The 138,145-nt window shown below is 45.3% G+C and overlaps 19 protein-coding genes and 1 non-coding gene across 23 annotated transcripts; 8 read left to right on the top strand and 12 right to left on the bottom strand.

The window, feature by feature from the left end:
* Positions 2,786-7,568, top strand: LOC8085417 (thioredoxin-like fold domain-containing protein MRL7 homolog, chloroplastic). Of its 3 annotated transcripts, none has more exons than XM_021457201.1 (5): positions 2,786-3,554; positions 3,851-3,899; positions 4,018-4,129; positions 6,824-6,991; positions 7,098-7,568. In XM_021457201.1, exons 1-4 carry the CDS (start codon positions 2,872-2,874, stop codon positions 6,922-6,924), a joined length of 945 nt encoding a protein of 314 aa, XP_021312876.1. In that variant the 5' UTR covers positions 2,786-2,871; the 3' UTR covers positions 6,925-6,991; positions 7,098-7,568. The 3 variants fall into 3 exon arrangements, with proteins under 3 accessions (XP_021312876.1, XP_021312875.1, XP_002456577.1); XM_002456532.2 differs by having other exon boundaries at positions 2,787-3,554; positions 3,851-3,935; XM_021457200.1 differs by lacking the exons at positions 6,824-6,991; positions 7,098-7,568 and adding an exon at positions 5,795-6,736 and having other exon boundaries at positions 3,851-3,935.
* LOC8057743 (receptor-interacting serine/threonine-protein kinase 4) lies at positions 7,728-10,019 on the bottom strand. The gene is made up of 2 exons (XM_002458660.2): positions 8,784-10,019; positions 7,728-8,406 (listed from the first exon to the last, which is right to left on the bottom strand). The coding sequence occupies exons 1-2, from the start codon at positions 9,537-9,539 to the stop codon at positions 7,942-7,944; spliced, it is 1,221 nt and encodes a 406-aa protein (XP_002458705.1). The 5' UTR covers positions 9,540-10,019; the 3' UTR covers positions 7,728-7,941.
* Positions 10,485-10,556, top strand: TRNAG-UCC. Its single transcript has one exon. It is a non-coding gene; the product is annotated as a tRNA-Gly (tRNA).
* LOC8085418 lies at positions 15,456-16,965 on the top strand. Its single transcript, XM_002456533.2, has one exon. It carries the CDS (start codon positions 15,626-15,628, stop codon positions 16,625-16,627), a length of 1,002 nt encoding a protein of 333 aa, XP_002456578.2. The 5' UTR covers positions 15,456-15,625; the 3' UTR covers positions 16,628-16,965.
* LOC8057744 lies at positions 22,002-23,491 on the bottom strand. Its single transcript, XM_002458661.2, has one exon. It carries the CDS (start codon positions 23,434-23,436, stop codon positions 22,258-22,260), a length of 1,179 nt encoding a protein of 392 aa, XP_002458706.1. The 5' UTR covers positions 23,437-23,491; the 3' UTR covers positions 22,002-22,257.
* On the top strand, positions 25,396-29,848 carry LOC8085419 (sorting and assembly machinery component 50 homolog). The gene is made up of 4 exons (XM_002456534.2): positions 25,396-25,996; positions 27,261-27,743; positions 28,889-29,404; positions 29,493-29,848. Exons 1-4 carry the CDS (start codon positions 25,478-25,480, stop codon positions 29,580-29,582), a joined length of 1,608 nt encoding a protein of 535 aa, XP_002456579.1. The 5' UTR covers positions 25,396-25,477; the 3' UTR covers positions 29,583-29,848.
* LOC8057745 (probable metal-nicotianamine transporter YSL18) lies at positions 30,055-32,944 on the bottom strand. The gene is made up of 6 exons (XM_002458662.2): positions 32,496-32,944; positions 32,214-32,380; positions 32,032-32,129; positions 31,776-31,910; positions 31,504-31,693; positions 30,055-31,416 (listed from the first exon to the last, which is right to left on the bottom strand). The coding sequence occupies exons 1-6, from the start codon at positions 32,896-32,898 to the stop codon at positions 30,298-30,300; spliced, it is 2,112 nt and encodes a 703-aa protein (XP_002458707.2). The 5' UTR covers positions 32,899-32,944; the 3' UTR covers positions 30,055-30,297.
* Positions 33,870-38,552, bottom strand: LOC8085420 (UPF0051 protein slr0074). Its single transcript, XM_002458663.2, has 2 exons — positions 36,822-38,552; positions 33,870-34,384 (listed from the first exon to the last, which is right to left on the bottom strand). Exons 1-2 carry the CDS (start codon positions 38,535-38,537, stop codon positions 34,166-34,168), a joined length of 1,935 nt encoding a protein of 644 aa, XP_002458708.2. The 5' UTR covers positions 38,538-38,552; the 3' UTR covers positions 33,870-34,165.
* On the top strand, positions 38,742-42,660 carry LOC8085421 (internal alternative NAD(P)H-ubiquinone oxidoreductase A2, mitochondrial). The gene is made up of 8 exons (XM_002456535.2): positions 38,742-39,305; positions 40,086-40,302; positions 40,577-40,737; positions 40,820-40,885; positions 41,100-41,263; positions 41,520-41,634; positions 41,980-42,159; positions 42,254-42,660. The coding sequence occupies exons 1-8, from the start codon at positions 38,850-38,852 to the stop codon at positions 42,404-42,406; spliced, it is 1,512 nt and encodes a 503-aa protein (XP_002456580.1). The 5' UTR covers positions 38,742-38,849; the 3' UTR covers positions 42,407-42,660.
* LOC8057746 lies at positions 42,950-45,607 on the bottom strand. Its single transcript, XM_002458664.2, has one exon. The coding sequence runs from the start codon at positions 45,153-45,155 to the stop codon at positions 43,422-43,424; it is 1,734 nt and encodes a 577-aa protein (XP_002458709.2). The 5' UTR covers positions 45,156-45,607; the 3' UTR covers positions 42,950-43,421.
* On the bottom strand, positions 46,814-50,930 carry LOC8085422 (zinc finger HIT domain-containing protein 3). Of its 2 annotated transcripts, none has more exons than XM_002458665.2 (7): positions 50,428-50,930; positions 49,518-49,549; positions 49,210-49,275; positions 48,200-48,310; positions 47,545-47,633; positions 47,309-47,359; positions 46,814-47,233 (listed from the first exon to the last, which is right to left on the bottom strand). In XM_002458665.2, the coding sequence occupies exons 1-7, from the start codon at positions 50,499-50,501 to the stop codon at positions 47,204-47,206; spliced, it is 453 nt and encodes a 150-aa protein (XP_002458710.1). In that variant the 5' UTR covers positions 50,502-50,930; the 3' UTR covers positions 46,814-47,203. The 2 variants fall into 2 exon arrangements, with proteins under 2 accessions (XP_002458710.1, XP_021311032.1); XM_021455357.1 differs by having other exon boundaries at positions 48,200-48,313; positions 50,428-50,927.
* On the bottom strand, positions 52,174-54,237 carry LOC8085423. The gene is made up of 2 exons (XM_002458666.2): positions 53,291-54,237; positions 52,174-52,734 (listed from the first exon to the last, which is right to left on the bottom strand). Exons 1-2 carry the CDS (start codon positions 54,140-54,142, stop codon positions 52,399-52,401), a joined length of 1,188 nt encoding a protein of 395 aa, XP_002458711.1. The 5' UTR covers positions 54,143-54,237; the 3' UTR covers positions 52,174-52,398.
* LOC8057747 (protein trichome birefringence-like 28) lies at positions 72,033-78,968 on the top strand. Its single transcript, XM_002456537.2, has 5 exons — positions 72,033-73,117; positions 73,251-73,422; positions 73,786-73,985; positions 74,142-74,297; positions 78,250-78,968. The coding sequence occupies exons 1-5, from the start codon at positions 72,396-72,398 to the stop codon at positions 78,620-78,622; spliced, it is 1,623 nt and encodes a 540-aa protein (XP_002456582.1). The 5' UTR covers positions 72,033-72,395; the 3' UTR covers positions 78,623-78,968.
* LOC8057748 (RING-H2 finger protein ATL66) lies at positions 84,572-85,771 on the bottom strand. Its single transcript, XM_002458668.2, has one exon. The coding sequence runs from the start codon at positions 85,350-85,352 to the stop codon at positions 84,780-84,782; it is 573 nt and encodes a 190-aa protein (XP_002458713.1). The 5' UTR covers positions 85,353-85,771; the 3' UTR covers positions 84,572-84,779.
* On the bottom strand, positions 89,680-90,974 carry LOC8085426 (transcription factor LAX PANICLE). The gene has a single exon (XM_002458669.2). The coding sequence runs from the start codon at positions 90,784-90,786 to the stop codon at positions 89,953-89,955; it is 834 nt and encodes a 277-aa protein (XP_002458714.2). The 5' UTR covers positions 90,787-90,974; the 3' UTR covers positions 89,680-89,952.
* Positions 101,849-105,166, top strand: LOC8085427 (BAG family molecular chaperone regulator 4). Its single transcript, XM_002456538.2, has 4 exons — positions 101,849-102,387; positions 103,151-103,413; positions 103,501-103,647; positions 104,596-105,166. The coding sequence occupies exons 1-4, from the start codon at positions 102,216-102,218 to the stop codon at positions 104,791-104,793; spliced, it is 780 nt and encodes a 259-aa protein (XP_002456583.1). The 5' UTR covers positions 101,849-102,215; the 3' UTR covers positions 104,794-105,166.
* LOC8057749 (ammonium transporter 2 member 2) lies at positions 107,024-110,578 on the bottom strand. Its single transcript, XM_002458670.2, has 3 exons — positions 108,170-110,578; positions 107,801-108,086; positions 107,024-107,702 (listed from the first exon to the last, which is right to left on the bottom strand). The coding sequence occupies exons 1-3, from the start codon at positions 108,839-108,841 to the stop codon at positions 107,143-107,145; spliced, it is 1,518 nt and encodes a 505-aa protein (XP_002458715.2). The 5' UTR covers positions 108,842-110,578; the 3' UTR covers positions 107,024-107,142.
* LOC8085428 (probable phytol kinase 2, chloroplastic) lies at positions 110,707-113,185 on the bottom strand. The gene is made up of 6 exons (XM_002458671.2): positions 112,811-113,185; positions 111,844-111,911; positions 111,643-111,774; positions 111,416-111,531; positions 111,087-111,201; positions 110,707-111,015 (listed from the first exon to the last, which is right to left on the bottom strand). Exons 1-6 carry the CDS (start codon positions 113,147-113,149, stop codon positions 110,838-110,840), a joined length of 948 nt encoding a protein of 315 aa, XP_002458716.2. The 5' UTR covers positions 113,150-113,185; the 3' UTR covers positions 110,707-110,837.
* LOC8085429 (selT-like protein) lies at positions 116,132-119,455 on the bottom strand. The gene is made up of 4 exons (XM_002458672.2): positions 119,130-119,455; positions 118,956-119,026; positions 117,366-117,681; positions 116,132-116,498 (listed from the first exon to the last, which is right to left on the bottom strand). The coding sequence occupies exons 1-4, from the start codon at positions 119,295-119,297 to the stop codon at positions 116,340-116,342; spliced, it is 714 nt and encodes a 237-aa protein (XP_002458717.1). The 5' UTR covers positions 119,298-119,455; the 3' UTR covers positions 116,132-116,339.
* LOC8085430 (calcium-dependent protein kinase 3) lies at positions 127,225-136,707 on the top strand. Its single transcript, XM_002456539.2, has 7 exons — positions 127,225-128,056; positions 131,427-131,570; positions 131,645-131,797; positions 132,417-132,532; positions 132,648-132,815; positions 135,929-136,159; positions 136,244-136,707. Exons 1-7 carry the CDS (start codon positions 127,381-127,383, stop codon positions 136,391-136,393), a joined length of 1,638 nt encoding a protein of 545 aa, XP_002456584.1. The 5' UTR covers positions 127,225-127,380; the 3' UTR covers positions 136,394-136,707.

Consider the following 138,145-nt stretch of genomic DNA (forward strand, 5'->3'; position numbering starts at 1 on the left):
CAATTCACCACTACAAACATGCACACAAGTAGCCCCTACAATTAAATATGTAGACACTACTACTATATAAATGATTTTAGAGACATCTTGTTTTTTTCTCAGATATGGTTGTCATTTAGGCTGCCCCTAGAGAAAGATTGATTTATTTTTCTTTATTTTTCTATATAAACTCTTAACCATATATAGCATGATATGGTTAAGAGTTTTGCGCTACTGTAAAGTTATATGAATTGCCATTTCAAATTAGAGAACACTGAAACTTATACCCCTGTTTTAAAATTATGTGCAATTTCTTGGACTCAGTTATCCTCAATCTAGGCTTTTGCTAGGTTACTTAAAAATGGAACTGTATATCTAAAAGTGTTTTATGCAAATTTCCAGTTCTAGACATAGTAACTCTCGTACTCCATATTCGTTATGCATCTTGAAAGGCACTTGCTGAATTCTGAACTGTGAAGGGCCATCTGTTGACAAGTCAGATTAATCCCTGTCTCTAGACTCCTTCAGTACGGAGCTCCTTTGATTAGGGGGCAGACAGACAGGCGCGCAGCTGTGGGCACACGGTGCATCAGAGCTTGACCTAGTGCCGGGCGAGGGCGACGCCAATCCAGCTGCCTACCCCAGCCTGAGATCGGAGTTCCTGTCACCGGCTGACCATGACCTGACGCCCGCCTCGGCGAGCCCAAGTGCGTTGCTCTGACACGCTGCGCATGTTCATCGACATGGCCTTTGACGCCTCGAGCTAATGATGTGAGGTAGACACAAATCTTGACTCAAAAAGAACCATGAATTGAGTTTTTCATGTACTACTAGGCATTGTGTTGATAGCCAGTGGCAACTTGACAGACATCTAAACTTTAGCTCCTACTGCTAATCCTGAAAGGAAGTACTATGTTCAGTCAAACAATATGACTGCTTACTGTGAAGCCGTCCGAGCTTTAACTTTCTATATGGTACTAGCATAATACATTGATCTGTCCTAACAATTAGCCTCGACTCTACTCTGCATCTTTGACATCCTGCTAATCCCTCCTACTCCTTTCCGCATCCAATTCATCTAAGTGAGCTGCTGCTGCTGCTTCCGCATCTTCTTCTTGCCTTTGGGGTTCCAAATCACCTAGCTGAAGTACTAGAGGAGCCTCAAAGGATCTTCCTTTTCACCAACATCTCATCTCGTTTCCTTTTGTAAAATGAATGGCGAGACAGAGTTTTCACACAAACCATTGATACCTAATTAAGAAATTACATCTAGTCAAAATTTGAGTCTGAATCTAACAAAACCAATGCGTAGAGAAAAAAAGGGCAAAAGATTGGAGATTGAAGAAATGACGTGAAGCTACTGCTCTCGGCAGTGCTCCTGCAGTCCACTGCACAGCGTGGGCTATTGGGCATCCTTTGCATGGGCTGAAAAGTACATGCGAATTTCGTTTTGGGCAAGGGGGAGCCCAGTTTTGCCACCGCTGGACTCCGCCCCTGTTGACAGCAAAATAGGGTCGAAACACATTTAAACTGGAATAATTAAAATTTGAAATAAATTAGACTTAAATTGGTGGATTTGGGCAAGGCTGATTTTGAAACCGGCCCTTTAAGCTGGTTTTGAAATCGGCATGAGCCGGTTTTAGTTGTCTGAGTCAGTTTTAAATCTAATTGATGGAAACTTGTTCGATTTCATGAATAACTTACAAATTTTTTGTGGAATGGGGTTTTCTACACTCGCTCTACATGTACCAGAGGATCACAATAGATCGAGGTAATCACACATAATCGATAAAAAACAATTTACAATCCTCTTCTCACTTCTCATGCCTCAAACGTTTTCCAACCCTATGATGTCCAACGCATCTCTTGATGAGATTTGACAATGTTCTAAGTTGCCTTACTGCATTGTTGGTCCTACGGTATCTCCACTATACATCTTCACGATAGATCTCCCCGAGAGTTGTTCATGGGTCTTTTGGACGAAGAGCGAGTGTCAAAACTAAATAGTTGACTTTGTTGGTCGGCCTCACTGTCTGGGCCTCTTTCCACTTTGTGTCTTGGTCTTTTTGAGCCCCTGGGGATCTAGTATTTGTTGATAAGTGCATAATTTATGTCAACACACTACAATGTAGGCAAAGGGGACATGATAAAGTTTGTGAAACTCCCTCTATCGGTGTGCACACATAGATTGCTCAAAAGCATAAAATGTGTGAGCCCATAGTATTCCGGACCAGGTTCAGGCCAAGAAAAAATTTTCTAGGCAATGAGATTTGTGTCCAGGCTCTGTCCAGTAAGGTTTGTGGGCGAGTCAAAATCCGTCAGGCTCCAATTTGCTCAGGTATAGCCCGAGAACCATGGTATGTGACAAGTGATGGTTAGTGGCTTCTTACGATGGATGTATCTTACGCATAAACAGCCCATGTATTTTGCTATGTGGCGATAGCAGCATCTCTAAAGTAGTTTTCTTAAATTCATTGTCTAAATCTTTATTGAGAGAGCTATTGTAATAAAAATCGCTGCATCACCGTTCGATAACTCAACTTCTATATCTTATTTGGAATCTAGATAGAAAACACAGTTCTCTATTTTTTAGAGAACGAGAAATCGAGAATAGTGGATGATATAATATATAAAGATCTACTTGAAAGAACTAAAATATTTTTTTATATCAATACGAAAAACTCCATTTGCTCTAATTTTGGAGGTTCCTCACATTCGTCATGCGTGCAGCGTGCTGCGTGCAGGTGCACGAGGCTACAAGCGCTAGCACCGTTGGATTTGAGAAGATCACGAAACCAACGGCGGAGGAGAAACCATCATTCGGATAGCACGAGCGCACCCGCCGGCCGGCGAAACCCCGCCGCATACTCGCGCCCGTTCTCGCCGCGCACAATGCTTCGTCTCCCCACCCTCACCGCCCTTAAACCCTCAACCCCCAGCGCCAGCTGGAACCCTGTCGGCTGCAGCCATGGCCGCCGCCGCAAGCTCATCTTCGCCTCATCCGCTCCTCCGCCGTCTTCTTCGTCTTCACGGCCTCCGAAGCCGACCTCGAATCCCGAACCACCAAAGCCCACACATGAGGCCCGCAGCCGGAACCCGGATGACTCCACCGAGGCGGGGTTCCCCAGGACTAAACCCCGGAAGCCGCGCCGTGGCCGCCGCAGCGAAGCGGTGGCCGTGGAGGACTTCGTCCGCGGCCGCCTCGAGCAGGTCTTCGCCTCCATCCGGGAGCGCAACCCCGACGTCCTCGAGGGCAAAGGCGACATCCTGAAGCCAAAGGCCGAGGAGGAGCAAGTACCAGACGAGGAGGAGGGAGAGGGAGAGGGAGAACAGAAGCCTGTGGTGGAAGAAGAGGACCCGAGCTGGCCGCTGGATGCTGATGTCGGGTGGGGGATCCGGGCGTCAGAGTACTTCGACAAGCACTCGATCAGAAATGTCACGGTGGACGGGGTGGAGATCGATTGGGAAGGGGAGGTCGACGAGGGGTGGGTCAAGGAAATCAATTGCTTGGAGTGGGAGAGCTTCGCATTCCACCCCAGCCCCTTAGTCGTCCTAGTCTTCGAGCGCTACAACAGGTAAAAATCATCCATCCCTATCTAATTTTGATTCGTAAACTGTTGGCATTATGTTTGGAGTGCGGCTTGTGCTATTCAACCACCATTTAAGCTTGCATTTGTTAATCCGGATGTCTGTGAAGTCTGAATCAAACAAGCCTAGAAAATTCAGAACTGTCCTGTTACTGACAAATAAACGGCAAAACAGGCTTCACTTTCTGGAATTCCTCACAATCTTTAGGGTGAAATTTATTAGTTTATTTGCAGGAGGCTTTGATTGTTTAGTATTGAACCCTGCATGATGCTGTGGTTTGCAGGGCTGCTGACAATTGGAAGTTTCTTCAAGAATTGGAAAAGGCTGCTAAGGTATACTGGAATGCTAAAGATCGCTTACCTCCTCGGGTAAGTTTGAATAGCATCTTTGATTATTTGGCCGGGTTACTCTGGTCTTTGTTCAGGTCCTAAGTTTTGATTTGTTTAACAGACAGTCAAAGTTGATATAAATATTGAGAGAGATTTGGCATATGCACTTCAAGTAAGAGAATGTCCACAATTATTGTTCCTTAGGGGAAACAAGATCTTATACAGAGAAAAAGGTACGTCAAACTAATACCCTAACCTAGCCACCCCTTATATTTTTAATAGTTTGAATTGTCCTCGTGAGAATTCTGTAAAGTTTTACTGAGGATTACCTTTCTTCTTATGGGAAATTAATTGGGAAACAAAATAGAGAGGTAGAGGTGAGACAGACTTAGCATCTGTGACATTTGGGAGGAAGAGAAAACTCCGGTTAGAAGTTTGGAGAGAAAAGGAGATCTGTCACTTGATCCTCTTCACAATAGAGCAAAGGACACATTTCCAGCCCAATTTATACGCCCATGTGGCTCATACGGGTGAGCTCCTGAACAGGGTTTCCGTTGGAATTCCTCCATTTTCTTCTACCTCCAAAGGTCTCATCTCCTGCAGAAAGGTCCATCCAGTTCTGTTCCAGCCCCAGCGTCACTGCACCAGCGACATCAGCCTGCAGTGCTGATCAGGGGAGCACCTCTTTGTTTAAAAGGCAAAATAATAGAGGAAATTCCTACTGTTGTAAAAAAACATATAAACATAAAAATAGAGGTGAAAAATTGTTACACAATTGAAGAAGAGAAAATGATCTATACAGGAAACATAGGACTGAAACAACTACAACCTACAGAAAGAGAGGAAATTCAAGAACAAAAGGACAATTCTAAAGGCCCTTGAATCCTGTGTAACGGCAGTGAAAGTTCAGGCGTGTTTGGTTCTGCTTTCTGTGCCCAGGCAGGTTTGCCTGTCAGGCAACAATCCTAGGCCGTTGGATTTGGGTATGTTTGCTTTGTGGACTCCCAGGCAGGACGTGCCCGAAATCGGACGGTTGGGGACAACTCTCATGCCAGGAAGACTTGCCTGGGATGCAAGCAAACACGCCCGGTTGCCTGGTGGCCAGGATCACTGCCTGGCAGGCTGCCTGCCAGGTCATGAACCAAACAGACCCGGGTGTCTTGCAGCCTTGAAGAATGAGACTTCGCTGAAAAATGAGAGTTCTTTTGCTTCCAATCCAAATGATCCATCCTGCTATGCAAAAGACTTCTATGAAGAAAGTTGCTTGAAACTCATGCTTGGTTTTCTGCGCCATGTTAGGGAGCACCTCTTAACATATTCACTCTCTAGCAGCACTACTTGTGTGTCCTGATTGGCTGGTTGCTCTACCAGTACAGTGTTGTGGACAAATGTTAGTGAATTTGATTTGGCTGGATTGGTTTGCATTGATTTCAATCCAGTTGGCTTGTGGACCGCTTTCTTTGTTGGTGTGACCAGTCCTGATTACTCTTCTCTGAGATGTGTGGACTTGGCTGGCACGTGCGTCCTATCTCCCGGTCCTCAACCTTGTCGGATGTCTTGTTACAGATTGTAGGAAAATGGTGTCCTATCTCCGGGAATAGATGTTGGGAACTTACTGCATCCATTGGGATGCATTTGTTGAGACAGCAAGTTCTCACTTAACAACTTTTTGTGCCATTGCACTGTCAGCTAAACACCATTCTGCCTTATTTAATTACTGCTACTGTTCTGATTTACCAATAATATGCATTATATACTAATTGGTGTCCACTAGTTCCTAGTGCAACATCATCGATAAGCAAAAAGGATGGAGTTTAGTCTCACAGTCAAAGTCAGCAGATGGTGAAGCATGATTATCACTGTGCCAGAGAACAGTTACACTCCCATTGTTGCTGCAGGATCCCGGTATTTTATCTTGGAGATACAACACCACTCTTCTGCCCTGTGGCAGGCTGCCAGACAAGCTTGATACCTAGGAGATGTAACACAACACCACCATGGATACACAACGACCAGCTATTGCGTACACCTTAAGAGGAGCAGTGATCAATTCAATCTGTGCAAGGTCACACTGATGCACAAAACAGTCAGTGATCGAAATGATGACAAGTTTAGAACCAACACACAGGACCAATCCAACCCAATTGAAATCCACCAAACACCAGTCCTTGACATTGAACAGATGCAGGCCAATGGCTCTGCATGGGCTGCAACACCAGTGCTTGGAAGGATGCTGTTGGGCTTCTGGCCCATCCTGCTGGAGCAGCACTCATCTGGAATTCTGGATGAAGGTTACTTGGCAGACACCTTGAGATACAGAGAAGAGTTGAGGAACTCAGATGGGGATGGTTTTCGTATGTTCTTGATCAGGCAGAGGAGCTTTTCACATAGCGGGCGTGACAGGCATGGATGGAGTCCTTTCCTCTCTAACTCCCTCCACGTCATCTCCAGCGCTATTCTCTGGGTCCGTTTGGTAGGGATCCAGTTTCTTGAAAAACAGTTTTTTTTTTGTTACAAATTATCCACGAAATGTTTCTTTGGTAGGGTTTTTGTTTCTTGGATAATCGTTTGGCTAACTGGTTCTTGGAGTAATTTATCCTGTACTTGCAATGTAAAAAGGAGAAACATTTCAGCCTATTTCTGTTTTGAAACGCCTAGATTTGGATCCTTTGGCAGGGTTTTTTGTGGTTTCTACCAGCCAAACAGGCCCTTCCTCACCAGTGTCAAGATGACAAGGAGACCCCTCCTGTATTTCTCTATTTTGTTCTCAATTTGTTTTCCATGAAAAGTCCTCAAAAACAGGAAACTTTAATAAATTTCACAAGGAAAATTTGAATAAATTGCCACCATTTGTGATCCTTGAAGTTTCAGTTGCCAAGAGTTCTACTAATAAGTCACAACGTGATTGTCTTTCACATATTCAACAGAGATAAGGACTGCAGATGAGCTGGTTCAAATGATTGCCCATTTCTACTACAATGCAAGGAGGCCATCTTGCGTTAATCCTGAAGCCGTTGCTTCTTTCTAGTTCTTGTATAAAATTGTTGACATAGTGTCTTTATCCTCAACCGGTGGATTGGTGCTTGTTTTTACTGGTAAGCATTTAATCCGAAAGTTTACTCTATCGCCAATTGTAAACAGCAATAGTACCGGTTATTCTTATTCATCTACTTAGCATCTGAGTCTATCTATCTGATGCAGGAAGAAGAAGCTCCTTTATTCGATCATTTTCCAGGACATGGTGCTCGTAATAGTGTGGAATTGATATACCTAAAAGAAAACCAAGAAAAAAAAACATCTCAATGCTGGTAGGGAAGGTCTGAACTAAATCATGTATCATTCTGATATAGTATAGTCTAACAAAATATAACTTTCAGTTGTCATTGATGTTCTGGATAGTACAGGGAGAGTGCTTAATTCATTTTCTCCGTAGCTACATTAGATGATTACAAAGTTGACTGCAAACTTTGGTATGGGGCAAAACTTGGGTAGTTCGGTTCCCTCTTATAGCTGAGAGCATACAAGTTGGCTGCAAACTGTGATATGGAGCAAAACTTACTTCGGTTCTCTCTTATAGTGAGAGCAAAATATTGGCGGACCATGAACGCTTGGTATTTTAACTCTTCTCCCGTGCTAGAAACTGGAATCGTATTCGCATGAAGAACTGATTAATCTGTGTACTACTGTTGATCTGATTTTTGCAATTTTAGGGTGTTTATTTAGTTTGCTGTTCCAAGTTTTGCCAAATGCTACTTTTGTTTATATTTTCTAAGCTGAATAATATGATGAGTGAGGAACAGTAAATGTTTTCTTGCATAGTAATACACAACATAAACAATAACATCAACATGTAAAGCGCTGCAATTGCATGCTTTTTTTCCCCACCAGCACACTGCGTATAGCACGCAAAGGCAGCCAATCGACCGTCCCCTTAAATAAGGAGCTGTTCTCTCCCAAGAAAGCAGAACTATTTTTAGACTATACAGTACAGTGCAGTTTCGTGTCCGTCCAACACTCCCAACTCTTCTGAAACCGGCAAACCAAATCAGGCGCACGATATGGACGACGAAGACGACGATGCGACGCACAACGCCGGTGCGGCAGCCACCTCAGCGCCTCTAGCGCACAGAAGCTGAGCGACGGCCTCGTACCCCATGGCCTCCGCCATCTGGAGCGGCGTGGCGCCGCGCCTTGTCCTGGCGTTGACGTCGGCGCCCATGTCGAGCAGCACCTCGACGGCCTCGGCGTGGCCGCCCTCGACGGCGAGGTGCAGCGGCCTGTGCCCTTCCACGTCCTCGCACTCGACGTCCATGCAGCCCGACCCGGCGAGCAGCGCGATCGCGTCGCAGTGGCCCTTGATCGCCGCCAGGTGGAGCGCCGTGAGGCCGTACTGGTCGCGCCCGCAGACGGCCGCGCGCTTGCTGAGCAGGGACTCGAGGCTCCCGAGGTCGCCTCGCCTCGCCGCCGTCATCACCAGCTCCCACCGTTCCAGGACGTCCACCACTTCTTGCTGCATGCACCACTCAGCAAAAACAACACCGCCGTTACACACACCAAATGGACGAGGAATAACCTTGCATTAATTAGCTAATACTATCGCCCGTACGTCCTGCTCTCGGCCCGTTCCTATCATGATTCACGAGCACACCTACGCGGCTCACGTAAAGCCAAGTTGCGTTGCGTGCGGACTGAGGCTGGTCCATGGCGTGATTCCTTGTGTCTCTTCTCGTGTTTCTGTTCGTTAGTGACAGGTTAGTATATGCGGTTTTAACGCAAGGGTTGTCCGGCTAATTAATAAAGAAGCAGCATCCGAATTCGTTGCGCGAGTGAGTGTTGGTACAGGACAGTAACAAGGACAAGCAGGTAGATTCGAAGTGGATCGCTTACGTATCCCTTCTCGCGCGCGACGTCCAGCGGAGTCCTCCCGCGCGCGTCGACCGCCGACGTGTCGGCGCCCATGTCCACCAGCACGGCCACCGCCTCGGCCTCGCCGGCCGCGGCCGCCGCGTGCAGGACCGTCCTCCCTTCGCGGTCACGCGCGGCCAGCGCGTCAGGCCCCAGCCGCCTCACCTCCCCGCAGTCCCCCCTGGCGGCCGCCGCATGCAGCGGCGCCCACTGCTCGGCGGCGTCGGCGGCCTGCAGGTGGTCCAGGAACGGCAGCAGGTGCGGCTGCCTGCGCAGGATGAGGCGCACGGCCGCGGCGTCCCCGGCGTCGGCGGCGAGGCGGAGCAGGTACGGCCCGCCGAAGAAGACGCGGAGGCGGACGGCGCTGACGTCGTCGTCGTCGCTGCCCACGGCGGAGTCGAGGCGCGCGGCGGAGAGCGAGGAGAGGACGAGGAAGCGGTCGGCGCGGGAGCGCGGGAAGGACGGCGGCGGGTGCGCCTGAGGGCGGAGCACGACGCGGAGCGACGCCGTGGAGAGCGGCGGCACGGCGCCGCGCGGCGGGCTGACGAGGAACTTGAGCGGGGAGGAGGTCTGCACCTTGAAGGCGACGGGGAGGGACGGGTGCAGCGAGCGGAGGCGGAGGTCGGCGCGGCACTTGGCGTTGGGCTTGAAGTCGATCACCACCTCGTCCTCCTCCACCTCCAGGAGACGACGCTCGGGAGCTGGCGCGGAGGAGGCTGCTGCTTCCGCCGCGGCCATTTCTTGGAACGAAGGGGAGAGGGGAGCTCGCTGCACCTGCACGAGAGAGACTATAGTATGGAAGCAGTGGCCGGGGCAGTGGAACGATGCAGCATGGGTTACCTAGGGCGACGCTTTTCTTGTCACGCTGGCTGGCTGTGTTGGATGGGCAAGGAAGGAATGTTGATCTTCTGTGCCACTGCGATGGCGTGAGCATTGAGCAGACCACATCATACGCCCATGCACGCCCCCGGTAGGTAGCTTCGATGACTACAGGTCCGCACATAAGTCCGTGCGGATTCCATGGATGGCTGGATCCGTTGTGGCCCTCGATTGCATGATAAACAAGGGGACCATTGGGGAATGATGGAGCAGAGCTACGCCTACGATCGAGGTCGAGCAGCAGGCCCCCGGCCGCCCCGGTACGAGCGCGTACAGTACACGTCGCGTTCGGAAGACGGCTGGCGACTGCCGAGTCACGCTCACGCACGCCGGGTGAAGAAGCAGCCAGCGCCCAGCGCGCGCACTACAGTGCCCTCGTGAAAGGCCTCCAGGGGTCCAGGCCCCCACAGGCCATGCATCTTCCTCGCGGCTCACGCGATCTCGCTCGGCCGGCCTGTGTCGCCGCCGCGGCTGGGCAGGGCAGCCATGTGCCGACGCCCTCCCCCTCAAATTGGCGTTTGTCGCGCACGAATCGGCACAAAAGCGGGGCTTGGCCGCGTCCGCGGCCTCTCTGCCCGCAGGCCCCGGTCGGAACTCGGGAGTGGGGAAAAAAAAACCTCTCCTGCGTCTCCTGCCGCTACGCAACAACTCTGACCCCTCGTTTTTATGCATCGTACGTCATGTGGAAGCGGTAGCACAAACTCGCAAATGCTTGGCTAACTGAAACGTATACTGCAGTTTCGTGTTGTACTGAAACATGTTCCTTCTTTGAATAAAATGTACTCGCTGTTAATACTCAACGCAGCGTTTGTAGTCCAACGGTTAGGATAATTGCCTTCCAAGCAATAGACCCGGGTTCGACTCCCGGCAAACGCAGAGTTTTAATTTTATTTTTGCTTAGCTAATTTACAAAATAAAAGATAAAAGATGTGAAGAGCTATATATCCACCCGTTTTCATTTCGATTTAGATTAGATGCGTTCGGTGATGTGTAGATAAATTAGACAAATATATCACTGGTTCAATGATAAACCCAAAGTTTTACTAGTTTCTTTACTGTTCTGTCGCATCGGGTTTAGACTTCAGACGGTCAGGTAGGTATCGATGTTGTGGTTGTGGCATATATGATTGGATTTTCAGGCCCAGTTTAGTTTGGGCCGATGCATCCAGTTCCCCCAAATGGGGCGATGACCTTGTGGTCCGACGAACCCAAACTTCGGTAAATTGAACGGAGCTGTCTGCCCCTTGCTACAAGCTGTCACATTCCCATTCTTCCTTCAAAATGATCAAGGGCTCATTCGTTTGAAGTTTGGATCTAACAAATGAGACGCCAACTAACGCGTCAGGACCTCAGGATTCAACGTCCTTCCCCCTCCATATAATTCACCTTCTTCGTCTTTAATTAATGTTGTTTAGATCTACTAATACTAATATTTAGTGTTTAAAATTAGTGCTAGTGGATCTAACAGACTTATTACAACTACGGCTTTGTTTAGTTCATCCTGAAAACCAAAAAGTTTTCAAGATTCCCCGTCACATCGAATCTTGTGGCACATGCATTAAATATTAAATATAGACGAAAATAAAAACCAATTACACAGTTTAGCTGTAAATCACGAAACAAATCTTTTGATCCTAGTTAGTCCATGATTGAATAATATTTGTCACAAACAAACGAAAGTGCTACAGTACCGAAAACTTTTCACTTTTCGGAACTAAACAAGGCCTACCTCTTAGCTAGAGCTCTGCTTACTAGTTTCGTTAGCAGGTTTAGAGTTTCATAGATGCTAATTGGTAGTACCAATATATAGTGGATCAAACCGGTTCTAAAATAAACATGTTACGACACAACAAAAACTCGAGTAAAAAAACCCCCAAAGGGCCTGTAGCCTAGTAATTACTAGTATCTATAGTGACTTGATCAATCTCATTTCAATGATTTGTCAGTCTAGCTTTTAAAGACACTCACAGGATTAGAGTTTACGTGCTTTGTGCTTTCAGTGAAAGATAACATTTTCATCAATAATAAGATGTCTATGATAATTTTATCAATTTTATCTTAAAGACTTACCAATCAATTCAGTATTTGTCAATCGTGTCGTCAATTTTCTTAGTGCTGAGCGCTCATTGACTGATCGAACCGACCAGTAATGGTCTGCTTGCTCCGCGCGCAATTAGGTCATCCCAAAAAAGTCGGTGGTGGCGGCAGCCGTGCAGGACGTCAGGACATGCACATGGTCGCGCCAGGTTTTGGTTGGACGGAGGAGGGCAGTCGCCACCAAATAATTTCACGGCGAAGGTGTGCCGCGTGTGCGTGTATGCAAAGGTGAGGTGAGGTTCAAGACTCCAGACTCCTTTGCAGCGTGCAGCCTTTCCACTTTCGGGGCACCCACCGTCACGTGGGCGGAGCATGCCGCATTGACATGCTGCTCGATGCTCATGGTGGCGGACCGGCAGCAGGACCAGCAATAGCCCCGGCTAGCGTTTAACACTAGCAGAGTGCGTGCTGTCTTCGCTGCTAGTATTTCTGAGCAGTCGGTGGTCACTGGTCAATGCAAGTAGCTCCTGGGATCGAGCACTAAGCGCGGCTTCCAACCTCCTAATTAAACACCTGTCCGGAGGTAAAAATCAGCAAAGATTTGTTTGCGTGCGCCAAGATAGACTGTTGCCCCTTGGAAGTTGGAACCAGGAGATCGAAACTGGCGGGTGGCGTCCTTGCTGTTGGTTGCCATCACCCTCCTCTCCGTTCGTCACCCGTTGCTTGGAAGCATTGCCGTCCAGTCCAGACCTCCAACGTGTAGCGTACAGTGGCAGTTCGGTAGTCGCCAGCTGACAGCCGTTGCATTGCAGAGGCGGTTCAGGGGAGCTGTGCGATCCAGACAAACAGGCAAGCAGCGAATTCGATCTGGAAAACTGCCTCACAGTGCTGTGCACCAGCCAGGCCTGCTGCGTCGTTGATTGTCCTATTGCACGTACAGTACGCGGTGGCGGAGACACGCAATAATTTCACTGTGCTGCGCCAACCAGCGGCGGAGACACTGGGAAAGCCAACATGTCATGAGTTACACTCTACGTATTTCATCATTGTATACAAGAACTACTAATAATGATGGAGCTGACAAGATCACTTAAAACACTCATCACTGGTAACAACCTTAGTTTTGTGATTAGGTTTTCATCCACACACACACAGGCTTTAATGCCAATCACACAGATAAGGTGACCCACGAGGACCGGGACAGTGTGGTGGGGTTTGCACTGAAATATTGAATGGACGGAGGGAGGACGAAGCTAAGCTCACATGTTTGCCATTAAGAAACAGCAGGGTACACTCATCAGTGACTCTACGGTATTGTATAGAACAAGAGAGAGAAGACACGCACACGCTGGGCCATGCTTTCTGCGAATCAGCACCGACCACCGCGTCCAACGGCTGAGGGCGCCCGGCGGACCCCTCCTCCCCCGCTCTTCCGTATTCACCTTGCGAGCATTCCATTTCCCTGGACTGGAATTAGCACATGCTATGGCCTCTAAAATCAAAAAACTTTTTAAAATTTTTCGTCACATTAAATCTTACGGCATATATATAGAACACTAAATATAGATAAACAAATATTCAATTACACAGTTTGACTGTAATTTGCGACATAAAATCTTTTGAGTCTAGTTACTCAATGGTTAGACAATAATTATCAAATACAAACAAAGTGTTATGGTGTGAAAATCTAGAATCATTTTGAATTTAAACAAGGCCTATGTTAGGGTGACACTGTGACAAGGGTCCATCATCTTTTAGTGACGATGTTTGACAAATATTCAGACATCACAGTATGATGGTTAGTTTTTTTTAAGATAATGGATATAAGATCCGGCCTCTACATAAGGATGTACACAGCCCAGTATGATGGTTAGTTGACGCAACTCTATTGTTTATATTGTTTTGTGCATCATCGATCAACTCTTTTCGTGTAAATTCTCTGCAAATCTCGGCCGATGTGTACAAAGTTTATTTATAAAAGCACCTGGTTTTCCATCCTATACCAAGTTACGCAGTCCATGCGATGATTAATGAAGCAACACTTTTTTTAAACATACTTGATGATTTATGTAGTTTTATTAGACGACTCATGTTTCTTGCTCAAGTAAAGAATTCAAGATTAAAGGGAAAGAGTAGCAGCCAAATTAATTCATATAGGAGCAAAAAAAATTCCAAGAATTTACCTCAGTAGTACCTCTGTCCTAGAATCGATACGTGCAATACAACTCTAGTTTTGGTCCAAGTCAAACTATTTAAATTTTATCTAATTTTATAGAAAATAATAACAACATTTATAACCATATAAAGAAATATACTACAAAAATATATCTCATGGTAATCAACCTAATTATATATATTTACTTAAAGCAAATATTAGTATCTCTTACATGAATTTGGTCAAATTTAAAGAAAGTTTAACTTAACACTATGCTAAAAATGTATATTCTAGGATGGAGGAGGTAATTTATTAGGCTCCAAGCTAGCTTCAGGCTATGCCAGCTTTGGGTTGGTCCTTATCTTTCACCGGACACCAGGGGGAAGATCCTATTGGTTCTATATTTCAATTAAATTAAAAGGTTTATAACAATAGAAAAAATAAGAAATACAATTATACAAGTGAATCTAGCCACTCCAAAATTTGAGAAGGTATTTTTATTTGTTATCATAAATAACCAATGCAAATACATGAATAAAGAAACCCTTGAAAGCTTGTACTGAACAACCTTGGGGATGGAATATGACCATTTCAAATTCACCAAATATTGCAACTAACGATAACAGTATGTTCGAGCCATTAGTAATAATAGTTAGCACCTGGGTTTGGTAGGTGAAGATCTTAACACACCAAATTCTTTTGCGGGTGGAGGGAGTATTAGCTAAGGGGGCTGCTAATGAACAGTTTTAGCTAGTGGAGGGGTGTTAATAGTCCACCTGCAACCAACTATCCAACCACTGTGAATCCAAACAACTCTTACTAATAGTTCAATTAGTTAGCTAATAGAAAAATAAATCTAGCTAATAAAAAGATGGCTAATAGAGAACCACTTAGGTTATAGCTAGTTAGGTGAGTTATTGGTTATTATTAATGTAAATGTCCCTATTAGCTGCTATTAGCTAGTTAGAGACAACTAATGGATTACTGCTTTGGTTAGTTGTTGGTTTTTTATTAGTTCAGCAATAAGCTGGCTTGTTGGATCTGCTACAATTTTTATTAGCAACTTAGGCCTTGTTTAGTTTTCCACCCAAAAACTATTCACCCATCCCATCGATTCTTTCGGCACATGCATAAAGCATTAAATGTAGAGGGAAAAAACTAATTGTACAATTTGGTTGTAAATCAAGAGACGAATCTTTTAAACCTAATTAGTTCATAATTAGTCATAATTGCTACAATAACCAATATGTGCTAATAACGAATTAATTCATCTCGCATTTTCCCGGCGAGCCATATAATTTGGTTTTTGATTAGTCTACGTAATCTTTAAATGTGTGCTAGCATATTCGATGTGACATAAAAAAATTTTCTTTTCGCGAACTAAACAAGGCCTTAACAGTGTTAGTTGATCCAAATATGCTTGAACTATTTACACTAATAGGTCTAACACAAAGTGTGACATCTATAAACAAAAAGTCACAGAACCTGAAAGGTTAGTCCGGTCCTTGATGTCCTTTACCATGGTACTCTACTCTTGCCAAACTTAAAGGAGAAAATATATTTCTTTATACAATGTTGCATACAGTATACCTTAAGGATCCTCTAGCTCTAGGCCAAGCAATTCAACAGGCCTAAGCAAAAGTCAACTCGAAGCGAGGGTACCCGATGCGTCATGTATACTTAGGCGAAGAATTATCCTTAACGGCTTAACCTGCTAGGATATGTAAAATCTTTCAAGTTCCTTTCCAAGTGAATGGCAAATAAAAAAAATACAGGGGCTAAAAAGGGAGAATGCTCTCCCCCTTCAAATTCCAAACCTAACCTGATCCGAGCGCAAAACAGAGCGTGCCAAAAAAAACTCGAGGGCCACAGAACAGCAACCCGCCCGCAAAAACGAACAAATCCCCGCCTCTCCCCCTCGTCCCCATCTCCGGCCTCCGCTCGCCCATCTCCTCCCATGTGGTTGCCCTGGGTGAAGACGCGCCCTTCATCCGCCTCCCCCTCCTCCGCCACCTCCACCTCTTCCTCCTCCACCGCGCTCATCGCCGCCGCCTCACCGCGCCTGTCCTTCTCCTCGCCCTCACTCAAGGACCTCCAGGCGCTGCTCCTGTCCGACGCCGCCACGCCCTCCCCGCCGCCCGCCGCGCCCTGCTCCCCGTCCTCCTCCGTCCGCGTCTTCCACCGGGTCCGCGTCGCCGCCTCGGCCCTCCGCGCGCTCCGCACCCTCCAGGCGCCGCCGTCCGCCGCCGACGGCGGCGGCGGCGGCGGCGCCTCCGAGGCCGACCGCCGCGTAGTGCTCTACTTCACCTCGCTCCACGTGGTCCGCAGCACGTACGAGGACTGCCGCGCCGTGCGCGCCATCCTGCGCGGGCTCCGCGTCGCCGTCGACGAGCGCGACCTCGCCATGGACCCGCGCTACCTCCAGGAGCTGGCGGCGCTGCTCCCGCGCCTCGCGTCCCCGCGGCGCGTCACGCTGCCCCAGGTCTTCGTCGGGGGCCGCCACCTCGGCGGCGCCGACGAGGTCCGGCGCCTCCACGAGGCCGGCGAGCTCCGCCGCGTCGTGGCCGGCGCCGTCGCCGCCTCCTCCCTCGCCGTCTGCGGCCGGTGCGGCGGCGAGCGGTACGTGCTCTGCGGCAGCTGCAATGGCAGCCACAAGCGGTACAGCGTCAAGGGCGGCGGCGGCTTCCGCACCTGCGCCGGCTGTAACGAGAACGGCCTCGTCCGATGCCCCGACTGCTCGCCGCCGGACGTCTGACGGCCCAGATCCAAGAGGTCACGACCTGATAACCTTATTAGATGCTTTCCAAACTTGAGATAAGAAACGAACCGTGTGTGTAGTTGTTAATCTTAATTGGTAGCTAGGGTTAATTTGTCGCTAAATATGAATGTGGCCATTTGCAGTTTTTCTAGCATTTGCTAATCAACGCCTCCAACGGTGGCTGTTGCAGTAGGATTTAGAACAGCTGTTTGTTCCTTACATCTTTGCCTTTTTCGTTCCTAAGCTACTCCGTACGCTGGAGGCAGATCTGAAGTGTGTTTGATAAAATAACTTTTTTGGGTAAAAGGATGCGACTAGCCTAAGTTGAGATTTAATTGAAGTGTATGTATCGGTCCCGTAGTTGCGTGCAATTTTAAACAAGCTAATTGCATAGTATCTTTGGCCGTGTTTAGTTCCTCAACGAAAAAATTTAGCATAGCACTTTCGTTTGTTTGTGGTAATTATTATCCAACCATAGACTAAGGCCAGTCTCAATGCATAGTTTCATGACACAATTGACAAGAAATAAACTAGGTAACCGAGCCACAGGAGTTTCATGGTGATAAAACTCCTCTCTCATCTCATGAAACTCCTTCATTTAATGACCATGCCAAGTCAGCAATTTTGCTTACGTGGCACTCTATTTAATGTGCATGACACTCTTATGAAACATGCATTGAGACTGGCCTAAGGGCACTCACAATGCAAGACTCTATCACAGAGTCCAAGACAATTAATTACATATTATTTATGGTATGTTGCTGATGTGGCAACATATTTATTGAAGAAAGAGATAGAAAAAATAAGACTCCAAGTCTTATTTAGACTCCAAGTCTACATCGTTTGAGGTAATAAATAACTTTAGACTCTATGGTAGAGTCTGCAGTGTGAGTGCCCTAATTAGACTCAAAAGATTGTCTCGTCAATTTTGACTAAACTGTACAATTAGTTTTTATTTTTGTCTATATTTAATACTCCATACATACGTCTAAAAATTTGATGCGACGAGAAATCTTGAAAAATTTTGGGTGGAAGTAAACAGGGCAAAAATTGACCGTTAGGATTGTAGTATGCGTGCATTTGTGTGAAATTGGAATGGTTGGTGACCTGCTGTGATGTTGCCTGGTTAAGAGTGCTGCCAAAGTTTAAGAAAGCTGCCGCTAGGTGTTCGCCAAACGCCCATCGCGCAACGGCGAATAGGCGAGGCAAGAAATTCTTCGTTTCCCCTGGCCGTTTGAATGCGATACGGAATACAGTGGGCAAAGTTGCCGTTGAAGGTTTGAAGGTCAGTATGGATAGTACACTCTCGCTCTGCACATAATGGCAATGGCGCCTCTTCTTTTTTCCCGAGCGGCAGATTTCAGGTTGGTTGGAGCTCCCCCGGAAAGCTCCAAACCGGAGATTGGACCGATGCTTTGTACTGTAGTAGCATAATTCTTCTACTGTTACCCCTGCTCTACGCTTCCATGCTCTGACTACTCAAAAAAAAAAAAATCAAAATGACAGTGACTGTTTTCTTTGTCGAGTTTAAGGCCGAAATGGCTGTTTGGTGTCACATAAGTTTACAGTCGTCCACGTAAACCTAAACTTTAGTTGAAGTGTTGAACTAATGACTACTACTAGTTCAGTTCATCTACGTCCGACGGGTGCGAGCTATGATGACGACGATAACGAGAAGGCAGGGCAGACTGTTCATGTAGCGTACGGCACTTTGCCACTTGGTTGTCGGCAGGCGCTACGTGTGCGCCACGGGAGGAGGCCAAGCCGGGGAGCAACGCGCGGCGACACCCTGCCGCGGTCGCCACTCGGCACTCCCAGAGAGTCCTCTCAGTCCCAGTACCCAACGGCGCTAGCGAGCAGAAAAAGGGTCGCTAGCACGTTGCGGATGGAACCTTGCGGTTTGGCTTGAGACGCGAGCTGCGGGGAGGTTGCGCCGCGACCGCGAGGGCGCAAGACACACGTGGTGGGACTCGGCGATCTCTCGCGACGAGGGATCCGCTGCTCCGGTGCCCCCACAAGGCCCGCCCAAGTCCAGTCTCCACCTGTAGAAGGGGTAGCGTTGCCGCGGGCCTGCAGCACCCGGCTGCATCGTAGTAGTCGCGTAAGAGCGTGATGATTGGTTGGGTCACCAGGAGAGCTTGGCTCGTTCCTACGGACCACGCTGAGTTGAGACATGCCTGATGCACGGAACACGTTTTTATCTGTTTGATTGATGATTGACTCAATGAGTAGATATATACTAGACTAACACATCAGTTGTCCGTTCGCTGGCTCGCATTTGTGCTCACTCTCAGCTGAGCCACAGGTGTGCGCCCGGGGAGTCGGCTCCGAAGAAACGAAAACGAGATTAACCCGTCTCGGTGGGGTTGTTTGCATGTCACGACTCACGAGCTAAGGTTCTGGCGCTCGCCGAGCCATCCAATCGCGGATGCACGGATGCACCCATGACTCATGGCTGCTCGGAAGCAGGTAACCAAACGCGCCCTAGCCCCCTTTGTCAGTGCTTGGGTCCAGCCGTTCAGCATATCTAACCAACTTGAACCAGCAGCAGTTTGTAGTCGAGACAAAATGACACAGCAGGTTGTCGTGGTGCAGGAGAAACGGCACAGTGGCGCTTATGTGCCTCACATCTTGGGCCCGAGTTTAAGGCTACGTACAACCTCCAGCAAAACTTTATAATAGCACATACTTACTTGATCGGAATAGATCCATGGATACAACATCAGTAGCTGAAAACTTACAAGAGCACGTACGTACTGACTTTGGATCTCGGAATGAATCCATGAACACTAGCAGCATCGATGATAGCTGAACAAGGAAGAAGCATCTATTGGTACGTTACCGTACCGTACGTGCCTGTGGCCGACACGTACGTACGTCGACGCACAGATCGATCGGATCAGGCGGCGGCACGTCGTCGCGGCGTCGTGACGGCCGGCGAGGCAACCAGGACGCCATGCATGCGACGCAGCTTTTCCCCCGTCTATTGGCAGTCCGCCAACAGGCACTGGCAATACGGCCTCCATGACCATTGCCAGGAGCATCGGCCGTCCACGTGGCCGTGATCCAGGCAGGTCTCCTTGCAGTCACTGCTTACGCAGATAGGGTGGTGGTCGTCGTCCTTCCAGCATTTCTCGTCGTAGCCCGCAGTCGACATCGACACCGCCGCGCCTGCATGCATGCGAGGGAAACGACAGCACGAAAATTACCACATGAAAAACCGAGCTCGCTCTCGCTCGCCATGGCGACAGGGAGCTAGCTAGCAATGGAAGAGCCAGGGATGGACGACAGCGACGCTCACTGGAGGCAACGATGAGCAGCACAAGAAGGGCACGGCACACCGCGGGCTTCCTCCGATAATCCATGGCCGTAAGAACAAACAAGCTAGTGTGGACAACGGGACGACGGGTCCAAGGAACACCAGCGGCCTCGTAACAATAATGCTCTCTGTTTCTAGGAGCATTTTGTTGGTGTGGACTTGTAAGGTAGTAGCGCTCCAAAAATGGCAGAGGTCGTGAGGTCTAGAGAGAATGTAGGCGCTGAAAGAAACCAAAGGTCAAGCGGGTAAACCGGCCACAACCCTACGGTAGTCATTTCCTAGTTTAATTGTTTCAACAATGGCAGTCGGCCGCTAGATTTTCAAGCACAGAATCGGTTCTCAGGTCCACGAGCGCCCTGAGCTGGACATGGCCAAAACAAGAGTGCACAATGGCACAAGTCCGAATCAGAAGGTTCCGTCTTCAATCAAGAAACAAGAAAAAAAACTGCTATCCACATGTTTTTAAGGATTATTAAGTCCACATTTTGATCCTCAACTTTTCGTCTCTTTGGTCCATCTAATTTTCACTCTACTTACAGAATCATGTGAAAATAGCACCCTATCTTTTCCAATCGTTCAGCATTAGGACCTGGGCTCCGCAACAGTTATTTCGTCTGACATGAAGTGGGGTTTGGACCATGTCATGTTTGCGTTGACTCTACGTCAAACGTGCGCTTAGATCAAAACACACTGCCTCCTCTCTTTCTCGTCACTTTCCCCTCCCACAGTGGTGTAACCAGGGGAGCTAGCAGGGGCCAAGGCCCCCCTATGGTCTACAACTTTTGTATATACTTCTACTTTAGCCATTAGTATAAGTAGTTATTTTAAAGAAAATAAGTTATTGAAGGTCATATTTTCATATATTTTCTTTGTCTTGCCCTCCTCCCTCCCTTAATTTGTTTCTCTGGCTCCGTCTCTTCCTCCCACCATTGTGTACCCTAATTGTCACCACATCCTACCTCACCTACTCCATTTGTATCTGCTCCCTCCACCGCAAGTTGCTCTCTGCAAGCGGTCGAATCTTGTTCTCTTTCACCACCGCAGCAAGCTCCCATGCATGGCTTGAAATTGAAAGTGGATAATTGAAATGTGAAGGGTGAAGCAGATCAAGTATACATGTATGTTTTCCCTCTCCTTGTGCTTCTATTGGTACGATTGTAGCCGTTTGCATCCTCAGAGACCAAACTTTAGATTATGTTGTTGCTCGATTTCACTGTGTTTTTCGATATGACAAGCAACTTCATTACTTCAGATATCTCTTTCTGCTCACGCATTGCAATGAGACACACATCATGTTCTGTGGCCCTAAAGCTCACAATTACCTAGCTATCTTGTTAGATTTAATTAAGCTTGACCTAACCTTATTTTAATTTAATCCTAATAAGGTCCATAACAAATGCTGATTACAATAAAGGATTAATCATATATGAAAAAATGATCAAGCTTAAATAAGTGGCTATTGTATATATTTGTTGTGAGGTTATTAAAAAATGTGGAAGTCTAGCTACACGTGTGCGTGCCAAGTCGTGCATTGGCTCGAGTTTGGTCGACTAGGCAACCACACAAGCAGTGCGATGCAAATGAAGATTTTGCAACTCCAAACTAAATGAGAAATGATGAATCAAGGTCAACCAGACCATCACATGAGTGTTGTGGTGATAGTGAAAGTTTTGCAATTCTAAACTAAATGAGAAATGTCGAACCAAGGGACGGAAGAAAAGGGATGGAGGCGAAGGACAACCATGAAAGGGAGAAAGATCAAAGTGAGTGGCAAAATAAGAGAGGTGGAAGTGAGGTTTAATGGACTGAGTGACAAAAGAAGAACTTTTGTACGTAATTAATATTATATTACAAATATATATATCGACTTCACCATAAGATGGTTTTTTTGCCAAAACCTAGTTGTTCTGACCTACCACCTCTATTTTTTTTTCTTGATCGAGTGTTTAACCCGTTTTCATTAAGAGGAAGTAGGCAAAGTGTCCAAGTTACACAAGCGATCCACAGCGGTGGCGAGGAGCCATTGTTAGCGAATCACAACAGCTACCACTTCTATCAATATATCAATGATCATTGTACTGTACAAAAGAGGTAGAAACCATGTATCCCCTTACATTTTTTTATGATCGGAGAACTAATAACATGCTAAAATGACAGTTTGTGCACATTATCCCAACAGTAATAGGATTACCCACAAGACTTCACAAAAATATACAGTATACTCCTTATTTATTCTATCTATCAGGACATCAGATCATATAGAATGTGCATACCTATAAGTGCAGATAATTTCTGCACTCAAGCCACCTCAGTTTCTGTTAGCCTTCAGCTGCGTCAACTTTGCGGGCGGCGTCGCCGGCGTTGACGAGAAACCACCGTGCAGCTTGCCGCTCCTGTTCTCGCCGCTAATCCTGGGGCTGCCGCCGTCCGCTCCTAGTCCGATGGAGAGCTTGCTCAGAGCCTTCCGGGCGTCAGTGCAGTACTTCTTGCTCGTGTCAAGCAACGACGACACGCCCCATCGACGGCTCGGCAAGTCGTCGCGGTCGCGGCCCCTCTTCTTCTCTCCACGCGGCGGCGGCGGCGGCATGTCGCTGCTATCGGCTTGGCTATCTTCCTTGATGACGTCGCGCAGGGTGGTGGTGACCCTGCGACTGTGCGAAGGTGAAGGCACCTCGGCTCTGGCGCGAGTCGTCGTCGTCGCGTGCTGCGCCGCCGGGCTCCTGAACCCACAGACCGCTGGCTTTGCGCTCCAAGGGAAGAACACCATGAGGCCACAGGCTCTTGGGGTCATCTCCTCGGCGTCCGCGTCCATTTTGATCCGCTGCATCAGCTGCATGGGGACGCTGTCGTTGACGATCCTAGGCGTCCACCGACGGTCACGGTCCTCGTCGTGACCGCGGCGCGTGCTGCCCCGACGCGGCTGTCTCGGATGCCTGCCCGACGCCGACGAGTCGGTGGCCTCCGCGCCAGGGTGTCGGGTTCGCGTCCGGTCCTTGGCGAAGCTCGAGGTGCGGCCGACGAAGATGTCCTCGAAGCGCTTCGACGTGACGCGGTCGAACGAGCCGGTCCGCTCGGGCGAGGAGATCCTGTCGAGCGCGTCGGAGAAGGACCTGTCGTCATCGTCGTCGTCGCTGCTCGCCTCGCTGGTGTTGCCGTAGTACAAGTTCCTGGCGAGGTACGGCTGCAGCAGGCGCCCGGGCGGCGGCCTCGGCGGCGGCGGCATCATCGCCTGCGCCTTCTTGTGCATGTCGTCCCTGCCGCACGCGCTGTTCTTGGGCACGCCCGGGGAGCTCTCCCAGGAGAACGGCACCTGCGTCCGCAGCGGCGACGCGTCGCGGCGGCAGCGCGTGCGTAGCGCCTCGACAGAGACGCACGACCGGCGAGGCGTGGGCAGCGGCGAGTCGAGCAGCGGTGGCGGCGGCGGCGGCTGCCCGTCGGCATTGTTGCGATCGCTCTCCGTGGCGCGCTTGGTGATGATATGATCCATGGATCACGACGCGGCCCGGGCCAGACAGAGCACAACTGTAACTACTGTGCGTGAGTGTGCGTCGCCGGCGTATACTAGGTGGCGGCCGGGGACGTTTAAGAGTGCACGCGAAGACTGTAGCCAAGCCGTTGAGACGATGCCGCCGACGCATGCTTTTTCTGCGGAAAAGTAGAAGAGTAGAGGAGCGGTTGGGCTGTAGCGTCGTGGATGGTGGCGTGTCAGAGCTCCTTTGCTCTCGCTGCCCGTGAGTGTGTGCTCTAGAGCTTCTTAATGGCGGAGGTTGCCGGCCGAAAGGAAGGAGACGATCGTGCCAATTGGATCTCACGCCGGCCTCGTGGACTGGGCTGGCGTCCCCCCAGCTAGTTCGTCTCTTCCCGTGTCAACAATTGTTGAGACTGTTATTTTTTTCCTCTTGATTGATGTTATTTGAAATTCCAACGACTGTCATGTTTAACCTTCTCCTAGATTTTTATTTTTGTTGGAACTTTGAATTCTTCCAAATTTCAGCGGGCTCCTCTATTTCAAAAAAAAATGGACGAAAAGATTCAAAGTTCATGGTAGAGCCAGGAGAGTTTAAACCATCTCTAACAGCAGGAGAAAAACTGCAACCCCAAAAACTTATTATTGGAGGAGATACAAAACATGTTTTGCGATTTTAAAGATCTTTTAATCCAATCCCAATGAGAAAAATAGTGGATTGGGAGAGGAGAGGTGTCCCTTTTAGGGCATGTACAACCCAGAGACGGGTGGTCGTCTCTGAGAGGCTAAAATTTATTATACAAACAACTAAAAAGACAAGTCATACAACCCAAAGACAGTAAGTCGTCTATAAACAATTTAATGCTTTATATGTTGCCAAGATCAATTGTGAACATTATTGTGTACACCATTATGTTGCGGTTTGGTTGAAACAAACAACCCTTCGCACTAATTAAGTAGACCCATCAAACTTCGTAATGTAAAGAATGAATGTTAGGGGAAAATAAACAAGGGATGATGCAAACTTTCCACTTTCAGGAAAAAAAACTCCAAACACACACACTAGCGTGCTACTCCTAATCATATAGCCGTCGACGGAGAGGCGAACACGTAGATAAACATGTAGTCTGTAGAAACTGAAAAGCTGCATGATACTCTTTGCACTTCACATGCCCCTGGCTCCTCCTTTTGCTCACCGCAGTACTACGCTCATACGCTGCTTATCCTTTGAAGCTCACACGAAGCTCATGGCGCAGCTCATCGGTGTGTTTTGCGGCGGCCAAGGTGGACTGGCCCAAGTGCAGCCGGCTCCCGGCGGTCGGGCGGGCTCGCCGGCGCAGCTCGCATCAGCCAGAGCACTCGTGTCTTCATCTATTCTATGCAACAGATGAGCGTCTATTTGAGGTGAGAGAAAATTGATTTGATGGAGAAGAAGCTTGGCAATAGGCTCATAGGCTGTGGAAAGGAGATGAGAAAAGAATAGTTTGGCGCCATCGTCGCTCCCTCTTGCCGCACGGGATTGAGGGCTTTCACTCTAGGCGGTAATTTCTTCTGGGAGCACGAGCTCGGGTCGTCCCTTCATGAGACGACGAGCTCCCCGTCTCTTGCCTCTGCTAAGGGTTTTTTTGCAAAATTATGGGTATACAGACGGCACGAAGAGACACGCTGAACATGCCCTTAGCGGTGGTGATTTGAGGGACTAAGAAACAAATTTTCTCATTGGGGTTGGGTTTCGTGAATTGCTGGAGCTACAAGACCTCTAAAATAATAGTTTTTTTCTTATTAGGGGTTAGAGAAGGGGGATTGTTGAATATGCTCTGTTGCTAGTGGTAGTTATTTTATTTGGGGGGATGTTTCATTTCCATCCTTGATTTTGAGCGTACTGAACTTCGGGCCATAATGGGCCAAATGGTTATCTAACAGAAGAGGCCCATAAGCAAATGCAAATGGGCCTTCTAGTAGTAGTACAGAGCAACAAGAACCTAAAACCCGCATTCCATCCCCTGCCGAGGAACGATTCCCTTCGCAGAATCGTACTGTTCCCCTCTAACCCCAGCCAGCCATGGTGATCGCGGCGGATTCTGCCGCCGATCAGGACCCAAACCCTGTACCCGACGAGGCCGCGGGCGAATCCGTCGAGGCACCCGCGTACCCTGACCACGGGGAACCCAATGCGGATGCTGCTGACGTGGAGTATGAGGATGAAGAGGAGGAGCTGGACGGGGAGGCGGCGGAAGCAGCGGCGAGAGAGAAGGTGGAGGCGGTGTTCCGGCGGCTGTCGGAAGCCCCCGTTGGCATCCGCGTCCATGAAGTTATCATCAAGGGCAACACCAAGACCCGCGACGCGCTCATCGAGGCGGAGGTCGTGGGGCTCATCCGCTCCGCCGCCACCGTGCAGGACCTGGTGCGCACCGCCAGCATCGCCAACGCGCGGCTCAGGCGCCTCGACGTGTTCGACTCCGTCCACGTCCTCCTGGATGCTGGCCCTCCCGAGCTGCCCGGCACCACTAACGTCGTAATTGAAGTCGTCGAGGCCGCTAACCCCATCCATGGAAGCGTCGGCTGCTTCTCCAAGCCTGAGGTCAGTGAGCTCTCGGAAATATTGAAGTGCTTGGGCAGACTCTAAGAATTAGATGAAATGAAGAGCATCACTTTGTTTAGAGACAATTTGATATTGCATTGTGCCATTGTTGATTGTTTACCTATAAATGTAATTTGGTATTACATTCTTCAAATTTGCAAAATGTGTGCTCAGCTCTTTTCTTCAGCTAGTAATGTGTTGGAGAAGAAAATAGTCGGAAAAAAATCGTAACCCAGGAATGCTATGATTTGGATTCTGTACTATGCACATGCTTCAGCTATTCTTTTATGTACATCTTACATCTTACCATGATTACTATATGGTGTTCTAAAACAATGACGCTTGAACTGGATATGTTGCCATCCAATACCTTACAGCGGTAGGTCCATGGCCCTATGCAGCTATTTGGTGGCTGATCTGTTGGTTAGCAGTAGGCCCATTTGCTGCCACTCCACTAAGCTGCTTGATTGTGGCAGCCGAGAGCCATTGTTGCACAGTGCTCACTGCTTATGTGTTGTTCATATTGAAAGTATATTAGTTTTAGTTGAGCAGAAAAGGTTTCGAAGGCTTTTGTTCTGTCTGATTAGGACATCAAGGTCATTACAATAATATGGTATAGTCATTTGGATAATCTTATGATCTTCAAAAGTTGAATCTGTTTTGCTGATTCATGAGGTTTCTGCTGTGCTTGATTTTCCAATTAATAACAACAAGGTAATGTTCAGAGAGAAAAAGCATGCAATCTTGACTGTAGATAGTGATCTTTTTAAATGGTCTGAGTTGATTAATGCATCTCAACTGTTTCTGTAAATTTAGGATTTATTTGAAAGGTTCACCTTTCCTTTTACAGAAGTAGGATTTGTATTCATCCTATCCTTTTGCAATAGAATCCTGCAGTTAAGTTGTTTACTATATTCTACTCTTTGTACTTCTCTACACCGAATCTAAACTTGAGGGTTTAAATTGTAGGTATTTTAAAGGACCAAATAACCTTACAGGCACAATTCCCTTCTGAATCGTACATAACAATATAGCTGGCATTTTATCTTCAAGCTAACATCTTTTCTTTAACTTTGCTTTGACAAGCACAATTCCCATCTGAACATAACAATATAGCTGGCATTTTTACTTCAAGCTAGCCTCTTTTCTTTAACTTTGCTTAAGCCTTTTATGCATGCCATGCTAAAGTTGAGCATATTAAACTCGTACCGTTGACAACCTAACAGATGAAGGATTGATTGAAAGGCTTTGGTTTTGTCTTCAGGCAAGGTCATGGACAGTTGAAGGATCAGTCAGATGGAAGAACATATTTGGTTATGGTGACATCTGGGATGCTTCCGGAGCATATGGGTGGGACCAGTCATCAGAGATAGGCATTGGAGTATCCTTGCCAAGATTTAGATCGATAACAACCCCCTTGACTGCTCGGGCATCACTGTTGTCTCATGACTGGCTGAAATTCTCATCATACAAGGAACGTTTGCTTGGCCTTTCCTTTGGTTTGTTTTCAGACGTGCACCATGATTTATCTTACAGTCTGACTTGGCGTACCTTGACTGATCCTTCACAAGAGGCATCAAAATCAATAAGAAGACAATTAGGACATAACCTTCTTTCTGCATTAAGATATACATATACAATAGATCAAAGGGATTCCCATCTCAGGCCAACCAAAGGATATGCATTTGTCTCAACTTCACAAGTTGGTGGTCTATGGGGCAGCAAAGGATTGAGATTCTTCCGCCAGGTTCTTTCCGAACCAGCTTTTTTGATTTATATTTCTGAAAGTTTGTCTAGTCCTTTGTATCCTTGCTTTTTAGTTTATGAATTTTTACTACCTATCAGTTTGTCCTGTTTATTTTCTATACTGTTGCTACTTGCTAGTGAGGTATCTGCGAAGTAAAGCATGAAGTTGAAGGAATATATTTTGCACTTCCATACCAGCATTGTTGTTTGATCAAACTGCATTCCTAGATCAAAGTATACAAGTTTCTCTATGGAGATCTTTAACACCCTTGTTAAGTACTTTGTGATTTGGAGAAGAGCAAGCAATCTAGTATTTAATGGGGTTCAGTTAGACTGGCAATATAGAATTGTAAATTTGTAATTATCTATATTACCCAATACTCTAATTCTGAAACAAACCTTTTGTGTAATGATTTGGGAGGGGGTGGGGGGGGGGGGTCATCATTAAACTTAGTCCCCCATATCCTAACAGAGCCATTTCTTAGCACTTAGGTGCTGTTTGGTTCCCATGTTTTACAGGCTCAACCTATCACAGCGTAAACCAATTACATTAGTTTCTGTTTGTTTAGTATTCAACGTATTCTGCTGCCGGGGCAACAGATACCGCGACTGCTGAAATCCGTTCCCACTCGATTTGTGCTGTAAAGGGTTGCAGTATCGATTTGATTGACTGCCTGCTCAACCAAACAGAACAAGCAAGCAACTGTTCCACTCCCATTACCATCATTTATGCATTCCCTTTGCGTTACTGTTGTTGTTTGTGACCAAACGGCACCTAGTAGTTAGTCACTGATCCTGATATATTCCTAGTTTTGGTTCCTCGTGCCTATGAACCGTAAGAGTGTTTTTGTAATAAGTTGGATACTATTTGATTGTTTTCTACTTAATCTATTAATTCTAATGAATCATATATGATACTATGCATGGTTAAATACTTAAATATTTTTAGATGGAAAAGGTTCATTCTCATGTCAAATAATATATACAATAAAATAAAGGCTAAAGTTGCCCAACAAGATCTAAGAGTCTAAAGCATGGATGGTTATTGGTATTTTAGATGATGCACATCTACTTCTAAACTTTAATTACCGAAATCATGTAGGGCTGTGCACTGTTGAGCAACGTCACCTCCTTTTTTTTTCCCAGGAGTTCGATATTCGTGGGGCTGTTCCATTGGGCTTTTACAATGCTGCCCTAAATGCTGGCATCTCAGCAGGGGTGCTTTTACCATTGGGGAGGGGGTTTATGGAATCACCTTCATCTGTACCTGATAGATTTTTCATGGGAGGGCATTCTTCTCCAGTAATCAGTCTTGGTAGTTTAACTTCTCTACTGGGTTTCAAAACAAGAGGAGTTGGGCCAACAGAGCTACGGAGATTTGTCCCAAGTGAATCTGTTACAGATGAATCTGCAGCCTCTCCAGGATGGGATTATTTGGGAGGTGATTTTGCAGTCTCTGCATTTGCTGATCTATCCTTTAATTTGCCCTTAAAGTTATTCCAGGATGCTGGCATACATGGCCATGCATTCCTAACTGCTGGAAATCTTGCCAAGTTGTCCGAGGGTGAGTTCAGGAATTTCTCATTTTCCAAGTTTGGGCGCACATTTAGGAGCTCAGCTGGTGTTGGCATTATCTTACCCACTAAGCTTCTCCGTGTGGAGGTATGTTTTTAGGTCCTATCAAACTTTCCTATATAAAATAATAATCATGGATGCAACTGATTCATTCTCTTGGTCTTGTGTTTCCCAGATAAACTACTGTTATATACTGAAACAGTTTGAGCACGATCGTGGAAAGACCGGGATTCAGTTCAGTTTCTCGTCTCCAACTCCAATGTAGATGTATGTGGTACAAATGTGTTTCTACAGCGGTTCCTATGAACAATGCCCTGCCTAGTTGTGCTCAGCATTTCCGCTCGTTTTTTTTCCCTGGCTGAATCGTCTTTTTGACAAGTAGGAGTCCAGCAAATCCATATCCATATGATTTGATCTTTTGTATCATGCTTGTTCTTGGCCATTAGAACTGGAAGAGTTACCTTGCTAACGGTTATTGTGAACTGTGATGGTTTCATGGTCGATGAAACGATGCGTATATGTTGGCAGCAATAATGTTTGCACTATGGGAAGTTTGCATATATATGATATATGACCATGTTTATCAAGGTGGTAAAGCGAGGTGTGGCCACTTATATCGCCTTATAGGCAATCCCATACAAAGGTAAGGAAATGCAAGACATCAGCATGAAGGAGGAATACTTTATGAAAAAAAGAAAAAAAAAAGGAGTTGAAGAGTAGAGATATGCAAAGAGTACTCATCGAATGGCTCTTGGAATTGCTCTTTAAGAAAACTGTCATGGGTGATTCCTTTTTCATTGCAGTATAGTACTAGGTTAGCTTTTTAATAACTGTCAAAAATTTACAGAAGATATCGTAGTCACTCTCCATAAAAACGATCTCTTCCTGCAAAACATTTTTTTTACTTCACAGGCTATGACTAAAACCTGACAGCAGGAAAGAATGTACAGGCCAAGCATGTTGAGAGGGCCGCCGGGCGTTCATCGGGATGCTGCGGCCTTCTCCATGTAGCTGTCCAGCATCTTGTTCTGCACTCTGCCGATGAACCTGACGCAGATGGGCGGCGTGACGTCGTACCTGGCGAGCAGCGCGTAGGGTATGGAGAAGAGCCCGTCCCCGCATATGAGCCCGGACGCAAACACGGGCGCGAACACCTGCGCGTCCTCCCTGTCCGCCCTGTTCCACATGTAGAGGATCAGGCTCCCCACGCACATGTCGATGGACACGGCCGGCACCAGCAGGAACGAGACGGCCATGCCGGTGACGCTCGGGATGTAATGCTGCGCCTCCCACTTGTTGTGCGTGGCCAGCTCCCGGACCGCACTCACGACCAGCGCCAGCGCGAACAAGGCGGCGCTGATGGCGAGGCAGTGCTGGGGCAGCTCGTGGTCCCCGGCGCCCAGCACGGCGATGGCGCGGTACACCTTGGCCATGGGCGCCTCGTACACCTGCTTCTTGCCGTTGGACTCGTAGAAGTGGTGGAACACGGTGAAGACGAGCGGGTTGACGACGCAGCCCATGGCCGTGCCGATCACCTGGCTCAGCAGCGTGGCCCGCGGCGAGGTGAGGGTGAGGTAGCCGGTCTTGAAGTCGGACATGAAGTCGGAGGCGGTGGAGACGACGGACGACACGACGCCGCAGATGACGAGGCTCCCCACGATGCCGCCGTTCCGGGCCCCGATCCACGACGCGAACAGCAGGATCACCAGCTTGTTGTACTGCGCCGAGAAGTTGGTCTCGGCGACGCCCGTGCCGTAGGCGTTGCAGAAGGCCAGGAGCGGCGCGAACGCGTACGCGGCCGCGACGTGGTAGAACCGGACCTGCCTGTAGATGAGCGGGATGGCGGCGGAGGAGAGCGCCGCCAGCACGACGTAGCCGCTGATGGCGAACGTGCTGGGTATGTGCTCCCGGAGGAACACCTGCGTCCTGCGCCGGTCGTCGAAGCTGAGCGTCGGCCGGGGCATCGAGTCCACGTTGGAGAAGGACCTGATCGTCTCGGCGGCTAGCTGGTGGTGGCGCATGGTGTGTATGGTCCTCAGCGAGATCACGATAAGCTGGAAGATGCCGTCGCCGAGAATCATAGCTATGGCGCCAAACACCTGTGCTATCACACAACACACAGTCAGTCGTCAGAGCTAATCATCAATCATCATGCCTCTGGCTCCAGAGAGAGTTGAGGTTGTCACCTTGTAGCCGTTGAGGCCTTTTAGGCTGGTCTCCTGGAGATTGGCGTCGTACCATATGCCTCTTTTGGTTTGGAGGTAGGGCCACATGATCCCCCAGGAGATGATGGAGCCGACGAGCATCGAGATGTTTATCAGGTAAGGGCTGATCATCCCCACACCAACGTAAGTTCCATTCATGTTGATGTAGAATCTGCAGGCATCAGAAACAGTGCATGCATTCCGTGAAATGAAATGTGTGAATTCATGGAATCGATTTTCCGACCGATCCTTACCCGCGTTTGTACGCGGTGAGCCCGAACGTCGGGAACGCAGTGAAGCCACAGTTGGGTCCTCCGGTGTAGAACCACTGGAAGATGGACCAGAGCAAGCTCCCCAGGCACGACCGGACAACGAGCGACACCTGCTTCCTGTGATCAGAAGCAGAATCGGATGCAGAAACATCTATCCATCAGCTCCAAGAAATCGCCAAGAACGTCACCACCAGCAGGCTAGCGATCGATTCATGTGCATGCCATCAGTGTCACTCACTTTGCCTGCATGACACCGTGGGGGCTGTGGAAGCTGTTGATGAGGTGCGCCGTGGCCGAGCCGCTCGGGAACGTCAGCCGGTGGCGGATGATCATGGTCTGTTCACCGGTGGGATCGGACGTCAGGACGCGGTGATCTCGTCGATCGCCTGATGGTTGGTGGGTCGGTCAGAGCCTACGTACCTTCCTCATGGGCACGATGACGAGGAGGCCGACGAAGCTGACGAGGAAGAAGAAGGCCATCATCCGGCCGAGCGTCGGCTCGCTGATGTTGGCGCCGGGGATGGTCGCGGTGCTCGTCTTCTCCGCCGTCTCCCGGTCCATCCCGAGAAGATACGACCCGAACCCGCCTGCAGATTACACGCAGCGCCATCGACGACGATGTCACGCATGGCGACGCCAGCGACGACGATGACATACACAGCACAGGAACGAGACGAGATCACCAAGGGGGGGAGCATATACCGCTGTACGTCATGCTGGCGCAGGCGACGACGCAGGTCTGGACGACGGCGTTCTCCTGGCGGGTGAAGGGGCGGTGCGTGACGCCCATCTGGCCGAGCATGCCCGTCCACGCCTTGAGGAGGAAGAACCCCAGCAGGGCGGCCGAGATGTTGAGCGACGGGATGATCCCCGACGTGAACACCAGGTTCATCATGACGCTGCTGAGCGCCACGCCCAGCGCGAGGCTCGCCGCCAGGGCGCGCCCCGTCACCTGCTCCGGCCACGGCGGGATGGGCTTCACCTCGAACGCCCGCTCCGTCGACGGGCCCTCCCGCGGGTCGCCCACCGACTCCATCCTCCACCCTCGCGGCGGTGCCGTTCCCTCGCTGTCGGTGCGAGACGGTGACGGGTAATAATTATGCATGGACGTTCGACGGCCGTGCAGCTCGCGCGGACGCTTGGAAAGAATGAGAGGCAGATTGGTTGCGTGCTTTTGGCTTGTCCACTTACTATTCTTATCATCGAGCTAACGGTGTGTCGGAGATGTATAGCACTCCTAAAGGACATCATGGGTACTCTCGCCGCTAGTGCGCTGGAAGGAAGAGTAGTTCAACGAAACGGTAATCTCGCAGTTTCGCTATGCCTTTGTTTCTGTTTCTTAGTAAAATGAATGAAAAGATCATCGTGCTTGTATATGTATCTGCATGATTTTCGTGAGATTAAAGGTGTCACGATTTGTTTTATTTCTATCTTTTGAAACTAACTTGTTTTATTTCTTACAAACCTACATACCTAATCTATAGGCAATAACCTTTTATTTCTCACTGACTTTGTCTGTTCGTTTGGCTGATAAGTCATAAGTGAAAAACACCGTTGAATTGCTGACAAATTCAACAGATAACCTCAAGCGAACAAGCAAAATTTATATAAAAGAAGATTAAATTTATATAACAAATTAAAAAACATTAATGCTACAAAATAAGTAAATTAATAAACATTAATCCTCACGTAACCTGACACAAAATGATAGTACTTCCTCAGTCCAAAGAATGCAATCTTGCTCTTTGGGGAGTAAAACAGATGACCTTTGATCGAATTTACATAAAAAATTAATAAACATTAATGCTACAAAATAAGTACATTAAATTATTTATAGAATATATTTTTATAATAAAATTATTTAGAGACATAAATGTTAATACTATTTACTATAAACTTGGCTAAATTTGAACTAGCAAAATTGCATTCTTTTGTGGCTAAATTTGAACTAGCAAAATTGCATTCTTTTGTGGATGGAGGAAGTACGCATAAACGCTGGTAATTGTTCCCGTCGGCACAAATGACTCCCCAAACCAAGAAGAGGATCAGAAATGATGCATGGTACGAGTCCAGAGGAACACAAACAGAAATAGTTCTATAAAGCCAACACATTGATTTCCATTCTTGTATGGGCGAGCCATGTGAGCTCGCTTACAGCAGTAGCAAAAACTGGGCAAACAGAAGACAAGCAGGCACTACTGCTATCTTCGTTGCCAATTGCTATAGTCACCATCAACATTCAGTATACAACAAGCCAGGAAATGTATATCTATCGTGCACTTTATTCTTCTCGTACTGCTGTACACATGGATTTTCTAGGTAACTGGTTGTCATGTTCATGGAGTATTACACGCAGTCGCTGAGCCAACAAATTAGCCAACTGATCCCTCAAGTTTCAGGTTCATGAGTGCGTCCACCTCCTGTGCGAATTCATAGGGAAGGTGCTCGAAAACAGATCTGCAGAATCCACCAATCATGGCGGCAACAGCCTTTTCATGATCTACCCCTCTTTGCTGGAAATAAAATAGCTGATCCTCTCCGATTTTGGAAGTGCTTGCCTCATGCTCAACACGGCCACTAGTGCAACCCACCTGTTATCAACAAAGTTTTGTCACATTGATAGGGCAGAAGGTGGAAAAAACTATGAAGTTATGTCCAGCATGGACACTGAATCCATGCTAGGATGAAATTCAAGGACTAATGGTACTAGAGGATGTCATGTTCTGAGTGTTTGGTTCATTAGAACGCTAGAGAGAAACACCGCTAGCTTGCCAGTGATAAGATAACTTGTGTTTGCCATCAAATTACATATAATTACTCATGAAGCGCAGATTCATAGGATATGAGAGACAGAACACAAGCATCTTGTTCCATCTCCATGGTGATTTTTTTATATAACTATCTCCATCGGTCAAAAAAACGAACTCCACGGTCATTGAACCTTCCTTAAAACTAAACTTCAGTTCGACCCATTAATCTTAGTTGCAATTGCATTTTCCAACCATGCATCTTAGTTGCAATTGCATTTTCCAACCATGCATCTTAGTTGCAATTGCATTTTCCAAAAAAAACATATATTTTTTATCACTTGCTTTTTTTAAGTGGTATCAGAGAGAGATACTATAACTAAAATCTGACACTGAATCAACTGAATACAGATTCACCCATCAAATCTTGAAGTACATGCCTTTGATACTACTGACTACGGCCAAATGGTCATGTATTTCACTGCTAGATGAGTACTAACTGAAAACCCTATACTTCATAATTATCATCAAGTATCTCAAATCCTAATAATTAGCTAAGAAGTCATCTATTCTTGTTTTTTCCACACAAACAGTATTCATGAACAATCCAGCTGTATTACTTGCCGCAAAGGCGCAAACCATACTACAACAGCACACAAGTACAATCCTTGATTTTCAAGAGTCATATCAAAGTTTGCACTATGTCTACCTAAAAGAAAGAATCTGGAGGTATGAAGACAATATGATCTAAGTTGCAAACATCAAAATAAATATATCCTGATTATATAGCATTATAATATCACATCAATTTTCCAATTAAATTTAACATCAAACCAATGTTTATGTTTCTCCGTTAACAAATGCAAACATTTCTAGCTCTCCCTTCTTTCCTTACTACTGCAAAAATTTATAAGGCTAGATGTACAGTTTGCTAGTAGGTAAGGACCATCTTAGAAGAGGGCAGCATTAACATGGTAAATATGTGTCAACGTAATCCTTGTAGAAATATAATTAAATTCAATTTAGTTCATGCTAAGGTGATTATACAGTACCCTCGAATTAATCAGACCATCAGATTTTTTTCCTAAGTGCCAATTTTAAGCCGAGTCTATATGCTTCATAACATATGCATGGAAGGTAATTATTTACACGTAGAATAACAGAGCATTGAAAGCTTGTCATATCAGTATAGACACTGTAATTGAACCTTCTATGCAGCACGGATACGGATACGCGTATCGGTATCGGAAGGATACGGATACGCGGATACGGCAATTTCTCAAAAAACACGATACGTGGATACGTTTTACTATTTTTATTAAAATAAATAATAATGCAAATTGAAATTGTGGAAGTGTAATCACTAATATTAGTTAGTACATACAATCATATATGATACATCACCAGATCACCTTGTAGGTTTCTTAGTTTTCATAGGAGATTCAAGTTCAGCTACACTGGATGAATGCGCAATTACCAAGTCTATCTAAAACAGGAAGTCAGGAACAAGATTGTCTGTTATGGTTGTGGGCTAGTGGATCCTATTCCTATGCTAGGACTACCTTTAGCACTAGCAAGCAACAAGTGCAGAAGCAGAGTACATCAAGAATGAAAAGGGATGTACTCATGGAGGCCGACGGAAGCTAGCTTTGCTGTTGAGTGCTGAATCATCATCTTCCCTGCATCTCTCCCCTGCATCGTGGGAGCTAGCCACGTCCATAGCGGACTGGTGGGTGTTCCTAGCGCAGTGCTCTCTGCCGCGACAACCTGGAGGACGAGAGGTCGATTGATGGCATACAGGGGACGGAGGCTCGTCGCCAGCGAGCACTGGCGCATCTCCTGCGCGGGAGGCAGCGCGTGCACAGGATGCGACGCGAGGGGGTGGGGGCTCGTCGCCAATGACCGGCGAGTTGCAGCGCATCTCTTGCACGGGAGGCGGCGCGCGAGAGCAGGGGCTCTTGCGTGTGGATGATTCGACATCTTGTAGGGTTATGGGACAGGAGAGGCAGCACGCATGGGGATTGGCCAAGACGCCGAGCGGTCAGTGTGTTGGGCCGTATCAGACTGACGTATCGAATGAGCCTAACGTATCGAAGAAGAGTATCCAAATTATAGTTGATTTATTTTTTTACGGATACTTCGCTGATACGTATCCAACGAGTGTCCGATACGTATCGGTATCGGATACGTATCCGATACGGGATACGTCCCTACCTTGGCGTATCGGGGTAACGTAGTGAACCTTACATGTCAAACCGTGCAGAAGGGAAGTGTCAATTACCTGAATGGTGGGATAAGTGTTCGCAGCCGCATTATCCCCAATCAGCAATGAGTCACACTGTGAAGAATTATAAGCATTCTCCGCACTAGAGTTCATCAGGACCAAGCCACGGTAGCAATTCCTTGACTTCCCTGCAGAGATGCCCTTGGATATAATCCGGCTGCGTGAATTCTTCCCCTTGTGGATCATTTTCGTCCCTGTGTCTGCTTGCTGGCAATCCTTTGTAAGTGCAACCGAGTAGAACTCTCCAACACTGTCATCTCCGACTAGCTCGACGCTTGGGTACTTCCATGTAATAGCAGATCCTGTCTCAACCTGTGTCCATGAGATCTTTGAACCCCGCCCTTTGCACCGTCCCCTCTTTGTCACGAAGTTATAAATGCCTCCTTTGCCCTCCTCATCACCAGAGTACCAATTCTGCACCGTGGAGTACTTAATCTCTGCCCCCTCCTCACACACAAGCTCCACAACTGCAGCATGGAGCTGATTCGAGTCGTATGCCGGTGCAGTGCAGCCTTCCAAATAGCTAACCGTGCTTCTCTCATCGGCCACAATCAGAGTCCTCTCGAACTGCCCGGTCTCCTTGTCGTTGATCCTGAAGTAGGTTGAGATTTCCATGGGGCAGACCGTGTCCTTGGGCACGTAGCAGAAGGATCCGTCGCTGAACACCGCTGAATTGAGGGCGGCATAATAGTTGTCGCCCGGCGGTACGACGCTGCCGAGGTAGCGCCTGACAAGGTCCGGGTACTCGCGGATGGCCTCGGAGATGGAGCAGAAGATGACGCCCTTGGCCATGAGCGCCTCGCGGTGGGTGGTGGCGATGGAGGTGGAATCGATGACGGCATCGACGGCGACATTGGTGAGGCGCTTCTGCTCGGTGAGCGGGATGCCGAGGCGGTCGAAGGTCTTGAGCAGCTCCGGGTCGACCTCGTCGAGGCTATTGAGCTTGGGCTTGGTTTTGGGCGCGGAGTAGTAGCAGATAGACTGCAGGTCCACGGGCGCGTACTCGTTGTCGCTCCAGGTGGGCTCGACCATGGTGAGGAAGCGCCGGTAGGCGGCGAGGCGGAAGTCCAGCATCCACGCCGGCTCCGCCTTGAGCTCCGAGATGCGGCGGACGGTGGCCTCCGACAGCCCCTTGGGGATGGAGAAGGACTCGAAGTCGGAGACGAACCCGTACTTGTACTCCCTCTTCAGAAGCTTCTGCAGCGCGTCCGCCTCATCCTCCGCCGCGGCCGCCTGGGACGACGACGGGGACGGCTTCTGCGGCCCCGTCTGTACGGCCACCACCGAGAGGCGGCCGCGCCGGCGCACGTTGGCGCGGCGTCCGGAGCCATAGGACGCGTGCCCTACCCCAAGCTTGGAGGTCAGGGCGCACGGCGAGAAGAGCGGGGTGGAGGCGGAGGCGGCCATGGTGCGGCGGCCGGGGAGGGGCGGAGCGAAAGCGAATGGGATTGGGATTGGGATTGGGAGAGGGACCGAGACCGGGGGAACCGCCGAACCGGGGATTGTTGAGTGGGTGGAGTCGTGGAACTGGTGCACGATGCGCGCACGCGTGTAGGGGGCGCGTGGGAGGCCGGCGTTGGTGGGCGCGGTCCGGGCAGGGCTACGCGGGTGAGGGACGGGTCGTGTGGCGGCCGAGAGGCAGAGCACGGCACTGGTGGATGTGGTTCGCCACGCGTGGCGGTCTCCAGATAATCTCTCAGAGATTTTGGCCATTTGGGGGGCCGAACTCGTCTCCCCGGCTCACCGCAAAAGCGGCGGCGAAAGCGCCTTGGCCGATCTAGAACGACCGCCCCCGCAGCTGACGGATCAGGGCAGTCAAGAGATGATCCGACGGCCAGCGCCATCCACGCCACTCCGATCTCTCAGGCCTGCCGCCTGCGGATCGAACGGGACCACCGGACCGGCCGCCGACCCACCCCACACGCCACGGGCGGCGTCCAACGAAATGCGCTCGTCAAGTCGCCTCACGTCTCGCTGTGGTCACCACGCTTCACATCTCTCGCGCGGCGGTAGCGTCCGCCAGACATGGCCGCCTCCTCTCTGCTCCGCTCGCTCACCCGCCGCGGCTGCGCGGGCCCGAGCGCTTTCGCTTACCGCTACCACCAACAACAACCTTGGTCGCCCTTCTCCACCACCGCCGCTGGGGCGGCGGCTGCGGGTACGCGGGACGAAGCGGCGAAGCGGTTCCCTGGACTAGGGCCGACGGCGAAGGGGGAGAAGGCCAGGGTGGTGGTGTTGGGGACAGGGTGGGCGGGGTCTCGGCTCATGAAGGACCTCGACACGCACGGCTACGACATGGTCTGCGTCGCCCCGCGCAACCACATGGTGTTCACGCCGCTGCTCGCCTCCACCTGCGTCGGCACGCTCGAGTTCCGCTCCGTCGCCGAGCCGATCGCGCGCATCCAGCCCGCCGTGTCCAAGTCGCCGGGCTCCTACTTCCTCCTCGCCCGTTGCACCGGCGTCGACCCCGACAGCCACACGGTGAGATCCCCCCGTTCTGCTTAGGTTGACCGTGTGAGTCGGTTGCTACCAACTGCTGTTGCTTTCACACGTGTGTGCGGGCATCAGTATTCTTCCCAGATTCTTGGAGAAATGCTCAAAGGGCGTTTATGCTAGTACTCTGCATATCTGCTTTCTACCTTTTCAGTAGATCAGTGACTAGTTGGGTACAGGTCTGGAGAAAAAGGAGGAATCTTAGCTTTACTCATCTAATTCATGAGCATGTTCAGCAACCTAGCAATCTGTAGCGGAAGTGGCCTTTTGCCACAACATTTTTAACATCTAAGTACAAAGTTCAAGATCATTATTATTTGTTCTGACTCGTTCAACATTATGGTTAGTGTGGATCTTTTTCTGTACCGTGTAAGCCTTGGATCGTTTCCCTTGAACCAAAAACATTTACAATGCATGAGTGCCACCACTCATCATGTCCTGTATGTCTGCGAAGATGATGATCCACATTATGCACATGCTTCATCATTGTTCTAGCTCATTTGGCACCATTAAGTAATATGTGCATAGCTTCTTAACTCGCTTCGGAATTTTTCTGGATCAAAGGTTGATGCATTTCAAAGAGTTGCGCAAAGATACGATGTTACAAAGTTACCATCTACTTTGGTCTAGTGTATAGATAAATACCCTGTATTAACTTTACATGTCTAGCTGATACAGTGATGCTACGTGGACATTTGCCTCCAACAGTTGTTTTTCTATCTGCAGCAGTTCTGTTATGTATATTTATTCACCTCCTTTTTCATTTAGATTGATTGCGAAACAGTTACAGATGGTGAGAAAGATTCCTTGGAGCCATGGAAATTCAAGGTTGCTTATGACAAGTTGGTTTTTGCCTGTGGAGCTGAGGCATCAACTTTTGGGATACATGGTGTTACCGACCATGCAATCTTTCTTCGCGAAGTTCACCATGCTCAAGAGATTCGGAGACGGCTCCTCCTTAATCTGATGTTGTCTGATGTCCCTGGTATGCTTGCTTTAGCTTTACTTTTTTGGCATACTACATGTGCTAATCACCTCTCACTGGAACAAAACTTTTATGAACACACACTATTTCTTGTTCTTACTTTCTTAGTGATGTTCTATTTTATAATTGCCTGATCAAGTAGAATCTAGAATACAACCAGATGGGGACTTAATTGGTTGGCTATGAAAAACCATAAATATCTTGTCTTAACATACCTAAATATCCACTTGAGTATTGTTAAGCACTGATAGACCAATGCAATATGACTAAACAGGAATTTCAGAAGAAGAAAAGCGCAGACTATTGCACTGTGTTGTTGTTGGAGGTGGTCCAACAGGGGTGGAATTTAGTGGTGAACTTAGTGATTTTATTATACGAGATGTCAAACAACGTTATTCACATGTGAAGGATTATATCCATGTGACCCTGATTGAGGTTTGTGCTGTTGTTTTTCTAGTTTACCATTTATTTTTTAACTGAGCACTCTGATATCAGTTAATTTGTCTCATCATTTCAGGCAAATGAGATATTGTCATCATTTGATGTTCGGCTCAGGCAATATGCTATAAAGCAACTAATTAAGGTTAACAGTTTCTTCTCTGCATAATGTCATGTCACTTTTGCCTACAAGGCTTCAACAGACCAAGGTTTTGAAACTGCAGATTTCCAAATATAGCACACTGACGACTATCACATAGCATATGGGTGTGATATATCTGCTAATCGTTTGGATGTTGTTCTTTCTCATATTATTTGGCATCTGAAAAATAAATCGTTTGTGTATGTTCACTCGCCAGTCAGGTGTTAGGCTTGTGCAAGGAATTGTTAAGGATGTACAGCCCAGCAAAATAATTCTTGACAATGGAGAGGAAGTTCCTTATGGTTTACTGGTATGGTCCACTGGAGTTGGTGCTTCACCATTCGTTAAGTCATTGCCATTTCCTAAGTCACCTGGTGGAAGGTATAATTCCTTTGTGTCTGTGAGCATCATGTATTGAGTCAGTTTACATGTTTATGTCTGTGTACACACATTTTTATGAGTAACTTTTTGTCTATGTGCCATCATATACTGACTGGGCTGCAAGTTAAATAATCTGCACGCAAATCATCTTGTGTAGTTTGTGTGGGTATTATGTGTTTTGAACTTTGAAGCAAAATACCGATGCCATATTACTGTCCTATTCTAGGACCTTTACAAGGTTTTTCAATGTTGACAGGATCGGTGTCAATGAGTGGTTACGTGTCCCTTCTGTTCAGGATGTTTATGCCATTGGTGACTGCAGTGGGTTTCTCGAGAGCACCGGCAAGGAAGTTCTCCCTGCTTTAGCTCAGGTAGTCTCATGCTTCTTGCTGCAGTCCAAGTCAGTCACAGTACATTTGCATGCTACTATGGCAGTATGGCCACCCTGCATTGGTTTCTTTTTTTTTTTTTTTTGAATGCAAACCCTGCATTGGTTTGTCGCACTGGGAAAAACAGATTTGGATATACATGAAAAATTAGGTTGCAGATATTTCTGTTCCACTTCCTTATTTATATGATTCAGTTGTTTACATTCAGAAGAAATGCTGTTGAGCAAGATTTTTTTTTCACTCACCCTTGTGCGATTCTGTGATTCCTTTGTTTTATTTCACAAGAGATGTTAAATAAGATAACTCTTCTACTTTACTCATGAGCAGGTTGCGGAACGACAAGGCAAGTACCTGGCAAGCCTGCTCAATCATGTCATGAAAGCTGGAGGAGGGCATGCAAACTCTGTGACTGAAGCAGATCTGGGTCCACCCTTTGTGTACAAGCATCTAGGCAGCATGGCAACTGTTGGAAGATACAAAGCTCTAGTCGATCTGAGGAAAAGCAAGGTCAGTTGTTGGTCGATGTTCTCTATTTGCAAGCTTTGACAGTTTACTAGCTGATCATGGATTTACTAAAACAAATTTATTTCTCCATCGGCAGGAGTCAAGGGGGATATCTCTTGCAGGATTTGTGAGCTGGTTCATCTGGCGCTCGGCATACTTAACCCGTGTTATTAGCTGGAGGAATAGGTTCTATGTGGCTATCAATTGGCTGACCACACTCTTATTTGGCCGGGACATAAGCAGAATCTAGAGTGTCTTTGTAGATGTACGAACAACAAATAAGATCGACACGGTCACTTGCTTGCCACACACCCCTCCCTCTTCTTTTTGGGTCCTCTTCTACCACTGACCCTATTGGCTGTGGATGTAATTCACAGGTAAATTATGAATAAATCCAAGGATGCCGCAGTTAGTTACATGTGCTATGAATGTATAAAGTCTAAATGGCTTGGAACGGACTACTCGTGTAATCCTAGTTAAATCTATGAGTTTTGATTTGAGGAAGATTCTCTGGTCAAATAGATTATTTTCACGGCAGTAAATAGGCTGTTGGACGAGGAGGAAATAATGAAAAAGTCCAGAGTACAATCTTTAAATAAAGCAGTGTTCGAGATTCATTCTCAGTATTTGCTGTCGTTGATTGGTCTCGACTTGTCAATGAACTGATTGTTAAAGAATAGCTATGCCTACCAAAGGCAGTCTGAAGACTAGTATGGTAATAGGAGTATCAGTTATCTCCTCTCCTCTACTGCTCAATCAAAACAATTGCATACTCATAGAATTGAACCTTTAGTAAGAATTGAAGATAATCATATATTATAATTAAAATAACTTTATACACGGACCCCAAAAAAGGAATCATCCCAGTATCTGGCAAACCACAAATGCAGTCCATTCCTAGATCTCCTTTGTGGCTTAGAATCAGTTGACAAATTACACCTCCAGTTGATTGCCTCAGTTGGCAAAATGGTATTGCAAAAAATGCACAATCGAGCATTCAATTTATGAACACGAAAATTCCTTCCAACAAAACAGTTAAACTTCGTCTGCATGGATAGCAAGAACTCGATTCTGATAACTGGTAGGGGCACAGACTACAGAGCAAACTGATCAAGGAACTGTTTCAGTGAAACCTGAACAGATAAAAAACGAAACTACAACATGCTACAATGCAGCTGATATCACCTGAAGTCATGAAATACAACGACTGAAATCAGCGAAGGAGGCCAAGTGTGGTTTGGGACAAACACAGATGTCAAGAGGGTTCAGTTCATTCTGCGTCTCTTGTTCTGTTGGAGGCCTCCACCATCCACATCCAATGAACCTAAGATATTGCTCCTCCCTCTCCTCCTCAAGGATCTCGAAGAGCCTGCATTGCTAGGCTCCCCTGCACTCTCAGAGATACCAGCATCCCCTTGTATCACTGCAACAGTGCTCGAATTAGATGCTTGATCTGCAGAAGGTGCTCCAGCAATGCGAGCTCCATCAACTGCTGGCTCATTATTTTGAGGATTCGATGAGGAAGCAGATCCTCCATATTGGCTTGGTGAAGCAATTCTTCTAAGGTCAGTCACGGCACTAGCTAGTAGTCTTTCTGTGCCAAAAGCAAGACGTTCCAACAAATCAAGTCCATCTGATACGCGTGTTGTTGAGCCACGTCTTGGTGATTCTGATGCATTGTTTCCTGTCAGAGATTCTGATGCATTGTTTCCTGTCAGACCATTATCAGGGCCAGCCGAAGAACCACCAGGACGGCTCTCAGCTTCTATTTGCAACTGCCTTACTCTCATCCTCGTGGCCAATGCCAATCCTCTTAGGCGAGCACGTTGACGATTTTCATTTACTTCTATCCAGGCCGATTCAGACAGCCCTTCAAACCTACTCACGCTGCTCATGATCTGCTGATCCAGATGACGCCCCCATGATGCCAGAATCCTTGAGATAGGTCGCATATTGTGGAATTGCTGCCTGAAACTTTCATGGCGATTTCCATGTGGCCTCGGCGGGATTGTAGGACCTGGTGGCTTCCCATCCTCCAGAGTCTTCTCTGCACTTGAATTCCCTCTACCATATATAGGAGTGATATTTGCCTCAGTCACCTCACCTTTGCAGACTGGGCATTCCTTGTGGTTGGAGTAAACGTTCAACCACTGATACAAGCACGGCCAGCAGAAGAGATGACCACAAGAAGTGACGACCGGCTCACTAGCCATCTCAAAGCATATGTTACACTCGAATGCAGCGGCAGTCTTGCTGTGTTCCTCAGAGGAATCCTGCAAGACACCTAATTCTGAGCCATTGGCAGCCACCTTGTTTAATTCATTAGTATCATCAGCTGCAGGCTCATGCTGGCGCACTGGCTCCGCAGCGTCCTGCCCAGAGGGGCGAGCCTCGGAGCTGAGGGGTGGAAGGTCAGACCTGAACCGCCTCGGGCGAAGCCACCGGTTGGAAGTCTGCTCGAGCAGCCGCCTGTACCGGTCGGCAGTGTCTGGGAAGATAGATGAAGAGGCCGTCGACGAGGAAGGCCGGTCCTCCCACCCCAGCAGTTCGCTGGCCCGCACCAGCCGGAGAGGGGGCGGCGGATGGAGGGCGTCCCGAAGTTCCCGAAGACCCTCTCGGATTCTCGAGAGAGCAAGCGGTTCCGGAGGCGGCATGTTCCGCGGACCGGGGATGAGCGGTTCCGGAGTCTGCATGTACGACAGATGCGCATCCGGAACAGGCGAGTCTTCGGGGTTGTAGCGGGAGTACACCTCTGGCGGCGGAGGGGAGAGGTCGGCGCGGGAGGGGGAGTAGGGCGGGTGCAGGGGCTCCGGCGGCGGCGGCGGCGGCGGCGGCGCGTCGACGGACGCGGCGGAGGACGAAGGAGAGGAAGGCATCGGGGTGCTGAGGGCGAGGTCTGAACCGAGGTCAGAGCGACGCGGGCGCGCGGCGCGGAAAAGACCGAGGTAAAGGTTCAGATCCATCCTCCTGCTGCTCCCCGCGGCCTCATCGGCGTCCATCCGACGGCGAGCCGCGCCCCACAGCCCCACCCCTCGCCCCGCCGCCTTGCCCTTGCCCTTGCCGTCCCACCTCACCGAGGCCGGGGGACGCAAGAACCAAACCCTATCTCGGTGCGCGCTTGCGGCGCCAGGGTCTGGGTCATGGGCGGAGGATCTGGGACGCCCTAGCTTCCGCTGTCGATAGAGATTACCAAGCGGCAGGGTGCGGCGCCGCCGACGAGGGGAGCGGCGGCGCGGCGGCGAATTTGGGTAACGGACGCGCGGCCAGGAGGTGTGCGGCAAGCGGTCGGAACGGCCGGGCGTGTTTATATCGGCTATATATTCTGCTCTGTGCTGTCGCTGAGGAAATGGACCGTGATTGCAGGCCAAAAAAAAACGAAACCGATTGACCGCTTTCACCTGCTGTTTCACCCGTTTTATTAATTTCGTCAATCTCCATGGATGCCTCAACGGCCCAACGGAGAAGGTATATAGAAGCTGTACAGTGTTGTAAGATATAATAATGTATATCTAATTGCAAAGCAAAAAAGTTATAAATCTAAAATAATCAAAACATCTTATAATTTACAAGTACGCTATTACAATAGGTTATACTATTATACTCCCTGTCCTAAAATACAATAGGTTAAAGTTTATTCTAAGTTAAACCATTAAAATTTGATCAAGTTTATAAAAAAAATCAGTATGATATCAATTAGCATCATTATGAAATGAAGTTTCATAATTTACCTCTTTGATTGATGTGATAAATAATACTATTATTTTACATTTTTTTGGGTAATTTATGATAGCTTGTTTTAGGATAAATTTTGATTTCTTATATTTCAGGCCTTGTTTAGATTCAAAAACTTTTTGGATTTTGACATTGTAGCACTTTCGTTTTTATTTGACAAACATTATCCAATCATGGAGCAACTAGGCTTAAAAGATTCGTCTCGTGATTTACAAGTAAACTGTGCAATTAGTTATCTTTTTTATCTACATTTAATGTTTCATGCATGTGCCGCAAGATTTGATGTGATGGGAAATCTTGTAAAGTTTTGGGTTTTTGGGTGTATCTAAACAAAGCCTCAATAGGTAGGTAGTAGCATTTAGAAAATGCAGTTAGCTGTAGCATTAGAGCAACTTCAACAGCTTTGCTATTCTTATTATGAAGGCTTTTTAGAACTTGTATAGCAGAAAAATAGGCTCCAACAGATGTGCTATTTGGTTTTGTAAAATAGAAAGTTTGCTATTCTTTGATTTTCGTTGGCCATATATAGCCAACCACTGACACTAGCTATCTGATAGCAAGACTGTTGTGGACCTCTTCTTTTTTAAGAAGTTTTCTATTTTACAAAATGGCTAAATATTAAAATTTGGTTACTAATTTTAGCCAAACTCTTGAAGATGCTCTTAGAAAATGCAGTTAGCTCTTGGCCCGCTTTCTAAAGAGGGACACGGTGCTACGATGGTTTATCCTTAAATCTGATGGCGTGGGGGACAGAAGCGGTTCAACTGGAAAGCGGAGATCGGGCTTCGAACCCAGCCAAGCCCGTCCACAACTGTAGGCCTTCGCAAGTTTGGACTCTAACGGCATGTTTTTCAATTTTCAGAAACAAGATAATTCAAAAGGAAATATTAAAAACAAGTACCACGAGTCACGTGTCAGAAGCATGTTGCGGAAATATGGCCGCTATATTGGTCAATGGAAGAAGCGTCATCTTCTCAAGATTCAGTAGTCAATGTAGAGTCGCTGTCTACTGCACTAAAATACAGCTAGGATTATCGACACTCTGAAGTGAAACGCATAATGCAACCACAGAAGAAATATCTATCTTTGGCAAGAGAGATTTTTCAGCTACAGCAATTTCCTTTCACCAGGCGACACAATATGTGTTCCAAAGTCTACCCCCGTCATGGAAAAACAGGCGACTCAAGATGTGTTCTAAAGTCTACCCCATCCTGGAAAAAGGAAAACCAGAGATCAGCTCGTCCACTTTCGCTTGTTTGCCTGGATGCTTCTATTTACTCCAGCATCAATCCCACCAAACAGGCAGGGCAGGCGATTATTCTTGTGGGCTGACAATGTCAAGAATCTGCAATACAGGAGTTAAATTGTTAAAAGATAGGTATATGATCAAAGGCTCAGGCAAAATGAGATGGCTGAAGACCTTATCAGCGAACTGGCCAAAAGCTTGACCTTCCATCAATTTCTCCAATTCCTACAGACAAATTAATGTAGACATAATGAAAGAAAGCAAATTGGGTAAAATTTAAGAAATATAAGCCAGGATTTTAGACCATATTTGCGGCTTCGCATAGGCCCATTTGGAGCTTATCAACCACTCAAGTATGAATCTAAACACATGTCAAACTTAGCAATTGTTGCAAGTGAATGAAGACTTACTTTTTCTGGTTCCAAAGACCCATCAATTTTAAGTATCATTTTCTGCAGTTCAGGATCCCTGAGAGCATCTTGGATCCCTTTCAGTTCCGCTGTGAAGGATACAAAGTTCAGGTAAAAACACTCAGAAAGAAAGCTGCACTCAGGTTACATTGGCAGACAGCTTGGCATTCATGAATTCAGCACTAGCATACTTCTATCAGTCCAAGTGACAACAGTCATTACCTCAACATCTTAAAGAGTGAATAAAGTAACCTTTTGGAAGAAGGAACAAATCAACAACTTCACACATGATGCATGAAGGATCAGAACTTATTTAAACATGAAAGGTCTAAAGTATATATCTTTCTCTTTTTTTTTGTAGAATACACAGGAGCGCTCTGTATCATTGCATTAAGGTATATCTATGTCAATACAAGTTTCCCTATATTAGCTGCACTAAGTCATATTCATTGATGATTTCCCTACATGTTATAAACCACAAGTGAAGATGTGCACGTTGGTTACAAAATGGATGTTTATGATGGAAGTTGGAGTATGTCACAGGAGCATTCTAATATGATCCTAATATCCCTTTTTTTAGTTAACACAACATGAAGTTCCTAGAGATTTAGTCAAGCTTGGTGCCTTGGTGGTAAGCTAGGCCATATGCCCCTACCTAAAGACCTTAGTCTATTGTTGTCAACAACCCAGCTTGGGTCCTCAACTTCAAGAGCTTTTGTAGGGCCCACTGTATTTGGAGATTCTGCAATGCATGTGGTGTTCAGTGCTGCTGAAAAACAGGGAGATTACAGTTAAATAATTTATAGGCATTCATAAACACATAATGAAGCAACAAAAGCATTCTGTATGACACTTTAGGTAACCATTTTACATAAATTTGATTTAAGAAATAATATAGCTCCACTGTATACAGTTAGAGGTGGTTGTGGCCATGTGGGTGGTTACTTTAAACAAAATGTTCATAGTGGGTATATCAGTATACGGTTATAATACATTAGCTATGATCTTAATCAACTTTAAGTGATAAATACCAAATGTAATCAAGGAATGAAAATAGAAATAAAAACCGAGTACAGGATGTTGCAGTAGTATTTAATACATAAAGAGGCATAGATTCCTATAGTTTGCTAACAAATCATTCCAACAAATACAAAACACCTTCAAGTAGTACTGCATGAAATGATATACAGAACAGAATTGGTTCAACCACTTTTATTTGGTAAACAAATGTGGCAGGCATTTCGGACACCGATAGTAAGATTGTTGTCTTCCTATAACAAAATAAATTACCTCTGAAGTAAGGTATTAACACCTTTTTTTTTAAAAAAAAACAGTACAGCAGGGGAGCCCCCACTGTAAGATTTTATGAATAAAAAGAAAAGAAGTTGTACAAGGCACACAAATCTGTACAAGCATGGTTAGCAAGAATAAAATTAGGTCCCTAATAAGAACATCTTTACCTTGTTTTAGGAACTAACAAAGTTGATATCTTCACTCAAGGCAATTACCAAAGTATATAACAATTAGGGACAAGCATATGCAAATAACAGTTGAGATTTACACCTCATACCCTGTTGTAACTGGAACAAGTCCCCACTGCCCAGTGCCCCAGTACGTTAAGAAAGCAGTTACAATAGTTTTATTCCCAGAAGGTAGAGAACTCACTAACTTCCTCCTGCAGTGGTGACTTGCTAATTTCTTCCTGAGGCGATGTCTTTTGGCAAGATTCCTCTGCAAAGAAAAGCAACATTTACCACCAAATAACAGCCAATTCATATGAAGGAGCTGGATCTCATATAATTGATTGTTACAGCTTGTAAGCATGTGTCTACTGCTCCCAGGACAAGAGAAATAATCTAAGTTGGAGATCACAGTATAAAAGCATTCCAATCTACTCTTTAGTCCTGTAAGAATATATTGAAATAATTGAATAAATTTAAGGTTGACAAACTGCAAGTTTGGGATAGAAGTACCTTTGTGCTTTTTAAAGCATGTGACAGAGCAACTGCAAGGAATAATGAGACAGTAAATTAGGTTCAACTAATAAAAAAATTGAGAGCTAATGCTTTTAGTCAATCTGCATATATGATATAACAAGTAACAAAATATTTACTATGAACACTAATTTAGATTTTCTGGGCATAATCTTGACTTCATTTAATTAATAGTAGATAAACTTAGAAAAATGATAAAGTAGAGCAGGCTAAGAAAGCCTAATTGCATTGAAGGCTGAAATGTTTAGTGACATCCTTATGTTGCAATTCTAAACAAATGCTACCCATCATTACAAAATAATAATGATACTGAAACACCAGCTGAAGCCACAATTTTTTTAAAAAAAAAGGAAAAAAAAAAGATTCGGTGGCTCAACTTTATATCTTCAATCTCCTCAAGGTAATAGTAACCTTAGCCTTATGTGCACGCTAAATTCATTTAGGAAAAGTAGCTGACATTTGGTTTCTGGATTAATGCAGCATTTCTCAGTTATACCTCCCACTAATCTACTTTAAATTTCCACCAAAAATAAACATGAAACACAGCACTATGCTTTAATGCTAGAATTGTAGCGATATTACTTTCATATAATTGATTGTATGGACAGTAAGCTATAATCGCAAGTCTGAGGCTACAAGCAAATGTCATGTCCTCATAATCCAGACACGCCCAATTAATCACTTTGTTCTATGAACCCTAGTCAACCTGTCCTCTCCTCAAAGAAGAAATTGAACAAATACAGTCACATGGGTATGAATTCACGACTGTTAATTCAACAGAGATAGACCCGCTGACAAAACACGCCACGCCTCAAAGTTGCACTTGGCGAGAGCAAATGTAAGTATATAACCACGCACAACGGCAGATAAGGATCGTGGCTGGACTCACTAGGGCGTGCGGCAGGAGGGGCACTTGTACTTGGGCGGCGCCTCCTTGCAGACGCAGCAGCTCCCGCCACCCATCCTCCCGACCAAACTCGAGACCGTCCGCCAAGAGGAAGCGTCGACCGGCACGTGTTCCTCAGAGGAGGCGTCGACCAGCACCACCGTGCCGTTCTGCTTGGCTAGACAGGCTCGAGCTTGACTTGGCTGAAGCTCGGACAAGTTCCAGCTCGTGAACACAGGCAGCACCAGGCACCAGGAAGATAGCGACACTCGGATGCAGAGACGATAACGCAGCGACGCAAAAGCAGAGGTGAGGAGGCCAGCGGCGAGATTGATGAGCTTCCTTCTCCTTGAGGTTGCCTCACATCGGAGGTGGCCAATTCGTGATGGCTTCTAGGGGCGAGTGAGAGGATGGACACGTCGAGTCGAGAGAATACGGGAGGAGAAGGCGCCGCCACAGCCCCGTGTGTTTTTGGACGAAGCCGAAGGTGCGCTAGGTCAATGGCATCTTCGGTTGGGCTGGGAATAACCGGAATTACCTGAACCCCGTGGATCATACCGGCCCATGGGCCACCATCGTTCGACTAAGCCTCTCATGGTACCACGGCCCATACCCTGCAACTCGGACACGTCGGCCATGGCGAGTTGGCGACGCAGCGCTCTCCCGTCGGCAGTTCGGCGTCTGTCCCCCTTCCGCCGCCTTCTCGTCGGTGATCGTGCTTCCCTCTCCTCTCCGCCCCCGACGCCGTTCTTGATTTGAGAAGTATGGCTTCTGCTTCTGTGTTCTATTTTCTAATTTTCTCTATGATCCGTTTCACTGTACAGTAGTTTTACAAATTACAAACTTTGAACTGGTCATGGGCGAGGGGGCAAAAGATCAATGGGTCTGATTTCTAGCGTGTGATCATATGATCGTTCCATATATCACTCCCCAGCCGGACTCTGTTTCAATAGTTATGCTACTTGAGGAAGTGCGCATTTTCAGCTGCTATCAGTTTATCACTTTGGTTGCAGCTATTAAAGTATATATATGGTAGTACTTCGGTTCTGATTACTCATAGTTGTCACTTTGGTTGCAGCTAGTTTAGATGTTCCTCGTCTGCCTGTATGCTGCATTTTTACTCAGTTTAAACAATCGTGATATGCCGCGTGGCCGCCGCCAAACCGCCGCGACATGAGTACACACAGGAGACAATCGAGAGAGGCACAGCTTGAGGAAGAAGATGGTGTCCTTCTCCTTTAAGGCCTTGTTTAGATGCGGTTTTTTTTTTTGCATTTCGCTACTATAGCACTTTCGTTTGTTTGTGGTAAATATTGTCCAATTATAGACTAACTAGGGTCAAAATATTCGTCTCGCGATTTATAGGCAAACTGTGTAATTAGTTTTTGTTTTCGTCTATATTTAATACTTCATGCATGTGCCGCAAGATTCGATGTGATGGAGAATCTTGAATACTTTTTGGTTTTTGGAGTGAACTAAACAAGGCCTAATACGAGTTCTCAGTAAATAATAAAATTTGCTCCCAAGCAACCGTGTAGGAAAACGCTTTGTAATGACGTACTATCAATCCTCCTAGGAAAACATGGTTATAAGTTTATAACCGGCCTTCCCACATGGCCGCATATTTGAGAGGGAAGCATGTCCTTGAGCACCTCGTCAACTTTAAATTCTCACATTTCATTGCTGCCACTAGGGATTTTTGAAAGTTTGTGCAGAAAGAATCCTATTGCTTGTCTGAATCGCTCAAAGTTTGAGCAAAGGTCATAACGTCACTTTTGATCCGGTTAATTAAAAAAAAACTGGATGTCAGCAACATACATACATTGAAACCCAAGGCGGGCTGTTCTACCCGCAGTTTACTCCTCAAACCACTCCAAAGCCAAATAGTAGATCACAACACGAAGTCCATGACATGAGTTGTGTATTGGCACACCAACGAAAAAAAAGCAGAGCTATAGATCATCGTGGTAAATATCATATCCGATACCGGACCAATGGATCCTTGAACTGAAGCCGCTGGTTATACACCCTCCACGCATAGTCCTCCAGTAGGAAAGAGTGAAACCTCCATCCATCCTCGTCGTCGGCTCCGGCAACATTTGCCTCGTCCTCGCGGTCCTCTCGCCCTTCTCCGGCCGCATTGGAGAGCGGGACCAAGGGCGAGATGATGTTGTCCAAAGACAGAGTGATCAGGACCGTCAGCGACAGACGGTCAGTCTCACCATGCTGCGTCGGAACCATCTCCATGGGTGCGGCGGATGTGGGGCGAGCCATCCCTCTCACTTTCTTCAACTTGCCATTGCTCCACACCTAGCACGCGAGCCAAAAAGGAATCATGGCAACAAAAGATGAGTCCTGTTGCTGCTGTTGTCTGAAGAGTGAAGAACAGCTCAGACGACACAATGGTTTTTTTTCTTTGTGTGTGTGTTTGAAAAGCAGAGATGTTTGACTCTTCTGTTTTTGTGTCTTTACGTGTTCCGAACTGGGCGCATCAGTGAGTGATACACCAGCTGATGCTGACATGGGACCTGATTGCCTAACTGGGTCAAAAATAAAAACTGAGTGGTGATGCTGAATTGCTGATGCGCAACCTACTTTAGAATTTGATGCCGCTGGCCGCTGCATAAACAAAACGGATGCTCGCCATCTCTGCCGCTGGTTCTGTTGCAGTGGCACTACCACCTCTAGCGTGTACTAGAGCACTAAATAAATGGTCTCTAAATTTTGACCAGACAAAGACGATAAGAATAATTACGATTTACGGTGGTTATGTAATCTGTGCTTTTCTTTTTGGAAGATGCTATTGCAAATTTCAGTCACTAATGTTCATGAGATATCTGAGAGATTTGCACTTGTAATTAAGTACCTGGGCAATGTCGCCGATGGTGACAAGGATCACGCCGTCGCGGGCGCCCACTGCCGTCCACTCGCCGCCGTCGTTCATGACCCAGCTCGGCGGTGCCTCTTCCTGCCCGGACGCCTCCCACTGGCAGTGAAGCGCCACGACGTACGGGTACGCCTTGGCCTTCCCGACGGCCGGAGGCGCCGTATCGGCGGTGGAGACACGGGAGGCCCACAGCAGGCACCGCGGCTTCCTCCTCCCCTCCGCGAAGGGCTCCTCCCGGAAGCCCGTGTCGGGGCACCCGGAGAGAAGCGCCACAACCCGCATGCCCACGTCCCTCATACGACGCGCGTACTCCGCCGCAGCCGGGAGCGCCCTGGCGTCCATGTCCCCCTCGCAGGCGTCGAACACCACGGCGGGATCATCGGCGCCGCCGTCTACATCCTGTTCTTCCTCGAAGCCAAGCGTGCGGAGATTCGACTCCAGGTCGATTTGGGACAGCTCGGCGAGCGCGGAGGACGGTAGTTCGGAAGGGAGGCCGTGGCCGGCGAGGTGGAAGTAGCCCAAGTCGGCGGCGTCGCGGAGCGCGCGCTGATCGGGGCACTCGAGCGAGACGAGAGGCGGAAGCGAGGGCGACGACGCCTGGGACCGAGCCTCGAGCGGAGACCGTAGCTGCGGCGCCGGGGACGAGAGGAGGAGGCGGTGCAGGAAAGCGGAGAGCGAGGCGTCCGCGCCCGTGCCCCCAGCGCCCGCGGAGGACGGCGGCGCCGCGTGGTGGTTCGACGGCGTTGGCGGAGGAGGGCCTGGAAGCGCGCTCCCTCCGGAGGTGGTCCTCCTGGACGTGGCTGTGGCGGCCTCGGAGGACGAAGCGGCCATGGAGACGGCCGGAGCGGCGGGATCGCAGCGCAGCGGCGCAGGGGTGTGTTTTGGTGGGAAACGTGACTGGGGGGTGGTGGTTGTTGGACGCCGTTTGCTGTCCCGCGAAGGAGGCGGGCCTTTATCCGGGTAGTGGTGGTCTGGTTGTGTGGACCCACCTGCTGGCCCAGTGGTGGGCCACTTTTGCGAATTGCGGCGACCTGGACCGGTGATGCTGGCAAGTGGGCCGGTGCACGGAGCACGGCTTACTGGCCCCATTTCCAACGAGGCAACAGCTCCCGCCAAATCAGAATTCTGCTGCTCTCCCTCGTTGTGTAGCAGTGCAACCTGTTAGATTGAGCTCATTTATCAAATTGTTTATTTATTGTCAGCCAAGCGAATAGTATTGTAGTTTTTTTATATATAAAAAAAAAGAAATCTGGAGGGGTATTTGTTGGCCCCTACACTAATTAAAGTTGGATTAACGCAAGCTTTGACACTGTTGAAGGATCTGAACTGACATGCGTGATGACATCTGATAAGTGAGAAATAACTGCATGAAAGCAGGACGTTTGCGTGAGCCGTCGAGACCTGACCAGATTTATTAAGCTGCCGTGCTGCGCCGGGAAGATCTAGATGCATTTGCGGGCTCGCGTTAATAGGGAACAGAAGAGAAGAACTCACAGTAAACCGTCAGTCGGTATCATTATATTTTTTGCTCCATGACTCCATCCATCAGCCTTCGTTGAACGGAGAGCGCACGAGGCATGGACATTTTGCTGCACGTACTACTTACGAGTTACGACACGGCACGTTTCTGCGGCGTTTAGGTTAAACTAATAATCAATTACTCTCTGATGGGGGAGTTAGGACAGATCACAATGCATGGCACACTTGCCGTCGACGATGCCCAACATGACGATAGTGATGCAGAGAAAGCCGAACAAGCATCTGAATGCGTATGAAACCCAAAATTCAATCGTAGGGCCGGGGGCTCGCCTTTCATGTTTTTTTTTCTGTTGTTGTCAACTTAGTGCCTTGTCAGGGATCATGTTCAGTGATGTCGAGTGCTTTATTGTTGGACAGAAGGACAGTCCATGTGTGCCTATCGTTTAATCAGACGCCTAAATAAAGAAGACAGAAAAAATGGGTTTCTGAGTGTCCTTTACGTGATTAGATGAGCGATTTTTCTCAGAATCGCGTAGCCGGTCGCGATCGTGACGGATTTCCATGCTTCGAATCGAAAGCAATGGCAAACAAAACAAAACAAAACAGGAAAAGAAAAAGGAAACCGGTTCCAGCATCTGAAACATCCTCCAGGAAACAAGCGTATGGAATTTAGTTTGTCAAAAAAAAAATTATGTGTGTGTGGTTGGAGCGAGTGGACGGCAAAGACTGTTATGACACTCACAATACAGACTTTATCATATAGTCTAAAATTATTTATTAGACTTAAACAATGTAGAGCATTTCCAGCAGTTTGATATTTTTTCTTTGCCATTTGTTGGAGTTTGTCAACTCTGAAAAGCAAATGGAAAGAAGAAAAATTAAGACATCTCCAAGAGTTTTGCAAATCTGACTTGCCATTTACCAAAATATGGACCCAACTGCCGAAAGTTTCTAGCACGTGCGCGGTCTCGGTCCGTTCGTAGGGTTCCTTCGCGTGTTTAGGAAGTTCGCCACCACTCGCGTTGAGGAGGTCCGCCGCCAGTTGCTTCGTCCCGTGGCTCGATAGCTGCTCCCTGGAGATCGGCAAGTCCACGGTCGGTCGCTGGAAGAAGTACTTAGAGATCGGCAAGCAGTGCAAGTTCCCGTGGAGATCGGCAAGTAGTCCACGATCGTCGCTGGCCGGTGGACGCTGAGCCACGATCGCTGATCCATCTTGCTGCTGCTGTGATCGGTGTTTTCCGATCGCGTGTGAGAGTCGCGGTCACGTGCGGAAGTCGCGACAGATCGGTGTTTGCCAAGTCGCGGACGGACTTGCATAAATGTCAAGCCTCCCCTGGAATTGCTAAGAGCAGCTCCAGCAGGACTACCTAAAACAGACCCTCTACTTCTCTATTTAGGTAGCACCCAATTGTCAGACTATTTATTTTTTTGGTTCCGTCTCCAGCAGCACTACCTAAAATAGACTACCTATTTTTTCACACATTTATGTTGCACCTCTATCATCTCAATTTCTTCGGTACAATTCAAGCAAAAATATTTAAACCACTAAATAAAGCTCATAGTTCGAACATAATTAATCAAAGGAGGATACTACAAGGTTCAAACATCATAGTTCGAGCATAATTTATCAAAGGAGGATACAAGGTTCAAACATAGATAAATAAAGTTCAACAATTGGAACATAATTAAACAATGCTCAAATAGATGTGTCGCCACCAAGACTATCATCTTCTGCAGCATGGCTACCACCACTAGAACCACCAAGGCTTTGGGAGAACTCTGCCATCTTCTGTGCTGTGATTTGTGCTCTCATTGTCAACACATAATTCTTCTGCTCTATACTATCTAAAGTGTTAACATCACAGAACATAATCTTTTGCTCTTGTTCCCACATCAACCGTCTCTCCTCAACTGATATCCTACGCTCTTGCATTGTCTTGGCCTCTTGCCACCTCAAATCCTTCATCTTCCTTTCCTCTTTCTTCTCAACAAGCAACTTCTCAATTAAATTCTTGTATGGTCCACCATCCCCTCCCTTGTTCTTGAGCTGTTCTTTTGCACGCTTCCTTCCAATGGGCCTTTGTCCTTGTGTTATTTGACTAGAATCATGAGCTTGTGGGCTGTCCAAATCTTCTTCTCCTATGACATTGCTAGCCTTTCTCTTCTCCCTCGGATTAATTGATTGGAATTTGGGCGAGTTTCTCACCTTCAGCCAACAATGAAGAAAAGGAAATCCTTTCTTCTTTCCACAGGAGTAGGCGAGTTGTGCTTCTAATAACTACAGTCAAAATTGAACAATGGGTTGACCGGAATCAGCATATGACAACATACAACAAGCGTACATTGCACAATTGACTGACATACAACAAACTTACATGTTCTTGGTATGGAACTCCACTCGGGTGTCGACGCTCCACATCCTCAAACAATCCTTGAAATTTTTGACACTCTTTCTGAATTGTACCTCATCTATGCTCAAGTGAATTTTTAGTCCTATCAGACTCAAAAGTTTTGTTGGCATGGAAGTGTTCTGTGATTCTTGCCCAATATGCCTTGGCTGGTTGCTCATTGCCGATGATAGGATCAGTGCTAACACTCTCCCAAGACATGCAAAGTTGGACATCTTCTTCTTGTGTCAAATTTGCAGTTCTTTTTGGGGGCTTGGACTGAGAGGATTGAACAGGTGCAGATATTGCAATCGAATCAATAGTGCTGTTTCCTGACAACAAATCTGTGTACGTGCCTTGGAATTCCATTGCAAACTAATTGACAAGAAAAAATTAATATAAATCTAGACACAAACTAATTGACAAGAAAAAATTAACATAAATCTAGACACAAATTAATTGACAAGAAAAAATTAATATCAACCTGCAGGGGCGGACGGAGGCGCACGGGGCGGCGAGGCTCCTGGAGACTCACAGCGAGCGGCGCACGGGGCGGCGCTAGGGTTGGGGGCGAGCGGCGCTGGGATTCGCGGCGAGCGGCAAGGGCGAGCGGCGCTGGGGCTGGGCGGGCGGCGCTGGGGCAAGGGCGAGCGGCGCTGGCGCTGGGGCAAGCGGCACTGGGGCTGGGGCTGGGGCTGGGGCTGGCGCTGGGGCGAGCGGCGTTGGGGCTGGGCGGGCGGCGCTGGGAGGCGCGGCTCTAGGGAGCCGCGGCGCTGGGGCGCTGGGACGTCGCGGGAGGAAGAGTCGGGGTACGGTAAATTTTTGCGTAGAAGAGTAGAGGCCTAACAGGAATAGAGAGAAGGAGGGGAAAATAGGAAGCCAACAAATATATGGGGTGTAGTAGGAGGTCTGCTGGAGTTGGTTTTTTGACATCCACTACCTAAAAGAGGAGTAGGGGGTTAAGTAGGAGGTCCTGTTGGAGATGCTCTAAGTTTCTAAAAATGCAAAGCCAATATGTAAAACCGTTGGAGAGGTGTTTTTATGAATTTTGGCAAAATTCAAGAATGCAAAAGCAATATGCAAAACTGTTAGACATGCTCGTCTAAATAAGATTTTAAGTCTTATTTTTTTCTACCTCTTTCTTCAATAAATATGCTGTCACATCAGCAAAATACCATAAATAATATATAATTAATAATCTTAAACTCTGCGATAGAGTCCTGCATTGCACTCAGTATTTGTATCCACAAATAAATGTATATCTTGTTTCTCGAGAAGTTAAATATTTTTAAATTTGACTAAAAATATATCAAATAATATTAATATTTATATCTATAAATAAGTATATTATAAAAGTATATTTTATATTTAATCTAATAATACACACTATATATGATAAATATTAATGTATTTTTATATATATTAAAAAGATTTGACTTTTTGAGAAACGAGACGTCCACTTATCCGTGGACGGAGGGAGTACTCGTTAAGACCTGTCATGCGAAAAGAAGTCTTCCTAATCCTAATCTTTTAGAAAGATTAGAAGAAAATCCTCTCCAACAACTTCTAATCTATCTTTCTAATCTTCTGGGAATAAACGTAGAAAATCCTATAATGCGAATATTCTTTCTCGGAGTATCGTAAAAATTTAGTTCCAGATAAAAACAGGATTTCTCGAAAACAGGTGTAAAAACCCCTCTCTCGCTTCCGTAAATAGGAAAATGTGATCCCACAAATATAGAAACGGGCGAAACAAAATAGAAAATGGAATGTTTTGGAACAGATTTTTTCCATCATTTTCAAACTCTAAATTTCCAGATGCTCGCAAAAAAGAAAAAAAAAAGACTCTAAGTTTCCAGAGAGGCATCGAGCATCAGAGAGACTATGATGCGACTCTAACTTACGGTTACTTTGGGCTGAAAAAAAAAGATTAATTTGGGCTGGAATTTTGTTAGTATAAAGGAAGCCCAACAAAAATCTCACTTGGTATCCTTAGTGGACCACCAAGGCCAAAAGAATATACTGGAGTTGGGGGTCCAGAAACGCGAGAGTTAGTCCAAGACGAATTAAGCCATAGACTCGGCACAGGACCAAGGCCTGTACGGGCCCAAGTTACGAGGCAGGCATTCAGGCTAAACAAGACTTAGCCCCATTTGGTTTCAAGTCTCCGGCATCGCCAGTTGCAATTCCAGCTAATTCGACGTTAGGGGAATGCGCCCGCCCCGGAATTAGTGTATTGGTTGGTTTCCTAGTCTCGTTTATTTACTCTTGTTAAAATTTACCATTCGTCACATCAACATATGTATATAGTACTAAATATAAACTATTTATCAAACTAAAAACATAGCTGGAGAGTAATTTGAGAGATGAATTTTTAAGCCTAATTAATCTATAATTAGATAATAATTATCAAATAAAATAAAACTGCTACAATACATGTTAAACTTTAACACCCCAAATCAAACACCATCTTAGGGCGCCCAATAAAAAAAACTTTATCTAGCTATTGAATTACGTGGAGAAAAGAGAGCGTCTAAACTAAGGCCCTGTTTAGTTTGCGAAAAAATTTAGATTTTACTATTGTAACATTTTTTATTTTATTTAATAATTAGTTTTCAATCATGCACTAATTAGATTTAAAACATTCATCTCACAAATTACATATAAATTATATAATTAATTATTTTTATCTATATAATGTTCCACGCATACATCCATTTATGTGATGGGACGAAAAGACATTTTTTAAAACTAAATAGAGCCTAAATAGCTAGCAACGAGTTTTTAGCCTAGCTCGCACAAGTCCCTAAAATTCTACTCTCTGTTGGACGAGACCCACTATTGCCTTGTTGTGGAGCTCACATTTGTTTTCCCCATTTTCTGTTTCTATCAGTTCGCAATTTGCTTTTGCTTATTGAGGACGCCCGTATGGGACGTTGTTTCTCACTCGTCTGATCAAGCGTATTTTCCCTACTTTCTCGCCCATATTATCATAGTATTAAGGAGGAAAAAATGGAGCTTTGACACTACATCTTAGGTCTTGTTTGGATGTTGTCGGATTCACCTCAATCCACATGTATTGGAGTGGATTGAGGTGGAATTTAGTTCAAGTTCCACTCCAATCCACCCCAACACATGTGGATTGATGCGAATCCGACTACATCCAAACAAGGCCTTAATAAGGTGTAGAAACTACATGATAGTTAGAGAAAAAAAATCAAAATGTCTACATCGATACACTAATAAAATCGACACCACTACCATTATGCAAATAATTAACTCAAAATGCTATCTATCTACTCCCTTTGCCCTAAATGAATACAGTAAAGACATAGGAATTTTTAGATAGATTAAAGACTAGCAAAAGATACATGTGCCCTCGTCTACTTTCCTTTCCTAGAGGATATCTTCTGGATTTTGGCACTTATCACTTGCATTAAGATGCAGTATTCCATATTTTTTATGATTTTATTTTTTAGGATAAATTTTAAACCTCTTAAAAGTTATTTATTTTGGGAACGAGTGAGTATTTTGTATCTATAAGTATTCATTCTATATTTATCTATCCATCTATCTACACTAACCAATAAAATTCTCACATTAACCATAGGAGAAGAAAATTTTTCATGAGATTGAATTATAAGGGCTTGATTTAACTCGAAAGGCCATGTATCTTTTCCATGCCACAAGAAAAAAGGTGCCACATATGCTACTACACAAAACAGTTTATAGGCGCCTTCATTTTGATGCAAGGACAACTCTATCAAGAATCTTCTCTAAAAATGGTCTCTAAGCTAGATAGCCTTTATAAATCGATTTTTAGATGTGACAGAAATCCCAACTACCTCTAAAAAGGCCCTTATTTTTAGAGCTGGATGCAAATCTCAATCACCTCTAAAAATAACATTTCTAGAGACAACTAGACTTTCTAGTCATCTATAGGAATAGAGACATTTGTAGAGGTAATTAGCAATTTGGCTTGCCTATAACAATCCAAACTTTTCCGAATTAAGTGGAATGATGGCAAACTTTATATCGAAGTTGTGTTGCTTGAAGAGATGTGCAGCACGTCATGAATAGATCGAGGCGACCAACACACACTGATGAGATGGCATAAGATTGAGTATGTACTCTACCGTCCTAAAATATATATGGATATGTAAGTTTGTCTCAAGTCAAACAATATTGTTTGACTTGAGACAAACTTACATATCCATATGTAAATTAATTCTGAATTTGATCAGATTTTATTAAAAATGTGTTAACATTTACAAAATCAAACATGTAAACTATGAAACCACATTTCATAAGATATACAATGACACTAATTTTATTCTGTAAATGTTATTGTTTTTTTTCAAAAAAAAACTGATCAAACCTGACTTAAACAGATCAACACCCCTTATATTTCATCAGCATGGAGCTGAAGAGTAAATAAATATAAGCAGGCATGATGGACATTTGCCAAATTCAATTACTGTAAATTTATTGAGTTGCACACATTCATTTCCACTAACTACATAGTAAGATCTCAACAATTTTTATTTTTACGCCAAATATCAACCTGTTATAATTTAATAGCTCAAATATTTGAGTCATAAATAACCAAACCACATATACCTAGCCCGTACAAACGTATGTATGGGTCGACGGCTTGATTGTTTTACTTGTATGGAAAATTGGGGATCACGTCCTCATATATAGGAAAGGTGATGCTAAGGTCCTACACAGCGTGGAGTGAAGCCACTAAAATTAATAGAACCCATAATTGTCGGTAGGAATCGAGCTTTCACTATGTTATTATAGCATGTAGGGCTTGTTTGGTACATTGAGCTGTTTTTTTTTTCAAGCACTTATTTCTAAAAGTTGTTTTATGAGTGAAGTTGTTTTTCTTCTCCTCTCACAAAGACATGAGTTGGGATGAAGCTGAAAAAAGTAGCTATCACAACTCTCTCTCTCTCTCTCTCTCCCCCTCATTTATCTCGTCCATCTATGCATGAAGTAGTTGGTGGAAATATTTTAACAAACACTTTTTCCAAAATAGCTCAGTTTCATCTAGAAAATTGCTCATGAAACTATTTTCAAAAAACAGTTTTATTGGTGAAGTTGAACTGTGCCAAATAAGCTCTTAGTTTCACTCCATGGGACCTAGTTGTTAAGTAAAAAAAAACCCTCTTTGGCAGCTTCTTTTTTCTCTTCCCTTCATGTCTCTAGAATCACAATACAGGACAATGTTGTTTATTCTATAGAGTTAGCACCGAGACCAGAATATGATCTAAAGTAAGATTTTACGAGCGCCCGCACTACTAGTTACAGTGTGGGGAGCGGTGCCTAAAAAAGTGAGAGAAGGTTTGGGCAATCACTTAGGGCACTCACAATGCAGACTCTATCATAGAGTCTAAAGTTATTTATTATCTCGAACAATGTGGACTTAGAGTCTAAGTAAGACTTGGAGTCTTATTTTTTCTACCTCTTTCTTCAATAAATATGCTGCCACATCAGCAAAATACCATAAATAATATGTAATTAATTGTCTTGTACTCTGTGATAGAGTCTTGCATTGTGAGGGCAGTCCCAATGGCAATTAAGAGGCAGTTTCTATCTCTATTAATTACCTTGCCACCTCATCATTTTGTTGACATGGCACTGGAATAAATGAAGGGAGAGAAGGAAAAACAGAGAAACGATTTTTTGTTCAGGGAACGACGTCGACGCAAGGCACGAGGCACATCGACACCGGCTCGTTCGCGTTGGGGAGAAACGACCGATGTCTTGGTCATCAATGGCGGATCTCATGCTCCGCCGCCGCCGGCCTTCTTTCTCCCGCGCTCGGCCTAGAAGGCGCTCGCCGACCTCAGCTCCCTCTCCATCAACAGCGACCGCCCCAACTCCGCCTCCTCCGCCGAGCTCCCCTCCGCCGCCGCCCCCGCCGACGAGGACGACTCCGTGTCCTCCTCCATCGGCCGCCGCAGCACCGCCTACCGCTCGCTCCGGAGCATCCGCGAGATCAACCTGCTGCCCGACGACGCCATCGCGGACCTCCGCGCCATCGCGTCCCGCATGGCCGCCGCCGGGTACGGCCGCGAGTGCGCGCAGGTGTACGCCTCCGTCCGCAAGCCCGTCGTCGACGCCTCCCTGCGTCGGCTCGGCGTCGAGCGCCTCAGCATCGGCGACGTCCAGCGCCTCGAGTGGGACGCGCTCGAGGCCAAGATCCGCCGGTGGATCCGCGCCGCCCGCGCCGCCGTCCGTGGCGTCTTCGCCAGCGAGCGCCGCCTCTGCTTCCACATCTTCCACGACCTTCCCATCTCCAGCGCCACCATCTCCGCCGCCTCAGCGCCCGCCACGCACGACACCCCCTTCGCTGAGGCCGTCAAGGGCGCCGCGCTGCAGCTCTTCGGCTTCGCCGAGGCCATCAGCATCGGCCGCCGCTCCCTTGAGAAGCTCTTCAAGATCATAGACCTCCACGACGCGCTGTTATTTGTTTGCTGTTATGTGCTGCAGCTATCTGTTTTAGGTACACATCTGTTCATGCTAGTTCATCTATGTTTACTGTTATGTCCTGCAGAGATATGGTGACTGAAGTCATGTGCGGCTGATGACTGCTGGAGCTCAAGTTATTTTGCTTGTGGAGTGCTGGTGACCTGGTTTCTGGAGTTTATGCTTGTTTGATTCTGGACTGCTGCGTGACCTGATGCAAATATGGCTTCTAGATGATGCCATTTTATTATTATTTTACTATATGCACTGCCTGAGCTTTAGTTCTTTGTTTATCAACTATATGTGATTTATGTTATCTTTATTCCTAAACTATTGTAATCGTTGGGCATTATGTTTGCTGGTACTATATATGATGTGCAATCAGATGATGAGATCGTGTATATTATCTGCATTAAGTTTTCCAGGCTACATGGTTGCTTGCCATAGTTGATCTATTATATTTTTGTGTTATATTTAAGTTATCTCTTGTATATTAATTATTGTAGAAACTATGGGTTGGAGAAGATAGTTTCTATAACTAATTAATTGTTCTATTTGTCTCTTGAAAACTGAGTCAAGAAACTGCCCATTGGGACTGCCCTGAGTGCCCTTAAGCCGTCCACTGCATCGGCGAGCACAGTGAAGGACAGTGCATCGGTGAGCACAGGAAAATTGGCACGCACGGTTGTTGCCCCAGCTTGGAATGCTTGATGACCTTGGTGTTTGATCCATGCATGCACGCATATTCCATGGGCATGACCGCGACCACGGACCAGAACTTTTTCACGTGCACCCAAAGTACCAAACCGCGCATGAGGCTGAACCTGAAGCCAGCACCAACTAGCAACTGCGCGTACCAACGGGACCGGACCAATTGCAGTTGCAGGCCTGCTACCCGCAAACCTACGCAGGCAGCCAAAGTGTGCGCTGAAACCTATGCGAGGGCCGAGGAGCTAGCAGGGAGTCGACGCAGAAGCCGTCGGCGGATGTTGAAGGCTAATCATGCATGGATCCAGCCCCGTGGGCCGTGGTCCAGTCCAGCAGGGCAACTTGCCGAAGGAGGACGCGCGAACCACCACGAGTTGTTTTTTTTTTTCTGTCCACGATCAGGCATTCACCGGGATAGCCGTCAACATGCGCTGGTATCCAGTTCCTATTGCGTCCGTCAACGGCTGGTCCATCGTCGTGAGCTAGCTCATGATTTGCCGGCCTCAGGCTCTGCTTGCTTTTGTGCCGTGATGGCTACGTGCGCCTTGTTTACTTACAAAATTTTTTACAAAATAGAAATAATAGCATTTTTGTTTGTATTTGATAAATATTATTCAATTATGGACTAACTAGGCTCAAAAGATTCGTCTCGTCAATTCCGACCAAACTGTGCGATTAGTTTTTATTTTCATATATATTTAATACTTCATGCATACGTCTAAAGATTCAATGTGACGGAAAATCTGAAAAATTTTGCAAAATTTTTGGAACTAAACAAGGCCATGGCACATTGCAAAATGAAAAAAAAAAAGAGAATATCGCAAGTTATCAGGCAAAAAGTGGAAGACCGGAAGTCCTGTAGTGCTGCGCGGAATCTTCTTGACTGAGCATTTTGTTCTCACGCTCGGTTAGATCAAACATCTTTCATATACGGTGGTGGTAGTAGTAGTCCACTACTGCTCCATAAACAGTCGCTAAATGCTGTCAAACGTGACATGGTTATACCGGACCGAGAAAAAAGAAAGGGAGGGAAGCAATGAAGATTCTTCACGATACCATTTGATTAGTGGCGTTTGATGCAGGCAGAGGCAGCAGTCGCTCTCTGATTTGAACCGAGGCAACCAACCAACTCTGGCTCTGCATATGTTGCGTCCACGGGCAAGCCCCGGCCAAATCAACGACCGAAACCAAACAAATCATCTGAAGGCAGAGGCCGGGCTTCCAAGCCAAAGCCAGGACAAACTCGATCTATTAATAGTCTTGAAACCAAATAAAGCAGCACTGCCGTTGCAGGAACGTCGCTGTTGTAGGCTGTGGAGGTTTTGGACGACGCAAATAATCTTCTGGTTGGTGGCCAAATAGCTTCCAAGAACATCCAAAAATAATGCTGTTTGGATCGCGGTGGGTCACATCACATGACGCGAGGAACAGGAGCGGCACAAAATGAGTGTCAAATCTCTTTGGCGAGAGTGGTCACTGACGGCCGCAACGCAAGACGCAACAGGCTTGAAGCTTGATGTACTTGCACTACTGTACTGTGAGGCAAGCAATTGAGATTTGACAAGAGTTAAGCTACCAATAAGGGCGTTAGATCCTCGAAGCGTTTTTTTGACAGAAAGATCCTCGAAGCGTTGCCGTCCAATGAAACGTAGGCGTGGAACTTCCAGCGGCGAGCTTTGGTTAGTCGGCGGTTCAGAGTGTTCGATCAGTATAGCTGCTAGTTATTCCTTCTAGTCTGTTTGTCTGAAAATGCCATATGCATTACCTGGAGGCTGAAAAGTCCTCAACCCAACAAGGCAACAAGGACAGAGCTTCGAACGAACACCAATCGGTCTATCAGAAACCACGGACGGAACGGAAGACGACGAGCAGAAGCAGAGGAAAAAATGCTTCTTTGCTTAAGAGCAAGTTTAATAATACAGCCCACTTACTGACTATAAGGTTCTTTACAGCCTTCTCCCAGCCCACCCATACAATAGTTAGTTATTCACTATATATCTCTCACAAAGTTTCTTGGTTATTGTGTCTAAGCTGGCTGTAAGCTTACAGCCTGCTTCTCCTCTCTCTCCTCCCTTCTCTCCTCCACATCAGCATTTATCCAGTTTACAGCCTACCATAATACTTGCTCTTACGCCACATCCCTTTCTCTTTCTCCGGCCGGTACCACAGCCAAAGCGACGCCCCATGGCGATGGCTCTCTATGGTCTACTATAGGGGGTGTGGTGCTGCCTTGCTGTCCAGACGAAAAGGATGCCGCAACCGCGCACTTCGATTTCAGCTAATGTCGCATGAGTCCAGTCCAGTCCAGTCCAGTCGTGAATGAATATGAATCTACGTCGCTCGCGTGCTGTTTCCCCCTCGAAAAAAATCGCTTTCTTATGGTTGTGGCTGCCTATTGCGTAGCCAGCCTGCGCTGCGAAACACCGGCGAGTTGGTCGTGCAACGAGACAATAGCTATGCTCCGGAATCTGGACATGGACATGGTGTGTTTCGCTGAAGCATATAATGCATTCCCCGGGTTTCATGCCTGACGAGCGAACACGTTTCCTGAGGGGAACAGAGACAAATGGAGATTATTGGCACATAGGGAGCACTAATTGGCACATAGGGAGCACTAATGCTCGCAGCATACTAATGTACCGTTACATGATTGGACAGAGCAGCCCCTCTTTCGGGATTAATTTGGCACTTGGTGGTGGGAGATGGCTCAACGGTATCTTCCATGCCTCACAAGACAAGCGACAGGGCAGCGGGGAATCACTAGCAATTCTCATTCCATTGTCGCTTACGACTTAGTGGCAATACCTTAGTTGCAGAAATGTCGTGAAGCCAAGCACAATAGCACGCACTCTCTCCGTCCTCATTGAAATTGTGTTTTTGACTTTCGACTTCCCGTTCATCTCATTCAAATTTTTTATATAAATATTATTTATTTTTTATGACTTGTTTTATTAATAAAAATATTTTAATAATAATTTATTTATTATACTATTTATATAAAAAATTAAATAAGACGAATGGTTAAACAAGAAATTTAAAAACAAAAACGACATTTTTAATAAGACAAAGGGAGTACTATAGAAGTTGAAGCGACTGAAATGACAACCGGTGTGACTTTTCTTCTACAAATGGAGACTGATCTTGACATGTATGTTAGGTCTTGTTTAGTTCACAAAAATTTTCAAGGTTCTCCATCACATCAATCTCGCAGCACATGTATGAAATATTAAATATAGAAAAAAAATAACTAGTTGTATAGTTTATCTATAATTTACGAGACAAATCTTTTAAGCCTAATTAGTCTATGGTTAGACAATAATTACCAAATATAAACAAAAGTGATATGGTATCAAAAAAAATTGCCAAGTAAACAAGGCCTTAGCATCAAGAATATTGATGTAGTAAACCACACTAGTGTTTTTTATATTAAAAAGCTCTAAAAATGAAGGATCTTTTTTTATCATATTTAGTGTGAATGGGTCAAATCATTTTTACAATAAGGTTATGTTGGGATATAGGTAAATGATCAATTGGGATCATATTTTCAAACCAAGAAAGACCTAAGACAAGGTGATCCACATCCCTTATACTATTCAATATAGTAGTAGATATGTTGGCAATAATTATGGCAAGAGCTAAGAGCCTCGTTAATTGAAGATGGCTTGCCTATTTTACAATATGTGGGTGGTACAATTATTTTATGGATCATGATATTGGATAGACAAAGAACATGAAGCTACTATTATGTATTTTTGAATGATTGTTTGATCTTAAAATTAACTTTCTTAAAAATAAAATATTCTCCTTCCGAAAGGTAGGAGATTGTGAATCATAATATTCATAACAATTTGGCTGCAAAATAGAAATATCCTTTCTGCTATTTAGGTGTTCCAATGCACTGTCGTAAAGCTAACAACAAAGATTGGAAGACCAACGAAATGACATCTAGTTGAGTTAGTTAGGTGGTATGAGCAGCACTCCTCACGTTTTGGTTAAACTCCTCATGGGAGCGAAATTTCATGCTGGGGTTAAAAAAACACCTTGTTGTGTCCCACACACCATTGCTAGTGTGGCTTTTATTAATCTAGACGAGGGTTTTGATCCTTTCATGTCGAGACTTCGTAAAGATGGCTTTTTCACAACCAACTCTATGTATAGTTATATTGTCAATAATTAGGGTTACCTAAAAATTTGGCATTTGAAATTGCCTCTCAAAATAAAATTACTATGTAGTACTTCAACAAAGCAGTCATCCCTACTGAGGATAAATTATCTAGAAAAAAATAGAATGGTAGTAAATTGTGCCACTATTGTAGTAAGTTAGAAACTATATAACACCTTTTTTAGTGTTATTATGCAAAGCCATGTCTTGTGATGTGCATTTTGTATCGCACACCCAACCTCCACACTTCATCTAATAGGGGGGCTCAGATTCTCAAATCTTTGTTACACGGTAGTTTGGTAGGCAAGAAATGATTTTGTGTTCAATAATGGACAAACAAAAAGTTTCTTCCACATATTTTTTAGAGGGGACATACGGGTTCGATTATGAGATCGTAGGGATTTGTTAACTTTGATATGCCAATTTATAGAAACTAGACCAATACAATTCTTTACTTTCTATAGATGTCATTTTAGATTTTTTTATTGGTTAATAATGTTAAACATTTTTTTTAGATTTCCTCTAGAGTTGTATTTTAACATGGACTAATGTCTCCTCTTTAAGAGGTCTGAGACCAAAAACATTTTATTTATTGAAAAAGAATAAGGTGAAGTTATGACGAGGCCAAGGTCTTAGTCACCCATCAACCCTTCACTCTCCAACTTCAAAATGTAGTTTATATCTATATCTACATCTATGTATATATATCTATGTCTATATATCTATGTATCTATAATCTATAATTATATAATATCTTAGATTTTATTCCTCACTAACATGGTATCTCACCATGTAAGTCGTCCACATTAACACCATGTGATTATTACAGTCCACAAGCAAATGAAATCAGTGTATAACATTCACTATGATAGTTTATCTTTTCATATAATTCCGCTTCAAATCATTTGTGATTTCCGTAGAAGTGCGCGGGGATCCTTCTAGTTCGTTTTAGTTCTGTCTTGAATCAAACATTTCAAAATCACAAATCTCATCTAACAAGATTATAATTATATGGTTGTTTAGGTAATAATAAAACCTCTCACTTTTCCCTCAGAAAAAGTGAATTTTGGAGGAATTTAATTCTACTTAATGGATATGCTATTTGGCTTGGATTTTGAGATTCCATAACTCTCCAAAGTTCACATGGAAGCCAGGGTGGGAGGTGGAAATTAACTCTATAGATTATCATGCTATGTTTCTAACCTTCAACTTATAGCATGCTCTTCAACTCGCTTGCCAATAGTAGAAATGTAACATATAAACATCCAGTGACGAAGCTAGAGTAAATTGGAGAGGGGTGCACTTAGCTTGTGGTACATAAACATATTCCATGGGGGTGCATATATCATGAAATTTTAGATCTAATCACTGTTTTTATAATCTAACCACCGTAAACATCTCCCTTGCATGGGTAACAATATTAACTTAGTTAATATGTGCCTAAATTATAATTATTAAAACGAGTTCAATTTCAAAGATCCGAACGGAGACTTACATATTTTTGTGATTCTTTTAACTTAGTTAAACTTTAGAAGCATGTTTTAGTATAGAACTAAAATGACACATTTTAAAATGAAGGGGTTAGGATATATGGTAAGCGACAGTAATGGCTTTCAAAATCATCCGTACCGGAGACGAATGTCTTCTGAACTTTCCATACAACATTTAGCAGAACAATCTGACATTCCTTCGTCACAAAGGCCTTGTTTAGTTCACCCTGAAACCAAAAAGTTTTCAAGATTCTCGTTCACATCGAATCTTGTGTCACGTGCATGAAACATTAAATATAGACGAAAACATAAACTAATTACATAGTTTAGCTGTAAATCACGAGACGAATCTTTTAATCCTAGTTAGTCTATGATTGGATAATATTTGTCACAAACAAACGAAAGTGCTACAAGTTTTCACTTTTCGGAACTAAACAAGGCCAAAAACTAAAACTGGCGCGTACTGTGCTAATCAGGCCTTGTTTAGTTCACCCAAAAAAATAAAAACTTTTTAAGATTTTCTGTCACATCAAATCTTACAGCACATGCATGAAACAATAAATATAGATAAAAAAAAAACTAATTACATATTTACCTATAAATTGCAAGATATTTTTTTTTAAAATCTAGTTAGTCTATAATTAGAAAATAATACCAAATAAAAACAGAATGCTACGGTACTGAAAAAACAAAAAGTTTTCCGAAAACCAAAGAATAAGGCCCAGTTCGTACACGTGGGAAATGTTTGCTCTGAGAAGCCTGGTGCACAAATCCAGGAGCAGTGATCCAGATCCGCCGCCACCAAGAAGTCTCCGCTGTCACGCTGTACTGGAATCAACCGTCACGTCGATGCAACTCCATCATTTCCAGAAGTCACAAACCGGTCGTTAGCTGTTAGTACTACAGAACCTTAGCTGGAATGTCACGCATTATTCTATCTACCAAGCAAAGCGTCGAAAACAATGGGAGAAATAAATCAAGTGAAATCCCGGCTGCTGCGTTCTCCCAAACATCCTCATGACATTCTTACTGTTTACATGTGGCGCACGCGCACGTTCTTTTTCGAGAGGAAATGCGTGTTCATGTTGTTCTCAACATCTGCTCATCGTATCATCACCATATTACGAAAATAGGCTGTCCATGTATCTATAACTCTTATAATCCTAAACTCCACTAAACTATTTCTCTAAGCATGCAAGCTATCCACCTAAGCAATGCACTACCATATTCAATTAGAATCCACTAAGTAAAACCTCAATAACTATTTATCTCAACATGCAATGCACTACCACATATACAATTAAAATCCAATAGCACACATGACAGCTGTAATGTCCATGTCAGCAAAACAAATAAGTATAGCCCACATCATCATACTACATAATCCATTAATCCACAATTCCCGCAGCAACGCGCGGGGTACGCTCCTAGTATGTATAGAATGGAGTTACCTCGTTGACCATACATCGTCAGCTCAGAACAGATAAAATCATTGAATTATTATGCGGCTAGCTCACCGTCCAAGTTTTTTTTCTTCTATAGCGTGTATAAACAAAGGGAGTGTTTAGCTATATATCTATCAACATAATTTATATGATCAAATCTGTCAGATTTTTTTAGTATAGATAAATATGACCCAGTAAACATTTCTAGCACAAATCTTAAAGCACAAACAAACGTATAGAAATCCAAAAGATTTAGTAAAAAAAATCTGTCAGCAGATATAAATAGCAAAAGTTAATTTATAATTCGTTCTAAAATAACAATTCTATCGGCTATTACAGATCTTTTCCGATCTCCTCAGTAATGTTTAGACTCTAGAGGTGTGTGTATATAGCTTCGTATTCAATTCGGTGCTGTATATACGAATTATAGTGGTTGAAATTAAACAATTCCAAATATGTCAGTGACGTGCTGTACCACGTTTGTCCATGCCCCTAGTCTCGTATGGCCAGGTCGCGGCGACTAAGCGAATTTGTCAAGGAATAAAACGAATCCATCCCAATTAAATACCTGTTGCTTGCACTTGCCCGTTCAACGCCTGCCCCGCCCAGCCCAGCAGGGAAGAAGAGGAGAAGCATCGGGAGACGATGGCATCCCCTCACCAAATCCGCAGCCCCCGGTGCTGACTCCCCGGCCGGGTTCGCCAGCCAATCCATAAAGACCCCGCGCGCGCGGCTACCTCGATCGCTAGCGCGGACGATCCGGCCGGCCTCCTCCGCTTTCTGATCGCGCCCGGTCGCGGCACGCGTTCGATCGATCGGTCCAAGCGAAAACTAGCCCGGCGCACAGGGGAGGTCGAGAGGGAGAGGACAGAGGACCACTAGGGATCAGCCAGCTGCCAGCGCTGGGTAGCGAGCGAGCGAGTTGCGGCCGGCGCCATGAGCTTGGCGGGGCGGCGCAAGTCGTCGTCGCTCGCGGGCGCGGGAGCCGGGGCCGACGCGTTCGGCGCGAAGCACGCCGTGACGTCGCTGCGCAAGGGCGGGCGGCTGCCGGTCTACGTGGCCAGCGTCTTCTTCGTCCTCTGCGTCATCGTCATGTACGGCGAGGACATCCGGTCGCTCACGATCGAGCCGCTGACGCGCGTGCCGCCCGTGCTAACGGTGCCGGCGGCCACCACGGGTGGTGCTGCTGCTGCTGGAGCTGGTGGCCGGCAAGTGGTGGTGCCCCGGCGAGACATCTCCGCTTCGGAGAAGCCCGCCGCCGCGTTGCACCACAGCGAGCAGGAGAAGCCGAAGCACGCGGTGACCACGACGACGACGACGACTGAGCCGGCGCCGGTGGCTGTCGTCGAGAAGCCGCCTCAGGATAAGGTGGACACCACCAAGCAGAGCAAGAAGAAGACGTCGTCCAAGAAGAAGGCGAAGAAGAAGCCCCGCAGGCAGCGCGCGGCGAAGAAGACGGTGGTGCCGCCGGCGCTGGGCGTGCCGGAGACGTGCGACCTGTCCAAGGGGCGGTGGGTGTTCGACAACACGAGCTACCCGCTGTACCGGGAGGAGGAGTGCCAGTTCCTGACGTCGCAGGTGACGTGCATGAAGAACGGCCGCCGCGACGACACCTACCAGAAGTGGCGGTGGCAGCCCAAGGACTGCTCCATGCCCAGGTACATACTACGACACACCTACCATCCAGGAAGTGGCCTCGCTCGCTCGCTCGCTCGGCTGGCCATCCATATGCATGCCTGCCATGCGCACATATAAACGGCAAGGCCGGCCGGCCTTTCAATTCCATTGCAGGTTCGACGCGAAGCTGTTCATGGAGAGGCTCCGGGGGAAGCGGTTCATGTTCGTGGGTGACTCGCTGAACCGCAACCAGTGGGAGTCCATGGTGTGCCTGGTGCAGTCGGCAGTCTCGCCGGGGAAGAAGTACGTCTCTTGGGAGGGCCAGCGCGTCGTCTTCCACGCCTGGGTGCGTCGTCTCCGTTCCCCCCCTCGATCCCTTTTCTGCCTGCTTTACGATTCGTGCCATCCAGTATAATAATCCTCGACGGTTAGTAGCCGGGCCCACGGGTTCCTTCGATAATACTACCGCAAGCAATTCGTTCGAGTTTCCACGCAGGCAGCCGTTTATTTTCAACCGTGACGCGTGCCCGTTGGTGACGGCTAGCTTAGCTAGGTGCACCAACCTCGTGTCGTGTCGCGTTTCCCTGGACCTGGACGACGGGGCCGTCGCTGACCAGGCCGCCGGCAGCCGTGTGTGCGTGTGTGTGTTTCCTTCCTCGAATCGAAATAAACTAACGAACCGGCTGGGTGCTGAAATAAAATGCTGCAGGAGTACAACGCGACGGTGGAGTTCTACTGGGCGCCGTTCCTGGTGGAGTCGAACTCGGACGACCCCAAGATCCACAGCATCCAGCACCGGATCATCAAGGCGGACACGATCGGGGCGCACGCCGACAACTGGCGCGGCGTCGACTACCTCGTCTTCAACACCTACATCTGGTGGATGAACACGCTGGACATGAAAGTCATGTACGTACGACACGTCAGTTTCGTGTGCCGGCCGGCCGCGGCCGGCGCCGCCCCGTGCAGTCGATCGATCTCTGCATGCATGCGCGGACACGACCCCGTTTGACACGAGCGCGCGGCCACGAAAGGGAAATGACTTGATCGTTTACATATTTGCAGGAGACCGGGCGCCAAGAGCTGGGAGGAGCATGACGAGGTGGTGCGGATCGAGGCGTACCGGAAGGTGCTCACGACGTGGGCGAACTGGGTGAACGACAACATTGACCCGGCGCGCACGTCCGTCTTCTTCATGAGCATGTCCCCTCTCCATATCAGGTACTATATACTAGTACATTTTTATTTATTTAATTATTTATCCCCACCCGATTTTTTTATGTCCTTTATTATTCTCGTGCGTAGCATTTCGATTTCATAGTACAGTACCCCCTACTTTAAGCTTGAACAACGAACAAGTACGCACGATAGGATCTAAGGGCAAAGCACGCACACGGTGTTCACGCTCATCTGGCCAAGTCAACAGTGCAGAAACGTAATGCTACTAGCTAGTACTCCCTCCATCCTAAATTGTAAGTCGTTTGACTTTTTTTACTCCAAGTTTGACCACTCGTCTTATTCAAAAAAATTTGTGCAAATATAGTCAAATTTAAGTCACTCTTGAAGAACTTTTATTAATAAACCAATACACAACAAAAAAAAAGTAATATTTTGTATAAAACTTTAAATAAGACGAGTGGTCAAACTTGATATTAAAAAAGTCAAACGACTTACAATTTGGAATGGATTGAGTAGTAGTTAGCCACATGTAGTAGTAACTCTTAATTAGCGTCCCGACGCATCACGCGTACGTGTGGGCGCACCAGAGCATGTACAGTAAAGGGCAAGGTACAGTACATGTACATGGCTGCGCGTGCGTGGTGGTGCCGGTTCCTGCCAATGCGATGCGATCCGTAGCGTAGCGCCGCATCGAGCCTAAAGAACCGTGCTTCCTGTGTGGGTGCATCCTCCTAGTCCTACATGGTTTGGTGGCGGAGTGGGCGCGCGCGGGCCGACCCGACTGCCACGGTCGGCTCCCGTCATGCCGTTGCCGTGGGCGAAACGGCCAGCGCGCTCGCTCGCGCGGGGTCGCTGTCTCGCTGCCGGAGTCCTCGTCGAGGGAGAAGGGGCGCGTCACGTCTGGACGAGTGGTCGTTATCTTGGGCGACGGGTTTGGAAATGTCAGAGTCAGGGCCTTGTTTAGTTCGCAAAATTTTTAAAGATTCTCCGTCACATCGAATTTTGCGGCACATGCATGGAGCATTAAATATACATGAAAACAAAAACTATTTGCACAGTTCATCTGTAAACCGCGAGATGAATCTTTTGAGTCTAGTTACTCTATAATTGGACAATGTTTGTCAAATAAAAACGAAAATGCTACAGTACCGTTTTTCACCAGTTTTTGCGAACTGAACAAGGCCTCAGACGACCCCCGCCCCGCGGGTGCTCGGGTCGGGGGGTATTCAGGGTATGGGCGTACTCCATAGGTGCGCGTCCTGTGGTGACCGGGCGCCGCGAGTCTGTTTGCCCTTTTCTGTGGCATGATAAAGAACACACGCTGTTCGGCTCGGCTGTGAATTCGCGGTACTACGAGAAACGTTACCAGCAAACCAGTGCGCCTGATGCGACTTGTTGAGACCATTGATGGCGGAGGCGTGGTCCTAATGCACATAGTGGCACCGGACTACCGGTAGCCGGTTTGTTACCTATTATAAGATGTACTAGCTATATACGGAGTAGTATATATACGTACTCAAAGAAGGGTTTGACATTTTTCAGCCCACGTGTAATACGCTGCATAGTGTGGTAGCAGCCGGTCACATGTGGAGTGCCGATCCCAATGAGGAGCTACTTAGCTCTACTAGATGTCTGTTGTTTCACTTCATACTCCAGTACGTACACTTTTTTGTGCACGGTAACAGATGGTAAACGCGACTTTTTAGACGTTACTTGGATCAGCACCTTCCCTCCTCCTCCTCCTCCTCCTCCTCCTCCCGGTTATTATCAATAATAAGTACACTTTAGGAGTATACTACGTGGTCAAGAGACTTGCGTCACAAAACTGTCACGGCCCTTTAAATTTCAATCAATTTGGGTTGCTGTCAGGCGACTATATTATAGGAGGAGTACTGTTCTTTCTACTATTAAAAAAAAAGAAATTATAGTAGTATTGTACTCAGCGCGCTGTCCGTGCACGTTGCGATTACAGTACGTACTGTGTGGCTTGTGGGAGGGCAGGATGCACACAGTTGTGCGTACCTGTCTGGTCACATGGGCCATCGAATTATTTGCACGAACCAAACTAACCAGATGTGCCGAACCTTCCAATCGATTCTCCCTTGGCCGCCGGCTGCTGCTGCGATCCGTGATTAACCCCATGATGCGCCAATGATCATGATCGACTAGCGACGTAGTACCGTAGTTGTTGCATCACGGCCCACGGGGTTAAGAAAAAGCTCGGTCGCTACTGCAGTTGGCATCGGTTGGCGCAACGTTCTGAGAACTACTACTATTATACATTTCTTATCCCGTGGCCGGAATTTTAGGATCTTAGAGAACAGTTTTCAAATTGGTCGAATTATCAATTCAAAACCTGATCTGTCTGTGAGACTGCGATCACGTTGCAGCCTGAAGATTGGGGGTGGATGAGATGAAAGTCTCCTTATCTGACGATCGATAAATCCTACTGTACTTGCATCTGACGCTTTGTTTTTTTTTTTTTTCTAGTTGCGTAGTTCAGGCTCAAAGCTCAATCCTCTCCTTAGAGTCAGCACCCAAGCTCTTAATTAGTATCCGTCTCCAGTATTGTATTTGCATAATACAGTATTTATTTAGCATACGCAGTGCCAGTGCTAAATTAATTATTGGCTGCATCACACACTGACAAACGAATGGCCACACGCGGCTCGGCTACTAGTAGGATTATTTCAAACGGGAAGGTTGCGTTGGTCTGGTCACCTATCGCAACGGCCAATCCCATCCGTTTGACAACGATCTGGCCAAGTTGGCCCGGGGATGACGCCTTACGAAAGCTCACTCACCTAAAGCATCCAGGAACCAAAAGAAAACTAAAAAGAAAATTAAGGAGGGTGACCTATCAGGGAAGTGATGGATGTTTAGGTTCCGTGAAGCAAACCACTTTGAATTGCCAGAGTTGTAGTACACTTTTTTTTTAGTCAAGAGGTTCTCCATTTGTCTTTGGCGGTTGTTTTATGCAACAAGGTGTGGAGTAGCTAGCCAGAAGCACTGTAGAGAGGTTCGCTCCGATGTGCTGGCTGAAACTGAAAATACTGAATGCATCAAACCGGCCACGGCGTGTTGTTGTCACTGGCCGGCTGCCCGGCCGCAGAGCAGGGGTGCTCTGGTAGAGTCTTTGGTCCTTTGAAGTGGAAAAGATCGGTATCAAGGACGAACGCGCGTGCGTAGCTGAGGCCTTGTTTAGTTCCAAAATTTTTTGGAAAATTGACACTGTAGCACTTTCGTTTGTATTTGATAAATATTGTTCAATCATGGACTAACTAGGCTCAAAAGATTCGTCTCGTCAATTCCGACCAAACTGTATAATTAGTTTTTGTTTTCGTCTATATTTAATACTTCATGCATGCGTCTAAAGATTTGATGTGACGGGAAATCTGAAAAATTTTACAAAATTTTCTAGAAACTAAACAAGGCCTGAATCCAAATTGTGGACTGTTTCATTAGCGATTGCGTCCACGGACGGAGCAATACCTAGCCTGGAGTAGTTGGAGCCATGTCACGTCGAAAGATACAGTTGAGGCTCCGCGAACCAGAGAACAAGTTACGATAGCGGCGAGAAAGCTAGCAACTTACCACAACGCGTGTTTCGCAATTAAAAATTCACATCAAGCAGAATCGGGATCGATTTTTTTTTACCGGTCTGCATTTCTTTTCGAAGGGTGCTGTGAAATGGCAAATTCAGCGTACTCCAAACTGAGGCCTTGTTTAGTTCACCCAAAAACCAAAATCTGTTCAAGATTCTTCATCACATCGAATCTTACGCCACATGCATGGAGTATTAAATTTAGATGAAAATAAAAACTAATTGCACAGTTTACTGATAATGAGATGAGTCTTTTAAACCTAGTTACTTTATGATTGGATAATGTTTGTCAAATAAAAACAAAAGTGCTACAGTTTCGAAAACTTTTCACTTTTCGCAACTAAACAAGGCCTGACAAAATGTTTTATTTCCTTTTTGTAATAATAACAGCCCGCAGGTGTGGGGCAACCCGGACGGGATCCGTTGCGCCAAGGAGACGATGCCGCTGCTGGAGTGGCACGGCCCGCTGTGGCTGGGCATGGACTGGGACATGTTCCACCAGGCGAAGAACGTCTCCCGGCGGGCGTCGCCGCGGGTGCCCATCACCTTCGTGGACATCACCACCATGTCGGAGCGGCGCAAGGACGGGCACACCTCGGTGCACACCATCCGGCAGGGCAAGGTGCTGGGCCCCGAGGAGCAGGCCGACCCGGGCACCTACGCCGACTGCATCCACTGGTGCCTCCCCGGCGTGCCCGACATCTGGAACCTCGTGCTCTACACACGGATACTCTCAAGGCCTGCACTCCACTTCGATTCATAGGCTGCAGAGGACAGATCGCCAATTCGATTCATACGCTGCGTTTGGATGGCAATGGCAATGGCATGGCTGGTGGGCTATACACACACACACACACAACCATCGTCGGTTCAGAAAGGAAAATTTTCTCCTCCTTTTCTTCTTCTTCTTCATATTCTCTCTGGCCTTTTTCCATGACGAAAGATGCCTTTGTTTGTTTGTTTGTTTATTAAATATATAGGGGTGGTATAGGTCAGTCAAGTGAAAAAGAGACTGTAAATGGGCGGGCTGTGTGATTAACTGCCCCAGATCGATGGAAATGTACATTCGGGGTAACAAAAGCTGGAATGAAAAGAGATGAACAAAACAAGTAGAAACGAGCACTCGAATTTTTCCACGAAAACGAAACGGGCACTCGCATGCGTCCACCGGTCCACCCTGACCCGCAGCAGAGAGTCGTTGCCCTCGTGGGGGGCGCCTTTTAGCGTAGGTTTGTGTGGATGTCTTGTCGTGGCGCACTCTTTTGCACGGACGGGCACGGGAGGCAGATTGAAAGGTGGTGGAGTTGGAGGCCCTTTTCAGCAGGTGGCCGGTCCTGCCTGGCTGCCTCATTCGTTTTGTTGAACAGCTCCCTGATCCAGCTGCGAAGGCCGAGCGAGCGAACCATGAGAGAACGAGAAACGGACACCGGCGGAGGTTGAGGGAAGGTGCCGTGCGGAGGTGGTCATCATGTCGTTGCTGGAGCGTGCGCGCTGGACGGGAGACTGGACTCAATTCGGCCAGGTTCTGCGCTGCTTTTGGCGTTCGCTGTGGCACTCAAACTCCCGTATCTCCTTTGCCATGAACGGATGGACCTGTGGCGGTGGTAGACTAGTAGACTGCGAGACAATGAGGGAGAGGACTTGCATTCTTTTTGGACGGTACTAGTAGAAAGCAAGGACGTAGCATGCTCTTTCTTACACTGACTCCAACAATCGTCACCAAAAATACAAAACTCATTTATCATTTAGGTGGAGATATAGTTAAAAGGTTACATACTTATTTTTAGTTTTCTCCAACAACAAGATATAAAAAGACATCACTCTCTGCAGATGAGTTTCGAGGAGAGAGGATACTTAAATTTAAGTTATGTCTCTCATAATACCCAAAAGATACTCTGTTGGAGGCTATATGTATTACGTTGAAGACCCATTTTGAGTTTGGGTTTCCAAATCGGTCTCCTATCGGAGACACCCTCAGAGATAGTAGAAAGTAGTTAGTACTTCATTCCTCCTAGAAAAAGAATTACTAATTTTAGTTGGAGTAATGCAGAGTCATTTTTTTTTGAGTTTGACCAAAATTTTAAAAATATATTAATATTTATGATACTAAATTATTTATTGTCATGAAATATTTATAACACAAAATAGCTATACCACGAAAAACATTCAAGCTAAATCTAATAGTTATTGAGTAAAATAAATATTAACACTTTCAATGTAAACTCGATTAAATTTAGAATTATTTGACTCCACATTATGTTCAAATTATTGTACACTCATCGCGTATAAAAAAAAGTATACATCTTGCATTTTTTAGTGGTCCAATACATATAAAATGTACTAATATGTATGATACCAAATAAACACTAAGATAAATATATTTATATAGTAACTATTTTGGAGATCCAAAAAATAATACTATTTTTATATATTTATTTAAATTTAAAATTGATTGACTCGAAATGTGAAATATTACGAAGGGAGTGCTGTTTTTCCGGACAAATGTAGTAGTACGGTGAGCAGTATGGTGACTTTGGGCATCGGATGTCACGGCCTGTACTTTCAGGCGGCTAACCACCCACAGGAGGACAGGGTGAGAGTAAGCATGCTACTTGGGCTCACTAACGTGCATAGCTTGTTGGTTGTACGATACTTAAACTCTGATCTCTCTTTTCTCTTCTCGTATTCACATGAGTATTATCTTGGATATAAGCTTATTATTATATTTGCTCTTAGCCTCGAGATAAAAAGGTCCATTATTCCACGATCACACCTCTTCATATTCCTTTGGTCACTTTGACACTGTCGAAAAAAATATATCATTCTGCAAGCCACCATTCTCTCTAGATAGCATCTGAGCCTATATGTTCTAATGAGTAATGACTAACGAGACCACCAGCTGACTCAAGCACGCCCTTATGCCAAGCATTTTCTATAGATAAAAAATAATATCCATGAAAAACGTCAGAACGGGAGTAAGAAAATATCTGCTCAGCATGCTACTCTCTACATCCAAAATTATAAATCAAAATTGAGATCTTTTAACTCTCCAAAAATTCTTAGAATAACTTATAATTTGAATGGATAAAGTAGTTCGGTAGTTCCTTCATTTCACTTCTTAGGCCTTGTTTGGTTTCAAAAAATTTTACAAAATAGACACACAACACTTTCATTTTTATTTGACAAATATTATCCAATCATTGACTAATTAGACTCAAAAGATTCATCTCACAAATTACATGTAATTTGTGCAATTAGTTAGTTCTTTTATCTATATTTAATGTTTAATGCATGTGCCGCAAGATTCAATGTGATGAGTAATTTAAACAATTTTGCAATTTTTTAGGAACTAAACAAGGCCTTAGCTTTTCATGAATCTTGACTGCATTCTGTTCTATAGGACGCGAGCGTATCGAAAGACGTTTTTCACAGCAGCATAAAGCATGTACAAAGTGAAAATAAGGAAAGACAATGACTCCTGTTATAAACATCGTGGCCTGTTAACTATCTAGCCCATGTACACTTAGAACGTTATGGGCCTGAAACGGATCCACACCCGTCCGGCTCAGTGGCTAAGCCCGGCCCGGACTCGGAAGAACTCCGTTAACCCTAGGCTACGCGCCCCGCGGCTTTTCCCGCGCCGCCGCCGCCGCCGGCCACTCTATAAATCCCCTGATTTGCTTCAAACACGAGCCTAACTTTCGTCTTCAAGGTGCGAAGCATTCGTTCGTGCGTTTCATCGGTGCCGTCGTCCGTGCTCCGAACTAGCTAGCTGCTTTTGGTGATTGCGGGGTTTCTTCTGAATCTGAATTGTCGGGCAGTCGGGGTGGGTCGAGGCGGTCTTCCGTTTTTGCTGTATATCCGCCTTGCGCTTGCATTGCTTCTGTAATTTTTTTGGTGGCAACTTTATCGAGAGGGGCCAGAGATTTCTGAATTGGTATCCTTCTTTTTGCGGTTGCCCACATTAACACCGGCCAAACTTGCAGCAGAGGCAGGATCTCTTTTCTTGTTCTGCTCCTGTTCAAGCGTGGAACTAGCTTTCCATGGCCGGAAATTTCCGAGTCTTCTAGTCTAGAGTCTGGAGTCCCAGACCCAGGAGCTTGAACTCAACCTCCTGTTTTGCCTTCGGTTTGTAGTAGACTCAGGAGTTAGCACTTAGCAGTGTTTGGAGAAGTTTTTACCGCAGATTTCCTAACTAGTAGCGTGCGCCCGCGCTCTATTTCATCACCCTTCATTACCACAGATACTAACCCGTCCAAAGAAAATATAATCAATTCTCTTTTCTTTGAGAGCCAAATAATTTTAATTCTAACATAAGTTCAACTAAGGGGGTGTTTGGGACTGCTCTACAAACTCTGCTCCATAAATTTCACCATGGAGCAGCTCCACAAAAAACTGGAGTTTGTGGAGTACCTCTTTAGGTGCTCTCACAACTCCACCTTTTTTCCTCGAACTGAGTGCGTGGAGCTGAAACCGTTTGGCTAAAAAACGTGGAGCGGAGCTGAAAAACGTGGAGCGGAGCAGTCCCAAACAGCCCCTAAATTTATAGTACAGATTACTCATATTTATTATATTGAACAAGTAGCATTGGATTGGTTTCATTGTTTTATACTAAATATATTTGAAGATATAAATGCTAATGCTACTTTCTTCAAATTTAATTGAATTTTAAAACGGAACTGCTAGCCTCCGGACGTCCGGCGCCAACAACGCGTCCGGACGCCGAGCCCCACCACCCGCGCCACAGAAAAGAAAAAAAACCCATCTGTCTCTAACCAACTCACCTCTGCCCCACTCGTCCCGCCCGGAAGTCCGTTTCTTATCCGCTCCATCCCAACCAACTTACCCCTGCCACGCTCGCCCCACACAAAAGACCGCACTTCGTCCGTTCTCCGTGCAAGGAGCCCATCCTCCGCCCCCACGAGCATGGGATCCGCCCTGCCCCTCGCTTTGTCAGCCCCTAGCAGATCTGCCTGCCGCTAACTCGTTCCTACAACCTATCCCCATATTTGACGTTGCAACACAATATGTATAATAGTGCAACAACATCTGACATACTGCTACAACAAACAAGTTGAAGTAGCCGAAACATCATAAACACCGTATTACAACAAACAAGAATAATTGCTGCAACAGCATGCAAACAACTGCTACAACATACAGATTGAAGTATTGGATAGAACAACTGAAACACCATAAATATAGTATTACAACAACAAAAAACGGCTGTTGCAACAACATGTAACAACTAATACAACAACATAGGTTGAAGCATTAGATGGAGCAACCGAAACACCATAAATATAGTATTACAACAACAAAGAACGGCTGTTGCAACAACATGTAACAACTAATACAATAGCATAGGTTGAACCACTAGATGGAGCAACCGAAACACCATAGACATAGTATTACAACAACATCGACCAACTGTTGCAACAACATGCAACAACTAATACAACAGTGCAGATTAAAACATTGGATGGAGCAACTAAAACACCATGGACATAGTACTACAACAACACCGAACAAATGTTGTAACAACGTAAAACAAACTACTACAGCATGCAGACTGAAGCAACTGAATCAATATCTCAAAACACAAAAACTGCAACAACGACTAAAACCTACTGCAACGTCTAGATAGAACCATTGCAACAATGACGAGATCTGAACCCGAGAGCTCGCCGGAACCCTATCCTACTGCAACATCACCTGAAAAACATACTGCAAAAAAACCAGAGAACACCATTACAACACGTACGAGCACTGAATCCCAAGAGCTCGCCGAAACCCTGGCCAACACAATATCCCGTAGATCTAGATCCAGAGGAAGAGCAGGAGGAGCAAGAGGTGGAGGAGGAGCAGAGGAGGGCTCAGATCCAGATCCACAAAGAGGAGAGAGGGAAAAGGGAGAGAAAGGCTTCAGATCCAAATCCCTCCCCACCTACCTCGTCGGAGCCACGTCGTTGTCTCCATCTCTAGATGTATGGAGGTCACGAGAGCGAGGGAGAAAGAACAGAGAGGAAGGGAGTTGCGCCGCTCACTGAAAGTTGTCACCGTCGTGCTCTACTCCGGCGGCATGGAGAGCGTGTGGGTCGCAGCGGGGAGGAAGCGAGAAAAGGGGGAGAAGCGGCTCGCGCATGGCAGAAAATGCGGCCGCATGTGCGAGCGGTGGAAGTGGCAGCGAGATATGAGAGAAGAGTAGAGATGAAAAAAATGAGTGGATAGGAAGGCGTGGAAGTAACAAAATGAGTGGACAGCAGCGTCCGTACAGAGGGTATCATTACCGCTAATTTTTCTCTACGGAATGGAACAACAGTTACAGTTGCGCTTGCTGCACCATCAGTCTCTGCTGCAGTAATCTCTTCCGAGAGGTCTAGAACTCTCTTCACGTGGGGTGGGTTCAAGCCGAAGTCCAGCAGGACAAACCCGAGAGGTCTAGAAGTTCTAGAACTCTCACAGGCAATCTCGGATCGCGGCAGAGACCGAGCTCAGCCCCAGCTGCCCAAGGTGCGAGTGTGACCCGTGACCCAAGCTCAATCCCTGGAGATGCGCCGTATCGATCGTACGACGACGCCCACAGAGCGTGTGAAGTGCATGCATCGAACCACCGTGTTCGACCTTTTCTTGCCTCCTCTGCATCTGAAAGCGGAAGTGTCGCCCCGGTAATGGCAGCGCTTTCCTGGAACGAAACAACACCATCGCTATGGAGTGGGCGAAGAAACCGCCACAATGCCACATCGCAAAGATTTTACAGCGCTGTGCGAACAATTGAAAGAAAACGACAAATGCCCGCGGTCTCGACGGCTCTCCGACACCGAGTCCAATGGCGGGTGTCGGCATAGGGCCACGGGGGGCATCCATCCTGCTCCGCGCACGGCCGCCGCGCTGCGCCGCGCCCGTGATGGAACGAATGATCAGACAGCTTCGCTTCCGACGGCGGCGTCTGGTTTGGTGGCTACGGCGGCGGCGAGAAGCGTGTCCCGGCACAAGGGACAGCTCGGGCGCGCCCGCAGCCACGCGTCCACGCATTCCGGGTGGAACCCGTGCCCGCACCGCGGCAGCGCCTTCACCTTGTCGCCCTCCTGGAACTCGCCGAGGCAGATGGAGCAGCACTGCTGCCGCGCCGCGCCGTCGTCCGCCGCACACGCACCCGCGCCGACGGCGCCAGGCCGGTACAGCGTCACGGCCAGGCCCGCGATCGCGGCGTCGTCGAGGCCCGCCGCCTCTGGGAAACAGGCGGTGGTGGCCCCGGCGGCCAGCGTCGCCGCGGAGGAGTACCAGGGCGGCGCCGTCGCCCTCGCCGCGGCGATGAGGCGGCGGTCGTTGTAGCGGTGGCACGTCCATCGGAGGTAGAGGCAGACGGCGACGAAGCAGACGAGGACGCCGAAGAGCGCCACGAGGACCGCCGGCACGCCGCGGCCGCGCACCTCGAAGTTGCCGTCGTCCACGTCGCCGTACCGCCACCGAAGCGCCTCCTGCGCTGCCATGCGTGCGGCTCTCGCTCGCTCAGTCCCTCGGGGGTCTGAGAAAACTCGTTTTCTCCCCTCGCCGCTCTTGACTCTTTTGGACGAAACGAACAAAGAAAGGGAGGGGGGCTCGTGTCGCTCGCGTCGGCGTCTCGCCGTCTCTCGTGGCTTCCTTCAGCGCGCGCTTCAAATGGGTGGCCTGGGCGGCGTCCGCGACCGATGCAAGTTTTTGGCACCCGATGTTGCAGCGCCCGTTCGCTATAAATTCCTTTTTATTAGCGCTATAAATTCCTCTCGGTAAAAAGGTTTAACGAATGCTGCTGAGCCATGAAACGTTCGTGTAGGGTCACGAAAGGATAAAAGGTTCTATGCAAGTTACGGGTCTTGTCGACCAGTTGCATGCACTTAGCTCGCCAGAGACCAGATGCAGCTGCAAATGCGTGGGATTTGCGGGTCTCTGCATTTCTGGAAGCATCAAACTATATTCTTCTTCAGCCTTTTCGTTGCAAATGGGTGGCCCTGTTAGGTTGCGTTAATCGGATGATGCATACTGAAACTTGGCCGTTCGCACCATGGAAGGTCAGAAATTGCTATCGATCCAAGGAACCATCTCGGTATGATCCAGATTTATAGCGTGTCAGTGAGTTCTGGGTCTCTTTGACCATAAACCGGGATGTTTTATTTTTTACAGATCGGAAGCGCGTTAAACTGAAAGGGTTGGTCGCCTAACCGTGGATGCTGCTGGTGCTGCGCGGTCACGAAACTTCTGAGTCAGTATTCGCTTGAGCTTCTGAATCAGCGAGACGTATCAGTGGGCGCAGTGTCTATACTTCGCACGAAAGTTTCATACGAAAGAGCACTTCGCTCGAACTTTACTGTATCTTTCTACTCCGATCCTTATTATCTGGGAAAATGCACCGGGTTTTTACTTTCACCAGTTGTTTCACGCCCCAAAGGGCCAAAGCAGGCAGGAGGGGATATCGAAAGAAAGTTTTTTTTTTTTTCTTGCTTGAGGCTGGGAAGTGAGAATGTCTGGTGCAGCGTGACTAATTCCTTGGTGAAGCGCTGACGAGCATTTGAATAACCTGATACTGATTCAACAGGCTCTCCCGGTTGAATGGAGTAACCGAGAGGAAGAGGTATCCCCGGCTTAATTTTTGTCGTCTCACCCATCCCAACCTCATCATCAGTCCTCACGACCATCAACCGGCCGGCCCCCTGCCACAAAGCCAGCGGCACGGCTGGGCAACCGGCCGTGCGCTGCCCAGGAAACTGCACACTGGTTCTCTCTCTGGGCACTGCAGCTTGCTGAAGGTGGTCTCGTCGACCGAGACACGCAGACACACATTGCCGTATTTGATAGACTGCTGCCTCTAGCTAGCTTGTGTGTGCGTCTTTGCGCTGCTGTGCATGCATATTTTAACGCCCTAAAAAACTTGCACGTCTGCCGCTACATAACAAAGGGCCGGTTCTGCCAAAATCTCTCGTCCCTCTGATCACGATTCACACGGCCACACGGGTGGATGGACGTCGTCGTGTCCTCATCAATGAGACGAAGCCTTTATTCTCGTACAGTCCAAGCACTGCACGCGGATGCGGCCTGCGGGGATCACCTACCGCCTTCACTTGGGCACCGTGCAACACTGCTACCCAAGAGCCCCTCCTCGGGCCGGCCGGCGAGCATGTTATTAGGACATCTTCATCAAGGTCTCGTTTACTTCCAAAATTTTTTGTAAAATAATAATAGTAGCACTTTCGTTTGTATTTGGCAAATATTGTCCAATTATGGACTAACTAGGCTTAAAAGATTCGTCTCGTCAATTTCGACTCAACGGTGCAATTAGTTTTTATTTTTATATATATTTAATACTTCATGCATACGTCTAAAGATTCGATGTGACGGATAATCTGAAAAATTTTGCAAAATTTTTCGGGAACTAAACAAGGGCCAACAAAAGAACTCCAATTATAAGCACGTTTGTTTGGCTAATAAAGTTATAATTAAAAGTACTGTTCGCTGATTGGTTGTAAGAGGAAAACACTGTTAAATAACTGGTAGATTCGGCAGATAAGCTCAAACGAATAACCTTAAGCTACGAAAAAGCTCATAACATGAATAGTCCTGTGATAGTCGAACATGATCTTAGAGTCTGTGTATATAAGACTAGTTTCTCTCTCTTTTATTAAAATGTAAAATAGTATACTTAAGTATAGATAGCTTATAAGTCATCATTAGCCTAGTCCTTAGCATTGCAGAAACTAGAACCACCACCAATACAAAAGAAACAAAAATAAATATAACATTTTTCCGAGACATGGTACAAATAAAAGATTATCACAAACGAGCACATAAACTGACTTCTAAGAACACACATTATCAAATTTAAGACTTCAAATAGATAGATCTTGAATTTGACAAAGTCACCATCGTGTGTCTTGTTATCGACAGTGGCGAAGCTAGAATAAATTTGAGGGGAGTGCACTTGCCTTGTGGGTGCATAAAGATGGTTTGTAGAGGGTGCATGTATGGTGAAAAATTAACCAAATATACTATTTTTGAATTTTTCGGGGGTGCATTTGCACCCCTATGACCAAAGCAGCTCCGCCCCTGGTTATCGACCAAGGGATATACCACTAGAAAGATAGTTAGCACAAAATACTAACCTAAATAGATAGGTCCTATCAACTCATCAAGCATATGCACTAAAACATGGATACACCCCTTCTTGATACTATTGCATTTAAAATATGGGTCATTTTTGTCTTTCATACCATACTACACAAAATGACGCTAGCTTAATAATATTTGTAACAAATACATTTTCTTATAGAAGTTTTTGTATATTATGAAAAGATTTTATAGGTCCATTAGTACTGCCAATCTTACGTTGTCTATATAGATATTTATATGGACTTATTTGTCACAGTCGAAGTATATGAAAACTTTAAGCACCTTCCAAAAGAGCTGAAAAAACTAGTGACCAATTAAAACTTTTTTTCTTTTGAATGGGCTGAGCTAGCATGTTAACTCGTTAGGTGAATGAGCCGGTTTGTGATCTAAACAAACCAAGCACTTCATGGTCCAACATTATAAACAAGAGACAAAGACTTACGTTATAATGTATGCATGTGATTGAAGTCTAGAACTAATGTATAGTTCACATTATACTTATTTTATTGGCTTGGTGTTTGTGAGTTAATTAGTAACTGTTGATTTATATATGCTTTTGTTATAGTAGTTAGCAAATTGGCTTGCAATAATGTCACGCCCATATTTTAAGAACAAAATAGGATGCATAAAAGACTCATATGTGCCCCAGAAACAGTCGCACACATAAGTAGACAAATCTCAAATGTATCATTGCAGTGTTTATTACATAGCGGAACATAATAAATCACATAGTCTTATACAATAATGATAATAATATTAAACAACGCTCTCGACGAAAGCACCACACAGGGACACTTTTGACTGGTTGACTCCAACATGAATGCAAAACATGTTTCTAAAACTTATGATAAATTTTATTTTCCACAAAAATTATTTAAGTGCTAAATTTAAATGCTCACAAAAATACTTAATTAAATCAAATTAATTCCTATTAATAGAAATTAATTTTTTGGGTGTTACAAATAGCTAAACAAAGCCAAGCTGATCTGGAGCATTAGCATGTTTACTTGACGGGCAAGGTTTAAACTGCATTGGTTATACTCCCTCCTTTTTTCAAATTGTAAGTCGTTGTTCTTGATTTTTTTAGATAGATAGCTTTAACTATGTATTTAAACATAATGTATATCTAGCTACATAGTAAAAGTTATGAACCTAGAAAACCTAGAATGACTTACAATTTGAAATTGGGGAGAGTATATATATATATATATATATATATAGCTTTTACCAATGGGAAATTAAACTGTTGTATGTTTTCATATAATTTTAAATTTTCTTTTTCTCATTTTAGCTTGCACTATATAGGTTCTCATTATCTCATGAGAGTTGCTTATCTACTGCTTCAATTAATTACCTATTAAAGTTATCATTTTTTTTGTGAAATATAAAAGTCATCAAGAAGGGTAAACATATATGGTGAATCATTTCATGTTCAACCTTAATGCGAGTGACAAAATATATATTAAGTAGTCTGTATTTTGTATGATGGGACGAAGTGTTATGATTCTTTTGCACCTACATGCAGATGCAGTGCATGCAGGGGACTGCAGGCAGTGCTATTTTAACTCTTGAGCAAGCATATAGACAATCGGACATCAGCGCGTTGACGGTGGAGTTCTGTTTTGTAACTAAAACCAAGAGAAGGGAAAAAAGCAAAAATTATAACTTGTCCAAATCTAGAATTATTACTTTTTTAGACGGAGAGAGTGATACATATATAAGCAAACAATTCGCAGTACTAGCGGAGTAACACAGAAGTACAGCTGAGTCCAAGCAGATGCATCATCATATACTCTAACTCTAAGCAAACTAAACGACTGGCAGGCAATTGATGATCGAGTACTAGCTAAACTTTGCTAATTTGACGTACTAGCTAGCGTCCATCTAGCAGACACGGACGACACACACGGGATGCTAGTGCTACCTTAAGAAACTACCACTACTACTATACTAGTAAGAGCCGGCGGGCAGACCAGTCTCCCCGTCGTCGAGGTCACACACAGAGTAGCATGCGTCTGCAGGCTCCTCGACGAAGATGCAAGAAGCAGGCAACGGAGGCAGCTCGTGCCCACCACTCAGCTGATGCCTGGGATCGAGCCCGTACGGCTGATGGGCAGCAACAACACCATAACTCAAAGCTTCCTCCCCCGGCACCTGAAGCTGGAGCTGCATCACCTCATCGCATGCGCCGGTACGACCGTGGGACGCGAGCGTCACCTCGTCGTCACCAGCCACCGCCGCCGCCGCCGCGGAGTAGGCGGCGGCTAGCTCAGCATGGCACCCTTCCTCGTGCTGCATCAGCGCGGCCTGGTGCAGGCTGATCTGCGCCTTCAGAAACTTGACGTAATGGATGGCCTGCTCGAGCATGGACACCGTGTCCATCTTGCTGCCGCCGGGGACGAGGCTGCGCAGCACGCGGAAGCGGTCGCTGATGCGGTGCCGCCGCTCGCGCGCCGCCACGCTCTGCGGGTCCGTGGAGAGCTTGGCACCAGGACGCCGCCGCACGCCACCGCCTCCGCCGCCGCCGCGCACCCTGCTGTCGCTGAGGGCGCCGGCCACCGCCACCGGGTGGTGGAGGTACGGCGGCTGCGGGTGGATGATGGGGAAGCCGCGTGGGTCATACATAGTCTGGTAGTGATATGGATCCATAGCTAGGACGACGACGCGCGGACGCCTAGGTGCAACTACTACACTGTGCGGTGCTGTTGGCTTTGCTGGTTTCAACCCTAGAGCTATGGCTTTGGGACGAGCCCATGGCGGGTATATATACTCAGCATATGGCATTGCATGGAAGCGTATGAGCAGTTAAGCAAATGCAGAGTACAACCTAAATTGCATCTTCGCTGTATCAAATTAGCGAAATGCATGAGGTTTTTCACTCTGCGGGCTCTTTGAAAAGCAGTAACACAGTATTAGGCAAGCACAAAGCTAATAATTGTAAAATATCTAAAACTGCAGGAATGACCATTAATTTCGACAGATATAGCAGAAAATGCACAGCGCCATCTGAACAAAAGAGATCAAATACAAACAGACATTGAAGAAATTTTTCAGTGAGGCCATGACGATCTTATATTAGTTACTAGGGTGATCGCTCTTGTCCATTCCACTAATAATAAAGTTCAAAAGAAGCATGCATTAAAAGAAAAGCATCAAGAGGAAAGAACTGATTTTGATATGAAATAAAGAAAGCCTGAATCTGACTGAAAAGGACGGAGAGACAGAAATTGGATTCATTGAGTATTTGCTTGGGCTGACTTGATCAATGTGGCCATCTCTCTAATAAATGGGTTAATCATTTGAAAACTAACCACGGAGCTATTTATTTATATTGAAAGAAAGGAATGTGCTAATTACCGCGATGTGCCAAAAAAAAATCAAGCGCTCTTTTGTCAATTAATAATGTGCGTCCTCTCGTCGAATTGAAGATCAACGTACGGTCCAAGAGTTTTGTGTCTTCTCTTCATTCTTTTCTCTGATTCCTTTTTTCCTGCCAAACTACTTTTCTCTCTCTCCTTTGTTGCACACAAGGTAGACAACTTTGTGTAATTTTGGCCTTGTTTAGATGCAAATTTTTTTTTGAACTTTGACATTGTAGCACTTTTATTTGTATTTAACAAACATTGTCTAACCATGGACTAACTAGGCTCAAAAGATTTGTCTCGTGATTTATAGGTAAACTGTGTAATTAGTTATTTTTTTAATTTATATTTAATGCTACATGCATGCGTTCAAAGATTTGATGTAATGAGAAATCTTATAAACTTTTGTACATTTTCATTGTTACCTTTTTTTGTATCATGATTTGTGTGAAAGACTGCCCATCTTTATTCAAATAAATTACAGTTGGGGGAAACCCCTCCTGTTTATCTCGAAACACACACACACACCCCGTGTATGTACAACCTGGCTCTGCTGGCTTTCTCCCCACTGAAGCCACCACTGCAAACTCCGCCGCATAAATCACTTGTTTTTGTGCTCCAGGCAAATTATGGCCAGTGACCTCCCTACCGTCAGTCCGTCACGCACTACTAGAATCAATAGGTTTTTCTAGAGTTTTTTTTACTTTTCCTAGAAAAATTGGAGAAACGACCCTAGGGGAAGTATCTTTCCCTAGGAAAACATGGTAGCGTATGATCTCATTCTTGGCACCCCTGACACTAATAGTTAGCCTAGCTAGTGGCACAATTAATTGTTCCTCCTCTAAAAACTACTCCACTACCCCATCACAAAAATAAAACCATTACAGTTTTTTCTAAGCCAAACCATCCTATTTTTTACAAAATCTATAGAGAAGTGTGTTAATATATAGGACAAAAAACAGGCATACTTGAAAATATGTTGGTGAATCTAATTAATAATACTTATTTGGTATCATAAATATTGGCAATTTGTTGGAAATGGTGGAATTTAATATTCTCTGATTTAAACAAGATCACTAGAATGGCTTTGTTTTTAAAAGACGGAATACCTAGTTTCAGCCACTTTTGTAAAAAGCAGGAGAAGCATCAAAGAAGGTGCTGTCTTGTAATATTCTTATAAATGTATGGACATTTCCCTATTTCGGATCCAGAAGGTTCTTGCGATATTATTTTACCTCAGGATTCAAAAAAAATTGTTAAAAGCTTCTCGTTTGTTTTATTTGTTTGAAATAGTGAGAAACCTGTGTGTGACAGCAGTTCGGGGATTTGAACTGCTCTACTTTTGGTGCAGATGTATATGTGTGCGCAAGTCCACTTGGGCTTTGTTTAGTTCACCCTGAAAACCAAAAAGTTTTCAAGATTCTTCGTCACATCGAATCTTACGTCACATGCATGAAACATTAATTAAATATAGACGAAAACAAAAACTAATTACACAGTTTAGCTGAAAATCACGAGACAAATCTTTTGATCCTAGTTAGTCTATGATTAGATAATATTTGTCACAAACAAACGAAAGTGCAACAGTACCGAAAACTTTTCACTTTTCGGAACTAAACAAGGCCTTGTATGTAAAATATGATTGACGCACGAATCATGCATGTAGTACAAGGCCATCACAAACGCGACGACCTTCATGCCTTGTTTACTTCCACTCCAAAACCCAAAATTTTTCAAGATTTCCCATCACATAGAATCTTTAGACACATGCATGAAGTATTAAATATAGACGGAAAAAAACTAATTATACAGTTTGGTCGAAATTTACGAGACGAATCTTTTAAGCCTAGTTAGTCTATGATTGGACAATATTTGTCACATACAAACGAAAGAGATACTGTAGCAATTTTGCAAAAAAATTGAGAAGTAAGGCCTTGTTTAGTTCGCAAAATTTTTCGTTTTTGGGTACTTAGCATTTCGTTTTTATTTGACAAACATTGTCCAATCACGGAGTAACTAGACTCAAAATATTCATCTCACAAATTACAGATAAACTGTGCAATTAGTTTTTATTTTCGTCTATATTTAATGTTCTATGTATACGACCAAAGATTCGATGTGACGGAGAATCTTAAAAATTTTTGCGAAGGCCTTACAAGGCCAAGCCAAATGGGTAGCTAACCAGCAACCACGCATAGACTGTAGTCTGTAGAGTAGTGAATAGTCGAAAGGTCTCTATCTAGGGCATTGGTGAAAAGAGATGGCCTCTAGTAGCTAGGGTTGCAGGAAACAGTACAATCTTTTTATCATGTGGCCATACGAAAAACAATTACAGGATCAACTGATTGGTACCGGTGTCACATCCACCTTGTACATATGACAACCCGAGAGGCAACACATCCCCGGAGATGGAGGCAAAGCGAGACAGCATAGAATAATACTACCCATTTATTCGTCTCCGTCGTCCGGGTACACATGCATTCACCTTCACCTCGTGTCTCTTCCACATCTTGTTCGGCTTCCTGGAATTTGCATGCGTAGCTCTGTGGCGAATACCTACAGTGATCCTTTTATCTGTTGAATACAGTAATCCATTCACCACCGATCATATCTTGGATTGCATTGTTTATGTTTACCATGCGCATACGGTAGCTTATTTTAACAATAGATAGCATATATGTTTATATAAGTCACCGATCATATTCGATTACATGCGTGTATGCTTATACTCTCTTCGTTAAAAAACAAAATATGCTTACCATAAGCATGCTAGCTTAATTTAACGCTATAACCAAGTGCGCGCGCGCACGCGCCATTGCTTGCATATATACTTTTTATTTTTTTAATCTTGGTACATATAGACAGTTCACACAAACATTCGTATACACAGATGCACACTCAACCTTAAGAGCACCGACATATACATAGATAAACTACCCCTATAAGCACTTTCGGGGGCAACCGATAAATTCGAGGATCTCCACAAATTAAGTCGATATAGGCACGTCGTTGTCAATAGACATATCACTTGCCACTAAAATATCTACTTATGACGGGTGTTTATAGTGCCATTGGCAGAGCTTGAATAAAGGTTTACCAGGCGCCAATCATCAAATAACTATGAATTATGTGAAAAATAATAACAATTTTGTGCTTTACAAACTGATATAGGTATATAATCTAATGCTTTAGTTATAAACTGGCGAGGAAAATACTGAGGGGGGGATTAACTAAGGTCTGCCTCTTGCTTAGTACTATCCAACCATATCAACTCAGCTATCCTGCCTCTTGCTTAGTACTATCCAACCATATCAACTCAGCTATCGTAAGGGTGTTTGGTTGGGGTTGTTAAAGTTTAATATGTACTGTAGCATTTTTATTTTATTTGGCAATGTCCAGATATAGACTAATTAAACTTAAAAGATTCGTCTTGCAAATTATTCTCTAGCTGTAATTTTAGTTTCGTAAGTTACTTCATGAATGTGTCTAAACATTCGATGTGATAAGCGAAAAAGTTTAACATGCCCAACCTAACAAGACCTTACTCGAGACTAAATGATCGCATGCCGGTTTAGTTTAATTAAGCACGTAGAATAGTAAGGCTTGATGGTAACCTTACTTGATTATTCTTCGTATACGTCCCTGGGGACCTTCTCGTCGAAGGTGATCTCATTTTCATGTTTTGACTTTAATTCCCTAGCTCAGGCCTTGTTCAGTTAAAAAAAAAAACCAAAAAATTTTCAAGATTCCCGTCACATTGAATCTTGCGGCACATATATGGAGCATTAAATATAGATGAAAATAAAAACTAATTACACAGTTTACCTGTAAAACGCGAGATAAATCTTTTGAGTCCAGTTACCCAAACCAAAAGTTTTTGCGAACTAAACAAGGACTCAGTACTCACAAAAGTCACACAGATGCTAGGCATCGCATATTCATATTTGACATGCATGTACATATATATCCGAATGATCCAATCCAAGCAATCTCGATCTCAACCTAGCGTCGTACACGTGCGCGCGCGAGAGTAGTACATGTTGTACAGCTCCTTGGAAATAGAAGCCCGTGTGTGACATGCATGCGGTACGTACGTTGCTTCGTACTTGCATTGGTTCTATTCTAGTACCACGAAACTGTGTCGAGCCGCGTAGTGGGCTCTACCATGAATGAGTAGCTCCTGGCGTATCTTTGCCTCTGTGTCCTGTGTCCTCCTCCGACTGGCTGGCCAGCTACACGCCGGAGCGCGCGCTCTCGTGCGTGCCTTGGCGAGCAGAAAGTAGGGCTAGGCTAGGCACGTCATGTCGAGGTAAACAAAAGCAAGCTAGCTAGAGGCAGAGAGGAGCTACAGTTACTACTCGAAAAGACGTTGAAAGAAAATGGTGTCCGGTAGTACGTAACGCAGGCGTGACTCATGCGTCTTTGGGAGGTTTTTGATCTTGCATCCCATTGCACATGCATACATGTACGGAGTACTTGCTGGCGGCATGGGCCAATGGGGCTGACCTATCAGTTCGGTTGTGTGCACACGAGCTCAAGGTTTTGTTTCACCTGTGATCACTGCACAGCACAGCGATCGCGTTGTTGGGGGCGCGCGATGGAGTGGGAACCCGTGCATTCATGCAGATGCAGTGAAGTGTTTCGTGGGGATTGTCCAGCGAGAATTAGCGTGATCCTGGTGGCTGTGGAAAGCTCGTGATTTCCTTGCCAATCATGGACACGCCAGCCGGCCGGCCTGCGCGAATACCTACCCCCGCACCGAACTTCCTATACTGGCCGGTGACGTTGCGGGAGACTTGAACAGTGTGCGTGAACGGTCAGTGGCGCTGCATGCTGGCGCGCGATGGATGGAGGAGCAGGAGCAGGAGCAGCAGGCAGCCCCTGCCCTGCCCTGCCCTGCCCTGCGCAGTCTCCGTCTCCGTCTCCGTCTCTGCCAGCGAGAGCGAGAACCCGGGACCGTACGCGTACGGATCGGAGGCCTCGGCGTCGCGTCTGGGTCAGGATGCAGTAGAGCGTGAGGTGAATAGGTCCGCCATGTGACATTCCTGTCTCTGTGTACGAGTACTCCGTCGTACGTACACGCGCGCTCCCTTCCTTCAATTCCCTAGGGTTGCGTTGCGTGAGAGTAGGGTGTGTTGTGACTGTGGGACGTGACGTGGCCGGCCGCCCGGGGACGAGTGGCCACGGGGCTGACGGTTCAGCAGTGAGTGAGTGGTGAGATCGACGGAGCGGAGCGGAGCGGAGAGAGCAGAGCAGAGCAGAGCACCAGGCACAGGCACAGCGATGGATGGATCGCCCCCTACCTGCTCCTGCTCCCCCCCCTGCAGTGCCGTTTCAGATCTGAGCAGCCTCTGGGCAGGCGCTCATGAGCTCATGATAGGAAGGGCCGGGCGGCCACGCGTACGTGCCCGTCCCGTCCGTCGTCGCGTCACCACACCACACCCCGTACGTACCCGCGCGTCCTGTGTCTCCGTCTCCTCCATCTCCGCCCTCCCTTTCTCTTATTGGCGCCTCAACGCACGCACGCTCACCCGGTCGCCTTCCTCCCTTTGCCGTGTGGGTGCCGTGAGCAGTGCGTGCGTGCGTCTGCTCGCGGACGGCGCGCCGGCAAGATTTTGCTCCAGTCCTCTGTCTGGCCACCGTGCGACACGGTGCCCAACGTTCATGGCCTCGACTGCGCCCGCGGTACGGCCGGCGGCCATCACGACCGACCCGAGACCGTGACCTCCATCGCCCATCGCATCGCACGCACACCCGGACCCGGTTGCTCTCGCCGCCGGCCTCCCTCCAGACGCTGGCTCTTGCGGTTGCGGGCCGAGCCGCGCAGGTATCTAGGCGCGTGTAAACGGCCTTCTCATTCGCGCTAGTCCACGACTTTGGCCCACGGTGTGGTAGTGTTTTTGTTTTCTTTTTAAAAAATTTGAATCAAGCAACCAGATCAAGATCAAGATCAAGCTCGATCAGGTGCAAGTGGAACGGAGGGGTCCATGGATGGAAGGAAGATCGAAACAATTCTTTTGTTGATCGACCTGTTCAGAATTCACGAGCTAGGGGTGGTAGCCCTGGTTTTTTTTTCTACAGTGCTACGCAGCCTACGCTCTCATTTCAATGATTTTTTAGTCTTCGTCTTCCACCGCCCACCGGCATTGCCGTCCCGCAAGACTGCAACACGCCAACCACTGCACACGTGACCTTCCGATGGAACCCATCCATAGTCCACCCATATCACTGGCTACGCGTGTATTTTATTCGAGTCTAGTACTATTATATCTCTCTCTATCCACAATTTTATCTATAATTTTTTTAGAGAGAATTATTTTCTGACTAAAAAGAATTATACTTTCTCTCTTTGCCCTTTTAGTTTTAAGTTACTACCCATTTAACCTGAAATACAACTTGCTTTCTTATATATATACCTTTAGTTAGATTTAACCACTAACGGTGTTAAGTGAGACATGAATTGACTTTTTACTCCTAGTCCTAGGCAACAAAGGACTATTTTTTGTGGGATATCTTTCTTATATTATGAATTATTTAGACTATTTTTGTGGGATATCTGCAAATTAAAGTATATCAAAACTAAACTCTGCACTATTTCCCATCTCATTCAAGGTAAATAGATTAATTCACACCTCACTTAACACCGTTACTGGTCAGATTTAACGGAAGAGCCATATAAGGAAGTATAGTTGTATTTCAAACCAAATCGTTAACTTCAAAACTAAAAGAGCTAAGGAAGGAAACCAAACTTTTTTAGGGTAAAGTAGGTAATTATCTCATATTTTCACGCTGTTCACTAAAAAAATCTGGAGACAACTTCATCCTGGATAAACAACACAGCAGGACAGCCTTGTGTATCTCTGTTTTCACGTCATTTCTCGTATAGTCCTCTGGTCCGACCGCCGCTTGTATGTACCGGCCTCCATTGCCACCGCCCTATAGGTCAACGCTATCGTTTCATGCTTGCCTCCGCGGGTTTTATTGATCTTTAATTCGAAAGCACGACATGCCTTCATATGTGCATAGTCTGTGATCTTTATATATGTTCATCGCTTGCATTGACCCGAAGACATGGATGCTAGGCATGCCTTGCTGGCAGTACAGAGCTAGTGCTCACGTCAGTGCACGGTATCGATAAAAGATGTTATTTTTTCAATCTTTTATAAACAACATAATGAATAAAAAATCATTAAATATGGGCCCTATTATAACTTTTAGAAAGTTATTATACGAGATTGTTAGAGAAGAGAAAAAAATTAAGGTTACTATTTTTTTATTAACTAGGTAGCGTCGCGTTGCTACGGGATAGCTAATAATTTATACTAAAAATACATAGATCGCATAATAAGATTTTAATATCAACATTAAAATAACATTAAATGCAAACCATAAAGTTTTATGAACAACATCGCAGGCTCACAAACTCTACTTTATAGACTTTTCTATGTGTTTATTATAAAAGTTTGGTTGTTCCGTAGTGGTGTTTTCCAGCGTGCTGTCCCAATATAATTTATGCGTCTATTGTATTCTTTTGAACGATAGAATGAAGGTTTTTGTAGTAATTTTTTAATTTAGGGGATGACTTCCTGTTGCAGTTGGTCATATTGTAGATAATGCATCAACAATCCTGTTAGATATGAGATGGCCGTAGTGAAATCATATATATGTAAATTTGATCATCGTGCAATATGGAACTGCACAGAATTGACGCTAATGATTCTTGCCACAACTCATACGGGCCAACATGGAAGTGCATATAATTGGCACTAATGATTCCTGCCACAGCTCATGCAGGCCTCTGATGAACTATTACATCTCTAATTACATAGTGAAGTCAGACTCTAAACAAGTCATTGTTGATAATGATCTAACTGGAAAGCAGTCTGATCAAAACATATCGAGAACTTCTCAATGAAGTGCAGGTAAATAGGCTAGCAGTTTGACAATGTTGTAACAATGAAAATATGCATTCTGTTGCATAGTTGCACTATACTATAGTGGGGTACTTCAAATCGTCTTAATCATTCAATTTGTTTCAAATGGACATTTCAACAGGAGTACGGTGCTTAGATTTATTTTTTTATGAAGCAAAACCTATCTTATTTTCAAAGTAGATCATGATTAACACTGTTTTGTATTTTTACGGCCAAATACATGGTTCTATTATTAGTTCATAAAAAGATTTAATCGTGCATTATAACTACTATCAATACATACTACAATAGATAGAATTTTGGCAATTTTTAGCATGACCTGTCGTGTTATGTATGCAGTCTGACCATGGAGCGGATCGTGAGGGAGACAGACGTCGTCTGGCCGGGATGCAAATCGCGAGGGAGGCGAGGGTCGATGAATGTTGGCCCTGTCGACAGACGTCGTTGGCCTGGAGTAGCAGATCGATGCTGTCGAGTTGCCATAGGGTGTCAGAGGATTGGGTAGCGGATCGCAGGGATCATACTTAGTGGCGGCTTGGAGGAGATCGCTGTCGAGCAGTCATAGCGAAGGTAGTTTTTTTCACGCATGTTGGGTCACGGGAGGCGCTAATAGTGATCGCATGAGACCGGCCAGGGGCTGATTGCTTCTTCTTCTTCTTGTTCTTCTTCTTCTTCGAATAGCGTTGTTTGTTTGCTTGGAACGGTTTGCAGCGTTGTTTGTTTGCTTCCTGATTGCAGAAATAAAAAGATTCTGAGCACCGGTTTTATTTGGAAAGGAGATGGTGATTTGCTAGGAGGGTTTCCATAGATCGTAGATTTTTTTAGAAACAACAGGAGGCATCGCGGGCGCAAGTCAGGTGTGTACATATTATTTTGGTTTCCTTTTGAGGCCCAACTGATCATGCGCATGCCGTGGTGTCGGATTCTTTTTTTGTTTGTATACATTTTTTTCTTCCATTTGGAGCTGCACGCGGGGTCGCAAGAAGAGGTTAAGGTTATACCAAACAAAAGTTGCACGAAAAAAATTATCTTCCTTTGATTCTTTTTAGTTGTAGGAGACTTGATAAATTGATTAGTTTAGTAAATAAATTATACGGAGATGCTCTGAGGAGGACTCTTTAAGGAGTCTATCTCTGTTAATGCTCTATGTACGGAGACTGTCTCATGAAGATGATAGGTCTCTATTAATACTTAGATTTGTTTGCATCCATTAGCTTAGCTGAGTTTTTTTTAGGAATAGTCAATATCATCTGCTATTAGCATGTTTGATCTAACCAGTAAAATATATAGTTGTTAGTTAGATATTTAGCTAGCAATTAGCTAATCTGTATGATCAAAAAGCTAATTATTGGCAACTACGTATCGACCTTACATCATCACCAAAGTAATCAAGTTTTCATGAGTCTAAAGTCGTGGGCGGGTAGTACTGTAGTAGTTGTACCAAACACATACTCTCTCCGTTCCAAAATAAGTGTCATTTGTGCTTGCCGAAAAATAAGTTTAACTAAATATATAATAAAAAATATTAATATTTATAGTACACGATTAGTATCATTGGAAAAATCTTTAAGTCTAGTTTTTTAATAAATTTATTTAGAGATACAAATATTGCACGTACTTTCTATAAATCGAGTCAAACTTGTAGCACGAAAATCTAAAACGACACTCTTTTTGGTACGGAGGGAGAAAATGGAGTCGAAGAGTACCATGCTTCACACGCACATGTTTCCCGTTTCATTAGAAATTATATAAAGAAATAGACGTGTACTTTTTGCTAGAGTATATAGACATGCGTTTGCAAAAAGAGGAGACATATGCAGGTACGGAATTTATTTTTTTGCTATTAAAAAACAGTTGGAATCATCGAAGAATGTGTCTAATCATTATGCATGTGACTACTCATTCTCATTTTAAGAAGTAATTTTTAAATTTTAACTAAATAAATACAAAATATTATTATTATTTATGGGACATAACAAGTAACACTAGAATAATTGTTGAATATATTTATGATAAACTTACTTGAAGATGGAAATATTGATAATAGGAGTAATTTCTATTAATCTGGTCAAGATGAAGAAAATTTGACTTGCACAAAACTCAATACAATTTTTTAAAGACTGAGGGAACGTATGCTAGTATAAGTTTTTTTAAGCAGTTTCTCACTCTCTCACCCGATTCAAAGTTTTTAGCTCGTTTATTTATCCTAATTTTATTTATATTTTATGCTTCATAGATGTATTCAAAGATTTAATGTGGGGAATCTTGAAAAAATTTGAGAACTCAACCAGGCGTAAACCCAAATTTCACGTGATCATCGAGGGTAGGGATAGGGACGAATCGACGAACGCCGCACACCTCTGCAGTCTCCACCGAGTTCACGAACATGCCACGAGGCCCCGTCTGAGGCCGGCCCCAACAGCCTGAGCCCAAGGGAAGGGAGGTGGGCCGGCCCCACAATCTCCCTCGTGGGGACCGTCCTATCCACGGCGGACACGGCGGGGGCGGGCGAGTCAGCACAGCACAGCAGCACACGACGACATCCACCCCGAGCCGAGCCAGTCCTGCCGTCCATCCATCATCGTCCCCGCCTGCTCCTCGTCGCGAGCATCCAAAGCTGTACTTGCGGCAAAAGCTCTCGCAAAATCCTACTCCCACCGCCGACCGACTCGTACCCTCCTCCGCTCCTCCCCAATCCGCCATCTTCCTTCCTTCCACCCTTCCCTTGCTTCTCCGGGAGGGAAGGCACCCGGGAGGCCGCCCCGCCACCCATCGCAAAAGCCACGCGCCACCAAACTCTTTTTTCCCCCCTCACGGCCTCACCCCGTCGCTTTCGCGTTCAGCGCGAGCCGAGACGAGCCGAGCCGACACGGTGGGTCGGTCGCTGGAGGCGGAGCCATAAAGAAAGGCGTCGGCGATGATGAGCGGCAGATCGGGCGGGAGGGACGCCGAGGGCGAGTGGGAGGTCCGGCCCGGCGGGATGCTGGTGCAGCGCAGGGACGGCGAGGCGGCCGGCCCCGTCATCAGGATCAGGGTCTCCCACGGCGCCAGCTTCCGCGAGGTCCTCGTCCCCGCGCAGGCTACCTTCGGTACGCTAGGCATCCATCCCTGTTCGTTTACTGATCTCTTCTCCCTTCTGTCGCATATTAGCATTGGTGGAGAGGCAGAGAAGGAATTGAGTTTTGGATCTTGACAGGTGAACTGACAATCTAATGGATTTTATTTAAGTCAACACGATTGTTTCGTTCGTTCTCCACGTTGTTGATTTTAGATTAACCAGACGAGTCTAGACGAAGAACAGAGAGTTCTCGAATACCTGTATTCATATTAAGATGAAAAGGGGCTTACGTACTTGATGAATCGATCATGACACTGCTCCGGTAACTTTACCCTGCTGAACGGCAAGCCCGGGACAATGTTATCCGCTAGCTTTTCGTACTAATCCTTTTGACCATATGTCTCAATGTTATAGAAGTAGTACTTCTTATACCATCCATTGGTCCATAACTACTGGTTATTCTTCTTCTTCAAAAATAATACTAGTGTTTAAATGTTACATTTATACCTCCTTGGCAGTTGTGATGATCAAATCAATTGGAACCTCATTGGTTTATAGTCCCACGTGCAGTTGGTACGAACCATTTACGTGACCTAGTAGGTCTTTACATGCCTGGGGAGCATTTCTGTCAGTCAATCTGTATGCAGTTTTATCATTACAAAGAAGCAGATACAATCACCTTTCCCTCCCAAATAATCAATAAACCTGCATAAATGATTGTTGCTTCTGCATCTGTTGCTTGAAGGTGCTGATTTACAATATTCTAATAGGCACTCTGTAATTTGTATATGAAGGTGAGTTGAAGAGTATCCTTGCTCAGACTACTGGCTTGGAGCCTGAGAGGCAGAGGCTCTTCTTCCGTGGGAAGGAGAAGAGTGACAGAGAGTTCCTGCACACGGCAGGTGTTAAGGATGGAGCAAAGTTGCTTCTGCTTGAGAAGCCTGCCCCTGCCAACATAGAGCAGAAGGTGGAGCCTGTGGTTATGGATGAGAGCATGATGAAGGCATGTGAGGCTGTTGCTCGTGTTCGAGCTGAAGTTGATAAGCTGTCTGCTAAGGTGAAGGAACATTCCATCTGCTGTCCTTATTTGTTTAAGCATTCACGTGTCATATTATTTCTGGTGCTCATGCTGTTCCTTTTGTAGGTGTGTGACTTGGAGAAGAATGTGCTTGGAGGGAGAAAGGTTGAGGATAAAGAATTTGTCGTCTTGACGGAGCTGCTTATGATGCAACTGCTGAAACTCGATGGCATAGAAGCTGAAGGAGAAGCAAGGGCACAGAGGAAGGCTGAGGTACACAACCACCATATATGCCATGATATGATCTTACTATTTTTTTGGCTGAGTAGAAATTTCAACAGTACCTTTTTTTAGTCATACTCATACAATGAGTCCTTGACGCCTGCTCAACAAGTAGTTAGTTCCTGAAGTATGGATGATTGACATATATGGTATCCTAACGGATCAACTTAGCATCTTGTGGTGATACTTATCATATGAACCTTGAAATTTCACATTTGGTAGATTTTCCAGCCAGCAGTATGGCTTCAGGAGTGATTGTGTTTTTTAGTTTAAACAGGCCCGACCTGTTTTTCGCACTCTGCATGGTGGTATAGTGAACTAGTATTTCTTTGGCCGACTTCTTCCGTAGATAGTGTATCACTTTAATGAGGCTCCTAGTTGAATAAATATTAATGGCCAGATTTTGCTAGTCTGGCCTTGTCTGTTGGCCTTCTTCTGGAGAAGACGATCGGACTAAGTTGGTTGCTTTGTCCTAGCTTTACTTCTACTCAAACTTTGCTGTGTAAGGGCAAACATACCCTTGATCTAATGTTGCATAAACACTTAGAATATTCCAGTTTAAGGTACATCTAGAACCTATCCAATCCCCTTTCACTTTCTTATTTCCTGGCTTAATTTAATCTATATAAGAACACACGAAAAGGTTAATTGGTTTAACAGATTATATGTTTGCAAGCATCATCAGGGATGGTTCTGAGTTTTTTGGTACTTCTATAAGCACAAATTGCTGGTTAATTATGTCATATGGTTAGAAGGTTATATTCACGTGCACGGCATTTGATAGTTCACACTTATGATGTTATTAGTGTTGGTCTCTTAAGGACAAACGATTTATCTATAGTCAAGAAAATACACACTCATATTATGGAAATGATGATTTTAGACCTGCTAAACCAGTTGACTAATATAGCTTTTATGTTCAATACTTCAACATCTCAGGTGCGCCGAGTTCAGTCCCTTGTGGAGACCTTGGACAAGCTGAAAGCAAGAAATGCAAACCCCTTCAGCGACCATAACAAAGCTGTTTCAGTAACAACGCAGTGGGAGACGTTTGAGAACGGCATGGGCAGCTTGAGCGCTCCCCCTCCCCGTGTTTCTTCGACACAAGTTAACACTGACTGGGAGCAGTTCGACTAGGCTCAGACGAAGTTCTTGATGTATCATGAAGTTTGTGGGATCGGTATGGACATTCCTTTGCAGGCAGCGAGGTGTTGTGTATATGCGCCACGTTTGTATATGCACCACGTTTGATGCCTTTGGTGTCCCAACTGCCTGTGAATTTTACCAGATCATACCATACTGCCATGTGAATTGCATCGCTCGTTGAGGGGATCATGTTTCAATATGCTCATGCCAATGCCATTCGCGTGATATTTGTTGGCTGGATTCAGCAAGGTTATCCCTAGCCAGATCCTTTACAGCACAAGCTCATCCGTGAATGCAATTGTACCATGTAAATGCTGACGTTGTAGCTGTTCAGAAACTTTACCAATAAATAGGTTTTCCTGAATTCACTGTAAATTTAAGCATAATGAAGAGTAACCATTGCATAGTTCTCCAATGCAAAATGCATAGTGAAGAGTAACCATCGCAAAGTTCTCCAATGCAAAATAATCAAAGCTTACCTGTCTGGCGCAGTGCAATCTTAGGCTGTCTCCAATAGAGACCCATTTGGGAACCCAAACCCAAAATGGGTCTCCAACACAATACCTATAGCCTCCAACAGAGTACCCATACAGAAGACCCATTTTAGGTATCAGGAGAGGCATAACCCAAATTTGGGTATCCTCTCTCCTTGAGACCTATTTGCAGAGAGTGTTGTCTTTTAGGTCTTGTTGTTGGAGAAGACTAAAAATAGGTATGGAACCTTTTACCTGTAGCGCTACCCAAAGGACTATTGTATTTTGGGTAACGATTGTTAGAGATAGTCTTATATATGATAAAAAGGGCCAAGTTTATCCATTGACAAATAATAGATTTGAGTTCCTGTTTATGTTACATTTAATTTAGAGAAAATGATAATTTCATCCAGTTCAGAGGCAACTAAAGAATGCTAAATTGATTCTAGTACATCTGAATGCGTGATGCAGCAGCACACCGGCTATGGCGTTTCTCGACGCCTTGGAAGGTACTCCTACTCTGCTATTACAAACCTACTGGTGACGCCTCTAGCTCCCTTCCTCCCGCTCCCTCCCATAGTCCCATTCCGGCCAGCCGGTGCTCCGCTGTCTCTTCCCTGACGCCGTTGCTCCACGCGCGGGCCCTCGCCGCCTCATTGCGTGTCACGTCGAACCTCTGGCCATCGCCCACGTAGGGCCAGGGCCGTCTCTAGGGGGTAGGCAGCCCAGTGCGACGGCCGGAGGCCCACGGCGCTAAAGGGTCTATAAGTATATATACGGAGAGGGCGCCGCCGTAGAAGGTGGGAGTGGAGAGGTTCGCTGTGCCGACTGCCGAGGAGGCCAGTAGTGAGGACGTCGCCGAGGAGCCCGGCGACGGCGTGCGTGTGGAAGACAGTGAGCGTGTCGTGACTGTTGTCCAGCTTCTGTTGGAGGAACATCATGGTGACCCACGTCACGCTGCCGGCGCAGACGCCCATCAGCATGGCAGATCTCGTGTGCACCAGTCCTGCATGTGTGTCGACGTGCAGGACAATTGTAATATGTAAGTGCCAAAATTTTGTACATACAATACAAGCTACTAAAAATCGTAAATGCGATAACCAATTCATCTATATAAGCTCTGCCGCATAATCCACATTTTGAGGGCATTTTTTCCCCCACATAGTTTAGCTGCACTGGCGGTGATTACAGACAAGCTCGCTAATGGACATGCAGGAGAGCATGATGAGTCCGAGCGTCGCCGCGGACGCGTTGTCGCCCTTCTTTAGCCACGCCGCCGGCACCGCTGGGACGTCGGCTGTGGGCGTAAATATCACAACTTTAACTCGATTCGTAGAAAATACGTATAATATTTATATTTTTAAATAAATTTTTTAAAAAACTAGATTCAAAGATCTTTCTAATGATATTAATTATGTATCAAAAATGAATGCCTTCCAAACCCACATACACGATGTATGCAGAGGAGGCCGGTTTCCAAAATTCACTTGGAGGGCAGGCAGTTGGTGAAAATTTCAGGGATAGTACGTGAGCCGCATGAACAGGCCGGTGAGAACTGAGAAAGTGAGAAGCGCGGCCTGCTGTCGGTCAACTTGGGAAGCCCAAGTGCCCATATTCTTTTAGCATCCGTATCAAATCTCCTCTCTCTGTTCTTCTCAATTTATCATGTCCTCCAGATTTTTGCTGCTGTTTGAGCACCCATGCAGCATGGGCCGCATTGTTAATTTGGCTCTCTTCCTCTTCCGGTCTTTTTTTTTTTGAAATTTGAAGGATCTATCAATGAATTATTAGTTACTGAGTACTGAGTACAGTAGCAATTTAGATCAGAGAGCCCAGGCCCACTGGCCAGTCAAGCCACGGAGAGGAGCTACAGCTGGATGGTGACACCTCTGGCACCCATGCTGGTCAGTCGCTGCTCCACCGTGTCCTCCGTCACAGCGGCGCCGGAGGCACCGCCGGTCCTCGTCGCGTCCGGGCGCGTCACGTCGAACTTCTCGCCGTCGCCCCAGAGCGCGTAGGCCTCCTCGCCGTGCGCCGCGTCGTCGCCGATCATGAGCTGGTCGTCGGGCATGCGGAGCGGGATGAAGAGGCCGATGCACAGGAGGATGGCGCTGGTGACCACCAGGTTCCAGACGGTGACGAAGAGCGCGCCACCGAGCTGCTTGCCCATCTGCGCGATGCCGCCGCCGTAGAAGACGCCCCGCGCGCCCGGGACGGGGGAGTCGAGGGCGCAGAGCTCCGGGGTGGCGAGGAGGCCCGTGAGGACGCCCCCGAGCACGCCCGCGACGGCGTGGGTGTGGAACACGGCCAGGGTGTCGTCGACCTTCATGAGCAGGGAGGATTTCTTGTGCAGGATCATCATCGTGAACCACGGGACGCTGCCCGCGAACGCGCCCATTAGCATCGCCGACCACGTGTGCACCAGCCCTGCGCCACGCAACGCAAATCAACATGGCATCACCATGTGCATGTGTGTTGTTCTGTGATCACAGGACGTTACGAATGTTTCGAGATGAAATCGATACCTGCGCCGGGCGTGATGCAGACAAGCCCGGTCATCATGCCCTGCACCGCGCCGATCACCGAGGGCTTGCCGAAGAAGATGACGTCGAGGCAGGTCCAGGTCAGGAGGCTCGTCGCGGCGCTAACGTTGGTGTTGAGCACGGCGACAGACGCGGTTATGTTGGGGGCGTACGGCGCGCCACCGTTGAAGCCGGCCCAGCCGAGCCAGAGCAGCCCGCCGCCGGCGATCATGAGAAGGATATTGTTCGGCGAGAACCTCTCCCTGTCGCTCTTCAGTCTCGGGCCCACCTGTCAGCATCTCGTTGTCATAGACATAGTGGTACTGGTACAGATTTGCTAGTAACACTGTTACGTACTAACGTGAGATTTACCCAGTAGGCGGCTGTGAAGCCTGCAATGCCGGAGGAGAGGTGGATGACGTATCCGCCGGAGTAGTCGATGACGCCCCACTGGTAGAGGAAGCCGCCGCCCCAGAGGCTGAACGCGCCGACTGTGTAGGAGAAGAGCAGCCACAGCGGCGTGAACGCCATCCACGCTCTGATGTTCATGCGCCCGAGGAGCGACCCGGCGAGCAGCACCAGCGTGATGGCGGCGAACTCGAACTCGAACAGCACCAGCGACGCCTGCGCGTAGTAGGGCTCGGTGCGCGGCGTCTCCAGCGCGCCGCCGCGGCCGTAGTGCGCCGTGGCCGGGAAGACGGCGCGGCGCACCAGGAAGTCCTGCGTCAGCGCTGGCCCGGCCTTGGCCCAGAACGGGAGCATGCGCTCGCCGAACGCCATGCGGAAGCCGACGAGCACCCAGACGATGAGCGTGGACGCGTACGCGTACAGCGCCATGAAGGCGGAGTTGACGGCCCACTTCTTCTTGACGATGCTGCCGTAGAGCACCACCAGCCCCGGCATGGACTGGAGCCCCACGAACGTGGCCGCCACCAGCTGCCACGCGTTGTCGCCCTTGTTCAGCCACGCCGGCACCGCCGGGAGGTCGGGCATGTACGGCCCGGGCTCCGGTGGCGACGCCATTCCGGTGGACGCGACGTGCATTTGGCTAGTGGTGTTCGAGCGAGAGCTTCCAAGGAGTACGTGAACAACGGTGCGCTAAGTGGCTGATAAATGGAGAGGGGTGTTTAATAGCCATGGGTTCCAAGCTGAGATGGCGAATTTGGGCTAATCTAGTGCAGGTTGAGTTTGATAATGTTTTGGGCCAGCTCGGAGGCGAGGCTCGTGAGACGTGATGCGCGCTCGAATCGACGACGTGTGGTGGGGACGAAGTGTGGGGGAACCACAACCGGTTCCGGGTCAAACTTGGCAGCTCTAACGCTGACCTATTTCTTCTTCAAAAAATTTGGCGCTACAAGTTTGCTGCGGCTAGAAGCTGCTGCTGCAGTGATGTACTGAAAGACATTGCAACCGTAGCTGTAGCAAAAGGTTTAGGCCTTAACCAGGTACCAGTCGGGGTGATGCAATTGGAATCTCGACTCTGAAGTCTGAAGATTGGTAGCGTTGGAGACGCAGTGTGGGAATATTCAGTATATATATATTCCACGGTCATTCGTTCAAAGATCATCAGTACGGAGGCCTCATCTTTTTTATCGTAGAAAAGGCATTGGAGGCTGTGTACTTGTGTTAGGGTGCGCATGAAGAAACAGGTAGGGATTGGTATGATCCGGCACAGGATGTCACCATTCTGTTCTTTTGTAAACCACAACTTGGATTATATGGCACACAAATGTAGGTTGTGCCGAAGTCCAAGGAACTATCCTCAATAGGTAATGATTTGATCCGCGATCCAACAGAAGTATGCGAATGTAAAATCCCAACAAGCCAACATGGATTTCTTAATCGATTAGCCAGCTTACTGATATGCTGGGAGGCATGTCTGCCTCCGGTCCAGCATTCCCGGATTAACAACCTACCAAGTTGAGATAAACGGCTGAGTCATCAGCATAACGGAACTGATTGCACTCATTAATATAATAATATCTCGCAGCAAGCAGTTGAAAGAGCCTTGTGAGAGTTGAGAAAAACAAGAAACTAGATTTCTCTATGAGGGGAACCGATGATGGTTGACCATAACGAGCCTAGAGAAGCAAAGATAACCTTGCCCTTTCATCAAGATACGTGGGTTTCCTTGCTTTAGTTCATTATAAGGTGAAATAAATGCCTTTTTCAAACAAATGAAAATACGAAATAATCACTACAATTACCTCTTGACATTTATTTGGAGCAATGTGATTGGCTATAAGATGAAAAGAAAAGGACCTCACAAAACTATGTGAGCAAGCTTGCCTGATTAACAAGAGAACTAATAAGATGCCCAACATGACAAAGGATCATGCATTCATGCTCACTCAGGGTACAAACACAGGTCATATATTAGACAGCAACACTCAAAAGAACTCTGTTGCTAATTTATTTGGTAACATAGTTATACAAATGAATATAAGCAATCTAACTCTTAAAACCAATGTAAGCAGTCGGTTTAAAATTTTGGCTGTAGTTATGTCCAAAAGAAGACTTTATGACTGGATATATTAAAACATATACTCCCTCTGGACAGAAATATAAGTCGTTTATGAACATTGACACTGTCTTCAATATGACACCTCACTAGTTATTTCTATTAAGTTATACTTTTCTACATAAAAAGGGTTTGCATTATACATCATGTAAATGAAGTTATGACTTAATCTACATAATTATTTATATACAATGGTAAAATTTCAAAAGTTTTCCTTCTTTGTTTCTTGAACCTTTTGTAACTTCAACCTTTTGGTCTGTTTTCAGTATATTTACTGTAGGGGCATTAGCCCCTCCAAATTCCTCTTTTTTTTGGAAAGTTTGACCAGCACATATCCTAAAACTGACTTATACTCTGAATTTACTATCCAAAGGAGTATAATGCTGGATGATAAACAAAAGTGAACATATTCTCCAAACTCTAGGTAGAGATTCTCACAATTATAGTATTATTTTAGTAACGTTTTACATAATTACAACATGATGGAGAAACATCTAAGATGTCCTTTGAGCCTAAACATCAAAAGATGAGGCTACCAACTAGGAATGATGTTAAAGGAACAGTCAAATTGTCATCCAGTTCTGTGCTGATGGGGTGTGATTCAACGAGTGTTGCAGCTACAGATACCACAAGGAAGCCTAAAGCCATGTACCATGTTTCCTCAATAAAACCAAAAGTGTGGAAGTAATGCATATACCTGAATAAATGAGACCGAATGATTAAAAATAAGTTGATGCAACTGAGAATTCAGTAAAGGTCAGACATTACCCAACTGAGGCCAGAAAACCAGCCACCGCCATTGCTATGCTTCCAGCATATGATTTGTTGGGATTGTATGGAAGCTTTTCTTTACCTAGGCGTCTCCCAACAACATCAGCTATACCTGGGAATGCATAAGTCAACATCAGCAGAGCAGGGACAATTAATTAACTATCATGTTTGTAGTATGAAACTGTTGGGAATATGCAGAAATAGAACGATTTTTTCTTTTATAAAGGAAAGAGGCGCAAATTAATGCGTACAGTTTCCAGTAACTATGTCAAGGAACTAATACATTATGCTGGGCTATTCTAGGATCAAAAGATATATGAACATACCATCCCCAGCACATAAGTTGCATATAAGTGCTATAGCAACTGGTGAGGTTCTCCATAATACAGACGTGGCAAAAGTTATAGTAGTAGCATAATACAGTGGGCCCTTGAGAAGTTCCCTGTGTTCAAAAGAAAATTACCAGAGTGCCATGACCTGAAGATCAAAGTACGAGCAGGAAAGTTGAGCATAGAAGTATCAAATGACCAGATATCGGTATATGTAAGTGAACCTGTAATCTCCAGAGCGGCTTATTGATTTAACCATAGCCTCATTTTTCATAAGTCCCAGCCCCAGTAGAAGCATCCTTATAACGTTGACCCCTGGTGCTAGCGCAGCAAGGAAAGGAGCATACCATCCAGAGCTGCAATAAATGTCAATATCTGACACCAAAATGATGATATATGACTGGGGCGTTTCAGAATCTTATTACCTAAAAAGAGGCCAAAAAAGCAAGAACACCAGGCCCACGCTTATATGAACAAGTTTCCTGCTGAGTTTCTGCACAAAAACAAAGTGCATTTTTAAAATACATACAGGCAGCCCTTTGACTTCAGCTTGAAATTGCTCATAAATTGAGTTACTCCGACAAATGTATTGTTCACAAATTTTTGCTAGAATGCACTTTTTACTCTTTCTAAATGTATTGAATAATAGATGCTGAACTCTCACTAATTTAGAATTCATTTCAGTATTGTTCTAGAAAATACAAAGACCCAATCTCATCATTTGGCACTAAGCAATTTAAGATATTTATGTGGGATTTGGCTACTAGTTCATCAATCATCACCAATTGCACCTAGAATATCCTATCTCAGAGTAATAATGCAACCCAAAAAAAAAAACCCTTCTGAAAGGCAGAGCTAATACTTAGCATTTGGCACCGTATAGCTCCTCTCCTGTGTCACATGAACAATAGTATACTGCAAATCTGCAATAATACCTCATTTCAGTGGTCTCTAAACTTCGGAAGGAGCAAGGATCACTTTTAGAGGACTATATACAGAAGATTCTCTGCGATAATACCTCATTGCAGTTCACAGGATAGTACCGATTCCCAACTGATTCTGACTGCTAGTACCGTGATGATGTTGGTACTCTCAGCTTCCGCAAGTGGGTTCAACAACAACGAGCGACCGCATCATTTTGTAGTTTGAACATGCACATTGTACTACAGACGAGCACATTTCACATGATAGAAAGTATTCCCAACTCGTTTCTGTTATTCGTTCATCAGTGTAATGCAGCAGTGGCTTCTTTACTTCCTTAGTGCTAGTACTCTAGTGAAATTCTGACGCTACCACTAGTACTAGTAGTCTCGTAGTCGCGCAATTCGGCGAAGATATGCGCAGCGCAGAAGGAAGGGGCGACCCGATACACGAAGGGCGTAGCTGGCTAACCTGCTCGAAGACGCCGCGCTTCGCGATCTCCTCGAAGAATTTGAGGAGCGCGAGGGCGACACCAGCGGTGACGGCTGCGGACCCTAGGTCGTGGGCCAGGCCCCCGCCGGCCTCCAGCGAGATTGCGGCGGCCATGGTAGGCCTCCGGTTCCGCTCCGCTGCGAAACGGCTGCTCCTGCGGCGGAGGAAGCAGAGTGAGCGAGGCGCGCAGGACGCGGCCGCGGCGCTGGCGGGGGCAGTGGGTGAGGGAGAGAGGCGTCTGGATTGGAGTAGGGGAGCGTGGTATGTGGAGCAGGACAGCGGCGAGGTGTGGGCGCCGAGAGGCCCGAGACTGAACATCCCGCCCTCGTGCTCGTCGTCGCGTTCTGATGGCGACGAGTCGACGACCCTGGTCCCTGGAGTTGCAGTTTTGCACATGCCGACGGCGTGGAGGAAAAGAGAACCACAAGATGGGCGATCTTGCTTTTACTTACGTGTTATTATAAAAATTAATAATTATCCATAAACTATTAAAAAATTTAAGTTTTTATAGCTACCACCCCTCTAAAATCTTTTGCCCTTCGCGCTATTTCCGTCAAATTTAGCTGTCAGATTGTGAGTATGAAAATTTTAAAATACCTTTAAGTCTGAATATGTAATTAATTTGTTGAAGCATTTTGATTACCTTAAATAAAAAAACTCAGAACTACAAAGTTGTAGATCTCGATAACTCATTGAATTCCGTACAAAAAAAGATATGATTAATATGTCTTAAAAATCATATTTGTATATGAAATCAAAAAAATATATTTATATATAAACCTCTAGTTTTGAGTTTTTTCATTTGAAATCGTTAAGATGCTAAAAAAATTTAATTTCATATTCAGACATAAGGGTATTTTAAACTTTTACCTACAGTTTAACACCTCTAGAGTCAAATTTGACAGAAGTGGCGTAGAGAGCAAAAGAGTTCAAAGCAGTGGCACAACTCAACTTTTTAATAGATTATATATAATTACTAACTTTTTTAATGACATACATATAAAAGGCTCATCTTCGATTTTTGTCTTTTTTGGAAAAAATGGAGAGAAGGCTTGACATGCACAGTACTCAACTCTAACTCCAACATCCTTGCCGAGGAGAGACTTGAAAATAGAAGAAAACTTTTAGCCCCCTTTCGAATAGAGGAAAATATAGAAGATCTCTATATTAAAAATTTCTAAAAGGTCATTTGGAATAAAGGAATGTTTTCCAACGATTCCTCCTTTGAAATTCCTATGTATTGTACCATTGTGAAGGAGTTTTGGAGGAAACTAAACATGAGTTCCAGCCTCATTGTTTTGTTTCCTGTGCTTTTTCTACGCTGCTTCCAAAGACATCTAAAGCCCCATAGGATTTGAAGTGTTAGGACATTTCGTTCCTATTTTTTTATTTCCATATTTTGTAAATCCTTTGTTCCAAAGGGGATTTAAAGATTGGGAACCTGTTAAAGGATTAACAAGCTAAAATGTCAAGCTTGAAATGTCACGGTGGCAAAATACGTCGTTTGTGGGAAACATATGGCGGAGATGTTTCCAGGTGTGCTTTGAATAATGAGTGATTGTCAGGAGATAATCAAACTTTGGTTTCGCGTGGGGAGTAATCATTGCGCGAGTCGGTATTGTGGAACATGTCTCTTGTCTTGCAATGTGCATGTGTGGAGCATTGAGACGATCGATGGCAATGGAGCAGGTATGCAAAGTTCGTGCTAATAGACTAGTAGCGGTGAAGAACAAATGTGGAGGCTTAGAGGGACCGAGGCACGAAGGACTGACCATGGGTGGCTGGTTTCTCTTGGAGAAATATTGATTCGGCCCCATTCACCTCCTCTCTGGTCGTCTCTTTGATCCTTCTTTGTGGCATACATGCAAGATTGAAGAACCGTTCCACCTATTGCTTTTGCCATTTGGCACCAGTGTGCACATTTAACAAGTATGTGCATCTGTTTACATGTTTTGCAACTCGTTGGACTAAAGTGGTACAACCATACAAGTTGTTGTATTGTGAGTGTAATTAACTCTAATTAATAATTTATTTGAGCCAAATTTTGGATAGTTTGGCTAAAACAAACCTAAAATTACCTCATTTTCAGGATGTATGGGGTTGTTGCATATCGAATCAGTATTGACCAATGCACCAAGCAACAAGAGCTGTCATTGTTTTGAGTGTTCTCATTCGCACTTACAGAATATGCATAGTACACATAAGAAATGGCTGGTTTCTCTTGGAGAAATATTGATTCGGCCCCATTCACCTCCTCTCTAGTCGTCTCTTTGATCCTTCTTTGTGGCATACATGCAACCGTAGATGTGCACATTTAACAAGTATGTGCATCTGTTTACATGTTTTGCAACTCGTTGGACTAAAGTGGTACAACCATACAAGTTGTTGTATTGTGAGTGTAATTTACTCTAATTAATAATTTGTTTGAGCCAAATTTTGGATAGTTTGGCTAAAACAAACCTAAAATTACCTCATTTTCAGGATGTATGGGGTTGTTGCATATCGAATCAGTATTGACCAATGCACCAAGCAACAAGAGCTGCCATTGTTTTGAGTGTTCTCATTCGCACTTACAGAATATGCATAGTACACATAAGAAATTTACCAGCACCACACAGGTGGAGACCAACAGAAACTGAAAAAAGTGTGTACAAACAGCATGTTCCGGGTCGAACTCGTACGGTGTAAAACTTGTATTGTTTGACGAATATACTGTACTCTCACGCGTTTCTTAACTATAACGTTATCATTACCGATAACGTTTGTACCATACCGTACGTACGGAGAGACCCCTTGACCAGCCATCCAAACTTGCTCACACATCGCAACTTCAAAGAGTCCACACTGCATTAGTGCATTGCATCGACCAATGTCTGCCAATTTCGCCTTGTGCACCCGCAACGTTGAGCAATTGATCACTACGATGATCAACAATGAAGACAATAAGGTGGTGAAGAAATAAGAGTTGGAGAAGAGGAAGAGAAACCAGTAGAGGGAAAAAAAAACAGGATGGCTGGCAAGACGAGTAAGAACCAAGGGCAATTGCTTCCTCTCTCCATCTTCATAGGCACATGAGGATTTGAGAAAATTTGATGTAATTCATATTCTCCATCAATCTCAAACAACGAAGACATTGATTTATTTCTCGACTTCATGTGATAGTCCAGCTGTAGTTTGTCTTCGTTCAGTAAATAACATGTGATTTGCACGCTGACCTAGCACGCTAGCATTTCTGTAGACAGTGCTAGCCCCAGGTATTTGTCTTCTATCGGAAGTAGTATGGTGTAAGTCTGTATCCTCTTTAAGCAAACAATAAGCTATTTCAATCTGTGATAGTTCTGAGTTCACACCACTTCAACAGAAAACTTTGTTATTACATAGCTATGGTATAACTAGTACTGTATGTACATAAGTGGGGAAAATGAAGTTTAAATTATAAGACAATGTGTTTTTGACAATTAAGTTGTGAAACTCTGAAGTTCTGTCTATTTAGTAACAAACAGGCAAGCTAGTCTCTCATGGCATCATCAGCATCAGCATCAGCATCATCTAAGACCAGATCTTTTTCCAGATTTTCTAGAATCGGAGGATCCGGTATCCTACTGCCAATGAGCTCTTGTAGCTCAAGCTCACTAGGAAACCTCTGCTCAGACAGTTTGGAGAAAACCTGAAAAGTGGAGAAATTGCTAGCATAAGCAAGACAGATCCATAAGAAAATCAGTTACAGAAAAGGAGAATGAAGGAATGGTTCAAACACTGCATGTGAAAAAGAGTAAGACTATAGCTGCACTTTAAAGAACTATGTTTGCTCATCATGTTTAGCATTTGCATGAATGAACCATATGGACTGCATATATAAGAATATAAGATTTCTTGAAGCTTGCTGTTCTATATGATGGAAAAACCTAGATCCCAGGCTATTTTTATAAACACCAACCACTTGTCATTTTGGAATACCTACCCTGCATTTATTGCATTCAACAATTTCCCCTACTTGGTTTATTGCATTTATAGTACCTCTTTCAGTCTCATTGTTTGGCTATGGCTACAGTACTATGCAACATAAGTACAGCTAATAGAACACTTCAGTAGTGATAACATAGGAAAAAATGGACAGACTAGTACTTTGACTCCATCAAGAGAAAGAAAAGCACAGATGTCATACAAATAAACATAACAAACTCTGCTGTCTCCTCTGTTCTAGAATAAGTTGCTCTTTTTCCAAAGCTTTGTGACCAACAATTGATAACTGTACCACCATATGAAGACATTGTATGCAAAAACATGACCTGACCTTCACATTTCAGTTCAGAGATCCAGGAAAAGAAACTAGTTTACCTCAGGATGCAAAATGTTACTAGCTTGTATCAAGAGGAAATAGAATAGCTCACTGAAGTAAAGCAAATAAGCTTCAGTGCCCAGCAAAGTGCAAACAGTCGACAAGAAATGATTCCAGAAAAATATAATGTTGCAAATAAAAGTAAAGTACTGCAGAATGATATTGCAGCAAAATTAGGTATTCATAGGAACCTACCAGTTGCCCGTTGCAATAAACTTCAAAGGCACCAGAACTCTGTAGAAATGAATGGGCGAAATTGCCAAACAGCCAAATTGATGCCATGGTCCCGAATCTATTAGCACGAAGTGAGTAGTACCAAGGAGGCGGAACCATTCCAAATCTAGGGAATATCTGATCACCAGCCATTAATGTTGCCATCGCTCCAAACTGAAGAAGGGGTACAGCTTTACTGAGTGCACGTTTGGGGAACGGTGGAGGATAATTTTCCAAGACAACATGAATCCCAGGAAATGAGGTTTCCAGCATCCGTTTCATGGTCATTGCAGTCCCCCTACAAAATTTGACATGAAATCAGCAATCTCTTTTATACAATATATACACAGGAGCAACTAGGTAAGGAGTAGAATCTTTGGTAAACTTATCCTTATCTTGGAAGGGAAAGCATGATGATTGCAGAAAATTACAACAGCATAACCACAAAAGGCATACCACTATACTCTATACAAGATTTTTATTAAAGCATGTGAATAAAGAGGTTTTGCAGTTGAACTTGCACCAACATCTGTAGAGCTGTTTATAATACCAAAAGAAGGTTCGATGTTCTTTTTAAGGGATCGCATGAGAATATACATTCATCACACATACTGTAAACTTTTATCACATTTTATCTTAGCTACAGACAGAAGACAATTAGGCCACGGGAATGAACAAATGGCATACAAATGCATGTCCCCTCTTGTTTTTTAATCACTTCGTCATCCTAGCAGAACCAGTATGCATCAAGGCCAAAAAACCCAACCAAAGTACATGAAGAAAAATCATTCTTGTTTTTTTTCTGGAACAAGTAGTCGTGCATTGTTTTTACAGCCCATGTAACCCATCAGCACAGTTGGATGCAAATAAGACCATGAAGAAGAGTTAGAACTAAAAGATATTCCATTGATCCGTTCCCCAGAGAGCAGTCCATGCTGTGTGGACTCTGATGCTCGCACCAGACTAAAGAGCACAAACAAAGAGTTAGAAACTAGTGTTTGAGAGATATGTAAGCTGAGGTGAATGCATTGAAATCAGTATCCTGACTCGCTGGTATCCACCGGCAAAGTGGCAAGCTTATCTTTCGCAGCCATACTGTACTGTTAGATTATCTTAAAAGGAAAACTTGTAAAGGTAAGTTGGGATTATAACATCTCTTTGATGACCCGCTTAAGAAATTTTGGCTAGTCCCCTAGGCACTTACCCCCCACCTCTCTTCTTCCTCATCTCTCTGCCAACACCCGCCCAAGCTCATTCCAACAATGATAACTCCAGCAAAGACAAGCTTAATTGTCCTGTTGTGCATGGGTAACTGTACAACACAAATTCTAATAGTTTATCTAATTATCTTTGGGGTAATTGTACAATACAGAGGAGAAGTGGTAGATTTCAGTATGACCAACAGCGTTAACCATGCTTGCGTGCCTACAGGACCTTCCAGCTTTTAGTAAATCAACCAAAATTTCATGGATTTGACCACCCATTCAGCAACTACTACAAAGAAGGTCATCGTTATCGGTTCCTCCAACTCCATGCCAATTATGAAAGCCAACACTAAGTACATGGAGTTACCTGTACGAGCAGGAGGCGCAAAACTTCAAGTCGACGGTGGTGCCGGAGCCAGGTCCATCCACCTGTGGCTCCTGCAAAGGAGAAAGCCGAAGCAAAGCACAAGAATCTCCATTAGCTCAAACTATTTTTAGATCAGGCACCAAATCACTCAACAAAAGCCATACTAATACAAACCACAAGTGCGGAAGCGTCGGCGGCGGCGGAGGGGTCGCCGGGGTGAAAAGCGTGGGCGGCCTTGTCGGGCTCGGGCGCCGCCGGCGGAAGAGGCGCGAAGAGGGTAACGACGTCGGAGCAGAAGAGGAGGATGGGGAGGCCCAGGAGCACGAGCTGAACGCGGTCCATCGCGGCTGCGCTGCTCCTCCTCGCTCCTCTCCGGGGGAGGAGAGAGAGAGAGAGGTGCCGAGAGGGAGGGGGGGACACCTCGACGACGACGACCACAGGAAGCTAGGAATTTTTGACGAGTCGGGCCGGTCTAAGCGGTGACCGTGTGCCACGCACACGCACGGGAAGGCGTTGGGCCGCGCTGTTGACACGCACACGCCGGCCTGTTGGCGGCTTCGCTGGCTGGCCCAGCCCAAAATGGCAATGGGGCAGAGATCGATCGCCATTCACCAATAATGCCAGTGATTTCATTTCGCTGTCACGATACATGGATAGGAGCTGAAAGTGGCGTTACAGCGATCCCTAGTTCCTAGCACCGACTACCGATACAGGGACACTGCGGACCAACTCATCCGAGAAGCGTACGTACTTAGGTTGACAGGGCTGGTAACCTTTGCTAGCACTCTCTCATGGGCATGGGCATTGGGCCACACGTACGTCCTATCGTCCTACACGGTCACCTCGCGAGCTTTTTACGTGTATGTGTATGCCATTATGAAAGATCGACCAAACCATGAAGCCACTAAAAAGTTGTTTCGCACCGTTATACCCAACTTCATCTTCAGCTATACCCGTGTGCCATTCCGTCCATTTTGAAGTCTAACGGCAGTTAAGTGGCCTGGCAATAGACTTGAATGCCCCTGGGTTACTTGGTCTCGACAACAAAATTTTTTTGTCCCCAGTGCCACTGACTGCCAATTTTGGATACCGCTATGAACGAGCCAATCAAAATACCGTGTGCCACTAACGGCCTATTTTGGATACTACCATGGTAAATGCAGGATATGGTGTATGGTTAAAATACCGTGTGTCAAATTTTCGTGTATATTTAATGCTCTATAAATACGTCTAAAGATTCGATTTGATGGAAAATTTGAAAAATTTTGTAAATTTTTTTGAACTAAATAAGACCTTAATCTGGGTGCCCTAAAAGTTAGGTGAGCCTCTGCGGGTTTCCAAATTTTTTTTGGAAAATTGACACTGTAGTATTTTTGCTTGTATTTGACAAATATTGTCCAATCATAGGCTAACTAGGCTCAAAAGATTCGTCTTGTCAATTCCGACCAAACTGTGTAATTATTTTTTATTTTCGTCTATATTTAATATTCTATGTATATGTCTAAAAATTTGATGTGATGAAGAATCTGAAAAATTTTGCAAAATTTGTTGGGAACTAAACAAAGCCCTGATCTCTGGCACTGAAATTGGCAAGACATCCCGTCCGATGCATGGGAAAGCAGCGGCACGCCGGCACCTGCTGTCTAATCATGAATTTTTTTGTTTGTTTTTTTCGTATTGCTACGCCAAACCAGCAAAACAAAAGGTCACAGATCTGATGTTACCTAAACTAAAAAAGTTTTAGCCGTTAAACAGTATGATTAGCATCTATATTTAATGCTTCATGCATGTGCCGCAAGATTCGATGTGACAGAGAATCTTGATTTTTTTTTTTGGTTTTCAGGGTGAACTAAACAAGACCATAAAATAAAAAAATGAATAATGCACGAAAAAAAGAAAGAGAAAAAATAAAAAATAAAAATAAAAATCATTAGCATAATGAAAAATCACACGAAACAAAAAAAGAATAAAATTAAAAAATCAAGATTAGAAATAAAATGTTAAAACGGAAAGAAAAGAAAAGAAAAAAATAAATAAAAGAAACATAAAATGGAAATTAATATAATAATAATAATCACTTAAAACAAAAAAGAAATGTAAATAAAAATAAAAATATAAACGAAGAGGAAAATAAAGAAATGAGAACAATAACAAAAATGGAAAACAAAAGAAAGCCGATCCCGCGACATGAAACACGAAAAGAAAAAAAATAGATAAAAAAAGAAAAGAAAAGAAAAGTTAAATAAAGAAAGAATAAGAAAAAAAAAGAAAAGTAACGTACTCACCTGAATGTCGTCGACTCCCTCGCCTCGGAGGAACAGCGCCCGCGGAAAGCAGCACGAGCACGGCCTCCGCGTGGGGGTTATGGACTCAGAGGTAAGAAGGACATTTTTCTACATGGGACCCACGTGTCTGATCTTTTGAACGTCACAAAACAAACGAAACTGAGACGGAATGGCACACGGGTATAGTCGAAGATGAAGTTGGTCACAGTGGTGCGAAACAACTTTTTAGTGGCCTGCTGGTTTGGTCAATCTTTCATAATGGCATACAGGTAAAAAGCTCTCACCTCGCGGGCAGCGAACGATGCGAGTCAGCAACAGAGCAAGGCCTTGTTTAGTTTAAAAAAATTTGCAAAATAGACACTGTAGTATTTTTATTTATATTTAATAAATATTGTCTAACTATGAATTAATAAGGTTTAAAAGATTCGTCTCGCAAATTACAGGTAAACTATGTAATTAATTGTTTCTTTTATCTATATTTAATGTTCCATGTATGTGTCGCAATATTCGATGTGACGGAAAATCTGTAAAATTTTGTATTTTTTTTTAGAACTAAGGTCTTGTTTAGATGTGAAATTTTTTTGGATTTCGCTACTGTAGTACTTTCGTTTGTTTTGGTAAATATTGTCCAATCATAGACTAACTAGGGTTAAAAATACGTCTCCCGATTTACAGTCAAACTGTGTAATTAGTTTTTGTTTTCGTCTATATTTAATGCTTTATACATGTGCCGCAAGATTCGATAGAAAATCTTAAAAACTATTTGCTTTCTGAGTGAACTAAAAACAAGTCTAAACCAGACCAACTTCAATGATTGGAGGCGGCATTCGTTGCCCTGCCTGCGAAGAATCGCCTGTAGCTGGAGCAGGACTATACCGTGTGACGCACCCTGCCGGGCACGGACAGCAGGAACAGTGCTTCGTTGTACAGTTTCCGCGCACATGGCCGGCCGCGCTCCTGTTCCGGTGGACTGGACGAGCGAGCGCCGCTGGCCGCTCCGGCGCCACACCACCCCGGTACGAGCTTTGATGCGCCTCCTCCGGTCGTCCGTCCTTCTTGCTTGCCGTTTCCTCCATGTATGGGCTCGACAGTTTGAGTTGCAACGGCACCTGCTTCTTGTGAACCTGAAAGTGTGGCACGGCAGACGAGCGGAGGATACGATTTTAGTTGGCTGCCACGCTGCATCGAAGAGGGCCACTAGTGATTAAGAAACGAAGTAGGACAAGGACAAGTACTTAGCAGGGTACTGTAGAGCGAACAGGATTGCATACCTGCATGCACGAAGAAGCATGATGGCATCCAAGGAAAAAGGGTACACGAAGTGGAGCCCTCTGCTTTTTAAGCAGAGGTTGGTGCACACCAGATAGGACTTGGCTTTCCTCTCGCCGAGATCCAATTCTCGATAGTTAGGCATTGTTTAGTTCGCAAAAATTTTCAAGATTCCCCGTCACATCGAATTTTGGTCGCATGCATGGAGAATTATATATAGACGAAAATAAAAACTAACTGCACAGTTTACCTGTAATTTGTGAGATAAATCTTTTGAGCCTAGTTACTCCGTGATTGGACAATGTTTGTCAAATAAAAACAAAATGCTACAGTAGCCAAAAATAAAAAAATTTGCGAACTAAACAAGGCCTTAACGAGCCCACGACTGGTGTTAGGCCTTGTTTACTTACTAAAAAATTTTGCAAAATTTTTTATATTCCCCGTCACATCAAATCTTTAAACGCATGCATGAGGTATTAAATATAGACGAAAATAAAAATTAATTGCACAGTTTGGTCGGAATTGACGAGACGAATCTTTTAAGCCTAGTTAGTATATGATTGGACAATGTTTGTCAAATACAAACGAAAGTGCTACAGTGTCAATTTTCCAAAAATTTTCCGAACTAAACAAGGCCTGTTTAGTTACTCACCCAAAAATTTTTCATCAATCCCATCGAATCTTTGGACACATGCATGAAACATTAAATGTAGATAAAAAAATAAACTAATTACACAGTTTGGTTGAAAATCGCGAGACGAATCTTTTAAGCCTAGTTACTCTATGATTAGCCTTAAGTGCTACAGTAACCCACATGTGCTAATGATAGATTAATTATACTTAATAGATTTGTCTTGCAGTTTCCTGATGAGCTATGTAATTTATTTTTTTATTAGTTTCTAAAAACCCTTCCCGACATCCTTCCGACACATCCGATGTGACATCAAAAAATTTTGGTTCTCAATCTAAACAGGGTTAGTTGGCTGTCACCGGCCGAGTAGCCAGAACGGATCCCTTCCTCTCCTGCTGCCTGAGGCCTGGCCTGTACTGTAGTGTTGTACTACACACATGCGACGCCGGCAGCAGCCTTCGGTGGTGTGGTGTCTTGACTTCTCCCCGATGGAGATGTGTGACTGCTGGCTGCCGCCGCCGCCGCCGAGGCAGCGGGTCCTGGTGACGCCAGTAACCATACAGGGCCTTGTTTAGTTGCGAAAACTGAAAAGTTTTCGTAACTGTAGCACTTTCGTTTGTTTGTGGTAAATATTGTTCAATCATACACTAACTAGAGTCAAAATATTTGTCTCGTGATTTACAGTCAAACTGTGTGATTAGTTTTTGTTTTCGTCTATATTTAATGCTTCATGCATGTGCCGCAAGATTCGATGTGACAGGGAATCTTGAAAACTTTTTGGATTTCAGGGTGAACTAAACAAGGCCCAGGCATACATGCGCCTTGTTACTCCTAAATCCAAAAAGTTTTTAAGATTCTCCGTCACATCTAATCTTGCTTCATATACATCAAGCATTAAATATAGACAAAAACAAAAACTAATTACACAGTTTATCTGTAAATCGTGAGACGAATATTTTGATCCTAGGCCGTGTTTAGTTCCGAAAAAAATTCGGATTTCGCTATTGCAGCACTTTCGTTTTTATTTGACAAATATTGTTCAATCATGAACTAACTAGGATCAAAAGATTCGTCTCGCAATTTACAGACAAACTGTGTAATTAGTTTTTATTTTCGTCTATATTTAATACTTGTCGCAAGATTCGATGTGACAGTGAATCTTGAAAACTTTTTGGATTTCGGGGTGAACTAAACAAGGCCCTAGTTAGTTCATGATTGAACAATATTTATCAAATAAAAACGAAAGTGCTACAGTGAAATCCGAATTTTTTTTTGAGCTAAGGCCTTGTTTAGATGCACCAAAAAATCCAAAACTTTACAAGATTACCCATCACATCAAATCTTGCGGCACTCGCATGAAACATTAAATATAGATAAAAAAGATAATTAATTGCACAGTTTACATGTAAATCACGATACGAATCTTTTAAGGCTAGTTACTCTATGATTGGACAATGTTTATCAAATAAAAATAAAAATGCTACAGTGTCAAAATCAAAAAAAAAATTGAATGTAAACAAGGCCATGGCCGGCGGTCAGGCCAGTACGTCGCGTACCCACAACAGTTGCCGCGCCGTCCGGACCCGCAGAATCTGCCTACGGATGCAGCCGATCCAGCTTTTGATTTTTACTACCAGGGACCGACGGCGATGTTTCCCTGCCGCTTTCGAGGATTTCACTGTGCCTTCCCGAGATAATAGGAGTAGCCAGCCAAAGTCTCTTTAGGCCCTGTTTAGTTCCGAAAAAATTTCGGATTTCGCTACTGTAGCACTTTCGTTTTTATTTAATAAATATTATCCAATCATGAACTAACTAGGATTAAAATATTCGTCTCTTGATTTACAGACAAACTGTATAATTAATTTTTATTTTCGTCTATATTTAATGCTTCATGCATGTGTCCCAAGATTCGATGTGATAGGGAATCTTGAAAACTTTTTGAATTTCGGGATGAACTAAACAAGGCCTTAATCTTCTTGCTGTGCTTTCTTAGGCCAGTCTCAATGTAATTCATCAGAATTTTATGATATGACATTATATTAATGAACTAAGAGATGACAAGAGTTTTATAGGAGCAAGAAAAGTTTCATCTCCATTAAACTCTTTTGTACTGTTTCCAAAATCAGATGGGTTGAAAACTAGTAGGACATGAAACTCCCCGTTGAGACCGACCTTACCGCGGCAAGTTTCACGCGTGGCGTCGCCTTCCATTGATATTGAAGCGCGGCGTGCTTTCATCGGGCAATCGCTGTCTCGTCGCCCTTGCCCCCTCGCGTCGGGAGCATGGCAGTTGGCAATTTGGCATGGCTGCTACTTCTCTGCCGGAGCTTGCAGCTGTGCTTACCTGGATCCCCCAGGTACCTCCTCTAGCTCTAATTGTCATGGGGAGTCCATGGGTATTGAATTTTGGCGCAAGGCCGAATAATCTATCAGCTATTAGCGCTATACCAATGGTAGTTGGAGAAAGTCCATGGATTTGTTGGGATTTTGTCATTTCAACAAAGGAGTTTGAATATATAGCATAGCATAAAATCGTGTTCCTATCCACCGATGGAGTCAAAAGTCAAGCGGTAGATAAACTAGAGGACGCCAAAGTTCAGGTTCAGGTGTGATGTGCAAGTCACACACGTCATTTCGGTAATGAATTATTTTTTGATATCATAGTTGGAAATACTATGGCGTGAGTTGAAAATTTATCCCTTATGTATTCGAATAAGACCGCTAATTAGGAAGACATCTAGGATAGCTTCTGCAAGGCAATTGACCTGCTTAAATACCATGTTTATCCGCCTATCGCAAGCACCATGTTTATTTATTTATTTATTTATTTTTAAGAGGAGATGATGCGTGAGTTTTTCAAGTGACGATCATCAGCCATCCAGCAGTAAGGTCAATTGCCTAAATTTACTACCTCTGCCCCTGCCCACCACCCTGTGGTGCCAGCGCTAGCGCCACGCCATGCCTCTCCTGTGTACTTTTGCTTCTTCCATTGGACAATTGATGGCAATCAAAGAGAGGAAATTGGAGAAAAAGGCAGAGGGAAAACATAGAAAAACGAAGTTCCTTTTACATGAGAAGAAGGACATCTATATATCTAGCTAAATTGAATAAACCTAAAACTAGATTTCACTCTAATTGACCCAAACAAATATTTCCAAAACACAATTTAACAAAAAGCAACCGACTATAGAAGCCTTCTTGTTTAAAAAAATTCTTTCGTAAAGTGTTTTATATGAATCACTTATTTCATGAGCTAACTTTTTTAAAAAATATTTCCAAACTTAACTTGGAAATGTTGAGTTCCAAATAAATACAACAACAATATAAATCGATGTATATTTAGAAAAAGGAATTTGCTATTTTTTAGGTGCCAGAAAAATAGCATCTATTTAGGCGACATTGGTAAGCTTTTAGATGAAGATCCAACGGTGCCAGATTATGATCTAAATTCACACAAAGAAAAACAATTAACAATATACAATTCAAAGACAATTAACAAAAAACATTTTTTTTTCTGTATTAACACGCAATTACAATTTTTTTATCTAAATCGATAATATAAACAAGGAACAAGTAACACACTCAATGGACACGAATCTTGAAGTATGATTGACAACTACACACGTCGTCATCTGAACGGAAGCCTGATTTCAGGGGACTGTTACTTGGGAAAGTGCTCGGAAAAACATTTACTCTCGTGGGCACGCCATTTTCCTCTCACCTATCGCCACGCCGTCCGAGCCGGGGCCAGAGTGAGCGTAGTCAAACTCCCCAGTCCCCACCAGCCACCACCACGGCACCACCCACCAGTCACCCTGCTACGGCTCAGCCGCTCACCGCGTCGCAAAGCCCCAAATCGCACCCAGAGCCCCACAGGGCAGTGACCCGTCACGCAAACGCCGAGACGCCACGTGAGAATGTTCCCCTCCGCCCATCCCCCGCCTCGTCCTCCTCGGCCTAAAATCTACCGCCCGCGGACCGCCGGCTCCGCGTCCCCAGTTCGTCGTCCCCAGCACCTCATCCATACCGTTAGCCCGCACAGCTGTTTTTACTGCTCTGTAGGCTGTGTAGACTCTGTATTCTCCTCTACTCCGCCCTCCCCCTCTCCGCCTTCTCTCTCTCCGCAGGCCGTATCCTTCCTTGCTCGGTTCCTCTCCTCTCCTCTCCCCCCACCACCCCAGCGCCCCAAATGCCGCTCCAACCCTAGCCTCCCGCCCCCGTCTTCTGATCTCGGGCGGCCATGGGCAACTGCTGCCGCTCGCCGGCCGCCGTCGCGAGGGAGGACGTCAGCTCCTCGCACTTCCCCGCATCCAACGCGAAGAAGAAGCCGCACCAAGCGCGGAACGGCGCCGGCGGAGGAGGAGGAGGAGGAGGAGGCGGCGGCGGCGGGCAGAAGCGGCTCTCGGTGCTGGGCGACGAGGGGTGCGAGGTCGTCGGGATCGACGACAAGTACGTCCTGGACAGGGAGCTCGGCCGCGGGGAGTTCGGGGTGACGTACCTGTGCATGGATCGGGACACCAAGGAGCTGCTCGCCTGCAAGTCCATCTCCAAGCGCAAGCTGCGGACGGCCGTCGACGTCGAGGACGTGCGCCGGGAGGTGGCCATCATGCGCCACCTACCCAAGAGCCCCAGCATCGTGTCCCTGCGGGAGGCGTGCGAGGACGAGGGCGCCGTCCACCTCGTCATGGAGCTCTGCGAGGGCGGCGAGCTCTTCGACCGCATCGTCGCGCGGGGACACTACACCGAGCGCGCCGCCGCCAATGTCACCCGCACCATAGTCGAGGTCGTCCAGCTCTGCCACCGCCACGGCGTGATCCACCGCGACCTCAAGCCGGAGAACTTCCTCTTCGCCAATAAGAAGGAGAACTCGCCGCTCAAGGCCATCGACTTCGGCCTCTCCATCTTCTTCAAGCCTGGTGAGTCACCCCAAACCGAGATCCTTTCCCAATTTGGGAGAATTTTCTGCCCACTTCCGTGATTTCTGGTTTTAGTGAGTGCGTTCCGGACAAAAATGGGCAGTAGAGCACCAAAATGTACTCTTTTTTTTTCCCTTGCAGTCCATAAAAAATGTGGTTATTACTACCTCTGCAATCCGGAAACAACTGGGTGGTTCTTTCTTGGCTATTACTAGCTGCAAGGCAGTATTTGGTAGTGGTCCAGTGGATACTGTTAACACCCTTTTTTTCAGGATAATATCTAGCCGTAATGACGATAATTTTCAGGACATTGGTTCAACCGGGCTCTTTCTTCCCTCTTACAGAGCATTTTGGTTTGATGAAGAGTGAACATATCGTGGTGGGCTAAGTGGTTGCCTGGTTGGTACATCAAAGTGTTAGAATGTTTGTAGTGTGGTACACTATTATTGGGATTATGATGAACAATTAGTGGTGCATTAGTGTGAAATTCATTTAATATCACATTCGTTGTTATCGATACATTATTTCTTTGATACTAGTATGTGAATATGTGACAGTGAGCTCAGTTTCCGCTACTGTGTAGAAGTTATATATCACTGAATTGTTAGTATTCCGGAGTAGATGTTATGTACATTCTTACACTTGCAAAATTATAATTCATGAAACATTTACTTGTTTTTACTCTCGACAGAGTTCCCTAATACAGTATACAGTAGTTACTTGATTTGCTTCAACTTATCAAGTGAGCTTAGTGGTCAGGATTTGTGATACTGATAAGTAAGATAAAGTGGTTCTCTACTGTGGATGTTTTCTTTTGCGACAGCAAACTCTTTATAGAGGATTCCTGTCATGTGCTTCTTTTCTTGCCCATTCTCTGTGTGTTTTTGGTCTTGGACCCCCACTTCCCACACCCACCCACACATAGAGAGCTAACTAAGAATAGTCCATGTGCCATTTTATCATTTAGATTTGCAACTTAAATGTTGATTCCTTTCTGAAATAGTGTGTACACAAGGACAGTCCACTCTGACTTAACTTACTGACTCACTTTACTCAGCTCATGGAACAGATTTATCTGTCACCATGCGGACTTTTTTTTACGGAAAAGATGGCCTTATGCTGCTGAAAAGTTGTCACTTAAGTTATATACCATAGAAAGACATTGGGCAAACTCAAATACCATCCAAAGCCTGCTCAGTTTGTACTCTTTTTTTTGAGATAGGAATGAGCTTCCATTAAACAGAGGCCAAAACCTGATTGGCGGCCACTAAAGAGTTCACATCAGCAGGGTTACAATCTGGCCATAGACTCACAGCACTGGACCTGAAGGCTGCACCCATCTTAGCTAAAGAATCAGCTATGCGATTACAAATACTCAGTCTATACTTCATTACTCACGTCAAGTTTGGCCTGGATGCTGGTAACACCGATGGTTTTGCCCTTCCATGCGCCCATTCTCTCTAGACACAATATCCCCCCCCCCCCCCTCTCAATCCTCTCCCACAGCTTGACTGCTTGTAGTCCCCTGCTGTGGCCTGTGAGGCACCAGTTATGGTAACCTTATAGGCTTGTAGCATTCAAACTTTGTCAAAATACTTGACATTCTCACTTCCTAATGCACATTTCTCTTTTCGCAAATACATCTTTATCTCTACTCCTTGAGGGCCATTTTGGTCTTTTGGCTTCAGCATTGGTTTCTGTGTGAGATCCTAAAACGACACCTAATATGGGACAGAGGGAGTAGGTGTTTTCTGTTGCATGGGTCAAGAAAAGTTGTATTCTAATTTCTAGAGATTCCGTGTTGGCATGTTGTGCTTTTGGGGTCCAGTTAAGGCCTTCTGTCTGTTATTGTGCATTGGTAGCGGTATATTGTGTGCATCGCTCACTTATATAGGGGGTTTGGACAGACTGCTTTGATCTTGCCAGAGATGCAGTTTGCCTAACTTCTATAATAGCAAGAACAATTGATGGTATACAATGGAAAGAATGGTTTTTTATTGATAGTTAAGTGTGCAAATGTCTTTCGGCAGTATATAACTAAAGTGACGATCTTCTAGTTGCAGACCAAATTTTCCTTGCTTGAATAGCTATTATTGTCTGTCTGGCTACTTTTTGCTGTTACAGAATTAAGTTTTTCATATTCTATTTAAGAACTAAATTGTTCATCAATTTGCTAAGGTTCTCTTGGTATACTTGCAGTTGGTACTATGATAATTCATTTAGTGCTGCTTTCTGTTTGGTCAAATAATGAGAGTTTACTTGTAGCAAAACTTTATTGCAGTCTACTTTATAACATGTTCAATATTTTCTTTCTTGACAGGTGACTTCATTCTTCTAAACCACTAATTCTTCTCTTCTAATAGAATTCAAAATGGAAAGCCTTTAGTTCAAAAATCTACTGTTCTACATTAGCTCTATGCCGTGATTTTACTTGGCTTTCTATACGCTATCCAACATGAATACCCTTAGATCTTAAGATGTGGTGACATCATACAAATTTCAAATCTATATAATGGCAAAACAACGTTGTGGAGTAGGGAGAAAAAAGAGTAGTAGTAAAGGGGCCGGCCCAGCCCATATGACGTGTACCATCTGCATAGAGGTTATCCTGATGAGTCATCCAGTGGCACCTCCCTCAGCTGCTTCTCTTCCCTCACTGCTCTCTGCCATCATATCGACAACTGCCACTGCCCCCTTCCAGACCGTGCCGCAGCTGACCAGAGCCAGAGCCAACAGGGACGGCAGCGGCTGCAGCCCCTTGGCCTTGCTGGCCAACTCCCCTCCCACTCTTCATCTCTTTCTACTCTTCCTATCCTCTCCCTCCGCAACTCTCTTTTAAGGATGTTGTGGCAAGGCAACTGAGACACCCAGAATCCAGCATGCATCATCATGAAGTCATTTCCACCTTAGTTCTCTGTATTCTTTTCTCGAGGGAAATGTTCCCATTTCTCATATATGTAGCCAATTATATATATGTATGTACTATAGTAACTGTAACCAGCACTACTCATCCATGCAAATGTTTTTTTCCTGTATCTGGAACTTTTGTAAGTCCTAGAATTATTTCCTGAGCACTCAGCGAAAGTTGAGGATCTCAGCATTTGACCATTAATTATGATTTTAGGGTGTAATCACTAAATCACTAACCTAGATTCAAGAGAAACTGTTTGTTTTATCAAGTTTTCATGGAAGATTAGTATCTAGGATAAAAAATTTCCTTCTTAAGAACGATGAAAAAATATTGCGTTTAAATCTCAGGACTGGCATTGTGACATTGCTGATTTGCAATACTTGCAGGACAGGCATGCGTACTACACAAGTAAACTCTAGTTTTATCTGGCATTTTCTCATCCTTTGTTCTACTTTTTAGGTGAAAAGTTTTCAGAAATTGTGGGAAGCCCCTATTACATGGCTCCTGAAGTATTGAAGAGAAACTATGGGCCAGAAATAGACATATGGAGTGCGGGAGTTATCCTGTATATTTTATTATGTGGAGTTCCTCCATTTTGGGCTGGTAACTTCTTTATTGAACCTGTATTTTTTTGAATTTACTCTACTTCAGGAAACCTGACCTGGAAACAACTGCAGAGACTGAACAAGGGGTGGCACAGGCTATTCTTCGTGGAAATATCGATTTTAAGCGGGAACCCTGGCCTAATGTTTCAGAAAATGCAAAAGATTTAGTTCGACGCATGTTGGAGCCTGATCCAAAGCTCAGGTTAACTGCAAAGCAGGTTCTTGGTATGTCATCACTGATGCTAGAAAAAGTAGGCCTTAATATGCCTTGAGGACTCAATTGTCAAGTTGATCAGTCTTTCAGTCCAGCTTAAAGCTTTTCAACCATTTTTTTCCATTCCTTCCAACAGTAAAAAACTGTGATGGTGTCCAGTTTTATTTGGCATTCCTGCTGTATTTCTGTCGTGTGGGGTGGTCACTTTGCTTAATAAACACTGTTGTCCTATTGTTCTGGAGCATCTGATTGGGATATTTGCAGCGATAAATATTAGACAGTATGATTGAATGATTCTATCTGGCTTTATCCCTAAAAGAAAAAAGCTATTTCAATTCAATTAGGTGCCAAGCTATGTAAAAGATGAACCATGCTTAGAATCTGAAATTCGCTTCAACCTCTACCTATTTCTGAGACAGTGCAGTTTGTGACATAATTGGAGGCCAAATGCAGCAATGTTGTGCACTGTTGTTATTTTTAAATAGAGGTTCCATCGAGAAATGTTTGGATAATACTTTAGCATAATTCTTTTTATCCAAAAGTCAAACCACCCCCCATCCCCTGTATAATCTTCTTTCACTTTGTCCTTTTTGATTGAGGAATATTGACATTTCCCCCCAAAAAATACAGAACATCATTGGCTTCAAAATGCGAAGAAGGCTCCTAACGTCCCTCTTGGAGATATTGTAAAGTCAAGGCTCAAACAATTTTCTAGGATGAATAGATTCAAAAGAAGGGCTCTAAGGGTCTGTATCTTGCTCTATTTAACCTTTTCATCCTGGTCTCATATTTTATTCTCCCTTATCTGTGCCATAGCAATTCAGGATTGACTGATAAGATTAGGTGTATGTGTCTGACTAGGTCATTGCTGATCATTTGTCTGCTGAGGAAGTTGAGGACATAAAGGAGATGTTCAAGACTATGGATACTGACAATGATGGGATTGTATCTTATGAAGAACTGAAGACCGGAATAGCGAAACTTGGTTCCCATCTTGCGGAATCAGAAGTACAGATGCTCATTGAAGCTGTAAGTATTCAATGAATCTCCCTCCAATGCTCCTAGAAACAGATAAGATAGAGTTCTGTATTTACTATTTACTTAGAAGTCTTAGGTGGTTAACAAATCACTTGTTCATAGAAATGTTGCAAGGAAGATGTGATGCATTGAAGGACAAACAATGGTAATTTAACGGAAGATACATTGAACTAACTTCATAATCTTCATCCTGTGTCTAGTACATCCCTTTTTATGCCTCAATAGCATTTCCCACTTTATATCCACATCAACCAAATGTTCCAAGCATCTGGGGCATTTAATGTGGCACTGAGTTTCCAGGGTGATTTATTCGTCTTTGATATATGCCCCAGTTGTATTCCATCAGTGTCAAATAGCCATCTAACCTGAGCATACCCTAGTGAGGTCTAATAGACCAATTCATCCAGTTAGACGTGTCCATTTTCCTTCTGTTTGCTTAGGTGTTAACATATTGTTTCATTCCTGCTGTAGTTTAGACTATACATGCCTTTGGGCAATGGAATATTGTGTGCTGTGTGTTAGGCACTCCTTTTGAATGACATGAAAATTCCAGTGCTGATCTCGGTTGTCCCTTCTAGCTCACAAGAGCTAAGGTGCTGTCATTGGGGAATGCTTTTTCCTACACTAAATTAGGTAGTAATGCTGGTGCCCCAATGTATAGGAGCTGAACCTCAACTAGCTGACTGCTTACTGGCAGATTTGAGGCAAGTTGGGATGATTTCATCAATGAAATACACGCCCTGTTGTCTCATACCAGCAACACAAAAAAGGTACTATGTGTAGTGTAGCAGCAATGTAAGAGCCTGTTTGGCAGAGCTTCGAGCACAGCTTCTGGGCTGAATCAAGGAGGAGCTCTGCCAAGCAGGCTTTATTTATTTATTTATTACAGAGAAGTGATTCTATGCTGATTCCATGCAGTGATTCTGTGAAATGAACTAGGAGGCTGGGAGCTGAAAAAATTAGCTTCTCTTGATTGACCCCACAAACAGAATCACCTTTTACATAGAATTTATCCTAAAGAATAAAAAATATTCACTTTCACCAACATAATCACTTCTCTTAGAGAATCGCCCTCTGTCCTCAGAACCAGGAGCCAGAGGAGCTCTAGTGCTGTTAGAAGAGTCAAGGACTTATTGGGCCTTAGCCCATTAGATTTAATTAGTCGCTTGCTTAGGGGTCAAGTCAGTCTTGCTTGTAAGTCAAGTAAACCTCTCTATATAATCTAATCAAGCAAGAGATTAGAAAGAAATCCCTTCTCTCTTGCCGGCCGTGGGCAGAGCCCCGCGGCCGGCGTTCCTAGCGCCCAAAACCCTAGCCGCCTCTCTTGATCTCACAGCCACCTCCCTGTGAACAGTACCGCGGGTACTGTTCACGCCTTCAGCCGCCGCTCCCTCAACCCTAGCAGCCACATAACAAGTGCTCTACCAAACAGGCCTAATAAGAAAACGGAAGTTATGGCAGTAGTGTTGCCTATTTGTCTTACTCTCATTATTTACTTTTCTCCAGTGCTCCTTGAGCGCCATTGTTTACTTGTTTTATTAGGAAGTTTCTTAAGTTTTTGTTGTTGTTGTTGTTGCTGCTGCTGCCGCCTAAGTTTTGAGTTCTCTGGTGGATTCAATTTGACAATAGATCCAAAGTGATCTGTGGTATCTCATGAGGACCTTTGGCTTGTGTCCAATGTTTTCTGGTCGGCTGGTCGATCCTGGTCGACCTGGGACCGACCAGGCGATTAATCGCGATTAATCAGTGACCAGGCGATTAATCGCGATTAATCAGCGACCAGGCGATTAATCGCGAGTAATCAGCGACCAGGTCGATTAATCGACCCTGGTCGTCCCCCTGGTCGTCCAGGCATATCAGCTGGTCGACCTATATATATACCTCTATATATACACTATATTATACACAATAAAGTAAGCATCAAGACTGCATTACTGTAAACCAACATTCCTCTTCATCTTCAACTCTTTTTGATGTAAACCAACATCTCCTTCTTAACTATTTCTGGAGAACTGGGACAACCAACAGCATCTCCATACCCCCCACATATCTGCCCAGTCAAAAAGCCCAAAAACAGAGCACACACAACCTGGTCGTCCATGTTCTAATCGGACGATTAATCGCGATAAGTGGACGACTAATCGGACGACCAGGTTTCTGGTCGACCCGGTCGGGTCGGACCTCCTAATCGAGCACTCCTGACCGACCAGGACGATTAATCGCGATTAATCGGACGACCTGAAAACATTGCTTGTGTCAGTTGGATAGTTTGCATTGATGTAGCTTGATCACTATGTGGCGAGGCAGCGAGAGCAGGCTGGATTATTGAATCGTGACTGATTTGAATTGTACACTAAGCACATCTTCTATTGAGTTAGAGCATCTCCAAGAGATTAGTCAAAAGAATTAGCTAAATTTAGTGATTTTGCTGTTGTCTAAAATAAAAGCCTCTCTAAAAAGTTAGACTAATCCAACAGTCTCTGTAAAATTGCCATTATCTATATTTAAACGTGCTATATCATCATGTTGCGCATAAACTTTCTTTGCTACCCAGCACGTTCCGTCGTGCCGTTCACCGGTAGTAGCTCCTCTTGCATACGTACATGCATGTAGCATAGGGAGTGTCTCAGTGCGGAGAACTGCAAATAGGCAGGAGATGTCTGGCGGGCCGGCTGCTGCCCTCGCCTGGTCGCAGGGGCAGGAGCCGGCGTGTGGGTGCGGCGCCGGGTCTAACGGCAACTCCAAGAGCTCCGATGATGGTAAGTAAGGGAAGAAGAAGTGTCTGTCGTGGCTCTGGTCACCGCGGTGGCCGGTGCAAGGCTTCTACTATCACGGCGAAGTCACGTTTCTGCGAGAAGAAGAGGGATCCGTATGCCGGAAAAGTGCCGATAGCTAGCGACGCTGGCTGTCCAATACTAGCTAGCGAAATTTACGGAATGAAGAGGGTCTAAATTTGAAGAGCCATTTACATAATCTGTTGGAGAGGTTTATTTTCTCAATAATAGCCAAATTTAACTTTACAAAACGTTTTACCTAATCTCTTGGAGATGCTCTTATGTGCTCTGCAGCTTTCACATCTTTGACCAGTTCTGGTTGGCATACAGGTGGATACAAATGGTAGGGGGGCACTAGATTATGGGGAATTTTTGGCTGTTTCTCTTCATTTGCAAAGGATGGCAAATGATGAGCATCTTCGCCGGGCCTTCCTATTTTTTGACAAGGATGGCAATGGTTTCATTGAGCCCGAGGAACTTCGGGAGGCTCTAGTGGATGATGGAGCAGCTGATAGCATGGAAGTGGTGAATGACATATTGCAAGAAGTTGACACTGATAAGGTCATTATACTCTCCTATCTAATACAACCGCTGTTTTGGTTCTCCAGTCATCTGAATGAATATCTTCTCCATTTACATCTGCAGGATGGCAAGATTAGCTATGACGAATTTGTAGCAATGATGAAGACCGGTACAGATTGGAGAAAGGCATCCCGACACTATTCAAGAGGAAGATTCAACAGCCTTAGCATGAAGCTTATAAAGGATGGGTCGGTAAAATTGGGTGTTGAGTGAAACGGCACCCTCGTTCATATGTGTGCATGTAGTTAGGCCCTTGGCCCACTAAGCAGAAGAACAACTTTTGGCCTTCCTTTTTTCTCCCCTCATGATTATCTTGCGTGGAAATTTAGATAGGTGGAAGAACCCTCTGATTGTCTTACCTGTGTAATTAGCTACCCCGGTTTCGCTGACAAGCACTGAGCGAACCAAATGATGTACCGAATGGTGTGCTCCTGCTTTCACCTGTTCTCTTGATCCTGTGGCACCTGATGCCAAGTGTTGTATAATACAATGTTTTGCAGTCTTGAAAAATGCAGTTTGTTGACCTACCCTGCCGTGCTGCCCGGTGCCAAAGTTCATCACGTGCTTCTGTTGGGAAACGCCGAATAATGTGTGGGGGAGTGTGGGAGTGGCGTCCTACTCCTGCCTGCAATGTGATGCCAAAATAGAAGATATGATGCATTGTGTTCACCTAGTACAGTAGGTGGGTGCAATGCAACGCAGACAAAATCGGATGCTGTTCTATCTGCCAGGCAAATTGGTCTGACCCTGATGCTTTCGTGATCGAGAAGCCGTGCCGGCGTTCAACCACGTGAGGGAATTCCTCGGAGCAATTGCATACAATGCTTCTTCGTCAGCCATGGACTTTGGATGCATCTGCTGACTGCTGGAGTGCACAAATAAAGCCACAAACGACTTATGGCATCATCAGGCGTGGAGCATAAGTAGATAGATAGATGAGGTTAATGTGGTCAAATTCCGAGGACAAGATTAAGCCGGGAAGCATACGGCTCCATTTGACGAGCATGAAGCATCTGGGGGTGAAGTGAAACTCCCCCAAATCTGATCTTCACCGCCACTGGCGGAATAAAAAAGAAAAAACCCGTGTGCGCTCACCGCTTTCCGCCACGACATGGCATAACATCATGTGCCGTTGTTCGCTACTACGTAGCCCCAAAGGGCCCAAGCCAAAACGGACCTGAACTGCCGTGTCATGCCCGTGCACGCCGCTGCTGGTGCTGGGTACGTCGTATGCCTGCCTACTCGAACCGCACCGTACCTACTAGGTATCGTGGAACATCTGCGCCAGCACGAGTATCTGGCTATCCGCTACTACTACTGCTGCTGCTGCTGCCGTCGTCAACAAAGTGGATGCGACTTACTACAAGGTGGGTGGTTCTACGAGCCGGCACGCGCGCGCGCCAGAGAACGAAGTGGCATGGTCAGCCATGTAAAGTTAGCTCAGGTTGGAGTCACTCGTCACCGGTCTCCACCACTGGCACTAGTATACCTCAGCGCCACCACTCGCTCCGCCCGTCAGCACTGGCCCAGACAGCGCAATGTGCCCGCGCCGGCCGACGTCAAATCGAATAGGAAAAAGTTTACTTTTTCTCCATCAATTTAAGAAAAAACATATTTTTCCTCTCTCAACTCTAAAACTAGACAAATCATCTTTTTCAATTTTTCAAACCGTGCATTTTACCTCCTTAGAGCGGTTTCGAAGATGGTTTTTGCTATAGTAAATAGTGGTTTTGCTATAGTGACAGTGGTTTTGTCTTTTTCTTTTTTTTATTATTATTTTGGCTAAATCTTTGAAAAATTTATAGTATAAATCATAGAAAAGAAACTTTTTCCAATCGAACGACGGGAGGAAAAGGAAAGGAAAAAGGGAAGCTCTTGGGCCGCGACGCAACGTGCGCGCCGGGCGGCCTGGAGCTGGCGTTGGCAGCGACCGACCCACCCCACCCCACTGAGCACTAGCCCTCC

Source organism: Sorghum bicolor, chromosome 3, assembly GCF_000003195.3.
Source record: "Sorghum bicolor cultivar BTx623 chromosome 3, Sorghum_bicolor_NCBIv3, whole genome shotgun sequence".
Lineage (NCBI taxonomy): Eukaryota > Viridiplantae > Streptophyta > Magnoliopsida > Poales > Poaceae > Sorghum > Sorghum bicolor.

Excerpts from the sequence above, each read along its gene's own strand:
- LOC8085429 (XM_002458672.2), bottom strand. The coding sequence starts at position 119,297 with ATGGACCGCGTTCAGCTCGTGCTCCTGGGCCTCCCCATCCTCCTCTTC. Across the intron at positions 119,027-119,129 it reads CCGACGCTTCCGCACTTGTG|GAGCCACAGGTGGATGGACC; the intron begins GTTTGTATTAGT and ends TCTCCTTTGCAG. Across the intron at positions 117,682-118,955 it reads TGCGCCTCCTGCTCGTACAG|GGGGACTGCAATGACCATGA; the intron begins GTAACTCCATGT and ends CAAATTTTGTAG.
- LOC8085419 (XM_002456534.2), top strand. The coding sequence starts at position 25,478 with ATGGTGATCGCGGCGGATTCTGCCGCCGATCAGGACCCAAACCCTGTA. Across the intron at positions 27,744-28,888 it reads GATTGAGATTCTTCCGCCAG|GAGTTCGATATTCGTGGGGC; the intron begins GTTCTTTCCGAA and ends TTTTTTTCCCAG. Across the intron at positions 29,405-29,492 it reads CTAAGCTTCTCCGTGTGGAG|ATAAACTACTGTTATATACT; the intron begins GTATGTTTTTAG and ends TGTGTTTCCCAG.
- LOC8085430 (XM_002456539.2), top strand. The coding sequence starts at position 127,381 with ATGGGCAACTGCTGCCGCTCGCCGGCCGCCGTCGCGAGGGAGGACGTC. Across the intron at positions 132,816-135,928 it reads TACAGATGCTCATTGAAGCT|GTGGATACAAATGGTAGGGG; the intron begins GTAAGTATTCAA and ends GTTGGCATACAG. Across the intron at positions 136,160-136,243 it reads AAGAAGTTGACACTGATAAG|GATGGCAAGATTAGCTATGA; the intron begins GTCATTATACTC and ends TTACATCTGCAG.
- LOC8085427 (XM_002456538.2), top strand. The coding sequence starts at position 102,216 with ATGATGAGCGGCAGATCGGGCGGGAGGGACGCCGAGGGCGAGTGGGAG. Across the intron at positions 102,388-103,150 it reads CCCCGCGCAGGCTACCTTCG|GTGAGTTGAAGAGTATCCTT; the intron begins GTACGCTAGGCA and ends TTGTATATGAAG. Across the intron at positions 103,414-103,500 it reads TTGATAAGCTGTCTGCTAAG|GTGTGTGACTTGGAGAAGAA; the intron begins GTGAAGGAACAT and ends TTCCTTTTGTAG.
- LOC8057748 (XM_002458668.2), bottom strand. The coding sequence starts at position 85,352 with ATGGCAGCGCAGGAGGCGCTTCGGTGGCGGTACGGCGACGTGGACGAC.
- LOC8085417 (XM_002456532.2), top strand. The coding sequence starts at position 2,872 with ATGCTTCGTCTCCCCACCCTCACCGCCCTTAAACCCTCAACCCCCAGC. Across the intron at positions 3,555-3,850 it reads GTCTTCGAGCGCTACAACAG|GGCTGCTGACAATTGGAAGT; the intron begins GTAAAAATCATC and ends TGTGGTTTGCAG. Across the intron at positions 3,936-4,017 it reads AAGATCGCTTACCTCCTCGG|ACAGTCAAAGTTGATATAAA; the intron begins GTAAGTTTGAAT and ends TTTGTTTAACAG.
- LOC8085428 (XM_002458671.2), bottom strand. The coding sequence starts at position 113,149 with ATGTTCAGTCTCGGGCCTCTCGGCGCCCACACCTCGCCGCTGTCCTGC. Across the intron at positions 111,912-112,810 it reads AGCGCGGCGTCTTCGAGCAG|AAACTCAGCAGGAAACTTGT; the intron begins GTTAGCCAGCTA and ends GTTTTTGTGCAG. Across the intron at positions 111,532-111,642 it reads AGCCGCTCTGGAGATTACAG|GGAACTTCTCAAGGGCCCAC; the intron begins GTTCACTTACAT and ends TTTTGAACACAG.
- LOC8085423 (XM_002458666.2), bottom strand. The coding sequence starts at position 54,142 with ATGGCCGCTTCGTCCTCCGAGGCCGCCACAGCCACGTCCAGGAGGACC. Across the intron at positions 52,735-53,290 it reads CCATCGGCGACATTGCCCAG|GTGTGGAGCAATGGCAAGTT; the intron begins GTACTTAATTAC and ends CTCGCGTGCTAG.
- LOC8057743 (XM_002458660.2), bottom strand. The coding sequence starts at position 9,539 with ATGGCCGCGGCGGAAGCAGCAGCCTCCTCCGCGCCAGCTCCCGAGCGT. Across the intron at positions 8,407-8,783 it reads TCGCGCGCGAGAAGGGATAC|CAAGAAGTGGTGGACGTCCT; the intron begins GTAAGCGATCCA and ends TGGTGCATGCAG.
- LOC8057745 (XM_002458662.2), bottom strand. The coding sequence starts at position 32,898 with ATGCATAATTATTACCCGTCACCGTCTCGCACCGACAGCGAGGGAACG. Across the intron at positions 32,381-32,495 it reads CGCCAGCATGACGTACAGCG|GCGGGTTCGGGTCGTATCTT; the intron begins GTATATGCTCCC and ends TGTAATCTGCAG. Across the intron at positions 31,911-32,031 it reads CACGGTGTCATGCAGGCAAA|GAAGCAGGTGTCGCTCGTTG; the intron begins GTGAGTGACACT and ends TTCTGATCACAG.
- LOC8085420 (XM_002458663.2), bottom strand. The coding sequence starts at position 38,537 with ATGGCCAAAATCTCTGAGAGATTATCTGGAGACCGCCACGCGTGGCGA. Across the intron at positions 34,385-36,821 it reads ACACTTATCCCACCATTCAG|GTGGGTTGCACTAGTGGCCG; the intron begins GTAATTGACACT and ends TGTTGATAACAG.
- LOC8085421 (XM_002456535.2), top strand. The coding sequence starts at position 38,850 with ATGGCCGCCTCCTCTCTGCTCCGCTCGCTCACCCGCCGCGGCTGCGCG. Across the intron at positions 40,303-40,576 it reads GATGTTGTCTGATGTCCCTG|GAATTTCAGAAGAAGAAAAG; the intron begins GTATGCTTGCTT and ends ATGACTAAACAG. Across the intron at positions 40,738-40,819 it reads TCCATGTGACCCTGATTGAG|GCAAATGAGATATTGTCATC; the intron begins GTTTGTGCTGTT and ends TCATCATTTCAG.
- LOC8085426 (XM_002458669.2), bottom strand. The coding sequence starts at position 90,786 with ATGCCATATGCTGAGTATATATACCCGCCATGGGCTCGTCCCAAAGCC.
- LOC8057747 (XM_002456537.2), top strand. The coding sequence starts at position 72,396 with ATGAGCTTGGCGGGGCGGCGCAAGTCGTCGTCGCTCGCGGGCGCGGGA. Across the intron at positions 73,118-73,250 it reads AAGGACTGCTCCATGCCCAG|GTTCGACGCGAAGCTGTTCA; the intron begins GTACATACTACG and ends ATTCCATTGCAG. Across the intron at positions 74,298-78,249 it reads ATGTCCCCTCTCCATATCAG|CCCGCAGGTGTGGGGCAACC; the intron begins GTACTATATACT and ends TAATAATAACAG.
- LOC8085422 (XM_021455357.1), bottom strand. The coding sequence starts at position 50,501 with ATGGGTGGCGGGAGCTGCTGCGTCTGCAAGGAGGCGCCGCCCAAGTAC. Across the intron at positions 49,276-49,517 it reads ATGCTTTAAAAAGCACAAAG|AGGAATCTTGCCAAAAGACA; the intron begins GTACTTCTATCC and ends TTTTCTTTGCAG. Across the intron at positions 48,314-49,209 it reads ACCACTGCAGGAGGAAGTTA|CAGCACTGAACACCACATGC; the intron begins GTGAGTTCTCTA and ends CCTGTTTTTCAG.
- LOC8057749 (XM_002458670.2), bottom strand. The coding sequence starts at position 108,841 with ATGCACGTCGCGTCCACCGGAATGGCGTCGCCACCGGAGCCCGGGCCG. Across the intron at positions 108,087-108,169 it reads GCTTCACAGCCGCCTACTGG|GTGGGCCCGAGACTGAAGAG; the intron begins GTAAATCTCACG and ends AGATGCTGACAG. Across the intron at positions 107,703-107,800 it reads CTGCATCACGCCCGGCGCAG|GGCTGGTGCACACGTGGTCG; the intron begins GTATCGATTTCA and ends TGCGTGGCGCAG.
- LOC8057744 (XM_002458661.2), bottom strand. The coding sequence starts at position 23,436 with ATGGATCATATCATCACCAAGCGCGCCACGGAGAGCGATCGCAACAAT.
- LOC8085418 (XM_002456533.2), top strand. The coding sequence starts at position 15,626 with ATGGCAAATAAAAAAAATACAGGGGCTAAAAAGGGAGAATGCTCTCCC.
- LOC8057746 (XM_002458664.2), bottom strand. The coding sequence starts at position 45,155 with ATGGACGCCGATGAGGCCGCGGGGAGCAGCAGGAGGATGGATCTGAAC.